Source organism: Anguilla anguilla, chromosome 14 (genome assembly GCF_013347855.1).
Source record: "Anguilla anguilla isolate fAngAng1 chromosome 14, fAngAng1.pri, whole genome shotgun sequence".
Taxonomy (NCBI): Eukaryota; Metazoa; Chordata; class Actinopteri; order Anguilliformes; family Anguillidae; genus Anguilla; species Anguilla anguilla.
Window position 1 is genome coordinate 418,650 of NC_049214.1, and position 104,428 is coordinate 523,077.

Genomic DNA, 104,428 nt, shown 5'->3' on the forward strand with positions numbered 1-104,428 from the left:
GTCCCACAGCGTGTCCCAAACGCTGATGCTGGCCGAGGAGGAGGAGAAGATTCCCGTCTTCATCTTCGATGAGGTGGAGTTCATGCACCGGCCGCTCCTGGATGTGCTCCACCACCTCTCCCGCCCGGGCCAATCCGCCGAGTTCCTCAACGCCATCTACGTGCTCATCGGGAACCTCGGCCACGAGGAGATCACCAAGTTCATCCTGCACAACTCCTCCAGCGAGGCCTCCATGGGCCAGGCCAGGCTGGGCCAGGACTTTAGGCCAGTGCTGCGAAGCGCCCTGGAGAAGCACCACCCCCTGTGGGGCGAGGCGGAGACTGAGCTGGTGCCCCTCGCCCTGCTGGAGAAGAGCCACGTCATGGACTGCTTCCTGGACGAAATGACGCGGGAGGGCTTCTACCCCGACCACGCCCACATCGAGCGCCTGGCGGCGGAGATCGCTTACCACTCTGTGGGGCAGAGGCAGTTTTCCCAGACAGGGTGCAAGCACGTGGTGGCCAAAGTCAACCTACTGTGAGACCTCTTAATGAAGGTGTGTGAAGAAGGCAAAGTGTGTGCGTATGCCTGTGCGTGTTTGTGCGTGTCTACAACACTATTACTGCACCACTAAACATTCCGGATAGGGATTACTCCACCACTAAATACTCCGGACAGGGATTACTGCCCCACTATCTACTCCACACAGGGATTACTCCACCGCTACCCACTCCGGACAGGGATTACTCAACCGCTACCCACTCCAGACAGGGATTACTGCCCCACTACCCACTCCACACAGGGATTACTGCCCCATTACCCACTCCACACAGGGATTACTCCACCGCTACCCACTCCAGACAGGGAAGTCACTAGATTCCCACTGGGCCACCTCAGAATGGGGGAGCTGTCATGGCAACCAGAGACAGGGTGACATAGGGGAGCCCTGTGCTTACAGGGGTCTCTAAATGTGCTGGGGGAGGGAGAACATGACAAGGCTTTTCATTTCCAGATCCATAAGAACAAAATTTTACTGCGCTATACAAGTGTATGAAACACAGCTGTAAAAACATCTGACCTACCTTCAGACTTTCTGAACCTAATACACACTGATGAATGTGTGATTGCATGAAGAATTACAGTATTACTGCTATTTGGTAAATGGTAAATGGACTGCATTTTATATAGCGCTTTTATCCAAAGCGCTTTACAATTGATGCCTCTCATTCACCCATTCACACACACACTCACACACCAGTGGTGAAAGGCTGCCATGAAAGGTACCAATCAGCTCGTTGGGAGCAATTAGGGGTTAGGTGTCTTGCTCAGGGACACTTGCGACATGCCCAGGGCAACCCTCCGACTGCCAGACAACCGCTCTTACCTCCTGAGCTATGTCCCCCCTATTTCCATAACAAAACAGTTACATAGTGTGCACTGGCTGCTGCCAGTGTTTGGACACGACCAGCTGTTGCCATGTGTCTGGGTGATTGACAGTTCTTGACTATTGCTGTATGCTCATGTGAAGGATTGATTTTCTGTTGCTATGGCTGATTGGAAGCTGTTGCTTTACGAGAAATGAGTGCCTGACAGCACTGTGTGTTGAGGAGATTTGCAGCCTGTTCTGAAAACTGTGTGCTTCCAAGAAAGGAAACAACAGGAGCCACATCTTCAAATCACCAGGACTTCAAGCTTTCAGAAAACCCAGTGTGGATAGCTTGTCTGACTTTGGCGTGATTGTGTAGTGATCACCGTAAACGGCATTCTCCTGTGAAACACACGGGCAACCTGCTGATCTTTTCACACCAGAGCCAGACAGGAGTCGGATCAGCCAGCAGGGGTCGCTGGTGAGTGACGAGACTTGGTCATCCTGGCCAAATTTATGTGTCAACTCGAGTGGCCAGCCGTAGTCAACACGAGTACGATCCAGATTCCATACTAGACTGTGGTTGCCTGACTACTGGAACAGTGCCTTTAAGATTGTCACTTTGGAGAGGGCGTATGAATGAAATTGATTAAACTTTGTGTTTCAAGATAATTGCAATTTTTTTGTCAACATTCGTTCTAGCTAATATGTTTTAAGTGATGCAGTATTAGCCATTAAATATCTGCAGTTTGTCAGTGGCATTATCACAGCAGAGCAGATAAATGGATTCATGCTGGCTGTGGCATTCACTGAGAGAGGAATGGTAACCGACGCTTGTAGTATCCGTATACACTGACCCCACAGGCTGACCCACACACTTTTAATGTGTATCCCTTCAGCCAGTGAAAAATGTGAGTTTACCACCTTTACAAATCTTTACTGTCGACAGTTAGGCAGTCTAAGTTCATTGCATCTGGCATTAGGACTTATGCGCAGCTACAACACAAAATGTTATTGCAACATTTTCACAATACTGTAATGTTAGAATTCTTATATTGAGATGTGCTTTAAATGTATATATGTAACTAGTTACAGGTTTTTTCCCAAACAGAGACTATTAATTATTTGTGAATTAAAGAATCCAGCAGCACAACTCTAGCCACAGATGGCAAAATATTTTGTTTGCTTCTAAACATTTAAACTTCCTGCATTCTTCCTTAATGACTTGTGTTCTTAATAGAAAAACAGCCTGAAATGGCGGCTGAATCAGAAGCTGCACCTGATTTAAAAAAGGCAGCGCCTGAACTGGATGAGCCCCCCGCACCTCATCCATAGGGGTTCTGTAATTTGTAAAAATAAATATATATGTATATAAGGTCATTCAAGGGGCATTGGTGGCTCAGTGGTAGAGCTCCCGCCTGCCACGCCGGCGGCCCGGGTTCGTATCCTGGCCAATGCCCCAAAACCCAGCCACTGGGGACGCGCAAGCCAGTGCATTCTCAGTGCCGGTCCCAAGCCCGGATAAATGGGAGGGAAGGAAGGCGTCAGGAAGGGCATCTGGCATAAAACATATGCCAAACCAAATATGAGGATCATTAATCTGATCCGCTGTGGCGACCCCTAATGGGAACAGCCGGAAGAAGAAGAACAAAAACAAGCAACAGCACTGTCAAAGCCTGCAGTCCTTGAACACAGGTGGCAGTTTTGCACCCGGAAGAATGTCTACTGAGGGAAAGAGTCAGACTTTTTAATGAAGTTCCTTCTTCCTCTTTTGTTTTTTTTGTGCCCTTGTCTAGAATCAGTCATGGGTGGAGAGAGGGTCAAAATGACTCTGCAGTTATTTTTCTCTTTTGTTGCACTATGGAGAAAAAGAAAATAAATCCAGTGAAAGGTGAGATTTGCATGCAGTGGGGATGAAGTTCATTCAGAACTGCGACTGAAACAACAGCGTACCGATGCCTTCCTTCTCAGGCGCAAGCCCATCCTTTGTGTCTGTGAAGCTGATGCAACAGACTGATGCAACTCTTCCTACACAAACCCGCAAGACCCGCCAGCCACCCACTAGCTGCCTGCTCGCAGTCTGCCAGCAGCACAGCTGTCTGAGGGGGGCCTGCTAATCCCCACTGTGCCGGCCAGCTCACACAGGGCAGTCCGGATGACACCAGCTGTTAAAGGATGCAAAACAGCTGGAGAATCTTCTGCCTCTGGTGAACTGCTGTAGTGCTGCTGTAGTTTTGCTGTAGGGCTGCTGTAGGGCTTGTAGTGCTGCTGTAGTTTTGCTGTAGTGCTGCTGTAGGGCTTGTAGTGCTGCTGTCGTGCTGTAGTTTTGCTGTAGGGCTGCTGTAGTGCTGCTGTAGGGCTGCTGTTGTTTTGCTGTAGGGCTGCAGTAGTGCTGTTGTAGGGCTTGTAGTGCTGCTGTAGTTTTGCTGTAGGACTAGTGTTGGCACTGTAGTACCGTGTTATAGTGCTGCCAGTCTGATATTTTCTTGCATGTTGGGTTGATTAGGGGCAATTTCCAAAACAGAAAAACTGAAAAACCTCCTTGCTGTTTCTTAATATTTATGCTCTGCTAGTCTGCGTCTTCCTCACTTTTGGGTGTGCGCCATTTTGGGTATATACAAAACGGAAAAACACAAAATTTCCCTTTTCGACCCAAAGTGTGACTAAACCCATTCAGCTGCAGCATTCATTAACCTCTAATTCATCATTTAGCACATGTGCAGTCTAACAGCGCTAACTCCAGATCAAAGGCTATATTAACAAATAACCTCTACAATTTAGCCATGTGATAGACAAGTTTAGCCAATGTCACTTAAAAAATGAAGATTACAATCAACCACGATGGTGCATGCCTAAAGACTTAAAGGGAGTGAAGAGTTAATTTTCTAAAGGCATTATAAACATGTTAAAGTGCTGTTTTATATGAAGTGAAATTTAATATGCCCCATATTTACCTTTTTTTATTTATTACTTATAAGCTTACCAGATATACATCCTGGAAAAACATTTTGAGTGAGAAGATGGAAGATCAGGTGGAAGGACTAATACTTGACTATGACCTTTATGGGAAACACCCCATTATTATAACCTGCAAACTGCAGGACGGACCTGTGGGACAGACGTGTGGGACTTTGCTGGACGCGCTTTTTCAGAGTGAGAAATGTCACACAGAGGCGTCAGTTCTTCCTCCCCACCAGAGGCAGCTCTCTCCTGAGTCTGCCCACCCCCACCCCCCCAGAGGCAGCTCTCTCCTGAGCCAAAACAACACCATGAGCTCACTTCCTCCCTCCACACAGCTGTCCGATTGTGAAATAAACATCCATTTAGGTCCTTCAGCCCTGGTCCTGGAGAGCTACAGGCTCTCTGCAGATTGTAATTTTAATCTTAAAATCAGCAAGTAATATAGACAGGTAAGATAGACAACAGCTTCAACTGATGAATTGGCGGCAGTGTAGCATTATGGGTAAAGAACTGGTCTTGTAACCTAAAGGTCACAGCTTCAGCTGGGTAGGACCCTGCCGTTGTACCCTTGAGCAAGGTGCTTAACCTGCATTGCTTCAGTATATATCTAGCTGTATGAATGGATGCAGTGTAAATGCTGTGTAAAAAGGTGCGTAAAGTCACTCTGGATTCTTAAGAGCGTCTGCTAAATGCCTGTAATGTAATGTAATGTGTATAAATTCAGTGCAAGTTTTTCCTGTAAATGTTGCCCAAATGGAATATTAAGTATGAAGACAATTGTATAAAATTAATTGAGTAATTTTATGATAATTTCATGTGTGTAATTTTACACATCAATCACAAAAGTTTGCCTTTTTCTAATGAAAAGATACTCAAATGTGAATTTTATAATATACTGTATGTGTACATTTATGCAAAAATCTGTAATAGATGTGAAGTTATTTTTAGTAATGAATCTTTGTATCCGTGTAAAATGGAGTACAGTAATGTTAAATGGAGTAAAATATGGAGTAAAATATTAATAAAACTGAAAATGCAGTCTCATAATGGAGGATTAGCATGCTACAGTATATTTCCTGTATAGGTTATGTACACAATGTATTTCTGTGTAAGAAGTACCCTCTGTGGTGAGAAAAAGAGACAATTATATTAGTGACTGTTTTTGCTAACTGCACTCAGAATAAAATAATCAAACCTTGTTGTATAAATATGCTCTAAAGATAAAATCTAAACCTGAAGAGGCGATGATATAAGGATAAGGTAAAATATGAACCTGAAGAAGGTTTGATTAATTTATTCTGAGTGTATGGTTTGGCAAAAGGACAAAAAGCATAACATAGTTGGCTCTTACTTTAAAAAATGTATTTCTTGTAACAACCCACACCTTTACAAAGAAACACATTGTGCAGGTGTTTGGGCTGGTGTTGATAATGAGCATTCCATCACTGCCAAGCCTAAAGGCTTCGCTCCACACAGCCAAATACAAGGACTGGTTGAAAGCAGCGAGCTACTGAGAGCCTTGCATTAGCTCCGCCCACTCACGGTCCATCACCACCTGCACACCTACCAAAACAAGCATCCTTCCCAGCATGCACAGCTGCCTATATCCAAACAAGCATCCATCCCAGCATGCACAGCTGCCTACATGCAAACAAGCATCCATCCAAGCATGCACAGCTGCCTATATGCAAACAAGCATCCATCCAAGCATGCATGCTCCCTTACCCCACGCTCCCTTACCCCACGGTCACTTACCCCACGCTCCATTACCCCACGGTCACTTACCCCACGCTCCCTTACCCCACGGTCCATTACCCCACGCTCCCTTACCTGCGGCAGGAACGCCAGCCTGCAGCAGATCATGCGTCAGGTTCCCCTGCCTAACACGCTGCGCATGCTGGTTTCCCTTCCAACCCCACATGCATCTCCTGAACTGAGCTGAGCGGCTTATAGCAAAAAGATGATTAAAGAGCCTAATAAATGTAATGTAATGAGCTGTTAATAGTTCTTAATTAGACGTTTTGATGTTTATTGAGCAATCATTTACTTGCTCAAGCTACATGCCAGAAATACATAGCTGTGCTTGTCATATAAACCATGTTCACATCCTTTAGACAGAGGTCAGAGGTCACAGTTTCTATTGACTGGTTCAATAGGGTTGAATTTGAGCTGTATAGGGTCCGAAATGCTGAAAGTGAGGACAACTGGTCACTGAAACTGAACTTTTTGTAGAGTTCGACAAAACAAGTGACAGCACATCAAATCTGCATCATGTTAAATTAAGGAAATAAATCATCCTGCTTCATGAAACAGGGCCCTGGTTAACAAAATCTTACAAGGGTCCTGAAAACATTGAGGTTAATGTACATTCAACCCTTTGTGTAAGATCATGATGTAAGATCACAAATATGTGATTAGAATGTTCTTGACATTCTGAACATTCTAATGCTGATGTAACAATCACCGCTGGTAACTGAAAGCAATGGCGTTCTAGAAGACTGTCTTAGAATTTTGAAAAACCTACTCTACAAAGTGTTAATGCAGAGAGAGAGTCAATTCTCTTTCCATTCAGTCAATTCAGGAAATTAACCAAAATTCAGTTCATTGACTGAAAAGTTCTCATAGAACAAATATGGGCAGTTTTTAATTCATTAGCTGAATTTCATGTTATTTCCTGAGTTGTCAGAAGAACAATGGAAGTGACCATAAACCTGATTAAATATCATTTCAGCACTAAAGTAATGAGACTCAGGTGATACACCTATGAACTGGGGCCCCTGAGGGACGGCAGTGTTAACGCCCTTCCTGGGGGAGTCTGACACACAGATCCCAAATCATTATCTACTGATTTATTTTCTGCACATTATGCCCTGTGGTAAACACTGTAATAGCACTGTGTCAGCAATAATAAGGTTGCGGGTTCAAGTCTGGCCAGGACACTGTGTATAGTGAATATGAATGAATACAGTTGGCGAGAATGTAGTATAATGGTTAGGGAACTGGGTTTGCAGCTGAGCGGCAACAGGTTTGGTTTCCGGGTGGGGCAGCAGCATGCCATTGTGCAGTTACATAGCTTGAATGGCTTCAGTAATTATATCTGGCTCTAAGAAGGCATTCTTGGTAAAAAGAGGCCGATGCATTCTGTGTAAGGCAGTGTGTCTGCCTCTGTGATTCCTGTTCAGGCTGCAGTGTTTTATTCTGTGTCTTTCCACGCTTTAACGCATCATTTAATTCACTGATTGACTGAAAATCCAGACATCTTGTTTCCAAGACTGAACTTGCCTGTCCTGTGTTTAGAAGACTGCACAGCCTGATTTCACACTGAAGCTCGTGCACCCGCCCTCGCCTCCCCCCCCCCAAAGCCCAACCACCCCTACCCCACCCTACCCTACACTCCCCCCCCCCCCAAAGCCTTCTCCTGCCAGTTCTTTTTTCTCTGAGTTTCTGCAGATGTGCCCCAAGCTTAATCCCCCCCCCCCCACCCCGAGATCCATATCAGCTGGCAGTAAAAACGTGAATCAGTGCACTGGAATGCAGGCTCTGGGAGTGGAGGCTATCATGGAAGACCTGGGCACGTATTCATCAGCATTTATACAGCATCACAGAGCAGAAGCACTGATCTAGGATCAGTGTGAACTGGGGGAAGCGTGATCCTACAACAGAGTTCCTGCTCTGAGATATGAACACAGGGTCTGATCTCAGATCAGCTTTACGTTCTTCCTCATACAGGATCAGGTGAACACAGGCCCTGGGGGGATTCCACGCACCACAGTTACTGAGTCACCTGGGTAACTGCATTGTTGACACAAACACGAATTTCTCTCAATGTTAAAAAAATGACATTTAAAAATTACAGTGCATTAGGCAGCAGCATATCTGACATCTCAGGAGTCATGTCAGGAGTAATGTTCAAATGTGACAGTGATATTGCACAGGTCTGACATTTGCATTGACCGGAAGTGGTACTGACCAGACAGCACTGAAATACTGAGGAGCAATGTGCTGCCAAAATGTTTGTCCTATTTCAATGAAATTTGAAAAGGGCTGAGCTAATCCCAAGTCATAAAACTGAATGTTTCAGAAATAAATTCGTTTTTTTTACATTGGGCATGGACTTCACTGACCTGCTCTCAGGTCACTTACCTGGCAGAGCTCACCTGGAACGCTTCCACAAGTTGGTCACTCAATCAGTGTGGAGGGAGGGCTCTCATCTGCACCAGCGTGCATGTGTCTCATATCTATCAGCCATTTTAAATGGACAGTATAAAGCCGCGTTTCCACCAAAATTACCCAGAACTTTTAGTCCCAGGAACTACTTTTCAAGGAACTAAAAGGTTCCTTCAGCCCATGGTTGTCTGCGTTTCCACCGCGGTCTAAAGTCCCTCGAAGATTAGGCAAATTAGCCCAATGACGTATGAAAAAGCGACGTTGTCGTCCGTCCATCTGTCCTATGATTTCTTCTGTAACCCCATACTACCACCGAAGTAGCCTACATTATTTTCTAATAACCGGGACATTTATTCCACTTATATACAACGGGCTACCAACAATGACTGTATATGGTTACTTTTGTATTTATTGATTTTTATCGATTTAATCACCTGGAATTGAAATATTCTTCTGCAGCCGTTTGGGCATATTTTACCGTTGTCAAGCAAAAATGTCATTGGTAGTTGAACTTGGACCGTTGTTATGCAACAAATAGTATATAACAGGCCAATAGTCAGATTGTAAAGGGACGATTACTAGAATTAACCTGTTATTTTACCCTGACAAAAAGTGCGGAAGGTGATTTCCAGTTTGCTTTTACTGTATCACCAATGTTAATTACGCAGAACTACCGCATACCTCACATAACTGTATCAAACGTTTTGAGTCAATTACAACGGGCTAACAAAGAAAATCCGGAAGAAAATATTCAGCAACCGAATTAATCCGTTTAAATGTTTTGGTAGCCTACGTAATATGCTGTCCCAGCACGAATACTTAGCATTTTATAAAACGAATACTAAAGCAGAAAAGAACAGAAGAGCACACGTTATAATTCCAAGACGTTGGCAGGCTATAACCAAAACTAGGCTACTGCGCCGCATAACATACAAGTTTGATTTGAAGTTATTATGAAAATAAATTGGTTTGCGGCTGCATATTTTCAAACATGGCGGTTGAAAATAAATACAAAAAAATGCTGCGAGTACTCGACCAATCAGAAATGTTCAGCGCTGCAAGCTCCACCCAAAAGGTTCCTGTACTTTCGGAAAGTACTACCCCCCGAGCAGGAACTTTTTGGGGGGTAAAATAAAGCCCCAGGAACTAAATTTAGACCCTAGTTCCTGCGGTGGAAACTAGGGAGTTCCTCAAAAGGTTCCTAGTTCCGGGGTAAAGTTCCTGCGGTGGAAACGCGGCTTAATATGGAGTTTGGTACCAGTAGTTTTTTTTCAAAAGAATCAAAGAGGATATCAATCTATTGCATTTCATTTTTTTCTGTGAACACATGTCTGAAATACATCTTCTATGCAGAGCAATATAAAAATGTGAACTGGTTGCCAAAAGCATGCTTGTTCAATTAATCATGACAATGCAGCCACGTGCGATAAGGACAGCCTTTGTGGTGTTAAATTCATTTAGGTTCCTCCATTTTCACACAATTTTCACTTCTCTATTCCACCCAAACTAGATGAGAATAAAATCAGGTATTTATAGACCTCTGGCTCTGAAAAAAAGACTAGAGTCATGTCTCAGACTGTGGAGTAATGTGTGCTGTTATCAGGGTGTGGTGCCAAAAGGCATCTCAGATGAGGAAGGAGGTGTGGGGGGGAGGCAGGAGGGGGGCTGAACTGACCCAGCTTCTGAACAGGCGTTCAGAATTTTGGTAAAGTGACTCAGACTGATTTTGTAAATTGGTGGTCAGAGATTCTATCGCCAGGCTGAAGTTCCTGTCTCTCTCTCAGAAGCACAGCGGCTGGTTTAGGGCTGAAGTTCCTGGCTCTCTCTCAGTAGCACAGCGGCTGGTTTAGGGCTGAAGTTCCTGGCTCTCTCTCAGTAGCACAGCGGCTGGTTTAGGGCTGAAGTTCCTGTCTCTCTTTGAGCAGCACAGTGGCTGGTTTAGGGCTGAAGTTCCTGTCTCTCTCTCTCAGTAGCACAGTGGCTGGTTTAGGGCTGAAGTTCCTGTCTCTCTCTCTCAGCAGCACAGCGGCTGGTTTAGGGCTGAAGTTCCTGTCTCTCTCTCTCAGCAGCACAGCGGCTGGTTTAGGGCTGAAGTTCCTGTCTCTCTCTCTCAGCAGCACAGCGGCTGGTTTAGGGCTGAAGTTCCTGTCTCTCTCTCAGTAGCACAGCGGCTGGTTTAGGGCTGAAGTTCCTGGCTCTCTCTCTGAGTAGCACAGCGGCTGGTTTAGGGCTGAAGTTCCTGGCTCTCTCTCTCAGCAGCACAGCGGCTGGTTTAGAGCTGAAGTTCCTGTTTCTTTCTGGGGCGACATAGCTCAGGAGGTAAGACCGATTGTCTGGCAGTCGGAGGGTTGCCGGTTCAAACCCCGCCCTGGGTGTGTCGAAGTGTCCTTGAGCAAGACACCTAACCCCTAACTGCTCTGGCGAATGAGAGGCATCAGTTGTAAAGCGCTTTGGATAAAGGCGCTATATAAATGCAGTCCATTTACCATTTACTCTCTCTCAGTAGCACAGCGGCTGGTTTAGAGCTGAAGCTCCTATCTCTCTCTCTCAGAAGCACAACGGCTACTTTACTGTATGATCTTGACATCTCAGGTTCAGCTGTCCAGTTCTCGTGTTTTGTGCATTACTTAGTGTTTCTATGCAATCTCATGCCCTCTGAGAACGACACTACAGCATTACCTTCTGTTATCTCTCCATTTTCCTAGTTAAATAGCAGCCTGTATTCAAGCAACATTTTTTTTTCTTAACTCTCACTAAACACAAGCATTGCTCTTTTTCTACACAATTTGGTGAGTTAATGTAAGCAATTACTGAACTCACCAATCTGTTTTTATGAGGACGAAAAAAAACATTTGTCCGCCAAATGTTGATGGAATGGCAGTCAGTGTCTCTCAGTCTCAGAGTCTTAAGGGCCACAACACTCAGAAGCAATCTGTGGGGCTCCTGATCAGCACTGTCACAGAAAACCTGTAATTCTCAGAAAAGGCTAAAATAATTTTTTTTCCATCGACCAACATATAATTTTGGAATTTAATCTCATAGCATTTAATCTATAAGATTAGATTCTGAACAGCCTCATTAGTTGTTGAGTTATGAAACAACGGGAGTGCATCAAGCTGGAGGACAATTTTCAGTGTATTTCAAAGCGACCACAAAGTGATTCCTGTGAAGCTTTGCTGCCACCTGTAGTAAACATTTAGTATTGCAACATAATAATGGAGTGTTTCTTGATAATAGGTGATAATTAAATTAAATGACATTTCTGGGCCCCGAGAGTGTGAACATAATCTCCGTTCTCTCTATCTCTCACTCTCAAAACTGGAATGTGCTCAATTTGAAAAAGACTTGGGAGTAATGGTTGATCAAAGCCTTTCAGGTTCTAGGCACTGTGCTGCAGCAGTAAAAAAAAAAAACACCCAACAGGATGCTGGGATACATAGCCAAAAGTATTGAGTATAAATCCAAGGAAGTTTTACTTATTTAAAAAAATACATTTGTTAGACCACACTTGAGCTATTGTGTGCAGTTCTGGGGACCATACTACAAGATATAGAGGCACTGGAAAAGGTTCTGGAAGAGCAACCAAATTAATTCCTGGTATGAAAGATAACTTTCTATGAGGAAAGACTTAAGATGCTTAATTTCTTCAAGCTTAGTAAAAGGAGATGAAAGGGTGATTTGACTGAAGCTTTTAAATTCATAAAGGGGATCAACAAAGTGAACTACAAGAGAGTCTTCAGGTTGAGTTATGTTAGTAGAATAAGGGGACATAAATGGAAATTAGCAAATGGTAAATTCCGTACAGATAATCAAAATAATTTTTTCACACGGAGGGTAGTGAATGTGTGGAATAGCCTGCCAGGTCAAATAGTAGAGTTAGAAACTCTGGGGATTTTCAAGACTAGGCTTGATACGGAGTTAGATACTATCTAGTCTGTAGGTAATCAGAGTACTAGCTACAGATTAGTCAAGAAAATGGTGAGCATTGTTGGTCTGAATGGCCTGGTCTCATTATTATGTTATGTTATGCTATGTTGTGCAGTGCTGTGTTGTGTTGTGTTGTGCTGTGATGTGCTGTGTTGTGTTAAGTCAGAGGAGGCCTCAGGCCATGGCTTGTGCATTTACACTGTGGTTGAACGTGACACTTCCCAGTTGTCTTTAGGCAACAACAAAAGAAATGTGCATAATTTTTTTATTATTCAGTCATTTCAATGTACTTTAAAACTTATTTTTCTAAGCCTAAATTTCCCACTATAAAAGTTCACCCGAACCGTCTGGGCGTGGGAATGAGAACTGTCAGTTAGCTATGATTGACAGACCGTGCCCCGTTACCATAGCTACCCCCATGATACGCGCTCTTTTTGAAAGACTTTTCACAAACTAGCTAGCTTAGTAGTATATCAAGTATCGATAGATAGCTAAGGTAAGGACGTTGACTTATATCCAATTATAATTTTTGCTATCTAGCTAGCCAAGTTAAGATAAAAGCACAACTATAACGTCCTCATAAAAGCAAACTACCTAGCTAGCTAACGTTAGCTAGCTAGCTAAATGAATATAACCAGAAATAATCTAATAGTCCTTAAAAGGCACTCTAATTTAAGTGAACCTAACGTTAGTCAAATATTTGCATTGTCTTGCCTGTAAGCCAGCGGCACAAACTATGGGTCTCGAGTTATCCATGGGTTTAAGGGGCGTGGAAAGGGGAGTGGTTACTGTGTTCGTGACGCACCAAGTTGACAACTTTCTCAACCGGTTGAAAATAGGACGATAAATTTAAAACGCATATTTCTCCAAAAATACAGAACGGACATATTTAATACTTTATTCATTGTGTTTCTTCAATGCCTCTTGTGCAAATAGCACATAAAACTGAGAAAGTGTGAAAATCACCATGGTACTCCTTTAACTACTGCATGCATAGCTTTTCAAAGAAACCCCTCAGATACACCAAACAGCGGAAGAATCTGAGTCGCGCAGGAACATGTGTAGTCTTACCCAGTGCCACTGGAATGAGATTTGTTTAACGTTATCTTGGTTAACAAATGTTATCTTGTTATCTGACTCCAAAATAATTTTCAAACAGTCCTCTGTGCTAAAAGTTATGCACAGAAGGAGACTGCTAGTGATCTGCCAGTAGTGTGGCTCTATACAGATCACTATCTATCTTGGTAGACTCCAAGTCATCAAATGAACACACAATCATAACAAAGCAGTGCATCAATGATCCTGCTTGCCCTATCTCTGTCAGCCTATCACACTGGCTTAACCTTTGTATCTGGCTGGGCGCTGACCCATGGGTATCAAGACCTTTAGTCAGCACCCCACCACCAAAGACACCATCTTGTTCCCCATGACACTGGCTTTCCACCAGTATAAAACATGATTAGACTTATGGAGAACCTAAGGCTTACATGATGCTGATTCAGTAGGCTTTTTTTTTTGCAACTGAGCACTGTCCCACCTGCAGACTCCATAAGGGTCACACATCTGAAAACTGCCCTACACCTTTAATACTAAAACCTGTGAGCTGATTCCCAGCAAAAATGTATCCATTCTACATGTTATTGCTGGAAAATGTGGTACCACAGATTACAACACTCGTGTTGAAACTTGCATTACGAATTCTCTCACTTAATATAATTTTTGTGCATTATTTTTTAACACAACTTTTAAAAACATTGCTTGTTTCAAGCTGATTAGGTAGATAGGGCTAAACCTTTCAGAGTTTAAACAATTTACCTGTGTGGTTGTTTACATGTAGACTGAGCTATAAACCAAGTTAACATATACACAATAAACACGCATTCAGTACAAGTGATCTCAAATAAGTGAGAAGTAAATACTCTGTGGAACCAAATAAGTTGATTCCTTTTATTTTATCATTTTAAAAACCTCTGTTATTTGTAGTGCAATGACAAATATACAAAGCAACAACATAGAATGAACTAGTGCAGAAAACTAATATCATGTAAGTTACACTTAAATATGTTCTATTCATTCATGTTAAATCGACGTCTAAAAGGGTTTGATGAAGTTTAAAATACACCACAAGTATCAGGTGAGGCAGACACGGGGCAGCCACACACTCACCGCCAGCCACTTACAAATGGGACCTCTCTCCTCAGACCCCTCTCATGCAGGTAGTATTATCGCCCCCCCCCCCCCCCCGCTTTTTAGTACTTTTATTATTTTCAGAAAACTATTTAACCAGTTATAGATATGCTAACCAGGTCGCAAATTACATCCAATAATCAAGTTAGCTAGCAACGTTCTCAAAAAAATAGCTCGTTAGCTCTGAGCTGCAAACCATTAATGGGTAAATCGGGTTCAATCGGAATTACAGATAACGTAATTTAGCGCGTGCGAATTGTTCTGATTGATAGCTGTTGTTCAGAAAGCTGGACAACAGCTTTATGAAAAAGGGAGTGACGTATTTCATTCGTCAGGATGGAGGTCATGCTCAACCCCCGGAATTGGTATGACATTATCTAATTTGGCTCACAGAACTTGGGGCCTCAGGAGGGAGGTCTGCAGTTGGACCCTTCTGGCCATAGACATGTATGTCTATGCTTCTCGCCACTTAAGGCAAATCCAGGCCAGGTCATCTATCTGCGCGTGGCCGCGATGCACTTACCCCGCGGCGGAACGATCGGCATTAATGATTAAACGAGCGCGGCGTCTCAGCGGAGTGCCCTGTAGCCAGCCGCGCAAGATAATGGCCACCCTGTTCAGCACAAGAGACTGTAAAAAATAGTTCAGCACGCACTCACAGTTTAGATCACGGGGTCTTTGAGCGAAGCCATGAGCCGTGCACGCGCGGAACCAGCTCCACGAGGCGCCTGCATGCAATCGCAACACGCTTACCCGCGAGGACGCAGGCAGCCTTGGCCGTCCCCATGGAAGGGTCCTGCACGTGCACGCAACACAGAGCTGCAGATTTGGCACGCAACCAGTATCTGTAAAAAGCACGCAATCAGCGCCTGGGCGCATTGTGAGCTTATGTGGCTGTTCAGCTGGAAAACGGCACGCGCTTTCTAAGTGCACGCTGGTTTGTCAAAACTTTACTATTTTTAACCTCTCACAATAGAGGTTATCACAGTGCTTGAAAGCCCTATTATCTATTTTAATGTATTCTTGAGTGCATCAGATATGTCCACAAAGCATTAATTTCAATTTATCTGACTGGAAATAATTGTTCTGCTGTATCACATGGACAGTTTTGGCTGCAGGCCTGTAACAAGCATAGGACATTAGTACATATGGTTTAACATGCTGGTTGTTTCTGTGGCACTACACAGGAAAATTATGTCTGTGTCGATAAGAATTTTAATTTGATTTATAAAGATTTTGCCATTTCCCAGTCTGCTTCAGCTCTGAATAGCCCAAAACTATTGCAGATTCCTTTGGCAGATGCCTGTAGGGTTTGTGTGTAAAACTTGAGCAGACTAGTTTCCTGTGCTAAAGAAACAAATTAATAGAATTTTCAATTTCAGCAGATAGTAGTCCTTAAATAGCCACCCAGAGGGGACATTTTTAAAACTGGTAAAAACAAAATCATAGGTCCAGTGTGGTTTATTAATGCATTTAGCTGAACATAAATTGGGAGGAAGAGAGGAGTCTTATGTTATTTCTTGCATTCGTAGTGTTACAGTTTTTACTTTGGACTTGTATTAACATGTCCCTTTAAGAATGGTACCTCTGTGAAAATGTCTACAGTTTTTTCCTGTTATTTGTAGCCATTGGGATGTCTAGCAGTAATGTACGCGCTGTGTTGCTGGTCCCTCTGGATTAGTCTGCTGGGAGTTTCCATTTAAACGGCAGCAGGTTTTTGCGCCAGCCCAGAGACTCTGGTCCCGCGTGTTTGTGACAGAGATTGAGAGAACATCTGTGGAGAGAACATCTGAGAACTTTAGCACCCAGGTGGTGAGATCTGGAGACTCTGACTTTACCGCATGGAAGCAGCACTCACTGCAGCAGCGGTAGGCCACCGAGGGCATGTGCCAGCTCAGACGCTGGTCCGTTTCCCAGAGAGAGGTTCCCACAAGGGTGCCACATTTCACACATTCTTCCTCACGCCGTTCAACCAAGTCCTTGTGTCTGCTCGTTTAAAATGGCGCTTCTACCGTAAACTCTGCCTTCACTGAGCCGATGTGATTGGTCAGAAGATTATTCCTAATTCTTTAAAAGTTGGCAGGTTAATTGTTCTAAACTGCACTTCATTAGCCAGGCTTATAAATGTGGTGTATAAGCTTTTACAGACTATTTGGACTTTATCCAGGCTCACATATCACTCTGGAATCCACGGTACTGTCTGCCAGAACTGATGTGCACACTCCACAGGAGAAGAGGGTGTCAGTTGGTTTCATGGTGTTATGGTTAAGCTCTCTGGACTTTTGTTGTCCATGTTGCAATCTTTGTGGTATGGGTCTTCCTCCATGAGTTTTGACTTCTATGGATAGCCATCTTCCATCTGTCCAATTCGAAGCTTGCAAGTTACCTGTTTTTGCTGGAGGGGACTGCATATCTGTCCTGTTCATTGACCGGTTATCTCCGTTGGTTGGCACGTGATGCTCTTAATACCAAGGTGATGGATGTGATTAAGGCCTATGCCCTTCTTTGTATAAGTTTCCTATGAGGTGTTTAGGAATGGTTATACAAAGCCTACATGCTACTCTGCAAGTGCTCCATCACTTAATAAATAAACCATCACGGTGTTATTGCTGGCATTAGGAACACAAAGGTTTTTAAAACAAACTTATTTTTTTTAAATACTGTTTTACACATTTTAGTGAAGGATTCTCACATTATTTTATTGTGATTGGAGTAGGATAACTTCAATGCCTGATGTTGAGACAGCTTGTTTGAGTTTTTTTACAGAATCATTTTCTGAAGATTGTAAAGCGACATGCCACACTAAGAGCATAGAAAGTTAAAGGTCGAGAAAACCCGTGGTTTACAGAAGGGTTTTCCAAACTCATTCATGAGAGGAACCAAGTTTGGGCCTCATGCAAGGAGATCTAACTCTCTCTGACCGAACCACATTGAGATATGTAAGACATAGATGTACATCTTTAACCAGAAAGGCAAAAATCAGAATATCCTTTTCTATTTTGGAAGGAAATTACATGCAAACTGCACTTTATGACCTACCTGCATGTATGGTCAATGACACAGACAGACAGGAGATGCTGTACTGTTTAATAAGCAGTCTCCAGTCTCCAGTTTCAAACAGAGTCGAATCAAATTCCGCCTGATGCAGGTAGAATTGAATACTTTGAGGAAAATGGACAGCTTTTTAGTTTTTCACCCTTCGCTGTTAGTAAGGTACATAAAGCTCTTTAAGATAAATCTTCAGGACCTGATCATTTAGATCCATATCTTCTATGGCATGCTGCTGATGTTATTGCTGAACCCATAATGCATCTTTTAATTGTACTCTAGAACACAATGTGTTTTATTTATCCAAAGCATTTGATACAGGTGATCAAAATGTTATGACACAACGTCTATTAATTATAGGTTTATCAGATCAACCTGTGAGATAGTTTATAAATGACCTCTCTGATATGACTCAGTACATTCAATTTGAAGGGAAGATCTCACATTTATGGCCCATCCCAAATGGTGTCCCCCAGGGCTCAGCCCTTGGCCCTCTTCTATTTACTATTTATATAAACAAAATGTATAGAATGCTTCATTTTTATGCAGGTAATACAGTTCTGCATTACTGTGTTCCTAACTTGACTGATGCTTTTGAAAGACTGCAGTCTGGGTTTAACATTGTACAGTCCATATTTCACTTACCCTGAATGCAGAAAAAACTAACTGATGGCATTCACAAAGTCCAGTAAATATACATCCTAACTCTCAATTGTAACAAAGCAAGAAAAATGTATAGATAAAATATCATGCTATAAATACTCTGGTCTTTTGAATGATGATTATTTTCAAATCTCACACTGATCTAGTGTGAGATTTCAGGCTGAACGGCCTTGTTCTCGTCATTATGTTATTTTGATGATCAGGATTAAAATATCATTAGCAAAGGTCCATAGAGTTTGGTAAAAAAAAAAAAAGGCCTTCAAATTCTTGCTTCAAATGCTCCTGTCTTTTGGAATGATCTCCAAAAAAAATTCAAATTACAGGAGCTCATTAAATTAAATTCATTTAAAGCTTGGAGCAAAGACATGGAATTCATGAGAATTTGGGACTGTAATTGTGGTTTTTAAGTTTTGTATGACTTTACCTGGATTCCTTTTCGATGTATGAATTTGAAAAAATGTGTATCGTTATTTCCATGTTTTATGTGCACCATTGTGTCACGGATATTTCAACTGCTTTCTTGGCGAAGTCTCTCTTGCTAGAGATTCTGAATCTCAGGAAACTGACCTGGTTAAAAATTTTAAAAGTACCCCTATTTACAAGTTTGCTACCGTTGCGAAATGATGGTCTAGGAGAACTGTTGCCTGTAGAATCAGTTGAACACTCAGGAAAATCATTAGGTTAGTTATGAATTCCTAGTTGTGGACCCAGATCATGTGGCAAGCAGCATTAATAATGTAAAATGGCGGTTAAATCTGAGTTCAGAGCAGCAGCCCGGCGTGTGCATTCCAGGAGCGTCCTGCAAGGCCAGTTTTGCGCTGCCTTCTCACCAGCAATTAAGGCCTTGAGAACAGGATGCCTGGATTTCGAGCCAATTTGTGACTAAAGAGCTGCTGCTAAAACACCCCAAAAACATGCCTGGATTCTGACATCAGTCCTATCTGTGCTTACCTGATCACAGGGAGAGGTCTGACTAAAGTGACACTGCCAGACAGGAATTGATCTTGCTGCCTTCCAAATTGTGACCATCCTACCATTTGAGTTCATTCTCCACTGAAAGTCTTCCGTCTTGCATTGCGGGAATCTTCATGCCTTTCTGTAGCTCCCCAGAAAAGAAAACCACCTTTCGAAATCTGCGGCACTTTTCCCGTTCACAGCAATCCGTAGGCTGCACAGAACCCAAGAACAGGACTGGCTGGTTCCACGGTGTAATGGCCAGCATCCTGGGCGTCTTTTCCAGTGATCCAAAATTAATTCTCAGTGGGACAGTACTCCTCTGCCTCTTTGATTTCATTGCATAACCATCTCTTTCTTCCAAGCGTAAGCTTGCAGAGTTGCCCTATTTTTCCTGGAGGAGACTGCTAGCCTGTCCTGCTCACTGGCTGGTTATCTCAGGGTAGTGTGTTGCTAATAAGCGCAAGGTTACAGGGCAGACTGCTGTACAGGCTAGAGCTGGTTCAGCTTGAGGTTCCCGTATCTGGTCAGCTAAAAGAACAAGGCCAACTTCTCACCATCATGGAATACATGGCAGGAATATACTGTGCTAGCAGGCCAAAGGGAGAAATCTGTGCCACATTACAGATATCTTGCTGTGAACACTTGCAGCGTCTGGACTCTGATGAGGTTTCCACACTCAAGTCTTCCTCAAAGTTACTTTCCTCAAGGTACTAATGCTCACGCTCCATGCAAGCTGCTTTCATAAAGACTGCGGTCACTCAAGGTTTGCTGCTTCTTCCAGTTGTCTGGTGTCAAACTGGACGGTCACAGTATCGGCTGGCATTCAGGGTGTTTTCGAACACCAGAGGTTCCCTCAGTTAATTGACTGGCTAAATAATCTGCACACATTGCCCTCAAGGCCTGCATTGGCAGCAAGAACCCAGACACTACAGCCCCCATAGAATTTAATTTAACCCGTCTTATTAACCTTGTTAGAGACACAACTCCCAAAGTAACCAAAAAATTAAGACAATCCCATCCTCTCTGTAAATACATTTAGGAATCCTAAAGTCCAGTCCTGCAGGGCTGTATCGTCTGCTGTTCCAACTTCCTATCTAGCAGAGGATAATTTATCCCTGGGAAACAGGTTGTGCAGATTCTTTAGCAAATCATTGACAAATTAAGCAATTAAGTGCAGGAACACATCAAAACCATCACACACAGAAGCCCAGGATTTCATTTTGAGATCCCTGGTTTGTTCAGTTGCAAATCTCAATCGCAAAAGACCAAAATGATACCAGTGGGATAGAACTCCTCTTTTTATTTAAGGGAATGGAGGAATCTTCTGAGTTTGAAAATACTGTGTATGCATAACAAATGTATTTTTCTCTCAACAATTCTGAAGCCACAATCACAATATTCAAGACATAGCTGAAAAGTTGAAATAGGGCGTCTTGCTTTTGATTTAATTTCAACTGCTGCTTCAACAAAATGTTCTGAAACCTCTCTACAAAAGAGGAAAGGGGTCATTATTCCTGGTCTTGGTTGTTTGGGGTAGGGTGCTGTACATTTTATTTGTTGTGGGCCAAAATATTTACATAAGTTAGAAATGAGAAAGAAGGTGAAAACCAACATATTAAATGGCCGTAGCTCTTAACATTTTTTTGGTAGACCAAATTTAGTTCATTTTAGTTCTGGAAATATAATTCCATTTGGTACCTGGACAATTGGACCACAATGCTCTTTGAATACAAGTGGCTTTATATGAGGAATATATTGCATGCAGTTCAGATATGTTTAAAGTGGGGCTCTTCAGTGTTGACAGAAAGGGTATTTAGGTTGCTCTGAACGGTCTTTGCTGACATCTATATTCAAACATCTCCCCTTAAGCATCCACTGAATACAGGTACACATTTTTAATAGACCTCAAGTTCACTCAAGACAGAAAAATATTGTTTCCTCAACCATTTTCTCAGAGTAAATGCTATGTAACATCAGTACTGCTAAATTCTATTGTGCAAAGGTTAAAATGGATACCACACAAAAAACAGTGCATTGTGGAAATGAAGGCAACCAAGACAGAAATGGGCAACAAACTACAAAAAAAAAAAAAAATCAAGACACAGCCGTTCATTGCTAAATTTGAAACGTCCTGCACAAAGCATGCCTGAAGGTACACCTGCACCTCAGACTGCCGTTACTCAGGGTTTTGGGATGTTGGCTCTTTAATGGCAGCCTGCAGGTCAATCCAGGTCCTCCCAGGCTCAATACCAAACAGTGCCTCTGAGATGCACCTTTCAGAGAAGAAGAGTTCTCTGCAGGAGGGAGCCCACAGATTTCTCAAGGAGAACTACAGCATCTTTATTCACAACGCTCTACTTTATTTGTACAGTCTATTCTCCAGAGATCTCAGAACTAACCGAGCACTCAATGAAAGCTTGGGTTTCCTGAAATGCGAGACGTCTCAGACTAGGGAAGAAAGGGAAATACTCACATTAAAGGCAAACGGACAACAGACTGCCTTTCAGCACGCAGACCAACGGACTACTGGCACATTACTAAAACTTTAGAAATCGCCCGTGCTATTCATGCTGAGCCCAGAGAAGTAAAACTGCTCCATCCTAGATTCCATGCACCAAAACAGGACAAGCTGAACTTTAAATTCTCCTCAAAATCAGTAAGCAGATATTCACCAATATTTAAACATGCTATACACCAGCAAAGGCCCAAACCAAACATGTGCTCCAGAGCCCCCCCCCCCCCCCCTCACCCCTTCTTCCAGGACATCATTACAGTTCAACTCGCAGACATCTTCACCTATAACTCATCACTTCCTATGTTTTCAAACTGCATCAAAGGACACGTATTTGAAGGTATATTATCATTTCTAAAAATATACTTTAAATGCAACATGAAATTAAACTGAAACGACACTTTTGCTTTGTATTCTTTTTTTTTTTAAAAACAGGAATTTTATGAGTGACAGGTTATATCGGCTGTGTAGAAAATCAACAAAAATAAATACAAGTAAGTTTTTACAGGACTGTTTCTACCATACAGGAACTACAGTGGAGAGCAGCACAGAACATACAGGTCCCTGCACCAGACTGTGGACGTGTGCTGAGTCAGTCTTATTACTGGTCAGTTGAACTGCAAGGCTTGCTGTGATGGAGAGCGTGCGCATGCTCTCTTCACCCAGACTTGAACAGGAGGATGGCCACCTGGCCCAGGTAGAAGTAGATGAAATGCTTGGTCTCGTGGGTCACGTAGCTGCCAAAATTTCTACCCACAATGCAGTGCCAGGTGGGATTGTACTTCTTGTCAAACTCCTGGCAAAACAAACACAGCAAAAAAAATGTGCTTTTAAAACATTTGGAAAATTTGATGAGTCACTGTGTAACTGACTGTGCTGAGAATTTATTATATTTATTTTTTGCTAAACTGGGCAGTCACATCAGTGGCCAGGCGTATGAAACGCAAGTGCAGGCTGCCAACAGCCTACCGCTTCAAACAGGTTTTCAGCTCCCAATTACACTAGAGAAACCCTGAGTAGAATTTAAGGCCTGAAGAGATCAAATACTATTAATAAGCCTTTTCTGTTCAGTTTATATTTTGAGCTTTTTTATCCTCAAAGCAGAAGCGTAATGTTAGTTCTCATATCACCCACTCTCGGAGGACTGGGGGCGAGTCATTCGAAGACCTTGTTGCTTATGTAACACCGCAATTTACATTTTCACCAATCGACTGTGTGCCACTCGGTGGGCTGCCAAACGAGTGCATTTCCTTACAGAACGGGCATGCTGCTCATACTTAGAGAGGACATACTCTGCATTCGAAGGAAATGTTACTTCCTCCTCATACATTTGGAGGAAAAAATGTGCACACCTTTATCGTGTTGTGCAACACCTTAAATGTAAGAAAATGCGTGCAGAGGGTTTTAAAATGAAACGGCAGCAGACTCTGCCCTTCTCCGCACATAAACAAAATCTCTCTCCTCGAGCCTTACAACACCACTCCGGCGAGTCCCGCGGTTTCACCCTGCGGTAGTGGCGTGTCTGCCTCTGAAATGCATCGCTCCGCTGGCTTCTCCACGCGCACGGTAGTCGGGGACTAACAGCACTGCGCCGTTTCGGCTCGTTCTGAGTCCGCTGGGCGGGGCTACCTTCTTGATGTACGCGGCGATGTCCTTCTCGATGTTGTACTTCTCCAGCGCCTGCGTGGCGCACTCCACCGCCTCCTGCTGCATGTCCTCCGACATGTCCGCGTTCTTGATGACTGCCTTCCTGTCCGACATGGTGCCCTGCAGGGGGAGGGCAGGGGTGTGAGGAGGGTAGCACGGGGAACAGCTGCACGGTTAGCCAACTCACAAGCGCAGTTACACCCAACCTACACATCACCACATGGCTCTTACAACCGCAGCTACACCACTACAGCCAACTCACAAGCACAGCTACACCACTACAGCCAACCGCAGCTACACCACTACAGCCAACAGCAGCTACACCACTACAGCCAACTCACAAGCACAGCTACACCTACAGCCAACAGCAGCTACACCACTACAGCCAAACTACATATGACCACAAGGCCCTTACACCGCAATTACACCTTTACAGCCAATCTACACTTCACCACAAGGCCCTTACAACTGCAACTACACCTTTACATCCAACCTACACTTCACCACAAGACCCTTACAACTGCAGCAACACTACAGCAATCTACATATCATCACTCTCCTTTCCAGAGAATCCATCATATATGCTTCTTAAGCTCAATGGTCTAGGAGGCACCTAGTAAAATGACTGATTTGAGCGAGTTGCAATGCCAGAATTTCTAACCAAAAAGGCATTTGAGCCAATGCTAGCTAATGCAATGCGTGTTAGCTAGAACTTATTCTATCAGGCGATAGCAAGAGCTTTGGGTTGTGTAAACCTGCAGAAAATGCACTTACGAAGTACAATTTAAGCATACTCTATTTATTTTTATTTTTTACGGTGTTATGGGGTATCCAATGTTAATTATCAATACAAATGTTTTCACTGCAAATAATATTTGGAACAAACATCTTTAGAACGCAACAAGGCTAAACCAACTTCCACCCTGCTAGTGAAATGCGGTCCATTTATTGCATAACCGCCACCACCTTTTTCAAGCAAAACCACCATGCCGATGTGGTTTCTATGGAAACGTTCACCTATCAAGCAATGCTTATTAATAAATTAGCTAGCAAACTATTCGTTAGCCAAAAACGCCCCCCACCCCCAATCAGAGCATCACGGTCAGAGGAAGGTTCGAGTGCAGCAACAAACCATCGAATTATACATTTTCTACCATTCTTAAGTACCTCAATACCAAACCAATATCCAAAACTAATGTTAAGATGTTGCAGAAACCATGTAACGTTAAGTGTTGGTAGCTCCAAACCGTAAAGATTTACAAAGTTTCATTCTACTCATTCTTTTCAGCCTAACTGGGTGGCTAGCCAGCCAAGACTATTTTCCTACAGTCGAAATGAATGAACGAATGAATGAACACACAAATCTGGCCCTCACATCTAGTGCCGTTTGGATTTTTCCTTCTTGCTAAACAAACTACACATTGATGCCTACCGTGTTTTTTTAGTGTTTGCTGGATGTCAAGTTTGATATTCCTACCAGGCCACGCCGATTTACTCGCTTGCAAGAGTCCAAATACTGTATTCACCCGGTGCGGCGATAATAGTTTACTTGCCGACTGATCCCACCCTTTCCGCCCCTAATTGGTTATGTGGAACACATGCGCTCATGCCATTGGCCGTTTTGTGCAACTCTCCAGGTTTTTACGCCTGCATTTTATTTCAGACCAGAATCCTTTGCGATTTAAAGACGCCAGTTTGTTTCCATGGCTACATTTTGCGTTGATTTACACACTTGACTACCAGAAAACGCAGCACTTGTACACATGTGGTGCGGATTATTAACATACATCATTAAAAATATCACTTAGCGTTATCCTGCATGCTTGTAAACATGACAGCAACCCTAAAAATTCAGATGCCCCAACACTAAGAAATTCTAGAATATTTTACAATGTGCCTGCCGTCATTGTAGCACTAAAATCTACACGGACGTCTTTCTGCATTTAAACAGTTTATGCACAGTACCCGGAACTGCTACCGACATAGTTTACGTTAACAATTACATTAAGCCAGATGATGCTTTACAGCCTTAACCGGATAACGTCGTTTGCTAGTACTATTCCAATCATTACATAACACCCGCCTCCTCTTCTTAGTTCAATTAGCTACCTCTACTACACCTATCTGGTTTCTACGGAAACGTCCACTCAACCATTGTAAATTGTGTTGGCTAGTGTAACGTAGTCTACCAAATGTTTTATCACCGAAGGGTGCTTCGCATGTCGACTATAGTTCCACTAGTCTAGCTAATTTGCCACAATCAATTCTCCTTAACATTAAATGTCCGTTTTAGCCATTGATTAGCTAACCAGGTGGCTAGGTAATTGGGTAGCTAGCTGTTATTTCAGGCACCGTTACAATTGTGAGATAGCTATCGACAGCTGTTTTAATGTTAGCTTTGTAGCAAATAATGTTGCTACTAGCTAGCCAACGTTACACTGGTCAAGTTAGCTAGCTAGACTAGTCAACTGTAACATTAGCGTTCGGCGTTTGCACATTCGAGTTCTAAGTTCTATCCTGTGCACAAACAGATAAGTTCATGCAAGTTTTCTCTTGTTGAACACATTGATAGAGGCATTCTCTTTCTGCGTGAAAGATACATGGTTATCGTTTGCTGCTCGTATCTTACCAGACTTGTGTAGTAACGTCGGTCAACTACTGTCAATATCAGCCGATCACGACTCGAGTATTCCCGCTGGTTCTATAGTGAGTTCAGGGCGGAGTTACCTCGAGCTATAACCCTTTTTTTTCTGTTCACTATTGGCTATTGGAAACATTCCCGATTGTGCCATTGGTTGCTTAAAGCAACTCTCCAGGTTTTTATTCGTGCGATTTATTTCAGACCACAATTCCTTGCGTCTCAAGACGCCACATTTGTTTCCATGGTGATATTATACATATATTTGGCCCCATCCCACAAAATATTTGATGTGCAATTACCTGAGCTGTTCTGTTTTAGGCATAGCAAGTAATTGAAAAACTATTCACAAGCTGGTAATTGCTGTAAAATATGGAATTTGCCAAGCAGGCAGAATTTGGGGTACACTGTGAAATTGTGAACAAAATATTAATCTCTACTTTGTTAAACTAGTTAAGGTTCTTCGAGCCATACACAATGCAAAACAATCATTTAGCTTGGCCAGTTCTGAACGATTTAATAGTCTAAATACTGCCAACCGTTCTTCCAGAAATAGCTCCTAATTCAAATGGAATAAAGTGTAGTGTTCCACGCAGGCACACTCACACACGCACACAAACACACACACACACACACACACAGGGCTTCAGTACATTTTCCATCCCCATTGATTATTTCTTGTTTTGCTATGTAGCAAACTTAAATTTAAATATATGCTGTTCTTCTCCTGTATAAGTAATTGTTGTAAGTATTCACCCCCCCCTTACCTGTACTATCAATTTTGGTCAAAGGGGTTTGGAATATATATATTAGGGCCAAAGTAGCTGGTGGTTCCTGTTGTAATCTACACCTCAAAATTACAAAAAAAAGTACTTTACTACAACCATGACACAAATTTGAATGTAGTTTGACTACCAGTAAACCGCCGCAAAATGCAATTAAACTACTACTTTAAATGGAGGCTAGTTAAACCACTATTCAACACTGAACCTAAATTTGGCTAGGTTTATTCCATTTTCTTGTGAGATCACACTAAATACATTGCCAGAACTACCTGTATTGAAGTCTTTGTTAAATTGTATGTTTGTGAGGTTTCATGCCTGAAACAGCAGGTTAGATCTAGCACACTGTATCCCATGTGACTCCCACAGTGGGATGACCTGAAAATTGATCTTCGCTGTTCATCTAACTTGCCAGAACTGGACAAAAGCTGGAAGCGGGCGAATGGGGAAAAATTCCAAAATCGAAATGAATGTGCAAAGGTCATCCAGACATACCTGAGAAGGCTGATAACCGCATAGTTTTGTCCATTAATCCATTATCTTAGCTGGAGCCTATCCCAGCATGCATTTGGCGAAAGGCTGGGATACACCCTGGACAGGTCCAATTCATAGCAGGGCACACACACTATTCACTCACACACTCATACCTATGGGCAATTTAGAGTCTCCAATTAGCCTAAGCTGTACATCTTTGGACTGTGGGAGGAAACGCACACGGACACGGGGAGAACATGCAGACAGAAAGGCCTCGGCTGGAATTCAAGCCCAGGGCCTTCTTGCTGTGAGGTAACAGAGATGCCACCCATGCAGTTTCGCTGGCTGATTAATTTGAGCTGAGGCGTGAGAACCTGTCTGTTTTTTGTTGATTTATTGATGATTCCTGGCAGCGATGTTTGTGACACCCTTTCTCTCTGCTCCAGCCCAGCATGCAGTGCTATAGCACGCCCAGACTCGCAAATAGAGGAAGAAGCAGGGGACATGCTTGAGTTTGCTTCACTTCCACAAAAATAACCACAAGTGAAATATTAGCCGTGTAGCAGAGACCAAAGAAGTGTTAAAAAAGCAGACTCTTGTCTAACTGCTTTTTCTATGACTGATGTAAACACATTCAGGGTGTTCCCAAGACTCTCATTGGACAGAATCACAGAGCGTTCATGGATAGAGCTGAGGTTCATAGGGGTGAGGCTTCCTGTCTGTGGTGACACTTAGTGCATAGTGGAGCTCCCAGGGTCAGCTTAATCAGTGAATGAATCAGTCAGATTGTATTTAGTAAAGTGAACTTCGCAATCTGCTGCCACAGAGCTTCACAGAAACTTAGGGATGAGTAAGAGAATAAAGAGTGATTTCTGCACACGCAACAGAAGCCGGTGAGGTCATGCCTGGAGCTCAGGAAAACTCCCAGAGATATAAGCTAAGGATCTGCATTTCCGCCTACTGAATTCCAAGCCTTAATGGCATGATGGTCCAATCTTTCAACACTCTCAGAGTTCAGCTCCTCTAAAAGTTCTCAAGTTCATGAACATGAATGCTGTACCGTCTAGCTGTGACTGGACAGCACTGACCTGAAACACACTACGGAGCCCGTAGATTTACTGGGATTCATTTTTGGGCTGGGGGCAAGGAGATGGTCCAGCGTTCCACGGCCACAACAGATACATCTTTAATCACCCAGCATTTCATTACTGACTGCTCAGTGGACAGGTTTTCATAGAGAGATCCAACACACTTGCACTAAACACAATGCATTTATTAAATAGGTTTACCACATCCATTCCCATGTTTAACGCTTAGAGGTACTTTAGACATGCTATCCCGAAGCACTACATTCATATTCTTATGGCTACACTGAAAGTTATGGCTCATTAATCCACCACATCCACTTAATGCAGGCTATCAATCTCAGCAGCTCATGAAATAAACTTACTGCATACAGTGCCATAAAAAAACATTCGCCCTTTCATGATTTCCTCTATTGTTGTATATTTATCAAACTCAATGTTTTCAGATCGTTAGACAAAATGTAATATTAGACAAAAGGAAACTGAGCAAACACAAAACATTTTAAAAATTATTATTTAATTTATTTAATGAAAAAAGTAATCACACACCCATATGAAAATTAATAATTGACTCAATCCCTTAGTTGCTCAATTAACCAAATTTAATTGATTAATTAAGATTTAGCTGATTGGACATACCTAGGCTTGATAGCAATCAGCCTTGTTGAATCTAAACCTCACTCATAGGGAACCTTACCATCAGAGTGAAGAAGTCACCACAAAGTTTCTAAATGCACCCTATGCCACGATCAAAGGAAATACCAGAAGGGATGAGAAAAAAAGTTGTTGAAATACATCAGCCTGGAAAGGGTTACAAAGGCATTTCTAAGGGGGTCATTCCTATGTTCTCAGGGTCCTATGTTCGCCAGATTTATATGGCACATAATGGGAACATGACAAAGGGTCCTATGTTCCCAGGGTCCTATGTTCCCCAGCTCTATATAGCACATAATGGGAACCTGAAAAATCCCCCCCAGCTCTGTATTCGCTTAATATGACATGGGCTATTGTGGGAACTCGTCAAAGGGGTTTTCTGTTCCCCAGCACTGCCGTATGGCTCTCAATATAATAGGCCTACACTTGAGGGAACTTATCAAATGGTTGGAGTCATGGTATCACCAAAGGTCATAGCTTAATACTTCCTTAAGTGAAAACTAGCCTAAAGTATACATGTTTTTGAATCCAACTCTCACACTTAACATCTGTCTTCTAACTGATATAAAAAACATGAATAGGGTAAAATCGGACTCCACCAAACCACAGTGAGAGCCATTATCTCTAAATGGAAAACACTTTGAACTGTGATGAATCTTCCCAGGAGTGGCTGCCCTACCAAAATTTCCCCAAGGGCACAGTGACAACATATCCAGGAAGTCACAAAAAATCCCCAAAAAACAACCAAAACTCTCCAGACCTTTCTAGCCTCAGCTAAGGTCAGTGTTCATGACTCCACAATAAGAAAGAGACTGGGCAAGAATGGGATTCATGCACAAATAGCAAGGAAGAAACCACTACTGACCAAAACAATGCTCGTTTCACAATCAAGAAGTGGGCAAATACGTTTTCACTGCACTGTAAAAGTCCAAATAGAACTGCAGGTGGTCGTTACAGTTAAGAAATAAATACACCTCTATGATTTAAAGCCCCAGTCCCCCCCCCCCCCCACACACACACACAAACACTTAAATTAAAAAGTTACAATGTAAAAAAGTTTAAACAGCATTTTTCACTCTTGTGTATTATCATGCACCCCATGTCCAAAGGGTCAAAAATGACCCACCCTCGCCAGACCCCTGTGATTAAGTCACTTCTCTAAATCAACATTTTTCACGCAGAAACAACCTGTCACTCATCAAGTCGGTAAATAACTGTTCTCCTACTTCACAGTCCTGAGAGTCTATATTTCTTTACACCACACCACTCGTTTGCACTACAAAACACAAATCATAATAAATATATTTTTTTCCTGTAACAGATGCTTAACTTTGATTATAATTTCTGGCTTCCTAAATGAAGGATTATAAAAGACTCATATGACAATCGCTGTACCCTGATGGTGTATGAATGCTATAAAAATACAAAAAAGGACCAATATTTACCTTTTTCTAATGGTAGGGTGGTAGGGTCACAGAAAAAGTAATCTAATTTCATGCTGAAAAAATTAAATTTTGGGGGTTTTCATTGCTGTTAAACTCAGGATAGGGCAACACAAGGGTTAAACTTGTACTTGTTGCACTTGTTGTACGTCGCTCTGGATAAGAGCATCTGCTAAATGCCTGTAATGTAATGTAAAGGTAATGTAATGTAATGTAATGTAAATGTAATGTATAGTAATGTAATGTAATGTAATGTAAATGTAATGTAATGTAAAGGTAATGTAATGTAATGTAATGTAAATGTAATGTAATGTAAAGGTAATGTAATGTAAATGTAAAGGTAATGTAATGTAAATGTAATGTATAGTAATGTAATGTAATGTAATGAAAATGTAATGTAATGTAATGTAATGTAATGTAAATGTAAAGGTAATGTAATGTAATGTAAATGTAATGTAAGGTAATGTAATGTAAATGTAATGTAATGTAATGTAAATGTTCTGACACAGAGAAAGCCTGTTAAGCCGCTTTTCCACCGCATGGTACCGGCTCGACTCGACTCGCTTTTGGTACCAGGCTCTTCGTTTTCCACTGCAGATAGTCCCCCCATCAATGCAGCTGATCGTCATTAGCGACGCCGCCTTTGGTATCGCCTCAGCTCGCTTGGAACCTCGAAGGAGGTGATACCAAAAAAGTACCAGGTACTATCCACAACTTTTGCCCGATGGAAAACCAAAAAAGTCGAGCAGAGTCGAGTCGAGTCGGCACCATGCGGTGGAAAGGCGGCTTTAGAGAAGGCGATTAGAGAAGCCCGGTGAGAGATCCTGAGTCTCCCTGAAGGCCGCTGCTCTCCCTCTCACTCGCTGCGCTCTTTGGGCTCCCTGTACTTCCACAGGATGTAGTCGAAGATGTCCTTCTCAGAGTCCACAGGCAAAGGCTCTCCCGCTATGCCTACAGGAAGAGACTGCGTGTTAATGGCAGTCACGCAGTCAGAAAAGGTGCTAATAAGGCGTGTAAAAGCTGGGATAAAAAGCAATAAAACTCCAAAAAACATTTAAAAAATACTGACAGTGATGCCAGTGCATCTGCAAATGAATCTGTGTGCATCATGTGTTCAGAAATGAACAGGTGTTTGCCATCCACACCACAGTGGCTGTCACATGTAGCTTTTCACACAACCTGAGCACATTAAGCCTACTTCTGTAAGGCTATCTCACACATGACAAAAACGTAATAAACGCTAAGACTCAGGGATCATGGGCTGTCAGTGAGGTCATCACGAGGTCAACCTTCCCATTGTTACAGAAATAATCATGACTCAGACAGGGCTGTCAGCAGATGGAAAAATGTTGATTCATTTTTCCCCGTTGATTCATTTTTCCCCGTTAGTTGAATCAGAATATTAGTGTGCATTTTAGTTATTTTAATCTTTCCATATCTTTAATTCAAGAAACAGCAGCACTGATTACGGATTCATCTATATTGTGTTGTTCAGAGCACACTTCAAAAGTTCTGCTAGCATCTTGCCAAGACATTTAACCCATTTCTAGACTTAATATGTTTTGCGTGGGATTAATTGATTTGTCATACTGGGGGTTTCATGGACACAGATTAAGTTTAGTCCTGGACTAAATGGAGTTTTGTATGGAGTCCAGGACTAGGCTTAATCTGTGTCTGTGAAACTGGCCCTGAATGAACCAAACACTAAGTGTTTACTACAAAAAGACACAATAGGAGCCTGCAGTCCACCAGGACGTGTTCGGCAGGCTGTACAGCAGAGTGTCTCTGGACTCAAACATGCTTCATTTCATCGGTCAGTAGAATGCTGCTGGTAGGAGAAGCCACCCTGGAGAATTCACATTTTCCACCCAGGTTTGGACAAAACCAATCCATATCCCATTTCTTGCGTTTGGGGCACAATTGTGACATGCGTTATGTGTTGGACTGGTCGTGGAATTATATACACGTCACACAGAAAGACAGCCATACACTGACGCATCAGAGCAGAAAGTAAAAATAACTCACCGGTGACCCCTAGTGGACGAATGGTGTACTCATTGAGAGTAAAGCCCTTCTCCAGAGCACGAGTCCTCATGTTCTTGTTGAAAATGTCGCTCCCAGTGAAGTAGAGCACACCACAGTAGTACTGATCCTTAGGAATCAACCTGAGAGAGAGGTAGAGAGAGGTAGAGGGGTAGAGAGAGAGACAGAGAGAGAGAGAGGTAGAGAGAGGTAGAGAGAGAGGTACAGAGATGTAGAGAGATAGAAAGAGAGGTAGAGAGAGTTTGAGATAGAGAGAGGTATAGCGAGGTACAGTAAACACATATAGAGAGAGGTATAGAGAGGTAGAGAGATAGAAAGAGAGGTAGAGATAGAGAGAGAGAGAGGTAGAGAGAGATAGAGAGATGTAGAGAGATAGAAAGAGAGGTAGAGAGAGGTAGAGATAGAGAGAGAGGTATAGAGAGGTACAGTAAACACGTATAGAGAGAGGTATAGAGAGGTAGAGAGATAGAAAGAGGTAGAGAGAGATAGAGAGAGAGAGAGAGATAGAGAAAGAGGTAGATAGAGGTAGGTAGAGAGGTAGAGATGTAGAGAGAGGTAAATGTGATGTTGTGAATGAGACAGAAGGAGTGGAGGAGGTGTGACGCACAGAAAACACAGAAGAAACTTTGACACTTCAAGACAGAAGAGATGCCAAATCAAGCCAGGCTCACCCTGTGAGTCTATTCCATGAGCATTTAGCAATCACTGCCCAAGACCATACAATGGAAATGATTTTCTTTTCTATTTTTGGCGTGATTGAGCATTAAGTGCTGATTGTAAGTCACTGACTGGCTAAAGATGGCACACGCCGGGTTTCAAAGGCTTAAACTGGCTGCTGATTGAAAGAAAACCACAGAAGCCTGCAGACACTGTGGCCCTCCAAGACTTGAGCTTCAGACCCTTACAGCCAATCAGAAGCATGGTACAGCCAATCAGAAGCATTGTACAGCCAATCAGAATCAATGCTGGTGTGACCAAAAAGACTTCAGAACACCCCTTGCTGCACGCTTTCCAAAACAGTCATGAAGCCTTTCCTGAACTCTATGGTGTCATGTAGCTGCTGGCCGAAGAACGCCGCGGTTCACCTGATGTCAATGCGCCGGTGAAGATAGTCCTCCTCTTCCGCTCCACGCGCCAGCTGACATACTCCCTGAAGAATGGAGGGAAGGAGGGATGGAGGGATGAAAGATGGAGGGGTGGTGGCACTCAGTTTATTTTTTGGTAGACATAATACAATCATACAAAATGGCTCAATTTATCCCCAGTGTCTGAGTGTATACTGAGCCACATGTGTTGAGTGACACATGTCCATCCCTGGGCAGCAACTCTACTTTCAGAAGGGCTCTCCTTCCCAAAAAGCATGTTTCAGATGCAGGACTCTGCAAGTAAAACACCCAGGCAACCATAACTTCCAAAGCACCATTTTTAAACCTTCCAAAAGCGGAGGGATCATTACAGTAAGATTACCTGAACCCTGATTAGGGTGAAGTTCCGCTCTAACGAGGCCTGAGCATAGCCCAAGCCTCACACAGGTACTACAGGCCACAGACACTCATTTCAGCCTCACCATGTACTTGCTGTCTCCTTTGGAGAGCGTGTCAATGATGAAGCCCACCGACTCCAGATGATCCACAACAGCATGCAGCAGCTTGGGCTAAGGCAAGGAAGACTGACACCGTTAAACCTGAAGGAATCACTGCATGCACACAGACACCATTAACCCACCTGAACGAATCACTGCATGCACACAGACACCATTAACCCACCTGAATGAATCACTGCATGCACACAGACACCATTAACCCACCTGAACGAATCACTGCATGCACACAAACACCATTAAACTGCCTGAACGAATCACTGCATGCACACAGACACCATTAACCCACCTGAACGAATCACTGCATGCACACAGACACCATTAAACTGCCTGAACGAATCACCGCATGCACACAGACACCATTAACCCACCTGAACGAATCACTGCATGCACACAGACACCATTAACCCTCCTGTTCTGTTCATTTTTTAGGTACAGCAAAAATGTTCCCGGGTCAATCCCCATACAGGGGGGGTTTGCAAATACATGAAATGAACCATTTTCATTTAAAATGTTGATTACACTAATTAAGGCCAGTAGAAGAAGTTTCATACTGAAAAAATAATTTTAAGTATTTTTCCTAGATTTTCAAACTTTAAAAAGGGTCAATTTGACCCGCAACATAACAGGAGGGTTAACCCACCTGAACGAATCACTGCATGCACACAGACACCATTAACCCACCTGAACGAATCACTGCATGCACACAGACACCATTAAACTGCCTGAACGAATCACTGCATGCACACAGACACCATTAAACTGCCTGAACAAATAACTCTTCTAAACCTCTTGCTACTCACCACACCTGTAATTCAGTTAGCACACTGAGCTACTCTCCACACCTGTAATTCAGTTAGCACACTGAGCTACTCTCCACACCTGTAATTCAGTTAGCACACTGAGCTACTCTCCACACCTGTAACTGTAATTCAGTTAGCACACTGAGCTACTCTCCACACCTGTAACTGTAATTCAGTTAGCACACTGAGCTACTCTCCACACCTGTAATTCAGTTAGCACACTGAGCTACTCTCCACACCTGTAACTGTAATTCAGTTAGCACACTGAGCTACTCTCCACACCTGTAACTGTAATTCAGTTAGCACACTGAGCTACTCTCCACACCTGTAACTGTAATTCAGTTAGCACACTGAGCTACTCCCCACAGCTCCAGCATCTTGCTTCTTACCTGCTTCTCAGACTGGGAGGTGTAGTCCGGATGTGTCAACAGGATGTCAATGTCACCACTGGACTGAGCTCCTGGAAGAGTGTACACACACACACACACACACACACACACACACACAAACGCTGGGGTCATTCAGCGTCTGTTCCAGAAGTTGGGTTGCTATGGCAGTGGCAGTTGTGTCTCACCTCTCCTGTAGCTTCCACAGATGGTGCCGATATACAGGGGGTCCACCACCTTCAGCTCTTTCAGAATCAGAGCCTGACCAGATAGGAAACGCAGCTGTGAGTCATGTGACACAGTACCCAAGCAACATGGCTGCTTCTGAGTGCAATATCAAACACGAGCACACAAACCATAGAATACCTCATGCAGTGAGCAAAATAGCAAAGGACAGTCTCTTTTTTCAGTAAAAATACAGCTCTAGTTTAAAATAGCTTGCAGCCGTTTCTGTGTATAGTATGCACAAAATGTACAAAATAATTTCCGTCATTTTTCAATAGAGTCAATTATTATAGATAAAGTACCTGCGTACTAATCCTTCCACAATCTGCTGAACATCATAATGAAATTAATGTGGTTTCATTAAAGACGCCTGGACTTCAACAAGCATGTAATTAGGTCTGAAAAGTTTTAATTCATTACTCCTCCAACATTCTGAAGCCTAGTTGTGTGCTTTTTTTAGCCAGTGGATTGTAAATAATAACAAGGCAGAACCAGAATAGCTGTTGATACAACACACCTCCATCGTTTCCATTTCAGATCGAGGAATTCTCTTCTCAAAATCCTCAAAGTACCTGCCGAAAATGGTGCGTCAATGAGAAACTGCAGCTACAGACATTAATGCACACGCATGCCAACATGCATGTGTACATGCGTGCAACCACACATGCATACATAAGTATACATGCATGCAACCCAAGACACAAATATATCTGCATAACGTTTTCACTCACATAGCAAGCAACCCCAGATTACGATCAATGCACCCTCACACACACATGATCTTAAGCAACGCATCCTCACATCTTAAGCAACACACACTCACATATGCACGTTCTTCAGCAACGCACCCGGGCATGCGCACACTCTTAAGCAACGCACCCGGGCATGTGCACACTCTTAAGCAACGCACCCTTAAATCAAATCATCGCTACGCTCTTACTTCAGTCCAATCTGTTGGTGATGATTAAGTTTATGCTGGATTTTCTTCAGATCTGAAAATGCATAAAAAAGAAAAAAAAATTAGTGCAAAAAGGTAGGAGAAAACCACTGTGTGAAAAAAACTTTTAAATTCTGCTAAATAAATAAAGTAACATTAAAAATTTCAGCTTTTTTCACTTTCAGTTTAAGACTGAATTCATTCATATACAACTGACCATAAAACACAAACTATAATCGAATTTTAGAGTGATTGGTATGTGTGAGTGTGTGTGTGTGTGTGTGTGTGTGTGTGCATGACACACGTTCGTCCCTCTGTCTTTGGGTGTGAGTGTTTGTGAGCAGGTGTGAGAGACAAATATTTCATACCATCCAGAGTCTTCACCCCATCTTCCACAAATTTACGAGCAGCTGCAGGGCTGCAGACAGACATGAGACAAAGATGGGACAGGTCTGAGACAGGTCTGAGACAGAGCTGAAATAGAGATGAGACAGAGATGAGACAGGTCTGAGACAGAGCTGAGAGAGAGCTGAGATAGGTCTGAGACAGAGATGAGACAGGTCTGCGACAAAGATGAGACAGAGCTGAGACAGAGATGAGACAGGTCTGAAACAGGTCTGCGACAAAGATGAGACAGAGCTGAGATAGGTCTGAGACAGAGCTGAGACAGAGCTGAGACAGGTCTGAGACAAAGATGAGACAGAGCTGAAACAGGTCTGAGACAGACCTGAGACAGGTCCGAGACAAAGATGAGACAGAGCTGAAACAGGTCTGAGACAGAGCTGAGATAGGTCTGAGACAGACCTGAGAGAGAGCTGAGATAGGTCTGAGACAGAGCTGAGACAGGTCCGAGACAAAGATGAGACAAATCTGAGACAGAGCTGGGACAGAGATGAGTTCTGAACAATGTCACATGAGCTGTGCTACCTGTACTACTCAGACAAAAACAGCCCACAGAGGGGCGTGACATACCCAATGCCTGTGACTCTGGTCAGAAAGTTGATCGAAGTGCTGGTGTCATCATTGCGAATCTGCATCACATTAAAAATGGCATAATAACACATTGGGAACTATGGCAGTATCACTGTAATCATACAGACAAGTGACATAAAAAAAACAAAAAGGCAAAAGCAACAGCCAGGTTAAAAGCAGACTCATATTGTTTCACATTACATTACATTTATTTATTTGGCAGACGCTTTTATCCAAAGCAATGTACAATAAATGCATACCGAAAGACAATGGAACAATTACAAAGCACAGGTCTAGTAATGCACAATCATGTAACAGTTATCCATAATGAGTTTTACCAAATGTTCTCCACAGACTATTGCTTTGGATCCATTAGAAATTGTTATTTGAAGAAATGTCATTAAAAATATCACATCTGAGTAAAAACACTCGGTAAAAAGAGAGAAAATAAAAAGTGAACATGTGGGGTTCTTGAGTGGATAAAGGCACCTGTCCCAGTTGTTCAAGCCTGGGCCCTGCATTAGCCAGGTATGACGGGGTTCCACAGGTATGATACAGGTGGGCCTGTCTGTCATGCCAGGGCATTTGCATTGAGGTACTTGGTTACTGCTGAACTAGATCCTCCCAACAAAATGCCTGGCACATACAGGACACCAGCTGTTGCCAGTGAAAACCCTGGCTGTCCTCTGATTGGTACAAGCTCTCCTCCAATTGGTACAAGCTCTCCTCTGATTGGTACGAGCTCTCCTCTGATTGGTACAAGCTCTCCTCTGATTGGTACAAGCTTTCTTGTGTAGAACCGTTTGGCCTGTGAGGTGTACCTGTCGCACTGGGTGAGGTGTGAAATGGCAGAAGGAGCTCGAGCTCCAGGGCCCTGTGGGAACAGGCTGGTAATATCACATAACTGGCAGCTCCAAATTGAGGGGGAAACATAACATGAGAAAAATAATTAACATTAGTCCAGGTGAACACTACGGATGGTGAATTTCCATCACAAACACCCGAGACTGTGTGCTGCACACCTGAGCCCTCTCCCCCCTTCTCTCTCCCCCTTTCTTTCCCTCTTTCACAGGCTGCTGCTCACCCTTTCCAGCTTCCGCAGTTTTCCAGTGGCGAGGAACTCATCAATCTTTTCTGCAATCTTCGCTCCAACCCCATCCTGTTCAGAGACAAAAATGAACACAGACAGGCTGAGACACAGGGTTGTCAGGCTGCCATTTTATATTCTAAATCTGACAATATTGCCTTTTTTTCCTCAACTGCTTTAGAATAGTAATATAAAATTTGGCTCTTTTGGCTGTTCGTGATTCAATGTACTGAAATAAATTTTTAATGAAACATTTCTTTGTTGTCTTTTTTGTTTGCACTTATATCATGAACGAAACACGAAAAATATTTTCATGAAAACATTTCTATTTAAAAAATGTTTTAAATTCTATTTTGCTTACGTTTATTGTGAGAGTTTTTGTGGTTTTATATTATCTTCGATTTGGATTATTTAAACAATACGCTAATACAACAGGCTGAAGCCCTAGTCCAAACACCGGTAATTGGCTTAAAGCTCTTCATAATAGTTTCTGGGATCAAAGAAAGAAAAGAAAAACGATTGCTGCACTACACAAAGCACGACCACCAGTCAATGTGTCAGTGGCAGGGCCTTCCCTGAGCTACAGTGCAGGGCTCGACTACACCGTGAATTCCAAATTTAGGGAAAAGAGTTATGAAAATGACCCCTTAAGCCAGTACCCAACAGCCTGGGCCGTATTCAGGAGAAACAGCACATTCACCAAACGTCACATTACATTTACATTAAGCATATGTTCTTATCCAGACAGACATACCGCAACAGGTCTGAAAAATCTGCCTGAAGAACGTCGCAGGTATGGCAAGGTATAGCGCTGTGCACACTATGACCATGTTAGCGCTGTGCACACTGTGACCATGTTAGCGCTGTGCACACTATGACCATGTTAGCACAGTGCACACTGTGACCATGTTAGCGCTGTGCCACAGCCGGCACACTGTGACCATGTTAGCACTGTGCTACAGCCGGCACACTGTGACCATGTTAGCGCTGTGCTACAGCCGGCACACTGTGACCATGTTAGCGCTGTGCACACTGTGACCATGTTAGCGCTGTGCACACTGTGACCATGTTAGCGCTGTGCTACAGCCGGCACACTGTGACCATGTTAGCGCTGTGCACACTGTGACCATGTTAGCGCTGTGCTACAGCCGGCACACTGTGACCATGTTAGCGCTGTGCTACAGCCGGCACACTGTGACCATGTTAGCGCTGTGCTACAGCCGGCACACTGTGACCATGTTAGCGCTGTGCCACAGCCGGCACACTGTGACCATGTTAGCACTGTGCTACAGCCGGCACACTGTGACCATGTTAGCGCTGTGCTACAGCTGGCACACTGTGACCATGTTAGCGCTGTGCTACAGCCGGCACACTGTGACCATGTTAGCGCTGTGCACACTATGACCATGTTAGCACAGTGCACACTGTGACCATGTTAGCGCTGTGCTACAGCCGGCACACTGTGACCATGTTAGCGCTGTGCTACAGCCGGCACACTGTGACCATGTTAGCGCTGTGCACACTATGACCATGTTAGCACAGTGCACACTGTGACCATGTTAGCGCTGTGCCACAGCCGGCACACTGTGACCATGTTAGCGCTGTGCTACAGCCGGCACACTGTGACCATGTTAGCGCTGTGCTACAGCCGGCACACTGTGACCATGTTAGCGCTGTGCTACAGCCGGTACACTGTGACCATGTTAGCGCTGTGCACACTATGACCATGTTAGCACAGTGCACACTGTGACCATGTTAGCCCTGTGCCACAGCCGGCACACTGTGATCATGTTAGCGCTGTGCTACAGCCGGCACACTGTGACCATGTTAGCGCTGTGCACACTGTGACCATGTTAGCACTGTGCACACTGTGACCATGTTAGCGCTGTGCTACAGCCGGCACACTGTGACCATGTTAGCGCTGTGCACACTGTGACCATGTTAGCACTGTGCACACTGTGACCATGTTAGCGCTGTGCTACAGCCGGCAAACTGTGACCATGTTAGCGCTGTGCTACAGCCGGCACACTGTGACCATGTTAGCGCTGTGCTACAGCCGGCACACTGTGACCATGTTAGCGCTGTGCACACTGTGACCATGTTAGCACTGTGCTACAGCTGGCACACTGTGATCATGTTAGCACTGTACTACAGCCGGCACACTGTGACCATGTTAGCGCTGTGCACACTGTGACCATGTTAGCGCTGTGCTACAGCCAGCACACTGTGACCATGTTAGCACTGTGCTACAGCCGGCACACTGTGACCATGTTAGCGCTGTGCTACAGCCGGCACACTGTGACCATGTTAGCGCTGTGCTACAGCCAGCACACTGTGACCATGTTAGCGCTGTGCTACAGCTGGCACACTGTGACCATGTTAGCGCTGTGCCACAGCCGGCACACTGTGACCATGTTAGCGCTGTGCTACAGCCGGCACACTGTGACCATGTTAGCGCTGTGCTACAGCTGGCACACTGTGACCATGTTAGCGCTGTGCACACTGTGACCATGTTAGCGCTGTGCACACTGTGACCATGTTAGCACTGTGCTACAGCCGGCACACTGTGACCATGTTAGCGCTGTGCTACAGCCAGCACACTGTGACCATGTTAGCGCTGTGCACACTGTGACCATGTTAGCACTGTGCTACAGCCGGCACACTGTGACCATGTTAGCGCTGTGCTACAGCTGGCACACTGTGACCATGTTAGCGCTGTGCACACTGTGACCATGTTAGCGCTGTGCTACAGCCGGCACACTGTGACCATGTTAGCGCTGTGCTACAGCCAGCACACTGTGACCATGTTAGCGCTGTGCTACAGCCAGCACACTGTGACCATGTTAGCGCTGTGCTACAGCTGGCACACTGTGACCATGTTAGCGCTGTGCACACTGTGACCATGTTAGCGCTGTGCTACAGCCGGCACACTGTGACCATGTTAGCGCTGTGCTACAGCCGGCACACTGTGATCATGTTAGCGCTGTGCTACAGCCGGCACACTGTGACCATGTTAGCGCTGTGCACACTGTGACCATGTTAGCGCTGAGCACACTGTGACCATGTTAGCGCTGTGCACACTATGACCATGTTAGCGCTGTGCTAGCTGATCTATGCTTACCTGGTTGAATGTTACTGATCGGGCAGAAAGACAGGATGTGGATTATAGATTTTATAGACTGTGCGTTTGTCCTTTGACTCTCTGGTCAGACATTCTTACCAGTTTCTTCGCCTCTGTGCCACTCTTGATCTTCTGTGGGTATTTGGCAATAACCGAGGCAGCTTTCCTATTTGACAACAGAGACGGAGCACACTCCAGTTTAGGCCAAATCTAACCAGACATTAGTACATCATATCTTTTCCTCTGAGATATATATATATGTATTATTCTATTTTGGGCAAATGCTGGCATTAGAAAGAAATATGATCACGTTCAGATACATTGATATGTATAAACTTACCTGTAAGCATTATACTTATGGATCGCCCTGTTCACATTCTTTTCAAAATTGGCCAGTTCTAGGAGGGACAGAAAAAGGGATAATACTTTAAACAACTCCAGCTGTTGAGTGAGGTGTGCTTTGTTAGAGTTGGAGTGAAAACCTACAGGATGGTAGATCTCCAGGATTAGGGTTGGGCAGCCCTGCAGTAATTTAATTGGTGGACTCACCAAAATTATGTTTCTATCAAACAAATTCTTTAAGAAATATGTTTACTTTTGTATAAAATATGACAATTACTCCATATAATATTCCATATAATTAATTTCCACGCTAATAAAGTCTGCTTGTGAAACACTGAAAATTTCATTGGAATTGTATCTATTTTATAGTTACAAATCAAAAGGGAATCCTTCAAGTTGATCAAATACAAATTCGGACATTAAGTAGAAGAGCTATTTTTCAAAAATGATTGTAACCAATTAATCTTAAAAGTGTAATTCAAAGAAGAGAAGTCCAAAAAGTTCTTTTAACAACCTTAACCCTTAGAAGAGAAGGTTTTTTGGAATACTTCTTAAATATTTATGTCAGTGTTCTAGAACTCCGTTTCTTTCAATTACCAGCAGTGATCATCGTTACATCATCATTAGAATGTTAAGTTAAGACATTCTAATCACAGATTTTTGACGTCTTGCAGGGTTAACATGTCTTGTCTGCACGAGTGACGCCACTCCTCTGTCAAGCAGAAAGCCCTTGCAGCCTTTTTCGTAGATATCCAATCAGGGACCGCATAGGGGGCTTTAATTGCCTACGCAACACATACGTAACGTGCCCTGAACAGCTGTCAACTGACAGTAACTACGAACCTTGTTGCCATATAGCACGCCGAAGAAAGCTTCGCTTATTGGCAAAAGTACAGCAAGTTCATAGATATACTAGTATTAACTAATGATATCGATGCATCGACCTAGTTACATTGCTTTAAATGTATCAAAGAAAACACCTTTACTAGTTAGCGACATTGACATGCAGTAGCTAGCTAGCTAGCTAACTGCATTCGTTACCGATCTGCTTAGCTGACCAGTCTAAAGTTAGGAATAGCTATGTTGGCGAGTAACATCATCAGTTCAGCGTCAGACTATCCACATAAGCTCTAACGTTAGCCTAAATTAAAGGCTGATGACTAATATAATTAGCCGCAGTGATCAAACTAGATATAGCTACTTTGCAAATCATGCAGCTAGCTAAATTAGCTAATGTCAGTATCCCATCACATACCTATAAGGAAATCCGTAATTCCCTCGTTCAAAGTTTCTTGAGGCGCTTTTCTTTTGCTCATTGCTGTTATATTTAGCGATTAGCAACCTACGTATTTATTACAGGTGGCCTTAGCTGAGCATACAGACTGGCTAGTGATATAAAGGACAGGCAATGAGAAACCAAATTATTTCTGACAGATCCTCGGATACCAGGGCAGAGCCACGTCACGTCTGGATGTCGCTGTTTGTCACGCGTTCTCTCGCGTTGACAGAAAGCAGACGGCTCGGGGCAAGACCTATTTTTTACAGTCTCTGGGCAAGACGTTTCTCAGTTCTGTCTACGTGAGACTGCAAAAATAGATATGACAAACCAGTACTATAACAGTTATTACTACTACTGCTGTTGTTTATAGGCTATTTTTTCGCAGCATTAACGTGGCCAGTCAAGATGACCATGACCTAAATATCACACAGGTTCTACACATGAAACTCAAGCCACTCCACATCAAATCAGTTTTTTCACACCTTTGAAATTTCAAAGCTCTCTATGATGCTCCGTCAGCCACCTAAAGTAATATGTCCTATCCTTGACCTGTAATAATAAGCGACATCTCCCACACCTTTTTTGCGTTGGTGAATATTTATCACACTCCAGAACTGCTGGAAATTAAGCTACATATTTCAGCACATTACAAACACCTTCTAAACCCACTTTTCTGCAAGTGAAAAACATACAATTGTGATTTCTGGATTATCCAGAGTAAAATTTAAAGTACAACATTAGCGTGTCAAGGCTGCGCTCCTGAGAATCAGTTGGTGTAAATGGTGTGAAATGATTGCCTTTAATGGATCTTGGAGATAAGCACACAGCTGGACCCACAAAACATCCATGTGTCTTGCCACTTCACTCCAGTATATGAGTCTACATTTTAGACTATTTATCCTAATATGGGCTATAAGCAAATGACCAGAAATGAGTCTCAACATAACATAACATAACACAACATACAGTAACACAAGTTCTATACTGAATATAAGCTAAAAAGTTGGATAAAAAAACTTGGATAAACATTCACAGTAATGAATGCTTTAAAGTATAATTACAGCTCAAAATAATGCAACATTGATTTTTCTTTCATGAAACATTTACAGGGGCATATATCTCAGGAATAGTTCTGATATACGAAGCGTTTTCATCGGTTTTATTTGACTCCTATAACACACAATGCAGTGCAATCTGATACTGATGAGGAGCATCAACCACGTCTAGCCTACAACAGTGTTATGTTTTTCAAAGGTGCTGCCGAGCTAAATTCTGAGCTATATTGTCTCTGCGTTTTCATTATAAAAGCGCCCATGCTGGACGTTTTTAGCTGTTCTTTTACAGATTGGAAAGATTAGTTTACAAACAGACATAAAACAGTAACATTGTTATCTTAGATGTTTCGGGCTTTCGTGACATTTAGGATGTGTAACAAATTTAAAGTCATTGATGAAATTGCATTCTTGTCAATATAACCATTTGGTTAATGTATATGATCGCCGTTACACGTCACGAATGGTATACTATAACCGCAATCCCACTCCCCGCCCGGAGACACCGCGCCTGCTCAGTCATTTTCCCCTCTCCGGTTTCTCCTTCACCGTGTCCTCCCCGCAAGTGTCGGCTTTTGCGCTGCCCGTAGTGAACCTCTTTTCCCGTCGCGATACAAGAAAGGTAAGAACTGGGGAACTTGTGGCAAGCACACAAATATCGCGCATATTTACAGTGAGATCAGGGCGCGGTACAGGCTTTGGCAATCACAATAGCCCACAGCTGAACATGCATTTCACTGCAACGCTTCCGAGCATCAAGTTTAACGGTGGTGCAGGCCTAGCGCGGCAGGTAGCATGCTAACTAATCGCACATCGTTGCAACATGGTGATGGGCTTGATCTATTTTCAGCTGAAAAGTGCTTAACTAACATACTCGAACAGTTTATTGCTAAAGTTAGCTGTGGCTGACATTGAAATCGCGCCTATAATTTCTGCTATACAGTTCCAGTTGCTAGTTCTCCTTGAAAGCTTGCTGTCGGTTAGCTAGGCTGTTGTCTGAAGTCAGGTATTAATGCATGCATTTAAAAAAAGTTATCATAGAAATATATACTTTTTTTACTCTGTTTACATCGATTAGCTGGCTACATTTCTAATTCTAGTTTACGTTGTGATCTTACACAACTAGTTGGCTATAAAGGATAATCAAACCACGACCGCAGCAAAAAGGGGGCGTAACGCAGAACCCATTCTCATTGTTCATGGACTAGCTTGTTAAATAAACTGGGCTAGCTTGGCTTAGCATGTGCATTCGTATCATTGAGAAAATATCCGTGACATTGGGTTAATATAGGCAGCTCCTTGATCAGAAGGAATATTCTCAATGCAAGAACGACAGATAACAATTTCGCTGTGGCAATCCGTGGGCCTTTAGTGCCATTAGTGTTTCATTTTTGATGGAGATATCTGTGCTCGTTTCAGAGGCCAGAACTCACTTTTTGTCTAGATGGCTGAAACCTAAACAGTAATCAACCTTCTTTAAAAAAGTGGTCATCGCGTCTATACAAAAAGATAGCAAAATATCATCCACGGTTATGTAAAGGTCGTAGATATTAAGCGCAGATGGCCATGTTTTCATGAAAATCGTTTGCTTGAATCACGCTCGTATGTTAAATATTCAGAACAGTAATGCGGTAATTGAATTACATTTACTGTATTAATAGAGCAAAATGGACTGTAACATTTAGGTATTAATTTAAGTGGATTTACCTGGTCATTTTTATGTAAGACATGAGTCACCTTGCTCTACTAGTTCAGAGTGCAGTCACTTGGCCTACTTCACAATGGAAGTAACTTTGAAATCTGCATAGTAGTGTCAGTAAACAGATGTTGACGTTTTAATTTCTGTGATAAAAAAATATTCTGCAGCAAACAATCAAGAAAAAAGGCAGTGTGCACTATAAATGCACTCTTTCAGTATGAAGTTATGATTGGCAATGCATGGAAATATAATGATTCTTAGCCTTAGACTCAGTTATTTGAATTTTAATAAGAACTGGGAAACCCTGGGGGGGGGGTGGGGGCTCCAGTGCTAAAACCTAATGATTAATACTTCACATAATTCTGATCAAAAACCTAACATTTCCTTTCTAATGGTCAAGTCTGCAGTTCTGTCAGAGTTTGCAGAGGTGGAAAAGTAGGGACCCTGTCTGCTTCTCCCGTTGTGTAATCGTGTGTGTGGATGACTCATCCTGTTGAGGCATTGTTCTCCTGAATGTTTGGGCCCCACGGTCTGCTATCACATCTGGGTCATGACTGTGCCAGCTACCTCTGGCTGCTCTGCTGGGGGGCAGGCAGTGGGGCCTAATGTTGCCCAGAGATGGGACAGATACAGTCAGCAGGATTAACTCGCTGACCGCTAGCACCCCCTGCTGGTCGACTGGGTGCCTGTGGCACTCCCGTTGGGATGCACATGAAGTGTCTTCCTCTGACTCATAGTGGTGTGAGTCTGACTTGTGTACTGTGGTATAATACCTCAGCTGTCATCAGAGACAGCACCAGCACGTGTGTGCGCGTGTCTGCGTGTACGTGTGTGCGTGCCTGTGTGCGCGTGTGCGTGCCTGTGTGCGCGTGTCTGTGTGTGCGTGCGCACGTGTATGTGTGCGTGTGTCTGTGTGTGTGCACGTGTGCATGTGTATGCGCGCGTGTGCGTGTCTGTGTGTCTCAATTGGATGGTGTTTCTCTCAAGGCCCACCAGCTTCAGTCTTTGCTGAAAACAGACACGTCAAAAATGATCAGTCTGCTTTCTGTCTGCAAGAATCTCTAAAAGATTGTGTGTGCATGTGTGTGTGTGTGTGTGTGTGCGCATGCGTGTGTGCATGTGTTTGTGTGGGTGTATGTGGGCATGTTTGTGTTTTTTGTGTGCGATAGTCATGCTTTTGTGGCATCTAGAACAGCTTTTTCCTCTTCTGTAGAACATGGATGAAAAAGTGGTAAATTTAGCCTGCACCAACAAGACGTCCCCTTCACTGGACTGTAGCCAATTAGATCAGTAGAATTTCAGAGACAGAGGTTTAAGGTTTAAGGCTTTCAGAGTTTCTGAGGTTTAAAATAAACAGCGGTCACATGGTCCGTTTTCCCAGAATGCTGAACTCTTGCCAGAATCCATTTCCCTGGTGTAGTATTATTTTCATTGTTTGCATTGTGGCTGTTGTGAGTACTGCCTGTATAATGGGGGTTTAAATCTCTGACCTCACAACCATTCAATTTGATTCCTGCATCATGAAATCTCTAATTTCACCATGATTTGATTCAATTAATTTCAATACAGAATTATTTAATACATTGACCAATTGTGTGATCAATGTGACCAATTTACTTAGTATTAGTGAAATATAGGCAATAAAAATGAACACACCAAGCTTTACGTTCTCAGCATATTTATTTTCGCCATATTTAAAGTGCCTCATTGAAATTGTTATTATAATCAGTTATAATCCGTTCTAGGCTTTCAAATGGATGCAGTTGACTCTCCACATTAAGATAAAAGCATCAGGATGCACTGCTGTGTATGGCGTCCTGTTCTTAGGCGCTAATAATAGCAGCACATCCCAGTGGCAGATGGAGGAAGGGTCTTCGCAGTGCTGAGCTCCAGGGCTCCAGCAGAGGCCCATCCCAGAAGCCTCTTCTCCCTGCGTGCTGTGAAGCTTAACGTGCCCGTGGCTCGAGCGCTCCAGCCATGCTTTCATTTACAAATCCCACCACTTGCATCGTGGAGTAACCTGCAGGCCATTTTAACTGCTGACATGGTGTGATTTTCATATTCTTAGCGACCAACAAATTTATGGAAGCGTTTTATAACATGTGACATTATGTGAAAATCATGCGAAGTTCATTGAATGTAATGTCGTAAAACATTGTTGTCGATGCTGTAGACCTGCCACTCACATGTGCGGTTGCTCTGGGAAACGAGATAGAGGTGCAAAGGATAGGGATGTTCCCCTGGGGGATTGTGGGTATAAAATTACACCAACCATCACCGTGGCAACATAATCGCTCCATCTTGATTGCATGTGTAATCCCTCTTAGATGGCTATAGTGTTTGTTTTATTTTCATTCTTTTTTTATTTTTGCTTATTATTGATACTACACTAACTTTCTGTAAATTCAGTGGACGTTTACAAATTCACTCTCCCTCAATCTCTCACTACCCCCAGTTTTGCTTCATAGTCACTACACTGATTGTTTTACCTTTTGAAGATACCCTTGCTGACTGGAAACTTAAGTACTACTGCATGTATGCAGTGTGCATAAAAAGATGGATGAGAGAAGAGCAAGAGAAAGATGGACAGAAAAGGAAAGAGAAGGACAGCAGGAAAGAGGGATGAGAGAAGAGCAAGAGAAGGGTGGACAGAAAGGGAAAGAGAAGGAGAGTAGGAAAGGGTATCGGAGCAGAAGCTTGCAGTCGGACAGGCCTAACGCTGGGGAGGAGTGTTGGGTGGACAGGCCTAACGCTGGGGAGGAGTGTTGGGTGGACAGGCCTAACGCTGGGGAGGAGTGTTGGGTGGACAGGCCTAACGCTGGGGAGGAGTGTTGGGTGGACAGGCCTAACGCTGGGGAGGAGTGTTGGGTGGACAGGCCTAACGCTGGGGAGGAGTGTTGGGTGGACAGGCCTAACGCTGGGGAGGAGTGTTGGGTGGACAGGCCTAACGCTGGGGAGGAGTGTTGGGTTGGACAGGCCTAACGCTGGGGAGGAGTGTTGGGTTGGACAGGCCTAACGCTGGGGAGGAGTGTTGGGTGCTGGTTCGGACAGGCCTAACGCTGGGGAGGAGTGTTGGGTTGGACAGGCCTAACGCTGGGGAGGAGTGTTGGGTGGACAGGCCTGTCAACTTTCACATAGAGACCAGAGTGGAGTTCTATTAATCAGGAAGCATGTTTGTAATGAGGAACAGAAGACAGTGATTAATAACCTATTATTCAATTAAGTCAAATTATAAGTGCAAAGGGTGTTGATTCTTATGGGGAAAAAGCCAGTGTGGGAGCAGGTTTTTGATTTAGCCTGGCATTAACACACTAAATGCTCACGCCAACACTGGTGCTTCTCAGATAAGGTTGGACATTACTGTGGTAATTGAATGATTAATCTAACTGAGATCATTAAGGTTGCTCAAAGTGGTTGCTTAACAAGTGGCTTCAGAAAGTCCAGTACTGCCCTCTTGGTGTCGGAGGATAGAACTACAGTCTGGAAAAACTATACGCATATGTTCATATGCATAGTAGCAGTGTATCCTGAAGTATTTGCCATGTAGAGATGAGGCAGTTTGATGAGAGCGGTCGAGTTGGTTAACCCTTTCTTTCCTGTTCTCCCCAGAAAGCATGGCTGTACCTCCAGCATACGCTGACCTTGGAAAATCATCCAAGGACATCTTCAGCAAGGGCTATGGTAAGTGACTGACACACGGAGCAGATTGGCCAGCCACACAGAAGGTCAGCTGTCGTAGCATTCAGTAATGTCAGCACAGACCGATGGACTAGTTTAAAGTCACCGCTGTTGGCAGCTTCAGAAACTGTGATCAGCTCATTGGAAAGGGCTGGGTTTGAAGAGCAAGGGTCCCTGTGTGGAACACACTGCTTCATGGTTTGCTAAATATTATTCTAAAAATTATACCAGATTAAATAAAAAAATAATAAACTGGCTTTTTAATTTATTAAACCAACGTGAGGCACTAGAACCAAGAACCAAACTAGCCAGTTAGATCTACAGTGACCTGAATGTTTGTTAATGTCCTAGATCACTGGAAGTAATGGAAATGGCTCTTTTGGCATTGAATGGAACCTGTTCTGGAAAAAGTCAAATGCAGCCTCCTCCTCTGTTAAACATCTTTTCCCATTCAGCAAACTATTCCCACAATCAGGAGTGGTCAAACAGGCACAGCATGGCTGTGACATCACAGACAAGAAGAAAACTAAGAGCAGCTCCACCAATCATGAGGCATGTAGGTGAAAACCAAGAGAACAGTGCCACCTACAGGATGTTAATGTGATGGTCATTAGTCAGTTGGTTTTTCCATTTAGGCATAAAAATCAAATTTTGGGTACGTGTGTTTTTCTGAAATGCCGCTTTTAAAGCCTTGAAGCACTTTGAGGACTGCTGGTTAAGGGTTCTGCACGTTCTCTGTCTCCCAGGGTTTGGGCTGGTGAAACTGGACCTGAAGACCAAGTCGCAGAGCGGAGTCGTGAGTTTTTCAGTCTTGTCTTCTGTCTCCCTGAGTCCACTCAGCCTGAGCCTGTCTCTGTGCCAAACCCGGCCAGTGCTTTCACAGCTGCTGAAACTCTGCGTGCTTATGGCCCCGTTAACTCCTCCCACTGACACGCCTCCTGACCCTGTTAACTCCTCCCACTGACACGCCTCCTGACCCTGTTAACTCCTCCCACTGACATGCCTCCTGACCCTGTTAACTCCTCCCACTGACATGCCTCCTGACCCCGTTAACTCCTCCCACTTAAATGCCTCCTGACCCCGTTAACTTCTCCCACTGACACGCCTCCTGACCCTGTTAACTCCTCCCACTGACATGCCTCCTGACCCCGTTAACTTCTCCCACTGACATGCCTCCTGACTCCGTTAACTCCTCCCACTGACATGCCTCCTGACCCTGTTAACTCCTCCCACTGACATGCCTCCTGACCCCATTAACTCCTCCTACTGGCATGCCTCCTGACCCCATTAACTCCTCCCACTGACATGCCTCCTGACCCTGTTAACTCCTCCCACTGACATGCCTCCTGACCCCATTAACTCCTCCTACTGGCATGCCTCTTGACTCCAAGCTTTACTTCCTCTCATCATGTGTCTGGGGTATCTGTCCCCGAACACTAACTCTCTGTTCCTTCTTTCTTCTGCTTCCTATATGGACTCCTGTGCCAGATGGTAAGAGTGTGTGTGTGTGTGTGTAATGTGTGAGTGAGAGTGCACACCTGTATCTCTGTGTGCATCTGTATGTGTGTGTGTATGTGAGTGCGTGCGCGTGTGTGTGTATGTGAGTGCGTGCGCATGTGTGTGTGTGTGTGTGTGTGTGTGTGTTATCCAGTTAGCCTCCCAGACTGAAGAGTTGCTGTCTGTCTCTCTCTCTCTCTCTCTCCCTTAGCCACTTTAGCCTCATGCCGCTGCTTGTGCGTAGAGCTCCAGTAATCTATGATATTAACTCCCCTTCCCTCTCTCACTCTCTCCTGCTCAATCTCTGAACCCCCCTGTTCTTCTGTCCCCCCCCCCCATGCTGCTATGCTCTTGATTAATCTCTCAGGAGTTCAGCACCTCTGGCTCCAGTAACACAGACACGGGCCGGGCCGCTGGTCACCTGGAGACCAAGTACAAGGTGCAGGACCTGGGCCTGAGCTTCAGCCAGAAATGGAACACGGACAACACCCTGGCAACGGAGGTCACGCTGGAGGACCAGGTGAGTGCCGCAGGGCGGGGGGGATGGGGGTGACGCATAACGCAGGAGACTGAAGGACAGTGGTTAGGATATTAGCTCTCAGCCACATTGAAGCAGATCTCAGTGCTATTAGCTAAGGTACCTGCCTGGGTGAATCAGTGAACTGTTTCCACCTGTGATACATCACAAAAAATGTGCGCGCCACTTGTCAAAACTTAAGCGGTGCTTTCTAGAGACAGTAATTATAGAATTATATTTTCTCAAATGACTGATGAACAAAATAATGTTTTAATTGGAGAAGGCTGTCAATGACATACTGAAAATCACAACCATTTGTTTCATTGTCCCGCATAGTATAATGTCTCCCAGGAAGCTGAGTCAGGACTGGGAGTGGAATGATGGGAAACTGCCAGTTATAGAAGGACGGTGTTATCTGTAATCCTCGAGGCGTTTGTCTCACACCATTCATAATGTCTGCTGAGTGTAAACTCTTCCTTTGCTTTCCCTGTAGCTGGCTCAGGGCTTGAAGCTGACCTTTGACACATCATTTGTCCCAAACACAGGGTAAGCTTTGTCATAACCTCATTACTATATCACCAGGTCTCATTCATCTCAATGCTTGTTTACTTGCGGTGATTATTATTTCCTGATGTGCTGCTTCTTTGAAGCTGTGTTTCGGGGTCATAGCCAGCTAACACATGCAACGTAGAAATTTTCCTGGAACGTTCTGGCACGCTGCATGGCGTACAGGCGACATTTGTACCGTTACCATGATGTTGCGATAGAACACGTGTGAGCATGCGATGGTGAATTTCAGAAGGGTGCAATCATCAAAGAAGACCGTTTCATCCTGCTGTAACCTGCTATAGCCCCCCTCGCTGTGACACTGCATCTCGTGGTCGCGTTGGGTTAAGAATTTCAGGTGACACATTTTAGAACGCGACGATGCGTGAAATGAACTTTGCGTAGCGCGAAGCGTCCGCATTAGCGTACTCTTGTAGGCTGTGTCTCAGGCCTTAGTCCCCCTGACCTCTGGCTGACCTTTGCAGTAAGAAGAGCGGGAAGCTGAAGACCAGCTACAAGCGGGACTACGTGAACCTGGGCTGCGATGTGGACTTCGACCTGGCGGGGCCCACGGTGCACGCCGCCACCGTGCTGGGGTACGAGGGCTGGCTGGCCGGGTACCAGATGGCCTTCGACACCGCCAAGTCCAAACTGGCGCAGAACAACTTCGCCCTGGGCTACAAGGCCGGGGACTTCCAGCTGCACACCAGCGTGTGAGTGCTGCTTCTCTCAATGCCAGGTTAACACGGCGATCGATAGCTGTTTCTAAACCACCAAACCCCTCAGGACCTGCCCTCTATAGTTCAGTGTGTAATCATTTGTGTATTATAGTATGCACAAATTCATAGTCACTTGCCAGCAATAAAGAACGAAATGTCTTTTTTTTTTTTTTTGCCAGAAAATGTGTGTGTGTCCAGTACAGTTGGGAGTAGAGTCAGCTATATTGAGCCTCTCATTCACTAATGAACATGAACGGGGTCATGAGGTCCATATTGCTTTGCACCATTGTGCTCAATCGTTAATAGCTGGGGAAAATGTTTCTCCCCCCATTCCACGATCCCAAGCACCCCCAGTAGCAGCTTCCCTGTGGGAAACACTGCAGTAGTATCCCATCATGCTGTGGGGTGTTGCTGGCTTGTTATTTCAGTGATCAGGCTTATTTGGCTAGAGCTTGTCGGGCTGCTTCAGGTCGGGCCTTAAAGATGTGGGGCTTGGTGGACTCGAGCCTTGTTTCTAGCCCGGCTCAGGGACGGCCATATTGAGCTGGCCCTCGCACTGCCTGCGTGGGCTTCGCACGCTGAGGTGCTGCCATTTCAGGATTGAGCTGGCCCTCGCGCTGCCTGCGTGGGCCTCGCACGCTGAGGTGCTGCCATTTCAGGATTGAGCTGGCCCTCGCACTGCCTGCGTGGGCTTCGCACGCTGAGGTGCTGCCATTTCAGGATTGAGCTGGCCCTCGTGCTGCCCGCCTGGGCTTCGCGCGCTGAGCTGCTGCCATTTCAGGATTGAGCTGGCCCTCGCGCTGCCCGCGGGGGCTTCGCACGCTGAGCTGCTGCCATTTCAGGAACGACGGCGCTGAGTTCGGAGGCTCCATCTACCAGAAGGTGAGCGAGCAGCTGGAGACGGCGGTGAGCCTGGCCTGGACCGCCGGCAGCAACAACACCCGCTTCGGCATCGCCGCCAAGTACCAGCTGGACAAGGACGCGTCTCTGTCTGTGAGTGACAGCACTGGCCCCGCCCTCATCATCACATCGTCATTCATTCCTTAAAAACATTGTTTATGACCAAACAGAAATGTTTTAGCGGTTGATTAATCCGTCACTAGATGTTTCAGATTTTGGAAGCCGCAGACAGGCCAGGGCTTCCATTGGTACGCTCGTCTGATGGTGTTCGGTTGTGTCCGCTTAAGAACAAACCGCCGAATCTTTGCGTGTCCTGTCGCCCTCTGCAGGCCAAAGTGAACAACGCCAGCCTGATCGGGATAGGATACACACAGAGCCTCCGGCCAGGTAAACGCCCCTACTCAGTACAGCACTGCATCATCAGGGACTGAACTGTGTTCAGAGAAACTATTTTTGAGTATCGCGGCTGTATTACCGTCATATCACAGTCACCAGGTCACCATTCAGGAGATCCAGCAAATCAGTCACAAGCCCTTCATTAGAATGTCACATTTAGTTAATGTTATAACCAGATATGTACTGTTGATGAGTGAAATGCTGTTTTTTCTCACTGTTTGGCAGGAGTGAAGGTGACCGTCTCCGCCCTGGTTGATGGGAAGAACGTCAGCGCTGGAGGCCACAAGGTTGGACTGGGCTTCGAGCTGGAGGCGTAGAGCTGGACAGGAGAACCCAACATGAGCAACAGTGTGAAACAAGTTCAGAACCTGTCCTAAGTCCAAAAAATTACCCCTGAACCCCCCCATGTCCCCCGGCCCACACACACACACACACACACTCATACACCGGTGTTCCAGCCTTAACTGTCAAAGCCTCCCCCCACCCCCACTCCCACCCCCCTTCCATGGCCTCTGCTGTAGCCTGGACCTTCTCACTGACTGACAACATTCTGCTCCCTTTGGGACAGGGTTTAAAAGTTTTAAAAATTCATCCAAACTCTAGGGGTATGTTTACAAAGCAGTCATCATTCATGAAGGGTAAAGGCACCTGTAATTGGTTAACCTGCGCAGAGGTAGCTGCAGTGGAAAGAGTTGTTTGTGTCTTCACAGAAACAGAGAGGGCTGTTGGCATGTTCAGTGTATCGCCCCTTTGTGAATGTACCCCTGTCTGTCCCTTTATAAACCACAAGGGGGTGCACTATTTTCAGTTATTCTATAATTATTTTAATCATAAGCTTATCCTGTGTATGAGAGAACACATATGACGTCCCAATTTTTTAATGTTGGTTGGTCATGTTTTGCACATCGTAATTCACTTTGATTTATTTATGTGTTGCCTGCTGTAACCTAATTAAATCCCATTGTGAGAAGGAGCTGAATATTTGTTTGAGGCAAACCATTTTAACAGTGTAAAAACATCTGACACGGAAAGAAGCTAGGAGTCATTTTAAAATGGAAACTAAACTTGAAATGAACCTGTCTGCCAATACCCTTTTGACTGAAGTGCCCCTGCATAAGGTATAGACACAACCATTCAGAGCCAAAATGGTGGCTGTTTCACAAAACTGCAGCTTTAGATGACTGTACTGCCTCACGGTTTCTGACTACTAATATTTTAGCCATTTTGTAAGGAGAGGAAGCAAAATGAGCTATATATATATATATATATATATGGGAAAAGTTTGGATGAAGAAACAAATACCTCTCTATCAGTAAAACCACCTTCACTGGATGAGGATACAAATGGCAACACAAACTGTGTAAAATAAACTTGTACAATACACTGTTACTGCCCTTCCAGAGTGGGTTGTGGCTTGTACTGGAGTACCATCTCCCTGCTGATAACACAACGCAAATCATTACCCCACTGCACTGGGAAATGGGCACTGGGAAATGGGCACACTGCAAATAGACCATGTATATACTATGTGGAATTTAGCACTTTTCTGGTTTTCTGTTTAATCTCATCTTCCTTTAGTAAACGGTCATTTTTTATGCTTTCTTTGCAGCATCTTGAACGTGTACACAGGTACAGAACTGTACCTTTCACCGCTAAGATGATCATTATATCTTGTCATTTTCAGTATGATTTTTGACATTTGGTAAGGTTGTGTGTTTAAGTGTAATACCTCTCTGTGTTTGTTTTTGTCTGACTCCAATTAACAAAAATTATAATAAAAACACTATCTTGATATGAAGTGTCATTATTGCTTATGTATGTTATGCGTTTCTCACAGGATAATATGTAGCCTATAAATATTTTATATTTTCAGAAGTCTGTTGCCTGTACAATGGCTAGCTAGTACAGGGGCATTCATGGGTTTGCGGTCGGAAGCAAGAATGTACAATTCAAAGAACTGCAGAGAAAGCTTGTGTGGCAAGGTACTTATGAAGAACTATAAGAACTGATAAAATTTATTCACTAAAATAGTTGCTTTTCATGTTATGCTTGTACCGTCACCTCCTCAGATCTGCACCAGCCACTACTGTAGCCGACCAATGTAGCTCCGTAATGTCAACTGTTACATACTGAACATACTGACAATGATCAACACAGTCAGAGAGGGAAGATCAACACTACTAAATATCACTAACTCAGACAGGGAAGATCAACACTGCTAAAGATCACTAACTCAGGAAGATCAACATTGCTAAAGATCACTAACTCAGGAAGATCAACATTGCTAAAGATCACTAACTCAGAGGTAGTGTGTCCCAACTCTGCTAAACATAACTAAGAGAGGGAGACACTAGTTTCATCAGAGGAATCTTCTCACGTACAACTCAGTCCTCCAATGAACTGATTGAATTCAGTTAGATTTGTAGCTTTTCACTGAGACACAGTAAAATAGGAAAACAGAAAACCCTCCAGCTGACTCTTCAGGAACAAAATCACAAGACAGCGGAATCTTCTGGAACAAGCAGCGTTCCATGTGACTGAGGAGCCAGTCGAGGGACAAGGAGGGAGACTTCTGCTGGAAAAAACTTAAATAATCTGACTATCTGAATTAAGACTCCTGACAAAATGCAGTCTCATAAATGTCAGATTTCTGAAACTGCTCATAAGGATTTCAGTATGTAGGGCAGTAGGCACACTCTTGTGCTGGAACAGGGCATTCTCAGAACTTTTTCCTTACATTTTATATTTCAGTGTAGTACTTTTACTCTGTCTGCATTATCAATACACAGGATAGGCTGTAACAATCCTTTGTGCCATGAATCAGGGTGAATGTAAGCCTCGTACATTACAAACCCAGCAGTGGTTATTGTAGAGAACATCAGTCAAATATCTACGGAACTATCGGACTACTCAGTGTTCACCTAAATAAATAATGCGAGTCATCATTTGACATGCGTGGTTACTGTTTGACGTTATCGTTGCCCGAACGATGTACCTTCAAGGACACAGTCTGCGAGGTCTTGTGATGGTCACAAAGGTGCTAATGTTTAGCATTCTGATCAGTTTGAGGCGAATACGTATACTGTCCTACAGCCAGCAGATAAAATGAATGAATGCACGAATTAATAAATAAACTAATTAGAGATAACCCATGATATTGAGCCAAATTTATTCCCGGGTAATTCATCCATACCCATCGAACAAATAGGCCCAGAGTAACAGACAGGACATTTTTCAATTCCTCTTTCGGTGGAAACCATGATAAAATCATACGCTTACATACACGATCAATTCAAATATTGGAATGTAGTGTAATAAAAGATAACGAATTGAGGTAGCCGCGCTTCCATTATTGCGGTCGGAGTTTGCATTTAAACTATTCTGCAGTAATATATAGCTTTATTCGTATGAAATAAAAAAAATCATAAATAACTGTCAAACTTTCGAATGTTAAACAGAATACGAAATAGGAGATAAATCGTTGTTTCGACCTGCTTTTGTGACGTCACAGAACAAAATTATTTACTGATATTTATAATCTGACCACAAATCCAATTTAACACGCATTTCAATTAACACATCACTCGTTCAATCGATAGCACCACTCTGTCCTTTAATCGTTTATTTGCACTGAAATCAACAATGCCCAAGTCGAAGAAATCATCAGGTAAAGCTGGCGAAGTCATATCTGCTTTGGGCTAATTTGAGGTCCTGACCTCGCCACTAAATTTGATAACGCCGGTCTTGTTATCTCGCCTAAATGCGGATAGTTGAAAAATCTTAGTATAAATGTTTGGATTCAGTTCTGCATGTAAATGTATATATATAATTTCCGGAAATTAGCCATTAAATACACAAAACTTACTGGCAAAAGTGAATGTACAGATTTAATGTACAGTTCCTAACTGCTGATTTCTGCGCAGACGCACGGAGCGTCGCTGAGCCGGAGATCCGGCAGACCTGCGGGGATAACCTGGGTTTCTCCGGCTCAAAGCGAAAACCCTACAGCCGCCGTTCTAAAGGTCAGGATGTCATACCGCAACTAACCACGAGGGGGAAACAAAGGCTACTAGACAGCCGTTTTTCAGCTATATAATATATAATGAGTGAGTGAGTGAGCAGGCGAGTGTGTGAGTGAGTGGGTGTATGACTGATTGAGTGAGCAAGTGAATGTGTGTGTGTGTGTGAGTAGTCACAAGCCAGGTCCATGGGATCCTTTGCATCTAAAAAATTCCTTTACGCTGTGTAAGACTGAACGGGACGTCCCGCCAGTGGTAGGCTTTGACTGCGTCCGTTTCCCTGCTTGCCCTCGCCAGACGCAAATAAGGCTGAGGGGACTGTTCCCGAGCTGTGCGCGAGCGGCGGGCAGAAGAGGCCCGGGGGAACTCCATCCTGTGGGGAGGAAGTGGTCACTAAGAAACAGTCAGAGGACAGGAGCCTTCAGACCCAGAGCCACAAGTCCTCCAGCTGCTCCAGCTCAAAGGCCACGCACACCAAGAGCAGCCGAAAAGGTAAAGGTTAGCGCTGCAGAGCTGAGTGGATCAGAAAGGTAAAGGTTAGCGCTGCAGCGCTGAGTGGATCAGAAAGGTAAAGGTTAGCGCTGCAGCGCTGAGTGGATCAGAAAGGTAAAGGTTAGCGCTGCAGCGCTGAGTGGATCAGAAAGGTAAAGGTTAGCGCTGCAGCGCTGACTGGATTTTTGAGTGGTATTTAAGTTACCGTTAGCTTTTGCAAAGGCTTGTGCTAAGTCTCAGGAGCCTAAACTTTGGACAGGCAGAACTAGAACTACGAATGGAGCAACAAACTGATGGCGGTGGTTTTAGAATGTTCATTATCACAGAGCCACTCCCCCCCCCCCCCCCCCACCCCACGTCACCACCACAGTGCAGTTAAGAATGAGCACATATGACTGTAGAAATATATATTTTTAAAACCTTTACACTGCAAAACTGAACGGGACGTAAGTGGCAGGCTCTCAGACATTCATTTCCTTGTTTGTCTTTGTCAGCCGCGGAGAAGAAGGCTGAGGGAGCTGTTCCTGAGCTGCGCTCGAGCGGCGGGCAGAAGAGGCCGACTCCATCCTGTGGGGAGGAAGTGGTCACTAAGAAACAGCCAGAGGACAGGAGCCTTCAGACCCAGAGCCACAAGTCCTCCAGCTGCTCCAGCTCAAAGGCCACGCACACCAAGAGCAGCCGAAAAGGTAAAGGTTCACGCTGCAGCGCTGAAACAGGGAATTGAACCTGCAACCTCCTGGTTAGGTTCTGCATGCACTGTACGACACTGCCCTCCTTGGCACTGTAGTATAATGGGTGGACTCGCTTGCCCTGTGTTTCAGCACGCGCTGAAAAATTCTACACCAAAGGAGAGCTGCTGGGGCGTGGGGGGTTCGGGTCCGTCTACGCCGGGACCCGCAAGTCGGACGGACTGCCGGTAAGACACCGCGCCGCGCCCTCCCTGCTCCTCCCTGCTCCCCTCTGCTCCTCCCTGATCAAAGCTGGAGGCGCCTGTAATTTTTGTTGCAGTTTTGGTAGTAGACCCCAACCTATTCTGAGGTCTGAAATATTATGGTCTGACAGACCTGTTATCAGCTCTTGCTTTTGATCTTTACTGTAACACTGCATTCTCCATTCTGCCCCCCCCCCCCCATATGTCCTCCCTTCCTCAGGTGGCCCTCAAATATGCAAAGAAACTGGAAGATGATGAAATACAGCTGGTAAGCACATCTTCCCTAGCTAATGGAGGCCCACGCTAGTCTCATGAGCCTGAACCCCAGATAGGGGAACTAGAACCGTCAACAACAGAGCTATGAACCAAAGGAGGTTGTTATTTGTTCAAAGAACCTCACCACCGCCCCATGACTCAGCTAACAAAGAGACCAAAACAGCTTCTTTGGACTTTGACCCCCCAAATCTGTGTAAAGGCTCGAGTGGGGCCACGTGTATAAAGAGCCAATCAAAACAACACAAATAAAAGAAATTGCCTAAATCCTATGGCATACCATCGGTAGGAACAAAACAGTACCCTTAGGAATCACTCTTAGAACCACTGCTGGACTTTCAATAAAACATGGTCAGCCAATCACATCAGGGAAAAAGGTAATGCAATTACCAGTAGATCATATTCAATTATAAATATATATTTTCTACCAGCTAAGCTAAAGCTAACCTGTCAGCATTCCACACAGGCAGCTATGATATGTGCTAAATGGACTGAGCTGCATGCCACAGTGGGAGGCTAGCTGCTTGTATATGTGCTAACTGGGCTGGGCTACATGCCACAGTGTGGGACTAGCTGCTTGTATATGTGCTAACTGGCCTGAGCTGCATGCCACAGTGGGAGGCTAGCTGCTTGTATATGTGCTAACTGGGCTGGGCTACATGCCACAGTGTGGGACTAGCTGCTTGTATATGGGCTAACTGGGCTGGGCTACATGCCACAGTGTGGGACTAGCTGCTTGTATATGGGCTAACTGGGCTGAGCTGTATGCCACAGTGTGAGGGCTAGTCGCTTGTATACGTGCTAACTGGGCTGGGCTGCATGCCAGTGTGGGGCTAGCCGTTTGTATACATGCTAACTGGGCTGAGCTGCAATTCCACAATGTGGGGCTAGCTGCTTGTATATGTGCTAGCTGGACTGCATGCCACAGTGTGAGGCTAGTCGCTTGTATACGTGCTGATTGGGCTGGGCTGCATGCCACAGTGTGAGGCTAGCCGCTAGCCATCCTGAGCCTGTCAGCTCTCAGCACACATACCGCCATCTTCCCTCGGCAGCCTGGACTGGACAGGCCTCTGCCCCGGGAGGTGGGGCTGCTGAAGACGGTGAACAGCCCCTCGCACCCCAACGTCCTGCGGCTGTATGACTGGTTCGACAGGCGGTCCTCCTATGTGATGGCGATGGAGCGCCCGGACCCGTGCCAGGACCTGGCGGAGTACTGCGAGCGGCAGGGCGGGGCCCTGGGCGAGGGCGAGGCTCGCCACATCACGCGGCAGCTGCTGGGGGCGCTGCAACACTGCCGCCAGCACGGGGTGGTGCACCGTGACGTCAAGCCGGAAAACATCCTGGTGCAAACGGACACGCGGCAGATCAAGCTCATCGACTTCGGCTGTGGAGACCCCCTGAAAGACACCCCCTACGCAGAGTTCTCAGGTCTGTGGGGGGGGGGGGGACTTTCTGCATCTCAGTAGTAGTTTTTGGAGTAAGCGTTGATACTATGATATATAGGGGAAAATAGGGTTAAATCTATGTGAAATGTAGCACACACATCAAATGATTCCCTGGATTCAATGGTGTTTCTTAGTGTGTGTGTGTGTGTGTGTGTGTGAACTATTCACATCCTGACAGGACTGAGTGTGTACTGTAGGTTCCATATTGTAGAGTGCCTGGTTTACTCACGTTTCTGTGTGTGTGTGTGTGTGTGCGTGTGCGTGTGTGCGTTGGTGTCTATCAGGGACCGAGAGCTACCAGCCGCCGGAGTGGTTTGAGAAGCAGGAGTTCCAGGCGGGTCCCGGGACGGTGTGGTCCGTGGGGGTGACCCTGTTTCAGATGCTGTGCGGTGCCCTTCCCTTCACCACCTTCAACAGCGGGGCGATGCAGCAGGTGTACTTCCCTGAGGGGCTGTCACCAGGTGAGCAGCCGACAGGAGAGGGAGGGACTGCCTTCCGACACTCCCCTTTGCCCCCACTGTCCAATCGCGTGCTCTGTGTGTCTCCCCAACAGGGCTCAGGGACTTCATTTCCTGTTGCTTGAGGCCCCGGGCGGAAGATCGGCCCACGCTGGGGCAGCTGCAGCTTCACCCCTGGCTCCACCAGTAGGGCACTGGGTCAGGAGTAGCGTGCCCCCCAGAATCTAGGCCGCTGGGTCAGCGTGAGCCTGGCCCCCCCGTGGTATGGTAAGTTGAAGGTTTGCTAGTGTTCTGATGTGGTAAACACTGGAAGCTGTCCCTTTAAGACAGTGTCCCAGTGTATGGATGGGAGGTAGGAATTCGGTCCACGGAGTCCACCATGGCAATAAGGGAGGAATGCTGGCCAGCTGGAGCGGAATCAAAGTGACTGCTATTCACCCAACATCAGCAGCCCCTCGAGTGCATTTAGCACCCAGACTGGAGAAAACCACTGTGACCACAGACCTGAGGTTGCTTCTATACCCAGCAATGGGGACCCTTCAATGCCCCTTGGGGATATAGTTTGAAAGCTTTGATGAATGCTTGTTGGAGAGCATTGTTCATGCTCAGGAGATCACCGCCAGTTCTACTTTGTTTAAGCAGTCTGTTTATAATTGTTTTTGTCTTTGCATGCAATGATTAGTTAGTAGTTGGGTAAGAATTAAAAAATGCCTTGTGGCATTGGCTAATAGATTAAATGCAGAACAATGTATTTTACGTCAAAATTACCACTCCTTGCTGGTTTGTTGTATAGTCGTTATTATTGGCAGTGCTATAGGTTATAGCTGGAACCTCTGCTTTTCCTCATTTGAAAATAAAGGATCATGACAGACACATTGGTAACAAACTATTTATATTTACAGGAATTTCCCATGGAGGGAGGTATTTGGTCTGCACCATGGCAACGAGGGAGGAATGCTGGCTAGCTGGAGCGGGACTAAGGCGACCGTTGTCCCTACAATGTCTCCAGCCCCTCGAGCACACGCAGTCTGGTCAAACAGCACCCAGACTGGAGAAAACCGCTGTGGTCACAGACCTCAGACTGCTTCTAAACCCAGCAAGACCCACAAGCAGGTAATACACTAATAAACTCAGAAATGTTGTACAAGTCAATATTACCAGTTATCATTGTACCTCGCTGGTTTGCTGTATAGTCATTATTACTGGCAGTGCTATAAGTTCTGGCGGGAACCTCTGCTTTTCCTCATTTGAAAGTAAAGGATCATGACATTGGTAACAAACTATTTATATTTACAGGAATCTCCCATGGAGGGAGTTATTTGGTCTGCACCATAGCAACGAGGGAGGAATGCTGGCTAGCTGGAGCGGGACTAAGGCGACCGTTGTCCCTACAATGTCTCCAGCCCCTCGAGCACACGCAGTCGGGTCAAACAGCACCCAGACTGGAGAAAACCACTGTGGTCACAGACCTCAGACTGCTTCTAAACCCAGCAAGACCCACGAGAAGGTAATACACTATTTAATAAAAATTGGGTCCTACAAATCCAGGGCATGACTAGGACACTTGCTCTTCCACCAACACTTCATATTTTTCTCTTCTAGAATCTACGAGTGGTGATCTGCCATCCTGGACCTGGTGTTGTTTTGCATTGTCTACTCATATACCACAGCAATGATGAAGCCATTATCACCTTTTACAATAAATCCTGTTTTACATGTAAAAATTGAACTTTTTGTGTGTGCTTCTGTTGCTTCATTCAAAGTCTGGTCCATTTAATAGGGTTGTAGATTGAATGACTCAAAGGTTTGAAAACTGATTTGAAAGCCTTCACTTGATCACGCTCAGGAGATCAGGTGAAGGAAGAACACTACTTCTGATTTTTCAATAATTGTAATTCGAATTATTGATATGACTGTTTCCATTAGTAATGGGCTAATTATTATAGAATTACACTAGCATAGTGCAGGACTGTGGAGCCACAGACAAGGCAAGAGGCTGCCATGGTGGGGAAAAATTATATTTATTTAACAACCAAGGACAGGCAGAGGTGAGGTGAGGGGTGGAAGCTGTGGAGGCTTCACTTTCTGTAAGGGGGAAAGAGTGCAGGAAGTAAGATTTCTGCTGCATGGAACAGCCGGATAGACTGAGGACCTCCAGGAGGCAGCCAGGTATCTGACTGAGGTTCAGCTGTCAGCCTGGCTGCCTGATTCAGTACTCTGCCTCCCTGGACCTCTCCAGGCTCAAGTGGGGTTAGGGGGTGCTTCCCTGGAGCTCTCCAGGCTCAAGTGGGGTTAGGGGGTGTTGCCATGTTCAGCCCCTGGACAGTGCACCACCAAAAAGGAGAGCGCTTGCAATGAGAGGAATCAGAGAGTTACCCAGGTATAGCTGTCCTTTTCCTGGACCATCCACTGCAGAGGGGAGTGCTCCATCAACTGGGTGAACCCCATTCCCAGCAGCTAGTCTGGAGGGAGCAGAGGGCCCACTCAATAGCTAGGGCCTCTCTCCACTGTGGCATACCATGACTCACTGGGGTGGAGTTTGCAGCTCAGGAAGATGGTTGGGGTGTTACACCAAACTGAACCCCCAGGCCAGACTCTGATGAGTCAGCATGCATGATGAAGTCACATTCGGTCCAGGGTCAGCTCATCAGCTCAAGGCATGGAGAAGGTGTCAAGCTCAGATGCTGCGTTCAGCCTGCTGAGGTCACTGCAGAAACTCAGGCGGCCCTTGGGCTTGGGGACCATAATGATGAGACCCGACCACAGGTTGCAGGCCTCCATAATAACTCCCAGGGTCAGCATCCTTTCCACCCCCTCCGTGAAGACCTTTTGCTCTGCCTCTGGTACCCAGTAGGACTGCACGTTCTCTAGCACGCTGCCAGGGGTCCTGCTGTGGTGTTCAATGACCGTGGTCTGGGGAGGTTTGATAAGACAAGACCTCCTGGCAGTGCAACACGAGCTCCTTGACCTGTTAGGCATAGCGAGGGCTCAGGTCTTTACCCAGGGACACCTGTTTGCGGTCAGGCTCTTTCGTTGGGGTGACGAACAGTGCAGCTGGAGAGGCCTCAGGGCCCTAAACCCATATTTTAAGGTTTATGTAGTTCACCTGCTGTGGTCTGCATCTTCCCAGGCTAGTCCCCCAGGTAGTTTATCTGACTGACCCTCTCCTGGATTGGGACAGGGTCCCTGCCAGGTAGTGGGCAGTAGGTACCAGTAGTAAAATTTGCATGAGATGCTTCATCCGCAACAGGCAACACAAGTCACATGTCAACGGAAGGATCATAATTATAACTGCAGAAGATACAGCTGAATTTCTGAAATATTTATAATATATTACTGTGCTAACAGATTAATCTTTTTCAGTTGTTAATGCTCAACACCAGTTATACTCCAATTTAGCCGCCAGTTCCCCATTATGATAGAGACATTAGTAAAAATTGGTTATATTTACAGATGATACAAAACTGTGGAATTAGGGAAAAGTTTGGAGTCTAGCATGTTAATCCAAGACTTAAACAGAATCCATATGTAACCCATAAGAAAGATTTTGCAGGAATTCATTTAACTAGCTAATTAAGTCGTTGAGATCCAAAACTGGAATTATAAACAGTTGCACTGGAATTGTGGGCATTGAATGGCTCCCAATCACCTAACTTAAACACCCTGACGACCACAACAGGTCCCTGTGTCTGCTGTGGACCCTGTGTCAACTGGATCCAAGTGCATGTTCCACCTGCGACATCATCTGCTACACTACATATTGTTGTCACTTAAAAAAAGTAAGCGTTGTCAATTTTTTTTCGTATAACGCCCAGCAGTTTAACTCAGTAGTTCAACACATCAGATAATTTATCCTAATGCCATGTTGTGACGAATATAGGCGTTGGAATAAATAACATTTTTACTTCGTCCAGAGACGTGAGTCTCTGGAAATAATTTCCACAGTTCCAGATTTCCATTCAAGCGACGACATACACTGTTGTAGCTATAAAAACCCGCTGAAAAGTAAACACGAAAAAATATTGTGAATCAATAATACTAATAATTCTTATTCTTATTATCATTTTCCCATAACAGAAACATGGTTTAATTTCATACCACCTTAAAACTGTCGTTGCTACGTGGAAGGAAAGGGCGGTACGTTGTGCTCTGAGGGGGGCGGACACTGACCGCCCAGCCGGATCTGTCTAAAACACCTACTTGTGTGAAAAGGCACCGCTGATTTCACAACATTAGCTGGCCAGTTAGCCAAGTTTGTTCCAGAGCTACCGCTGCAGCGTTAGCGGTTATGCGCCTTATAACTTATTGCACAGAATTAGCTAGCTAGCTAACCGGAAAGCCATTTGGAATAGAAAACAGAGACAAGTATAGTTTAGTATAGAAACCAGTTAGCTAGATATTCAATTTTGCAAATATGTCTGGAAGTCCAAAATTTGTAAGTCCCTTTCACAGACCCTACTGTATAGCAGCCGCTGCACCGGCAGGCAAAGCAAAGCTGACTCATCCTGGCAAAGCGATTTTAGCAGGTATGTTTTTCCCTTCTAGTTTTGCGACTGCACACATAGATACCCGTGTCACATTTACACAAGCCACATCCGCCTCAATTATGTCAGACCATTTCATTTGCTCGCTAATGTGCCTGTTATTGTAGGTTGTAATCATTCGTTGAATTGGGTGAGCAAAGCACACTATTTGTTGATGGAACCTACTGTTCTGTCAGCTGGCCATCCTACAGACTACAGCGACGAATTAATTTGTTGACTTCAGCAACTTCTTAACTTGTAAATTGCACACATCGCTAAACCGTATTGTTTCAACCACGGGTGTGTCAAACACACTAGATAACTACAAACGTATAAATCGCAGTACACAATATATAATGTGTACATACCTAGATTCTAAGACTGGAATGTACTAAAAGAACAAATAGTTTTCATTGCAGTTTAGTAGGCTATTGTATAATCGCGCGTTCCAACGTCAAGTTTGCAACCTTTAAAGGGTTTAAATGTGTCTACCGTACAGACTATAAGTTCATTCATAACTTGCAAATTGTTTTCCGATGGTCAGAATATTCTGAATGTCATTTGAATAAATTACACATCTGCCGTAAATATTCTAGGCGCCATCTCAAAACCTACTACCGGGTACAGGCAAGTATTGTGTGTGTTGGCATGTGGTGTTACTGGGTGCCTTCTTTATCTAACACCGTATTTCCTTAAAGCATACAGTATATGTGCTCCTTTCTTTTCATATGACCTGTGTTACCGCAACACCGCGCCTTAATCGGTCTTAACTGCATTCCAGTGCGTGTGGAAAGCTAAAGATATGGCGCATTGAATGAGTTGCCTACAGCAGGTTTTTTCCCTTTAGCCTAAGTTCGAATGGAGAATGCAGACCGCAGCATGTTGGTTTTAACGTGCGATAAGAACGGGTTTCAACAGTTTTAAAATTCAAACGCTGCATGCACTTCTAGGTCCTGAAAACTATTTTCCAACAGTTCGCAGACGTTGCTGTGCCTGTTCTGTTGTTGCAAATTAAGTGTGCAGTTTTGTTTGTGGAGTTTCAGTCATTACCTCACATGCAGGTAAAAAAGTATTTGGCTAATTCAGTATAGTGTCAAGCTATATTGCTGGGCCATTATACTGAATATTTAAACTTGAAAAGGTGCCATTTTAATGCTTGCATCAGCATGCAATTACACCATGGCATTTCATGTTTCTCACATTCATTCATAAATAAAATTGATAATGGTGAGTAATATGCACATAAAATTACAAAAAAAAAAAAAAATCTTTAACATATTTGTGGAGCTGCCACTTTTTGAAATGGTCATGACCTTGGTCTGTTACTTTGGGCCAGACTAGTCATAACTATGTTCCTGCACTACAATGAAGGTAGGCCTTTAGTAAGCCTTGGGTCAGAGTTGGAGGTAGGGCCTTGGGTTGTGTACGCGTGTGTATATGCCTGTGTGTGTGTGTTTTAACCTCAAGGTCAGTGTGATGTGGCACTTTGAACTTTGTGACTTTTAATCAGTGCTTGTTTTGTAATTGATCGCGGGCCCCTTCCTCTGCTCTAGAAAAAGTGTGTTGAAAATGGGTCCCCTGTGAGGTACATGAAGCTTGCAACTCGTACGTACATGGGCTGCTTCACTGATTGGGTCCTTTGGAGTGATGTCATCAATGTCATGTGACTGGGGGAAGGGCAAGTTGCCCCGGATCACATGCAGCCAGGGGAACGGGGTCATCAGGCTGGGCCTCTGTGGCAGGCCTGCTACTTCTCTCGGTTTCCATAGTTCTTACTAATCTGATGAGTCTGTCTACTCTACTTATGAATGAAAGTTGTCAGGGTGGGAATCATAGTCCACATTGATGTCATATTCGCGTTGTTGGTTGTTTGCATGTATGAATGCATACATGTATTGCATCTGAAGACGTGTAACTGCATTAACTGGCAATCATCTGAAGATTTTTTTGAGCTTCTGGATGAACTAGACCAGTGGCTCCCCACCTTGGTCCTGGTGGGGGCTGTGCAGGCTAGTGTTGCAGTCCCAGAACTTTTTTTATTAAGTTGTTAATTCTTCTTAATTAGGTGCTTCTCGTGTCTAGTGGGATTATTTACCCTCTTAAACCACATTATATCAGAAATAAGTAAGCATGCCATGTAGAATAAAAGTCCCATGTTCACGTGCTACTTATTGTGCTACATTGCCAACAATTACGGTGACTAAATTAACTAATCAATTTAAAGACCGATGTGAATCAGAAAGAGCAGTCCTGTCTGAGCATTAAATGGATTCCTTGTGTAAGTAGGACTGGTGGTTTGTGTGCCCTTTGAGTGGGTGATCTGGGCTAATTTGGGGAGGGGGGGGCTGATAATGACAGGGCGCTGCGTGATGACCCCCCTGCAGGGGATTGTGGGAAGGCGCTGTCATGGCCTGCCGATTGCGACACCCTCATGGCACACTGTGCTGGGACCGTTCTTACGTGCTGATGAACGACAGCGGTGAACCAGGAGACACAGAGTGCCCCTGGGGGGGGGGGGGGTGTGGACGGGGACAGTGTGTGCATACGTTGCCTATTTCAGCCAAACGTGTTCTGGCTCATGTTCTGTTTTTCTGTTGTTAAATGTGTGCATGATTTTTTTTTAACACAATGGCACTGCCGTTTTCTCCCAAATTAGTGTTTGTTCTGGCTCTCCATTTTTTAACACACACACACACACACACACACACACACACCATGTCAGTACCTGGCTGACCTCATCCCATCCTAGCCTCCCTAACCTTGTTCTGTCCAAACCTTGCTACCCTGCCTAATTGCCTAATCTTGTCTCGACCGAAACAGGTGTCATTTTCATAGTTAAAATAATGCAAACAGAGCAGAAACAGGGAGGCCAGGGACTGTGCCTCTGCTGGCCTGCTAACTGCCCGCTGTGAGCTCATGTAAATGATGCAGGAGCAGCGAACGGGTCTGAATACATGCAGTTATGCCGTCCCTGAGAGTGCGGGGGGGGGGGGGGACTGAGGACTGAGGAACATCAGCAGTCTGGATGTGTGCAGTCTGAGGGGTTGGGGGGGCTGGAGCCATTCATTAAAATGGCACATAAAACTGTCCATTTAAATCGGCTCTCCCTGTGCACCCCTCCCCTCCCTCCAAGGCCTTCCCAAGGCCCTCTTTTCCAGAAGTGGCCAGTTTTTACGTAGCCTCACCCCAGACTCCAGCGATTGGCAACATTTGGCGCACGCTTCTACATCACACCACCCGTTACTCTCAGTGGAGGTGGCGTCTGAGGAATGTTCCGGGCAAGACAAAGCCGACTTCTCCTCTTTGTGTGATCTGTCTGGGGCAGTGAGCTGTCATACAGCCATTTTGTTGCAGAGGCTGTTTTCTTGGTAGTTAAAGTGGACGAGATTGTGGAAGCTTGTGTACGTAAGGAAATGGTTGCAGAGCAGATTTCCTCCTAAGCTTTTGTCTTTCAGTTTGTCTTTCGTGTTGCAAGCTGTCCATAGAGAACACCACAGAGCCATTCAAATGAGAGCAGAAAGAGCACCAGAGAGCCAATGAAATGACAGCACAAAGAGCAGCGGACAGCCAGTCAAATAAACGCACAGAGTGCCTGAGAGCCAATCAAAGCAATAGGGTCATCTTGCGTGTGTAACGTTGGTGAAGGCTACTTTTAAACATATTTTAAAATCACATGAGAACTGCTGTGGGAAATCAGTACGTCAGCAGGCAGAGCCTTCGACGCCAGAGGATAAAATTATTTACTTATTTTAAAACATTTGTGAAGGCTTTCTTTGTACAAAAAAAAGAACATTCATCTGAATTTTATTTTTGATCATCATAATAATGTTTGAGTCTGAATGCTACCCCAGCTCTCAAAAAAAACAAAAAAAAAAAACATTGTTAGTACACAAGCACCTCTAAGTGGTGTCTAAGCATGTGGCAGATGTGTTTATGGGCCTGTCCCTGGAAGCAGTGCCAGTCATGCCCTGTACTGGAAGCAGTGCCAGTCATGCCCTGTGCTGGAAGCAGTGCCAGCCATGCCCTGTGCTGGAAGCAGTGCCAGTCATGCCCTGTGCTGGAAGCAGTGCCAGCCATGCCCTGTGCTGGAAGCAGTGCCAGTCATGCCCTGTGCTGGAAGCAGTGCCAGTCATGCCCTGTGCTGGAAGCAGTGCCAGCCATGCCCTGTGCTGGAAGCAGTGCCAGTCATGCCCTGTGCTGGAAGCAGTGCCAGTCATGCCCTGTGCTGGAAGCAGTGCCAGTCATGCCCTGTGCTGGGCACCTTGCTGCCGTCAGGCTTGGCCTTCTGTTCTGTGGCAAACGCGTCTCTGCTGTGATGCACTTTATGTGCAGTTTGAGAAGTCTGTCACTCTGTGTTTCTGTGCAATCTGTCACTCTCTGTTTCTGTGCAATCTGTCACTCTGTGTTTCTGTGCAGTCTGTCACTCTGTGTTTCTGTGCAGTCTGTCACTGTGTGTTTCTGTGCAGTCTGTCACTGTGTGTTTCTGTGCAGTCTGTCACTGTGTGCTGAGAAACATGCACATTGATGTAAGTAGTAATTGATTTGTTCTTTGCTTGGCTCCGCGGTGTTGAGATCTGTGCCGAGGTTTGGCAAGATTTGGCACTATTCCCATCACCGGATCTCATAAAAGCTGTACTCGCAGCGGATTGGTCTAGCCCAGGCGTGTCCAATCTTATCCAGGGCTGGCGTGGGTGCAGGTTTTACTTTTAGCCCAGCACTAAGACACCTGGTTCAACTAAATCACTGATCAGTCTCCAAACCTGCACCCACACCGGCCCTTTTTGGATAAGACTGGACACCCCTGGACTAGCCTCTGTGTAATGAAATGCAAAGTGTACTACAGTACAGCTGAACACAATACACTGCAGCACTGTACACTACACAACAACACAGTACACTGCTCTACAGTCTAATGTAACACACTACAATACTCTACACCACTACCAAACAATGTGCTACAATGAAAAAATCATGTTTTTACAATGAAAGAATTTTGTTCTGATGAATAGAGGCTGCTTTTTTAAAAGTGCTGGCCTCTGCTGAAGTTTGCTGCTGGTTGAGTGTTTCACATTATTATCCGGCTGAAGTGTAATTTGAGCCCGTAAGTCCAGAGGCTGCTGGGAGGTTCCAGAGGATCCGTCCCGCTGCTCGGGTGAAGAACGGAGGCGTGTGGCGTGTCTGGCGTGTGAGGTGTGAGGCGTGAGGCGTGTGAAGCATGTAGCGTGTGCGGCGTGTGCGGGGGTAAGGAGCACGCCTCCGTTCTTTATCCGAGCAGCACGCGTGGTCTCTGATTGGCTGCCAGGGAAACAGGCGCAGATTTCCATGGGGATTCCTGCTGTGATGACGGCGGTCACACTGACTAGACTGGGCGGGGGGGTGGGGCAGGGATGGGGGGATACAGTTGGTGCTTACACAGACGGGATTTAAACTGAAACCCCGGGGGAGGGAGGCCTAGCGATCTCCGACACACTGCAGACCAGCGCTCCACAGCGTCACGGCGATGGGTCACATGACTGTCTGAGCGCTGCAGTGACTCCGCCCGGTCCAGTTATAAACGGCTTAAAGCAGAGTCTGGCCACATCTCATCTCAGAACTGGCTGGCTGGATGTGTGCGCATTTAACAGAATGATGAGCGTTTCTACTGGGGCCTTGAACTACGTCCTGCAGAAAGCATCTGATTTAGATTTGAGGAAATGCATCAAAATGGCGCCCTTGGATGTATTACTGAAAATACTATGGGCACTGCAGTTAAAGTGAAGGAACTGCACAAGAAAAAGGTCTAGACTGTATGACACTGCTCTGCTCGCATTCGAGAAACTAATACAATCTTTTTTTTCGAAAAACGGTTTCTGTATTTCTGTGTTTTAAACTCTTGTGACTTTTAAAATGTGATTCTCACGTTTGAAGGATGAAGGAAACCCTTGTAGTGCTCTGTAACTGCAGGGCTGTATGAAGGCTGACTGATTTTAGTGCAGCGTGGTGTTCTCACAGTGCTAGCAGCCCCAGGGCTGATGGTGTGGTTTTGTTAGGCGTCCATTTTGTCTGTAAAACATGTCAAAGCTGTGTGCACCCGCCCACCACAGTGGCTCTGCTGAGCCATGACCTTTGACCTCCTGACACTGCCATGACCCCGCTTCATTTGACAATTCAGCAAGTTCCGTCAGCTCAGAAATATTTTGGTGGGTGGGTGGTATGTGACTGCAATGTCAATGTCCTGGTTTTTTTGCATGTTTGAATGTGCCTGAGGTTTGATGTGCTTGCCCAAAAGGTTTAGCATGTCTGTGTGGGGTGAAGTGCCTGCATGATTTCCAGCACGTTTTCTTTGTATGAATAAAAAGGAGCGGTGTTTAAATGCTGACCCATTACTCCTGCGCCACTTCAAAGAGCTGAGAGCAGCTTGTGTGAGCAGCCCGCTGCTCTCTGAACACAACAGTCCCCCAGCTGTAAGGGGCGTGTCTCCAGGAGGTGGTGTCACGCACAACCACCAGCAGCCAATCACAACCCTCCTCCCTGCCGGAGGCCATCGGCAGATGTGTCTAAAGGAGGAAACTGCTCATTCTTGCTGGAGTGTAGTCTGTCTGTGCAATGGTCTAACTGAGAAACTTTTCCCCACAGTCACTACAGCTTTATATATATTTTTTGGAATTTTGACTTGGTGTTCTAGAACTCCACTGCTTTCAGTCACCAGAAGTGATTGTTACATCAGCATTAGAATGTTCAGTTAATAACATTCTATTCATATACTTATGGTCTAAGACCTTAAAGGGTTAAAGCTTTCAGAACTGCCAACAGAGACCAGCATTGCAAGTGTAGGGTTCATACAAGTGTGTACATAGTGTACTGTTGTACAGTGAGCCCAAACGTTATTGTCACCCTCAATAAACATGAGGCTGTATAAAGTTACACAGGTAATGAGCCATGTTGTAGGCTCAAAAATGGGGCTGCCCTCTTCAGTTCAGACCACACTCAGCATCTGTGAGTGCTCAGATTAAAGAGCCCCCCCCCTCTGTTCTGCAGGTGGGATCGCGGGAGGCATCGAGATCTGCATCACCTTCCCCACGGAGTACGTGAAGACCCAGCTGCAGCTGGACGAGAGGGCCAACCCGCCACGCTACAGAGGCATCGGTGTGTGTGTCCGCCACGGCGCTTTCAGCCCTCCACAGCACAAATACACGCACGCACGCACGCACGCACGCACGCACGCACGCACGCACGCACGCACGCACGCACGCACGCACGCACGCACGCAGGTGTCCGGGGAAACCGTGTCCGGGGAAACGAAGCCTTGCACATGCACTTTGAAACATGGCCGTCTGCCAGTAAACATGTTTGTTTGCGTAAGAGTCGGCACCGTCAGTCCCGGCCAGGCCCTGGACTCCGGACGCTGGGTAATGTGCACTCCTCGCTCGCGCTCAGGGACGGAGCGTTCTCATGGTGAAATCCACCGCCGTTGCCAGGGGAGCGGTATCTGCTCGTTCTTGCGACCCGCGTGGCCCCTCCCACGCACACTCACAAGGCTTGCAGGGCCTTGATTGGCTAATTACAGCAGGACTATGATTGGCTAATTACAGCAGCACTATTACTGGCTAATTACAGGAGGAGTATGATTGGCTAATTACAGTGGCCCCGATTGGATAATTACAGCAGAACCCCCACAGGCCCTGATTGGCTAATTACGAGTTACGAAGCAGAAAGTGAGCACTGAACAGAAGTCACAGGCACAAAGGGGCAGGTCTCGGGGCTAACGCTAAAGAATGTCATGGTGTTTGATAGAAAGAAGGGTCATAATGCAAAACAGTCAAGAGGCCATATATAAGTGTGCTTTAACATGGACTGTATGTTCTGTAATAAGGTGCACTGTGCTCGAATAACACTGTGCTGTAATAATTAGGATAACGCTGTGCTGTAATAATACTGTGCTAATAACGCTGTGCTGTAGTCACGCTGTGCTGTAATAATACTGTGCCAATAATGCTGTGCTGTAGAAACACTGTGCTGTAGAAACACTGTGCTGTAGTAACACTGTGCTGTAATAACACTGTGCTATAATAACTGTGCTGTAATAACGCTCTTCTCCCTGCAGGGGACTGTGTGAAGCAGACTGTGCAGGGTCATGGTGTGGGTGGGCTGTACAGAGGCCTCAGCTCACTGCTCTATGGCTCCATTCCCAAAGCCGCTGTTCGGTGAGTACCCCCACCCCCCCCGTCCCGTCCCGTCCCGTCCTGTGACCCTGTCCGTGGCGCTAATGTCACCCTGTCCTGCACCGTTCGTCCTGGTGGCCGAGGCGAGTGATTTTTGGTGCACGTTGTGAAATGACTTAATGTCCTGTGCGGGTTTATTATTATTGAAAGCTGTGGATGTGCGCACGCTTTGTGCCTTTCCCCAGTCCTGTCAGCTCAGAGTCCAGAGGGAGTGATAACCTTCCCACGCTGCCCTGCTCTGCTCTGCGGCCTCAGGGTGGGGCATCCGTGTGCGACGCACGGACCGCGTTCACGTCCTACGTGTCATACACCAGGAGCAAATGTTAGCTATGCTGCTGGAGCGCTCTGGAACGAGGGCTGGAGGATCATACTCTCCCTCTCAGAGCAGCAGTTAAAAGCGCTTACAAACGGCCGGTGTTCTCCTCACGCGTTAATCACCAGGCTTCTCAGGGAAACCCTGTCATTTCAGCCTGTGCCTGAAGGCACACGGCCTGTCACAGCGTGTCAGGAGTCACAGGCAGAGAGGCTGCTAGGACTCCAGACACTTCCTGTTTTCTTCACACACTTCCTGTTGGTTGCGTGAGTAAATTCCTGCAGGACCCAATGTGTGAAGTCTGGGCTGAGCACACCTGCTCCCGGCTCACCTGATCCCAGCTCACCTGCTCTGCCAGTCCTGCCTTTTGGCTCTGAGGCAAACAGAACACAGAACATCCATCCTGCACTCAGCCACGCCCCTTAAAGGCTCAGCCACGCCCCTTAAAGGGACAGTTCCCCCAAAAATAAAATAAAGCTACATCTCCGCTTACCCACTGTGCTAACTATCCATCCAGATAGTTTTGCTGAGTTTCGTGTTTTATGGATATCTGCTGCAGCGCACCTCAGCGGTGCCAGTGTCTGTGTGGCTCTGTGTCTGTCTGCACAGTCTGAGTTTAAAGAGCCCGTCCAGTTTAACCAGACCAGGTCAAAACCTAGTATATGGCTGGACCTGACACACATGATCTGGCCGACCAATGGTGTAACTTCATAACTCACTCGGTCTCAGACATTCGCGTTTGTAGGGCTGGCCCTGCTGTTGCGGTCCAGCCAAAAAATAAAATAAAAACACATTGAAAACTCGTAGACTCATCTCATAATGCTGAACTTGGTTGATACAGACAGTTACGTGCCAGACACCCCTGTGAACCTGATTTTTAAAAATAGTAATGGTCAGGTATAATTTGGTGGAAGGTGGATGCAAATATTTATAAAGTGCCTGTATGAAAAGTGTCTTTATTTTGCCTTTACAACTTTATAGCAATTTGAAAGAGGAGCAAAGTACCTTTTCACGAGTGACCTATAAATATACTTAATCGCACCCTTGCTCTGTTAAAAATAAAAAATACAAAATACCATATAATCTGTAGTTCCTGACTGGACCTTGGGTGCAGTATGCCAGCCTGTGCAGTGCATTATGGGAGCTGTTGCCAGTTCCATACTGTATGCAGCAGGTCTGTAGAGGGGTCTGTACTAACCTTTGCCCGTTCTCCTGCAGGTTTGGCATGTTTGAGTTCCTTAGCAACAAGATGCGGGACGAGTCGGGGAAGCTGGACAGCACGCAAGGGCTGATCTGTGGGCTGGGGGCGGGCGTGGCCGAGGCTGTCCTGGTGGTCTGCCCCATGGAGACCGTGAAGGTGGGCGGGGCTGGGGGCGGGCGTGGCCGAGGCAGTGGTGGTGGTCTGTCCCGTGGAGACCGTGAAGGTGGGCGGGGCTGGGGGCGGGCGTGGCAGAGGCAGTGGTGGTAGTCTGTCCCGTGGAGACCGTGAAGGTGGGCGGGGCTGGGGGCGGGCGTGGCCGAGGCAGTGGTGGTGGTCTGTCCCGTGGAGACCGTGAAGGTGGGCGGGGCTGGGGGCGGGCGTGGCCGAGGCAGTGGTCTGTCCCGTGGAGACCGTGAAGGTAGGCGGGGCTGGGGGCGGGTGTGGCCGAGGCAGTGGTGGTGGTCTGTCCCGTGGAGACTGTGAAGGTTGGGTACTAAAAGCACAAAACAAAACCATAATAATAGTCTTTTTACTATACTTTAAATAGCACCTAAATGTATCTGTACCCTGCAGTTAAAATTGTGGATGCCACACAGAAGTGTAAAACTAGACTAAATATAACAAGGTAAACAACCCATATTAAATAATATGCTAATAGATATTTTGACTGTGTACATATGAAATGTGTGTGTGAACATATTGCTGTATTTTGTAACACTGTAATTAGTGAACCTGCTGTAATGCCAACCCTTCCTTCGCTGGATGGGCGTGCTCACATGGGCATAGCGAGGGCTTAATTAGAGCCTGTCACACTGAGCTCCAGCGAGGGCGCATACTAAAAATATGGAGCCGCCATGGCGTCTTCTGACCCCTCCTCCCTTCTATTTCCACCGCTTTGGAAAAAAAAGCAAAACACATGAAAGGGTTAGGCCCTGCCCACTGTTTTTTGGGAGATGTGTGTTCCATGTGTTAAATCTAAATCGTTCCTGAGTTTCTGGACGAGACCATAAGAAGGCGGTGAAACTGTCCAGTGACCGGTTTGCGTTTAGAGAGGCGGAGCCTTCTGTGCTCAGCACATGCTCTGTTTGGGTTTTAACTGCTGTTTATTTAAATGTGGAGAAAGCATGCCGGTTTGTCTGATCTGAAAAGATTCATAAGTAATACTGTGTGCATTCTCCATCTGCAGGTGAAGTTTATCCATGACCAGACCTCTGGGAACCCCAAGTACAGGGGCTTCTTCCACGGAGTGAGAGAGATCGTCAGAACCCAAGGTGAGGAGAGACCCTCTGCCCTCTGGTGGCCGTTGGCAGTAGTACATGTACACGGGAGGATGTGCCTCTCAGGTGTGCGGGAGGGAGGATTTGCCTCTCAGGTGTGCGGGAGGGGGGATGTGTGCGGGAGGGAGGGTGTGCGGATGTTGAACGGTGGCTGATTTCTCCCAGGCCTGCGGGGGACGTATCAGGGGCTGACAGCGACGGTGCTGAAGCAGGGCTCCAACCAGGCCATCCGCTTCTTCGTGATGACCTCACTCAGGAACTGGTACAAAGGTCTGTGCATTTATCTTGTAAAGCTACTACCTCTGTCCTTCATGCAAGAAAAGCACAAATAAAATGGCTGCTGTTGTTTTAAACTCCACCTCCAGGGGATAACCCGAACAAGGCCATTAACCCGCTGATAACAGGGCTGTTCGGTGCCATCGCTGGGGCTGCCAGCGTGTTCGGGAACACCCCCCTGGATGTGATTAAGACCCGGATGCAGGTATGACACCCCGGCCAAGGGAAAGCCAAACCTGAAGTGCAACTGGACAGCATGTTAAACTCAGAAATTCCACAGGTCGATATATCAGATAATGTGTTTGATTCCAAATTCCATTGCAGTGAAATCACATATTTTGAAACGCATGTTTTCATTACAGTTGATGAAGGTAGTAAATTTGCCTCGGGGTAATTTCCCTCAGTGTGGGGCACTTAAACTGCGTAATCTCAGCCAATAAGACATTATCCTGCTCTTACAACAGCTTAACAATAAAAAGCATAAGGCAATCAAAGCATGCATTTCCAAATGTATGTGCGCTTATGCTGTTCATATTAGATGAAGAAATGTGCTCTATTTTAATGTGTTTTTTCTTTTTTACACACTGTATTATAAATTAATAAATGGAGCTAAGTTCTAGCACAGTAGTACATGCATAGTCTTAATGAGAAAATAAAAAAATATGGGATAGACATGTATTCAATGAGTAGCCTATTCGATCATTCCATTACTCACACATCTAAAATGTGATGCGATTAATTTAGTAAGAGCAAAGGTTACATTACGGTTATATTTTTTCTAAAGGTTTAAGAATTTGCTGGCAAGTACTCTTCCCTGATAAACATTCTCACCTCTAGTTAAAGATCTGGTGTCTGATCCTGGGTCTGTCCTGTTCCCCCCTGCAGGGTCTGGAAGCTCACAAATACAAAAGCACCGTCGACTGCGCGGTAAAGATCATGAAGCACGAGGGACCAACTGCGTAAGTTACCGTGGAAACCCACACCTCCACTTTCCTCTTTCCCATAATAATAATGACTCATAACCATCTGTGCAGGGCTTCTCTTACATGGCCTGTAAGCACAAATACGACTCACACACCTGACTACTGAAACCTTGCTTTGCCCTTCCTCCAGTTCTCATTTTTTGGTGATGGGAGCTTCTTGTATCACCACTGGGAAAATACAACATAATTTGCCATCCTACCAGATGCACTGACTGACCTCTCCTCTGCTTCTCCTCTGCAGATTCTACAAGGGCACAGTGCCACGTTTGGGCCGGGTGTGCTTGGACGTCGCCATAGTGTTTATAATCTACGACGAGGTGGTGAAAGTTCTGAACAAGGTCTGGAAGACTGAGTGAGGAGGATGGCTACGTGATTGGCTAAGGCCAGAAAATGACCCTGTGACATCACTCTGGGAATTAAAGGGGTGGGGAAAAAATGTTTGCCAAAGTCACTGGTTTTGTATCCATTAACAGATATTAATGCTTTTTCTATGTGTTAATACGCCTTATTTTAAAATATGACATTTCTATGAATGTGAAATATAGGGGCTTATTTCAGCTGAAATGGACGTTCCGTTTTCCCTTTGCTGACCTCATAAGATGTAAGTAACTCAGTTCTGTAAATGGACTGTTAGTCCTTTTCACAGTCCAGACAGATATTTTGTGCAACTTGTCACCTGACAATAATACCAAAATGTCATGTGAAGTAGGTTTCCTTACTGCACAAAAAGCCCTACATCTATCAACAGTTTCTTCGTAAGCTTCAATTGTTTGCTTGCTACGAGAACACAAATGCCAAAAAAATCTTTTGAAAATTTATTTTTCTTAATTTTTTTTGTTGCTGCTGCTGTTTTGACTGCCCATGTGGATGCAAACATTTCCAGTTTTTTTCCCCCGAAAACAAATTTATTTACTTTTTGCAGTAACATTTTACTTTGCACTCTTTGGCTCCCTCCTACCTCAGTACTTCAGAACGCCTTAACACATTAAATACCCCAACACACTGCCCTTCACATGCCTTAACACACTGAATACCCCCAACACACTGCCCTTCAGAACGCCTTAACACATTAAACACCCCAACACACTGCCCTTCACACACCTTAACACACTGAATACCCCCAACACACTGCCCTTCAGAACGCCTTAACACATTAAATACCAAACACAATGCCCTTCAGAACGCCTTAACACATTAAATACCCCAACATAATGTCCTTCAGAACGCCTAACACATTACATACCCCAACACAATGTCCTTCAGAACGCCTAACACATTATATACCCCAACACAATGTCCTTCAGACCGCCTAACACATTATATACCCCAACACAATGTACCCCAACGTGCCGATTTAAGCAGCTCAGTTTATTTTGTTCCCCTCTTCCATTGTGAGCAGGTCAGTGCAGTTGTACTATAACTGCTGTAATGTTCAGCCATTTGATGTTGTGTTTATCATCCATTTAGCCAAATTTGTTTGACTAATATAATACATTCATATTTTAATCAACTTTTCAAAATGGTGTTTAATGTATTTACAGAAATGAATTCTATTGCTATTAAATAATTTGTTTTAGACACTACAGACCAGTGCAAATGCTTACTACAGTTTAGTGAAGATGTGAAAGATGCACCTCATAGTGGGCCTGGTCTGTGTTAGTAATCTGTTTTAACTACGAGCTTCTGTGCTCTGCAGTAACTCTACTCATTTTAATAACTGCCTTTGCCTTCAGTGCCTTCAGGTTGGATTCTGTGTGTTTTTATTATCTTGAAAGATGAAAATGATATTTGTAGGGACAAACGGAGGCCATGTCAGAATGTTGTCTTTGCTGGTTGCTGTGGATCTTACACAGGGCTCCTCCACCTGCCCGCTGTACCCTCAGCCTGCCCGCTGTACCCTCAGCCAGCCCGCTGTACCCTAAGCCTGCCAGCTGTACCCTCCGCCTGCCCGCTGTACCCTCAGCGTGCCCGCTGTACCCTCAGCGTGCCCGCTGTACCCTAAGCCTGCCCGCTGTACCCTCAGCCTCATGAGCAGCTCTATGACAGCATCTCAGTCCTGTTTGACCTGCTCATGAGCGGCTCTCCCTGTTGCTTTTATCCCTGGGACCTCCCCTGCCTAACATCCCTGCGCGACCTTCACGCGCAGACCTCCTGTCGGCCGGCCTGCTGTACTCTGCTCCTCACTGCCTGTACTGGGGCCGTGTCTCTGGGTCATAAGCTCTGCTCTGTAGATTACAGTATGTCCCAGTAGCAGCCTGTGAGCGCCAGTGAGCTGGGATTTAGGGAGCAGCGTCATGTGACACGAGCCATGCTTCAGCCATGGTTCAGATTCACACTAATGGAACACTGGTGATTTTTTTATAATGAAAAGTAATATGTATTTTCCTTCTCAGACAGTTTGGCAGGTTCAGATTTCACTAAAAGGAAAGCTGCCAGACTGGGACCATTCGTATAGTTTTGGCTGAACGCACACCTTCCCCTCTGCTTTAGATCTGCTATACTGTCACTGCACCCAACCGCTATTAAAGCTGGTCAGAGCCACACCTGTCTAATCTGCAAGTACACGACAAAACAAACTCACTCTTCGCTCTTGCTGAGAATTCCATTTTTTATTTTTTTTTATTTTTTATTTTTTTTAAACAGAATATTGTGAGACAGAACTGGAAAAAAATGTATGCTTCTCGTAATGTGTTCATATTTTTAAATGAAAACATTTCTATGACTGTGAAATACAGGGGCAGAAACAGCCAGTATGTCCAGTTTTGTAATGCTAAAACAAACTGGGTTTGTGAAGAAAAAGCACAACGCTTGCATTTACTTGCAGGTCGGAGTTGAGGACAGATACTGCCGTCATTCTGGCTTCTGACACCCCTGTGCATGCAGAGTGGTCTGGTTTCCAGGGCAGCCAGTGAGTGACCTGATTGGTTAAATTACGGCACTTATCATCACTTATGGCTCCGCCCTAGAACATTAGCATTAAGTGCATAATGTTGCAAATCGTTTGTGCAGTTAGGCATCCCTGTTGTGTGATACTTTAACATTAAAGATGGAAAAAACGCACACATGTACACCCCAACCTCGGTACCCTCTGCAACGGAATCGACATTTATATCCACGTACAACCTGAAGGCGAGTCTGTGAAAAACACCACTTTTACGTTGTATGAAGTAAAAAGGAGATGGCCTGATGTGCCTGTGTGTACGAATGATATGGGAGTGTGTGTGTGTGACTCTGCAGGTATCATCCTCAGGTGTGGTGCTGTGTCAAATGCAGTGTGCCTTAAGATCATGGTGAATGTCAAAAAGTAAAAAATTCTAACTTTGTTCTTAATCCAATAAATTAAGCTGAAACCCTGATGTAATAAATGCCTACTTCTTGTGAATGGAACATACATTTGTGACCTGTAAAGATGAAACACCACCACTAGGGGGAGACTTTGCATGAAACCCAGATTGTCCTAAAACAAGTGATGGGAGGTTTCGCGAACCCCATAATAGGCGGAGCTACAACAAGCTGTTAATCACTGACCTGTCAGATCAAATCTGAAGGCTTAGAACATAAGAGCAGTATAAAACCAGGCAGGGTGATAAGAGGCTGTTTTGTGGGCTGGCAGAAAAGGACCACATGCAGCTTGTCTAAGAAACGTACTCGCTCACTCTGTAGGCACCAGACAGGTGTACCTCAGACAGGTACAGAGATGCCCTTCTGCGCTCCACACAGCTGGTATTTGAGCCTGAACGAGTCTGCACATGCTCCCCTGACCTCTCTGACTGACAGGGTGTCGGCGCCCACAGACTGTCGCTCAGATCACAGGTCCAGCCCACAGTAACGTTCGGTCTTCACCACGTCTGCAGCCCTGTGCATCGCTGTTTCGAGGGGCAGGCTGTTCCCGTTTAACGAGCAGGTGTACCTAATAAAGCGGCCTACGAGCACACTCAATATTTCAAATTGAACAACAGCCGTGTCATTCTAGTACTTGCTACACGTGGTAAATATGTTCTTAACAATATTTTAAAATGGAACAAAGTCCTTATTACAAACATTAAATACCTGCCCAGGAAATGCACTTTGCCTGGTGCTTTAGTACCCTAATGGAACAGCGTTGCCCTAAGTTAACAAAATGTCCGGGGGGGGGTGAAAGTTAAATAAATTATCACTGATACATAATCAGAGGTCCCAAATAATCCAAGAAATAGGGCAGAATAATTTATTCAACGTAAAATCAAAATGCGTGCAGTAGAGGGTTATTAAAATGGTTTTTGTATTGCCAAATAATCCACAAAACAACGATAATCAATGTTTTAAATTTATTAGTATTACAATTGATAAAGGAAAATTGTCTATATCATTGGAAATGAAGGGTATCCAGGTGGGGTTGCATCCCAGAAGTTTTTGTTAAGAGCAGATGAGTCAGCTACACTTTCCCAGCATAAAAGGCCAGGTGATTACACACCCGGGTTCTTGGGTCTAAACTGGGTTCTTATGGTAGGGTGAAAGTAAAACCCTACAGACCCTGTGGGCCCCCAGGACCAGGATTGGGGACCCTGACCCTAGTGATGCTATTGGTGGGATTCTTGGCGTGATAATATTTCTACCCAAGTTAACTTCTAACTTCTACCTCTATGCTCCGTACCTTTAAAATATTGCTGTGATTTGCAAAAAATATTGCCTACAACTTGTAGGCAATAAAAACATTAATCTCGTTACCTAAGTCTACTTCAGCGTGCCAACAGCAGCAACTGCTGAGTCCGGGCGCTGGGAGACAGCAGTCGGACTCTAATGATTAATGCACAGCCGGCGAGCCGCCATCGGGCCGGGGGCGGTGCCAACGGTCGGCCCGGCAGCGCGCTGCAGATCAGCACTACCGCCAGCCTCATCCGCCAACTGCTTCGCTTTAACGGGTTCTACCTCAGCTGACCCGTCTGCGAGCGGGCCGCCGCGGTGCCGACCCGCCAAATCGGCGCAGAGACGGCCGTGCACACGGCAGGTTCCTGATGGGGTCTCTGTGGGGTCCTGGCGGGTTCCTGATGGGGTCTCTGTGGGGTCCCAGCGGGTTTCAGGCAGGTTCCCGGCGGGTTCCAGGCAGGGTCCCGGCGGGTTTCAGGCAGGGTCCTGGTGGGTTCTCGCGGGGTCTCTGTGGGGTCCCGGCGGGTTCTCGGAGGGCAGCTGGCTGCATATTTGCCGGTGTAGCGGTGCTGGCTATTTCCATGTGCTACGGCATCCACCCGTTCCCGCTCCAGGTGTCATTTCATGTACCGACTACCGGCCCCTTACTGGACACAACGCGGAGTATGTGACCCGTGTGCTTATTCATGTAGCACCTGCGCAAGACATTCTTACCCGTTATTAGCCTGCTGGCTAAACAAGTTATTACAGCACTGCAGGCTGAGTAGTTAGCTAAAGCTAGTTGAACCGGCTTTACCAGACACCCGAACCAAAAACAGATGGATCCAGCCAGAAATGAAGTAGCAGACAAATAGCCAAAAAAGGCATTAAAGCAGGAAGTGATTGATATTAAGGTCCCATTAGGATCATCAGGTCGGCTGTGTGGCAGAGTGGCAGGAGCAGGGGAGCCATGGCAAAGATGGCAGACGGCTGTACAAACTGCAGAACTCCATTAGGGCAAAGCAGGCTAGGGGGTAAACAGGAAAGAGGGGTACCTTAGGGCGGGGTAAGGCTGGGGCACACTGGGCTGAATTCTGGTTTGTGGCTGAAGGGGAGACACGTAGATGGGGTGTGTGAGATGTCTATGGTACCAGAGACGGTTCAGCATGTAATGTCACGTGGCACATTTGTCAATGAAAGAACGACATCATTTAACAGGACAGTGGAGGGCTGTGGTAGGGTAAGTGATATCAGAGACATTTTGGGTGAGGCGGAAGGTTCAAGTAGGAATTATACGGCCGTACTGCAACATCTATTAGAAATGGGTTTGGGCTATAGGATCTGCCTACTGGCCTAATCTGCTCCACACTCCAGCACTGTAGGTGGCGGTAATGCACCTTCCATGTATGTTACAAGCCGGCAATAAACACCATTGAAGAAGAAGATGACAGCTCCTGCCAGTGTCCTGGATTTAGCCAGTGCAGTCACGCCGGCTGGGTAGAATATGTGGGTGTGAGCACTTGACTGGAATAAAGCATAGTGCATTTATAAGTAAAATACAAATGCCTGATTTCAGAGGGGAATTTTCATTTTATGCTCATTCTATCATAACTGTCTTTGATTTCATGTTTAATGATATAATTCATATAAAAACTTGAAGCAGACTTTAACGACCATTAGGATAATGTCCATTAACATCAATGCTCCGCCACAGATGGAACAGCTGAATTAGTCTAAGGTCACAGTTGCGAAGACTCGTTTGCCACACACTTTAAAGGGTAACACAATGATGAACAGAATTAGCATAACCATCAAACAGGTTTGTATCAGACTCAAAAACACGGTGCTTGGAGTATTTCCGAAGGCAATTCCGTGTTTCAAAGCACCACTGGGAAATAGAATAATGTGTATCTACATCTTTTTCATAAGCACTCCACTGAATCAATACGGATACTGCACCAGTTGCTATTTAGGGAGGTCAAAGCACCGCGCACACGCCCCTGGGCTGCTGCAACGCAAAATGCAGCACGTCGCACTGCGCAGGTGCACGCCTACTTTCTGCGATTCTATTTATAGAAGCTGACGTCACCATGAAATATCTCTGACCACCCCCCCACCCCCCTCCCCCTGGCCAGAGTGGGGACCACGGAGCGCCGGCGCGACTGCGGCAAAGTGTGAGAGGCAAGAACAGCGCTAGCTTAGCACTGATCAAGGGGAAGCAAGTGGCGGAGAACTGGGGGTTAGCCCACTCAGGACGGTAGCTGCAGCTAGTCTCACTAGCTATTGAGAGGCAAGCGAAATCGAAAGTAATAGAAGTTACAGTAAGGGTCGTGAAATACAGAATATCATTGGAACTGACAGGCAATTATAACATAATTTTGCTAGATAGCTAGCGATAGTCACGATCGATCTGTGCTTCTGATCTGAAACGTTGCCTTGCATACTCCAGACATTTAACGTCTTTTTTGGGTGGAGTGTCGGTGTCAGCTCATTTAGAAGCTAACGTATTTGGCTGGCAAGCATTAAACGTTTGCGCTTCTGCGTTGGGTAGTTGGCTACACCTCGGTGTATGCGTGTTCAGCCGGTTCACAGTGTCCAGTGAGTCAGTCTATAGTCGCTAGTATGGTGGACAGGGAGCAGCTCGTGCAGAGAGCCCGTCTGGCGGAGCAGGCTGAACGATACGATGACATGGCCTCTGCGATGAAACTGGTGAGTGTACCATTATGTGACATATGCTAATGATCATTTCCGAACATGTGTGGGCAGCTAGCAAAACGATAACGTGGGTGAGTCCACACATCACTGCACTGTTCGAACTGACACTCTACACAGTAACGCTTACCAGTAGTATTAGGCTTCCAGCTGGTTAACTTGTATATCCAGTGAAATGCAACGTTGAAAAGACCGGTTGCCAGTTCTCTTGCCAGTTCGTTAAAAAGCCGTGTCATGCAAGTTCCGGCTAAGCTAGCTAACTGTATGCTCCATAGACAGATTGATACTGAGTCATTAGCTTGCTATCGCCATTGCCGATGTACCCTTCGCTCAATAAGCCGCGCTAGCTAGCAAGCGCATAGGCAACGGTCTTTGGGTTAAACTCCGGCACAAATTAGTAAACTAAGGTTTGCTGGGTAACGTTAGCTCACTACTAGCTACTGCAAATGCGAACAAAATCAGGTAATTACTAGACTAGCGTTGGGTACCTTACTATAGTCTATTAGGTTTCAAAATTTAGCCGGTATACTTATAGCCAGCTACTAATTAACTGCTCACAAATTTAACAGATTTTTAAAAACATCCTGGAAGCAAGAAAAAATCGTATAGTATAGCTCTCTAGCTTATCAATCTTTAACGATTTTGCGAGCAGACTGTTCAGTCATGTTTAACCATTTAGAATTATTTTCCCGATAAAAAAATATTGCTGTGTTGTCTCACTGAATGTCATATGGTTAGAGGGCAGTATTGCTTACGACCGATTGAAGCTGAACTAGCGTTATCTAGATAACTACGCCTATAACATACGTTAGCGCAGCTATTCGTTTAGGTAAATCAGTTGGCTAGCTCAGTAAATGACGAGCAGCACTGGTCTTACTAATGTTACCCCTTCTGTGCCCCTAAGCGATATTTTTGACCTCCCCCTCCCTCAGACAGGAGCCAGCCAATCCATGTGTTGGCAGGTTGGCCGGCCGATTTCAAGGTGTAACCTTACTTTGCTATCTAGTCATCTAGCTATTTTTTTGCCTTCAAGTAAAAACCATGACACAATTCGTAGTTTAAAATAGTTTGTTCACATAGGTATATATGCAGTATTCTGTTGCAGAAGCACCAATCATCACATCTGATGATGCTTTTACCTTGAGAATTTGATGAACCACGAACAAACATTTGAGCAGTTCCAAGTTCGCATAAATTTCTCATTTAGACTATATTTTAAATAAAAAAAAAAAATAAAAAAAACATGACCGTTCAACCGCGTGCACAGACTGACGTCGAATAACGTCACATCACTCTTAATGACATTTGGACCTGAGGTGTCCATTCAAGCTAACAGCTAACGGCTGTTAGCCACATTTAACCATCTACAAGCACTTAATATTCTGACGAAACACATTATATACATATTAAATGTACATTATCTGCATCTCGTACCTTCATCTGGGCCTCAAGCTTCATTTCGGAGTTTTTTTCCTTCCTTCTCTGTGCAGTCTCGGGGAAGGTGCACCAGCTGTGTAGATGGCCGTAGCTAACGAAAGCTAATTGGTAACACCACCTCTGCCTAACGTTTCCGTATAGTTGCTGACAGTAAAGCTAGCCTTTATTTCACGTACAAAAATTGCGAATGTAGCCTGTGTGTCAATACAATAGAAGACCGAAACGCGAATATGTACTTCAAATAGTTATTGCATAACTTGCTCCGTTGAATAAATAGACTAGCAAGCTCATTTGTAGCCAACGCTCGCGGTCACGTCGATCTCTCGCATTTTCCTTTCTGCGGGAATACCTTACACCAGTGGTGTCAAACTCGTGCCATGGAGGGCCGTGTGTATGCAGGTTTTCATTCCAGCCTCAGATCTTGATTATATAATTAGTTAAATTATTTGCTGAATTAGGGATGCAGGTTTGTGCACAATGGTGACCCGACGTCTATGGTGACCCGCATTGTCTAAATAAAAATGTTCTTATATTCTGTGCTTCAATGCAGTTAAACGCATATGGCTGAATGAGTAATTGGACTCAATTAAGGCAGCATTAATTGGTTGGAATGAAAACCTGCATACACACGGCCCTCCATGGCACGAGTTTGACACCACCGCCTTACACCAATCATATCGATTAATTGTAGGGAACCAATCATTTTCAATTCGTCTGTAAAAATAACCAATTAAAAACGTATCAGGAAGTTCTGTTCTTCGTTTGAAAGGTTGAACTGGTTGATTAATGAATTATATATATTCGGAAGCCCCCGAAACGATCAGAGGCCTTAATACGGCGCATGACGGACGTCGGAAGGAGCCGCCATTTGTTACTCTTGGCTATTAGTTGGAGGAACCTGTTCAGTGTGGACACAGTGGACAGTGAGAGGTCCTGCCTTTTCGTAGCTCAGAGAGCCAGGCTGCAGCTCTTGGGCTCACCCGTGGTTACTGCCTGGAAACGCCATGCCCCTCTCAGGTGTAGATAATTCTGTGGCAGAAGCCGATTTGATTCCTTCTTCCTGCACCTGTTTGTGTATTTCACATCTGGTGCCTCATCAGAAACGGATGACCAATAGCCTACCTTCAGAGATCATTTGATTAAGCATTCAAACGCCGGAAAGCATGTTATTACTTTTAAAAAGTATGTTATTGAGCATTTGAGTGTGAGTGCAGGAATGTATAAAAAACAGAAAAGGCTTGTTCACGCTGATCTGCTGTCATGGGAGAAAACACTGGTTCATATCTGTACGGGTGCACAGGAAATAATTATCCCTCCATTGCTGGTCTTCTGTCGATATCTAGGTGTGGCATGTTATGATGCAAAATGTCCACCCATGATTGGTGTATCGTACAGACCTAATTTTTGGCATGTGCAGAAAGTGCTTGTCCTGTACCAGGGTCTGCATGGACAGCAGGAAGTGTTAGCATATTATGCTAATGGCAGCGGTAGAGCGCTAGCATAGCATGCTAATGGCAGCGGTGGAGCTTTAGCATAGTGTGCTAATGGATGTGGTGGAGATTTAGCATAGCATGCTAATGGCAGCGGTGGAGCGTCAGCATAGCGTGCTAATGGCAGCAGTGGAGCATTAGCATAGTGTGCTAATGGCAGCGGCGGAGCATTAGCATAGCGTGCTAATGGCAGCAATGGAGCGTTAGCATAGTGTGCTAATATCAGCGATGACCAGGCACCTTTCTGCATGTGCGCTGGGCAGCCTGGGCGTGGTCAGCCCGGGGTATTCTGGATCAGCGTGTTGCACCAGTGACGCATACTGGGCTGCCCACAGCTCGTTTGGGAGAGTGGAACTTGAGTCCTCAGAGGCAAATCAGTGTCCTTGTGACCTCTGTGCCCACTTGGGTACAAGTATTGCTAAATATAGGCCCCCATTAAGGCCAAAGCCATCCAACGTAAAAGTCTATTAATATTCTGCTAAACGGAGAATCTCAAATACAATAATTATGATGATGACGATAAGAATGATAAGCAAATACTACTACTATTGCTGCTACTACTACTTCTAGTACCGATAATATTAATAATAATGATCAATTTCTATATTACTGAGAAAAGTAATTGCTGTAAATTCTGTTAAGTCTGTTATTCTGCCATCCCATATGACAGTCATAAAACAGGAAACTGGCAATAATTTAAAATGGTTCAAACCCTGGAATGCTTGATTTTGGAAAGGTCCTTGCCCTAAGCGCAGGCCGGTCCAGTCCTGGGCTGTGCCATGTGCCCGCTGTGCCTGAGTCACCCACGGGCGCGGGACACAGCTGGCCCTGTCCCGCCAGGCTGTCCCGCGGGGTCAGAATGGCTTTTTTCCAGTAGTTATATCAGTTGTGATTTGAATTATTTAAAAAAATAAAAGTACAGTATCTTAATCATTACAGTTCTTAACTCATTCTCATTCTGAGTTATTAGTATAAGTATTTCTCATGTAGTTGATACTGTTGATTTAAATTTCCTGTAAAGTACGGCCTTGGTGACACTATTGCCCATGTGTGGTCATGCCAGTAACGCATGTGTTAACTAGGAGGATTTCCTAGGCCTGGATAAGACAGATGAGGGAATGTGCGGAGATGACTTTTCCCAGAATTCTCTGAGATCTAGCCCCGCCCCATTTTCTGGAGCTGGCCATTACATAATGGGCCTTTAAGGAGGGCATCGTCACCCCTCTGATCCATTTCACGCTGTGAAGGCGACGTTTATAGAAAGTCCATTTTTAAACGGTGCCTTTCGGCATGCATCTGTTAGCGCTGTGAATGTGCTTTGGCTGAGTCACCAGCAGGGGAGGCACTTCAGATGAAAGTATTTAATGAGTACTTATTGCGTTAAAAGAGGGATGACACACTGTGTGGAGAGGAGTCATGTATTTATCAGGCAGTTCCCAACAGCATGTGTGACACACACAGGAAATAAATGTTCTCCCAGCCAATAGAAAACATTTCCAGAACGTCGGAGAAGGTTCTGGTTTTGTTTCCCATTCTGCTGTGAGACAGCGTTATGAATTAGGATGGGGTGGGTCCCAGAAAAATCTGTAGTTTTTCCAAACAAACTCTGTTACAATCGAACAAAAACATTCCAGACGTTGTGTACAAACTTGCTGGAATGGACGACGGAGAGGACATTTTCAGGATGTTACAAACTGAAGCTTTTATTTAGCAGGTCTGTTTCACGTTGCTAACATTCCTGGTAGTATACACTCCTGACCGTCCACTCTTCAAATCATTCTTTAACTTGAATAACGAAACGAAATAACACTCAGGGCCGTTCCTGTAATGGTCCTTGTGGCATTTAAGATACCGTTCCGGGGACTTCCAGGAAATGGATCGGATGTCAGTTTCCGAGGAGAACTTTCCTCAGGCTTCCGGGAATGTTCGCGCAACCGAACATTGTTAGCCGGGGAAATAATTAGCTTGGCTGCAAAGCCAGAGTACTTCAGGAACCTGATTTTGTTTTTGCTGTGGTCATTAACGTAAGCATTATGCAATACCTTGTCAATCAGGAAACACCTGAAAGGTCAAATCATTAGCCTGAAGTGAAAATATGGCTTTTTGTCACTCAGCTTTCTTAATTAAGAAGATTAATGCATTCTGAATGTGTAAAGCCATCAGTAATTAAGGATTAAGGATATAATTCCACACATTGTCTATGGACAATAGGTGACTGAGTTCTGATGTTGTCAGTAGGGCTTGTGGGGTCAGTAGTGAAGTTTTTCCTGTGTCTTTTTGTCATAAGTGCTACCCAGTTCAGATTAAAAACGGAATTTTCTGGAAAAAGTTTTAAAAATTAGAAGCTTACTGATTGAGGACTACACATTCAAAATTGACCACTAAATTAAATGAGTGTCTCACATGGTTCCGCGGACTTGTTTTTTAAACTCTGGAATCTGACAACGTTGAGTCTCGGACGCCACAGCCAGGAGGAGGCAATCTAAAACATGGCTGTTCGCATCGAACAAACATTCTGTCTGTAAACATCCAAACGCCGTCTTATCCCCTGACCCGACTTGCCTCCTCCGTGCCCCTGCAGGTGACGGAGCTGAACGAGCCGCTGTCCAACGAGGACCGCAACCTGCTGTCCGTGGCCTACAAGAACGTGGTGGGGGCGCGGCGCTCGTCCTGGCGGGTCATCTCCAGCATCGAGCAGAAGACCTCGGCCGACGGCAACGAGAAGAAGCTGGAGATGGTGCGGGCGTACCGCGAGAAGATCGAGAAGGAGCTGGAGTCGGTGTGCCGGGACGTCCTGTCGCTGCTCGACGGCTTCCTGGTGAAGAACTGTGGCGAGGCCCAGTTCGAGAGCAAGGTCTTCTACCTGAAGATGAAGGGCGACTACTACCGCTACCTGGCGGAGGTGGCGGCGGGCGAGAAGAGGGCCGCCGTGGTGGAGTCTTCGGAGGCCTCCTACAAGGAGGCGTTCGAGATCAGCAAGGAGCACATGCAGCCCACCCACCCCATCCGCCTGGGCCTGGCGCTCAACTTCTCCGTCTTCTACTACGAGATCCAGAACGCGCCCGAGCAGGCCTGCCACCTGGCCAAGCAGGCCTTCGACGACGCCATCGCCGAGCTGGACACCCTCAACGAGGACTCCTACAAGGACTCCACGCTCATCATGCAGCTGCTGCGGGACAACCTGACCCTGTGGACCAGCGACCAGCAGGACGACGAGGCTGGGGAGGCCAACAACTGAGCCCCTACAAACCCCCCCCCCCCAATCCTGCCACCTGGTACTAGCTACAATCCCCCCTGCCCCCCTGCCCCCAAATACCCTTTCACCCTCCCACCTTCCTCTGTATCCCATTCTCATTCTTTATCTTTCTCTGTTTCTCCCTCTCTCTGTCCTCTGTCTCTCTGTCTCCTTAGGAAAACAAACTCATATGTGCCTCCCCCTCCTTTCCCCCTCGTCCCACACCCCCCTACCCCCCCGCAACCCTTCATATTTATCCTTGCTCCCAGGATTCTTCCTCTCCATCTCCTCCTCCTCCTCCACCCCTGTGTGAATCATGGTTGTCGTGTGTCCTCCCACATGTCTTGAAAGGCACCAAACGTACCCCCCCCCCCACCTCCCCCCGCCTTTGCGTGCACACTCGCTAACCGCGTATTACGTGCGTCTCCTTGTCTGCCATCCCAGAGCTCGGTGTCTTTGTCGCAAGCAGTTTGTTCTGGAATTTTCCGTAGGCCAAAAGCCTTCTTCTGGCCCAGTAAAACTACAAATGTCCCACAGCACATTCAACCTTTACTGTGGGAAGTGCTTTATTTGGGGGTGGGGCATATTTCAAGTGCTTTGTAGAATATATAAATGTGTACGAAACAAAGAAACTGTGACAGACCATCTTTAGTGTGTCCTGTACAGGGGCTTCACATCCCTTCTGTGTTTAGATGGCAGGTGCCGTGTTCCTCTTCTGTGTGAGTGTGTGAGTGAGTGTGCGCATGTGCGTGTGTGTGTGCGTGTATGTGTGCGAGCGTGTGTGTGCATGCTTGCATTTATGTGCCTGTGTGCATGCGTGCATGCGTGTGTGTGCGTGCGTGTGTAAGCTTATGCATTTGTGTCCATTAGTACCCGTGCCAACTTTCCCAGCAGGCTGATGTTGGCGGTATTGTCGCTGGGCAGTACGAGGAACGCCAAAGGTGGCGGAGGGGGGACGGGGGGGGCGGGTGCGGCAAATAAACACTATGATGGTGGAGGCTTAGGGTGCGTTGCAGAGGTTGCATAGAGCTACAAACCACATAAAAACCATCAAGCAGCTGCCATTACATGTGAAATGCAAATATGCAGATACTGTATTAAAAACACGCGTGTTTGAAATTCCCTGCCCTGCCACCACCCCCGCCCCACCTCTGCCTCGCCCCCGCACCCCCCCACTTGCAAACGAGTCACGGCAGAAACAAAAGCATTATAGGGTGACCCCCCCCCCAATGCCCCACCCCAAGCGTTTCTCTGTTCCCTGTTGTTGTGTTTTAGTGCTGCAGAAATAAATTCTCTCCAAGCGTTCAGACCATCGCACAACCTTCCGCGTACAGCAGTGAATTTGGAGCTTGAACACGCTTTGCAAAGCATCAATGCAGACAAATCTGCTTTGTAGAACACACCCCTGACCCAGTACCCCCCCCCCCCCACACCCCCCCCCCCCCATTGCTGCACAGACAGGATTTGGGACGCTGAACCCATCTGAGCCGTTAGCGTGGCCGGTACTGCTGGTGTTGGGGTTTGATGGTGAAATCGCTGGTGGGTAATGGCTGTTTTAAGGCCCTGAATTAATGGAGGCCGTCCTCGCCTTGCTGTCAATCGAGCGGCTGCACCGCGCATGTTCCAAAGCCGCTACGCAGCCGTGAGTCCACCGCCCTGTCACCTGACCGCTCTGTCCGCCCTGTCACCTGACCGCTCTGTCCGCCCTGTCACCTGACCGCTCTGTCCGCCCTGTCACCTGACCGCTCTGTCCGCCCTGTCACCTGACTGACACTAACTCATCTGGCGTTGGGACTGTCATTGTGACCGCTTGAGTATTAAAGGGGAGTTCAGTCAGTCCTTAATGTGGAGGGTAGAATGTGCATGCAAAACAATGCAACAACAAAAAAAAAGCTGTTAAGAGCGTGTAAAAGAATTAAAGACGCATTTGTGTGTTATCAGACTGCTCACCTGCAGACTGCTCACCTGCAGACTGCTCACCTGCAGACTGCTCATCTGACCCCTAGACTTTCCAGATAGTCGGTTCATTTCTCCCACGAAACACTAAGTATATATAATATAATAAAATATAATATAAAATATAAATGTGAAGTCAGATTCATTTTGACTCGACTGTCCTAAAACATGTCAGCAACTACCAGTTTCTCAAAAATGAAACATTGTTAAATAAGATGAAAAACCTTCTCAGAGGCGTATGTATCTCTTTCATGATGTAACTCTATACAACTGTTGACCTTCAATGCATTTTCAAGGTCACATTATTGCTATGTGGTGCCTGGGGTTCTGTCTGATATATTACTGTATATCCCTAAGCATTTGATTGAGTTAATACAAAACGTGACTTCAAATACACACTCACACACAGACACTTTCACTCACATGCTCACACACAAACACACACACACACACACACAGACACTCTCCCTCACATGCTCACATACACTCAAACACACACACACACACACTTTCTCTCTCTCTCTCACTCACATGCGCGCACACACACACACACACACACACACACACACACTCTCTCACTCACATGCTCACACACTCAGACACTCTCCCTCACATGCTCACATACACTCAAACACACACACACACACTTTCTCTCTCTCTCACTCACATGCGCACACACACTCACAGAGTCTAAATAAGAAGGGATCTCAACCAGCTTTCAAGAAAATCTGTGGAGTTCATGTTCATTGATGTTTGAGTCACTGATTTCACAAAGAATTGCCCAAATTTGTTCTGTTTTGCCAAGTGTTTAGCTGATATTGAAGTATTGAGGTACACAAATAATAAATCAAAACATTTGACTGAAAATATTTTGATTTAGCTTTTAATAAAATATTTAATTGGTTATTATTTTCCTACGTTATTTATTTATTTTAATTTTTTAACCATTGGCTAACTGATTGGTTGCTTGCAGTGTTCCTCTTGGCCAGACTGTACTAGGCTTTGCTGTCATTGACAGAAGGGGTGCCCAGCTTATGGCAGAATGGAAATGTTCTGGATGAAACGTGCTGAAATAAAGGTTGCTGTATGGTCTACGGTTCTGACTGGATGTTTTCTGTTACTCGTCAGTTTGAAAGATCATTGTGCTTTAAGTCACTGCAACACGGTAGCAAAGCTTTAGAGAAAAGGGTGTTTTATCTTTCTTACACGTTACATACTCGAAGGAAAAACGTTGCCGTTTCTAAATTTCATAACTGAAAAATGTTCCTCTTTCCTTTTGCCGTTGGCAGACGGAACACAGCGAGCAGCAGGCGTACGTTCGCACATAAATGTGTTTTACTTCTACAGTATCAGTCACTGGTAAATCGGACAAAGATTATTTTGACTATGGTATTCTGAATGTGAAGCAGCTTTTTAAAATGTATCCCTTGTTTAGTTTTCCTTTACTCCTGCCCAAAAAGTCCCCCAAAAACTGCAGTGAAGGTCATGGTACAGAGATTTAGGTTCTTTGGGTGGTTAAGGCCTCAAATGTTGTAATAACAGAAATATACAGAAACCATATAGCCCACTATGGTAAAAATATTTGACTATTTTTGCACGTGTGTGGCATTTACTTAATTTATTCCTGAAATGTCCTGAAAATGTGAATTTAAGGGTCAGTGATTTCCTGAGTGTCAGCTGTAAATGGCGTGGAAGGGAAATGAATCTGAGAGGACAAGCCTGTTACTGCTACTCACAGTCTGCAGGCCTGGCGTGGGATCCACAGGATCTGAAACGAAGGAGAAAAAGAGTTAATATCACTGAGGACATGGAGGGCGTACACCTGCACTCGTGTGTCATGATCAAAGTGATGATGTCAGATGTCCATTCGGGGGTGTGACTGGCTTGGAAGCAGCAGGCTGTTGCAATGATCAATCCTCCTCCATCTTGGGACAGCAGTTAAATGTCCCATCTCCCTAGGTTACGATGGCCCTATTGCCCAATCCCCTGCTATCCTGCTCTCACTCTTTGGCACATTATTGGTCTGGAAATCGTTGCCATGGTGCCTAACTTTACCCCCGAGGGAGCTGTTACCTTGGCGATGGGGGATGATATCAAAGGAAACAGTTGCTATAGAGACATGTGTGAAGAAAAGCAAATGGAGAGTGTGAGTGCTGAGAGATGGGGAAGGGAGGAGGCTGCAGACTGAAAGAGAGAAGAGAAGACTGGCAGGAACAGTGGAGGAAGAAGAGAGAGGCAGAAGGAAGAAAGAGATGGAGGAAGGAGAGGTGACTCAGCAGAACGGACTGGACTCCTGGCCTAGGTGGACCAGCTGAATCTGAATTTTAAGGTGCAAACAGAAACCAGCCACGCCCTGAGGATCTCTGGGATCAGAAGTACTCGCAAAACAGTGGAGCTATTGACTCATATTGCAGTGTGTAATTACAGTGTGTCTGTGTCTGTGTGTATGTGTGTGTGTTTGCGTGCGTGTGTGTGTGCGCGTGTGTGTGTGTGCGTGTATGTGCACACATTCTCTCTTCAACAAGAAGAATAATAGTTGCAATACAGCTCAATATTAACTAAATAAATCAAACAAAATGAAAATGATGCTTTATTCTTGGGAACAGGCTGAACCGTTAAAAGCATACTGTGGGTTCTATACAAACTCTGTATATCCATTCTTTGTCATTGTTCTTTTAAACCACACTGAGTTCTCATCAGTTAGCTTTGTGTACTGCCGGCGTTCCATAACTCAACAGCTAATAAAGTTTGTTAAAAACCCCACATGACTAAAGCACAAGCTTTTTGTGTTTTGTGTTTGAGGAGATAAAAAGCGTTTGTGCAACACCGACAATATACAGCTTGTTTCAAAGCTGTACGGCAGGGTGGCCGATAAGGTTGGTGTGTCTGCAGGGTTCCCTTGTCACCAGTTACACTGGCCAAATTAGCTAATTAGCTGAATACTCTCATGATGTCTCACCTGTAGATTTCTGTTTCCAAATCAATCTCCCATTGTTTCCCATTCTTTGACTACCACCGAACAGAAAAACGTGTATAATCGTTTAATTAAGGATCCCTGAGTACATGTTTGCAGTAAGCTGGAATATGTACTCACAAAGTTTACAAATGCAGCACTTAAATCTGCTGGGGCAAGAACAGGAGATCTGACCATGAGAATACAAAGCCAATGACGAGGTGTACCACTCTGATCTTACCCTATTTTATTTTTAGTGTGTGTGTGTGAGTGTGAAGTGTGTGTGAGTGTATGTGAATGTGTGTGTGCGTGAGCGTGAGTGTGTATGTGTGTGTGTGTGAGCGTGTGTGTGTGTGAAGTGTGAGTGAGTGTATGTGAGTGAGTGTGAGTGTGAGCGTGTGTGTGTGTGAGTGAGTGTGTGAGTGTGAAGTGAGTGTGAGTGTGTGAGTGTGAGCGTGTGTGTGTGTGAAGTGTGTGTGAGTGTGAGTGAGTGTGAGTGTGAGCGTGAGTGTGTACGTGTGTCTGTGTGAGTGTGAGTGTGTGTGTGTGAAGTGTTCAGTGCCCCAGCTGTTGCAATATGACGCTGACTTCAACCCCCCCCCCCCCCCCCCCCCCCCACCATAATCACTGCAGAGTAACTCTGGAGCTGGGAAATTAATCTATTCTTAAGCCATGACCAAGCACTCCTTCACACGCTGTCCCTGTTCTCAGAAGAGCGATATGAGCCGCACATACCAAGGAAACCAGCGCAACATACGGGTGGTCCTACCATAGATATTACTGAGCAACTAGATTATGCGCTCCAAAATATCTTCAGTCCTACAGGAAGCTCTGGTTCCTAACGGAACCTTCTGAACATCTTTTAAAACATTACATTACATTGCATTACATTGCATTACCGTACTGCACTTAGTGAAGCCCCATAGTGAATATTTACAACACACGAAATTGGACTGTTTAAAAACCAATGGAAGACAAACAGAACTTTCAGTGTCAGGAATAAAGTGGTCCTGTGGTCATTCTAATCTGTAATTATATGCGCGATAAAATTTACAAACTTACAAGGAAAGGTGTTCCTCCGACTCCACTGAATGCCAGTTTCGCCTCAGTTTGCGGTGTCAAACTGGTGACGCCAAGTGTTCTTTTTTTTTTATTAGTTTTTTTTAGTGGAGAACAGCATCTACACTCTCCCGAATCGGCAGTGGGGTTCGCACGAGCACAGCCGCTGTTGGGCTTTTCAAAGGTTGGAACTCGACAAGCTCAGCCAACAAGCTGTGTGCAAAATTTAAATTAATTTATAAATAAATAAACGTACATATCATTCAAACTCTACAGCTCCTTTAAATTATATGCCTGATTGAACAAAACAAATCGTGATAATATGCTATATGCAGCGTCTCATCTCCTGTGTTCTTATTAGCGTTTAATTGGTCCTTAGAATTCTGTTCCTATTCTGTTCAATTACGGCCTCGTTTCCTTCTATTGCTGCGTCATCTATCGAGCTCATGAAGCTGCTGCTCTCTGCTGGCTGTAGGTGGTACTGCACCATTGTTACATGCACAGTTCCTCATTCGTTTTTACTGAACTTCCCGCTGGAACCTCAGCACGGTTGAGCCTGAGGCGCTGTAAGAAATGATAACGTATTATTCCATTCGTTAGACCACACAAATCTTTCACACGTGACTTCAATTAGTAATGTACAATGTACAAGATACACAACTAGATGTACAAACTGTATGTACAGATGGCAAGGCAGCTGTATGTTCCAACAAAATAAATAATTTTTCAAGCTAACAAGCTAATGATGGCCATTTTTATTACTTCGAGTCATTGGCTTGTTCTGTGCGTAAATCCTAATTCATTTGCCATGATTTGTGACTGACCAGGCACCATGTATGTACCTCAGGGAGTTCCATTTGATCACTGATCATTTACCAGCGCAGTGGAATTAGTGCTGCCAGGTAATTTTAAACTCAATTGAGTCTTATAATACATGTACACAATTGATCCTTGACAGCGTGTGTGTGTGTGCTCACATTTGCGTGCGTCCGTGTGTGCGTGTGTGTGCGTTCGTGTGAGTGCGTGTGTGTGCGTGCGTCCGTGTGTTTGAGTGTGTGTGTGTCCACGCGTGTGTGCGTGCGTGCGTGCGTGTGTGTGCGTGCATGCGTGTGCGTGTGTGTGCACGCGTGCTATTGCTGTCTCTGCAGGGTTTCTCTGTATTTCAGTGCTGGTTTAATTGGCTGTAATGTGCTAAAGAGTGCAGCAGCAGAAATGCACTGTGTTATTACTGCTGTAATTACAGGTTCTTGCGGGTTGTCTGCCTGCTTATGCAGAGAGGTGTGGGCTGTTTGCAGTGATACGGGTTTCTGAGGCAAGCTGAGAAGCAAACCATGCCTCCCATCATCATCATCATCATCATCATCATCATCATCACCATCATCATCATCATCACCATCTTCATCATCATCATCATCATCTACTTCATACATACTGTATCAGTATCATCAGTCTGGCACGGAAAAATTTGCGAAATAAATAAATGTCCCCAGGTGTGACAAACAGCCCCAGCTAAAGGCTCTAATGCCCCCAGGTGTGACAAACAGCCCCAGCTAAAGGCTCTAATGCCCCCAGGTGTGACAAACAGCCCCAGCTAAAGGCTCTAATGCCCCCAGGTGTGACAAACAGCCTCAGCTAAAGGCTCTAATGCACCAGGCGTAACAAACAGCCCCAGCTAAAGAACTACAGACAAGTGACTCACAAGACTGTTCAGCCAAATCATAAAGCATGGCCTCACGAAGCAATAAAGTTTAATATTCAGTACTGGCAGCTCTCAATTTAGCGATTAGTAATAAATTTCTTTATCTCAAGGACAATGGCCAGATAAACCCTAATTACGATAAAAACGTGCTGACAAGAAACTGCGATGGGATTTTTGTACTTTTTCCAGAATGCTGTCAGACTGTCAGACTCCCTCCAGTGACAGGAAGAATTCTGCTCTCGTGAGATTTTTCTCTAACTCTGCAGGCTTCTTGTGCAGACGTGCAGAATGGCAGTTGGCCCATAGGGGCGTCTGTTCAGTCTTTTCAGTACAAGCATCAAACATCATCTTTCATGCTGTGTGTTGGACAGTAGAAATATTTTTTCATGCAGAGATTCAGCTATTTTCTCTCCTCTGAGATATTTTTAAAATCCTGTGATGCCAACCTTGGCAGGTTCATTTGATCTCATATAAGGAACAGTGCCGTGAAAAAAATATTTGCCCCCTTCCTGATTTCCTCTATTATTGCATATTTGTCACACTGAATGTTTTCAGATCTTTAGACAAAGTGTACATAATATGAGACAAAGGGAACCCAAGTAAGCACAAAACATACTTTTAAAATGATTATTTCTATTATTTAATGAAACTTAAACTTAATAACTGGTTGCACCACCTTTAGCAACAATAACTGCAATCAAATTATTTCTATAATACAATATCAGTCTTTCACATCACTATGGATTCACCACTGTTCAATGTGTTCTCCACTTGTAGATAATGGCTCTCCCTGTGGTTTGGTGGAGTACCAGAGCCTTAGAAATTACATTGCAACTTTTTCCAGATTGATATATTTCAACAATTTTTTATTCTCACCTCTTCTGGAATTTCCTTTGATCGCAGCATAGTGTGCTTGTAGGAAAATTGTTGTGACTACTTCACTCTGACGGTTAGGTTCAATATGAGTGAGGTTTACATCTCCTACAGCACAGTGTCCCCATCACTGCACTGGGGCATTGGGGTTTATTTGACCAGAGGAAAGATTGCCCCCTGCTGGCCCTCCCACACCACTTACAGCTGCAACCTAGCTTTTCCTGGTGGTCTCCCATCCACACCCTAAGCAAGCCCACACTTGCTTAGCTTCAGCCATTTGGCAGGAGCAGGGTGCATGATGGGATGGCTACTTATTTACAGACCAAAATAACTGTGAGAACAATAATCCAGCTGATCTTAGATCAGACACAGCTGCAGTTGTAAGATATGGAAGCACCTCCTAGTCATTCAGGGTTGCCAAGAAGGGTAACATTCCACTTATTATACAATGTACAGCATAGATGTGGCTAATTGCTCTCTAATACTGTCTAGTTCCCTCTCCCATCTACGATACCATATAACTCTCCCAGGGAACATTTATGTGGTGAAAGTCAGTGAAACACTGTCTAGGTGTTTCAGATGAAAACTGGGTTACATTTGGTTGAAAAGTGAAAGCTATCTAGCCAGCTAGGACGGAGCCAAGCTATATCCAGGTAAAACCTGAGCTATAATGGGGTTATCTAAGTTTGTTTATGTCAGAACGTCTCTCATCCTAGATTTCCACCCCCCAGAGGTCTAGATTCTGGCTTTTGCTCACTGGGTTATGTTGTATGTATTGACCATCACTACAGGCACCAGCTTCCTTGCCTAAACCTGTTCGTGTCGTGTGCACTTGCATAATTCGCTCTAAATGAGAGCAAATTCATTCATCTGCTAAATTCATAAACGAGAAGGAACGGACAACACAAAAGATAAAGGACAAGAAAATCAGATAAAAAAATTCAAGCGAATTATATTATTTTGTAATCCAATCGATTAATCACAGCAGTACATCACCTTCCAAAGTCCATTTAATTTCTCTGTATGTATTAGAGCTGGAACAGCGTGGGAGTGGAGGAGAGTTAGAGTGAAAAAGAGAGAAGGGCTGAGGAGCTCTATCGCTCCAAATTATAAATGAAATTGCTTTATGGCTGTGAATAAACTTGATTGTTACACGGTGTGCTCTTGCGAATCAGTGCTCATGCACGTGTCTGCAAATGCGAATGGGTGTGTCTGTGCATGCGTGTGTGTGTGCACGTGCGTGCATGGGTGTGTGTGTGTACGTGCGTCTGTATGTGTGTGTGTGTGTTTCGTTGGAAGTCAGAAGTAAATTGAGTAAAACATAATTAATAAAAGTAAATCACCTTTGTTTCTAGCTTATTGGTGCTTTTGACTTTTGCCGGTCAACTCTAATTCAGATATATGACACTCTATTGAAAGGCAAAAAATGATATTGACACTAATTCTGGCTTAAAAAACACTGTTTCACAGCTGGATAGCAGTAAGTATGAAACCTGTTTGAAAAAATGACCCATTTTTTGGAAAGCCTGTCGATTATATGTTCCATACCGAGCTACTGCAAACATTGGCCATGCCAATAAATGTTTTATGGTTCTGTTCCTGTGTTTGAAGAGAATTGACTAAAAGCAGTGAAATGCCTCTCCCTGTCCTGCGAGGGGGTTTGGACTCTGAGATGTTATCCTCAGGAGACACAGTCAGGACTTCCTGTTTCCTTCTGTATGTTTCTGTTATTTTAAATTCTTCTCACTGTCAGCGGCCAGCTGACCTCACCGAATCCCACGTCTTCACTGCACGGCCTGCCGGGAAATCGCAGAATCCTGCGTCTTCACTGCACGGCCTGCTGGGAAATCACCGAATCCCACGTCTTCACTGCACGGCCTGCCGGGAAATCGCAGAATCCCGCGTCTTCACTGCACGGCCTGCTGGGAAATCGCAGAATCCCGCGTCTTCACTGCACGGCCTGCTGGGAAATCACCGAATCCTGCATCTTCACTGCACGGCCTGCTGGGAAATCACCGAATCCTGCATCTTCACTGCACGGCCTGCTGGGAAATCGCCGAATCCTGCGTCTTCACTGCATAGCATGCTGGGAAATAACAGAATCCTGCATCTTCACTGCACGGCATGCTGGGAAATCACAGAATTCTGCGTCTTCACTGCACTGCCTGCTGGGAAATCACAGAATCTCGAGTCTTCATTTGCACGGCCTGTTGGGAAATCACAGAATCCCTCATCTTTGCCGCATGCATGCTGGGAAATCACCACTGGGAGTAAAGGAGGTCTAATCCTGCCGTTTGGCTCAACACAAGGGTGACACTGAACTTTTTTATTCTTGTGTGGCTGAGTAAGAAGCAGCTGAAGGCAGCAGACTGATTCAGCTAGGGTCTGAGGAGCCTCAGTAGCCTTGCACACACCAATGGGAGCACAGACCCAGCCTGGACCTCGCCCTGAATAGAACCTCTGATTAATACCTCTCATGCTCTTAGAAGTAGACTTACATTTATGTGCTGATCTGAGGTCATGACATGACATAAATAGACATGAATTGCATTAGTTATACGCCACATATATTTATGACTTTCAGCAGTGGCATTTATACATATCCTGCCATGATATATACTTAAGATTTCATGCAAAAATGTTTGTCATTTGTCATAGCTAAGTGAGTGAGTAAACTGAGTTTTCCTGTTAAAAGTGGAACAGCTAGCCTTTGATACACACCAACATTTTGCCATATTGATAAGTGAAGAAAAAAAGGGATAAGGAAAGATCAAAACCTGTTTGTACCTTTCAAATCGAACAGCCAGTTTTACAGGTCAGACCTTGAAACAAATATATCATTTTAAACAAACACTAACATCACAAATAAAATGGGTCAGTGCGACTCATTTATCATTTAGGGCTTTTGTACCATGAGAAATGCCACTGACAAAACCACAACCCTTTACTGCAAATGTTATCTACTAACTAAACAGGATGAGAGCTTTGCGTTTAGTGTACATTTTTGATTGACCAATGCAGTTTGTACACTGAAGGCTATTTTAGGCATTTACAGAAGGTTCTATACCTGGTACCTGCCTGTGTGAAGCTGGTCACCCCCCATCTCATCACCCGCTCACCCCCCCATCTCATCACCCAGTCACTGAGAATGTTTTTTTTTTAATTTTTTTTTTTTACCCCAGATGGCAGATTGGTGCATTTGCACATAACGCTCAGAATATAAACTATAATATTGGTACAAATAAAATATATATAATAATATAATATAATGTAGACAATATGTCTTATGGCCTAAATAAAATAAGGAACTTCAATGTTTGATTAAAAATAAAAATTCAAATAAAAATAGCTCCTATTTGAAAATGTGCAAAACTGAACTGAAATTGAAAAGTTCTGACAATGCATGAGAAATAGATGCCTACCATTTCCCAGAATGCCTTGCCCCCTCACTGAGCACCACGTGTGCACTGTCAGCATTCCACATTTCATTCAAACTAAACTAAGAAACAGAAAAACATTCAGGTCCCATTGTCGTATTTCCCACTCGTCGTATGGAAACACAGCCTTTCTTTTCCTCTTCATTTCCAAAATGAAACGTGAAAAGTGTCGACACTTCTGCATTCTACCCGATACGAATACTGAGCATAACACTGTGTTGGTGACTCAGCTGTCAAAAATACAGATTTTCTGATAAAAATTTAATAAGTAATATATTATCACAAATTCTGT

At 45.0% G+C, this 104,428-nt stretch overlaps 7 protein-coding genes and 3 long non-coding RNA genes across 14 annotated transcripts in view; 5 read left to right on the top strand and 5 right to left on the bottom strand.

The window, feature by feature from the left end:
- tor4aa (torsin family 4, member Aa) overlaps positions 1-1,257 on the top strand; it is a 5,127-nt gene extending 3,870 nt beyond the window's left edge. For both annotated transcript variants that reach the window (XM_035391967.1, XM_035391968.1), the window contains one exon: positions 1-1,257. This exon is cut by the window's left edge and continues 719 nt beyond it. In XM_035391967.1, the coding sequence (XP_035247858.1) occupies positions 1-520 (520 nt within the window). In that variant the 3' untranslated portion in view covers positions 521-1,257.
- A 19,278-nt stretch (positions 1,258-20,535) lies between these two features.
- Positions 20,536-26,197, bottom strand: LOC118213120 (dynein light chain 2, cytoplasmic-like). 2 transcript variants are annotated; one of them, XM_035391824.1, is made up of 3 exons: positions 26,044-26,197; positions 23,397-23,534; positions 20,536-22,563 (listed from the first exon to the last, which is right to left on the bottom strand). In XM_035391824.1, the coding sequence occupies exons 2-3, from the start codon at positions 23,526-23,528 to the stop codon at positions 22,426-22,428; spliced, it is 270 nt and encodes an 89-aa protein (XP_035247715.1). In that variant the 5' UTR covers positions 23,529-23,534; positions 26,044-26,197; the 3' UTR covers positions 20,536-22,425. The 2 variants fall into 2 exon arrangements, with proteins under 2 accessions (XP_035247715.1, XP_035247716.1); XM_035391825.1 differs by lacking the exon at positions 26,044-26,197 and adding an exon at positions 24,847-25,002.
- Positions 26,198-30,921: 4,724 nt separating this feature from the next.
- Positions 30,922-43,481, bottom strand: LOC118212265 (DNA polymerase beta-like). The gene is made up of 14 exons (XM_035389983.1): positions 43,261-43,481; positions 42,004-42,061; positions 41,763-41,829; positions 38,540-38,614; positions 37,456-37,514; positions 36,852-36,901; positions 36,487-36,538; positions 36,064-36,118; positions 35,510-35,582; positions 35,325-35,395; positions 34,100-34,186; positions 33,618-33,682; positions 32,515-32,654; positions 30,922-31,440 (listed from the first exon to the last, which is right to left on the bottom strand). The coding sequence occupies exons 1-14, from the start codon at positions 43,319-43,321 to the stop codon at positions 31,346-31,348; spliced, it is 1,008 nt and encodes a 335-aa protein (XP_035245874.1). The 5' UTR covers positions 43,322-43,481; the 3' UTR covers positions 30,922-31,345.
- On the bottom strand, positions 34,193-35,318 carry LOC118212266. The gene is made up of 3 exons (XR_004762192.1): positions 34,978-35,318; positions 34,776-34,940; positions 34,193-34,544 (listed from the first exon to the last, which is right to left on the bottom strand). It is a non-coding gene; the product is annotated as an uncharacterized LOC118212266 (long non-coding RNA).
- A 1,321-nt stretch (positions 43,482-44,802) lies between the features above and the next one.
- LOC118213425 (voltage-dependent anion-selective channel protein 2-like) lies at positions 44,803-56,080 on the top strand. 2 transcript variants are annotated; one of them, XM_035392391.1, is made up of 10 exons: positions 44,803-44,958; positions 49,645-49,716; positions 50,460-50,509; positions 51,202-51,204; positions 51,578-51,730; positions 52,221-52,273; positions 52,759-52,986; positions 53,835-53,985; positions 54,222-54,279; positions 54,514-56,080. In XM_035392391.1, exons 2-10 carry the CDS (start codon positions 49,650-49,652, stop codon positions 54,603-54,605), a joined length of 855 nt encoding a protein of 284 aa, XP_035248282.1. In that variant the 5' UTR covers positions 44,803-44,958; positions 49,645-49,649; the 3' UTR covers positions 54,606-56,080. The 2 variants fall into 2 exon arrangements, with proteins under 2 accessions (XP_035248282.1, XP_035248283.1); XM_035392392.1 differs by lacking the exon at positions 51,202-51,204.
- Positions 56,081-57,930: 1,850 nt separating this feature from the next.
- Positions 57,931-63,635, top strand: LOC118212970 (serine/threonine-protein kinase pim-2-like). The gene is made up of 11 exons (XM_035391547.1): positions 57,931-57,955; positions 58,605-58,799; positions 59,294-59,485; positions 59,621-59,715; positions 59,951-59,998; positions 60,273-60,380; positions 61,056-61,431; positions 61,733-61,909; positions 62,002-63,019; positions 63,203-63,413; positions 63,509-63,635. Exons 1-9 carry the CDS (start codon positions 57,931-57,933, stop codon positions 62,094-62,096), a joined length of 1,311 nt encoding a protein of 436 aa, XP_035247438.1. The 3' UTR covers positions 62,097-63,019; positions 63,203-63,413; positions 63,509-63,635.
- A 2,463-nt stretch (positions 63,636-66,098) lies between these two features.
- LOC118212531 (tricarboxylate transport protein B, mitochondrial) lies at positions 66,099-82,036 on the top strand. Its single transcript, XM_035390481.1, has 9 exons — positions 66,099-66,432; positions 73,447-73,554; positions 74,513-74,612; positions 76,162-76,300; positions 77,331-77,415; positions 77,587-77,691; positions 77,787-77,902; positions 78,583-78,656; positions 78,922-82,036. The coding sequence occupies exons 1-9, from the start codon at positions 66,321-66,323 to the stop codon at positions 79,034-79,036; spliced, it is 954 nt and encodes a 317-aa protein (XP_035246372.1). The 5' UTR covers positions 66,099-66,320; the 3' UTR covers positions 79,037-82,036.
- Positions 82,037-83,729: 1,693 nt separating this feature from the next.
- LOC118212534 lies at positions 83,730-87,520 on the bottom strand. Its single transcript, XR_004762261.1, has 3 exons — positions 87,432-87,520; positions 84,683-84,809; positions 83,730-84,312 (listed from the first exon to the last, which is right to left on the bottom strand). It is a non-coding gene; the product is annotated as an uncharacterized LOC118212534 (long non-coding RNA).
- On the top strand, positions 85,399-94,123 carry LOC118212532 (14-3-3 protein gamma-1-like). The gene is made up of 2 exons (XM_035390482.1): positions 85,399-85,994; positions 91,506-94,123. Exons 1-2 carry the CDS (start codon positions 85,908-85,910, stop codon positions 92,160-92,162), a joined length of 744 nt encoding a protein of 247 aa, XP_035246373.1. The 5' UTR covers positions 85,399-85,907; the 3' UTR covers positions 92,163-94,123.
- On the bottom strand, positions 93,771-94,265 carry LOC118212533. Of its 2 annotated transcripts, none has more exons than XR_004762259.1 (3): positions 94,140-94,265; positions 93,873-94,109; positions 93,771-93,822 (listed from the first exon to the last, which is right to left on the bottom strand). It is a non-coding gene; the product is annotated as an uncharacterized LOC118212533 (long non-coding RNA). The 2 variants fall into 2 exon arrangements; XR_004762260.1 differs by having other exon boundaries at positions 93,787-93,872; positions 93,923-94,109.
- Between the last annotated feature and the right edge of the window lie 10,163 nt (positions 94,266-104,428).

Excerpts from the sequence above, each read along its gene's own strand:
- LOC118213120 (XM_035391824.1), bottom strand. The coding sequence starts at position 23,528 with ATGTCGGACAGGAAGGCAGTCATCAAGAACGCGGACATGTCGGAGGAC. Across the intron at positions 22,564-23,396 it reads TCGCCGCGTACATCAAGAAG|GAGTTTGACAAGAAGTACAA; the intron begins GTAGCCCCGCCC and ends TTGTTTTGCCAG.
- LOC118212970 (XM_035391547.1), top strand. The coding sequence starts at position 57,931 with ATGCCCAAGTCGAAGAAATCATCAG. Across the intron at positions 59,999-60,272 it reads AAGATGATGAAATACAGCTG|CTATGGCATACCATCGGTAG; the intron begins GTAAGCACATCT and ends ATTGCCTAAATC. Across the intron at positions 61,432-61,732 it reads CCCCTACGCAGAGTTCTCAG|GGACCGAGAGCTACCAGCCG; the intron begins GTCTGTGGGGGG and ends GGTGTCTATCAG.
- LOC118213425 (XM_035392391.1), top strand. The coding sequence starts at position 49,650 with ATGGCTGTACCTCCAGCATACGCTGACCTTGGAAAATCATCCAAGGAC. Across the intron at positions 49,717-50,459 it reads CATCTTCAGCAAGGGCTATG|GGTTTGGGCTGGTGAAACTG; the intron begins GTAAGTGACTGA and ends TCTGTCTCCCAG. Across the intron at positions 52,987-53,834 it reads TTCCAGCTGCACACCAGCGT|GAACGACGGCGCTGAGTTCG; the intron begins GTGAGTGCTGCT and ends CTGCCATTTCAG.
- LOC118212532 (XM_035390482.1), top strand. The coding sequence starts at position 85,908 with ATGGTGGACAGGGAGCAGCTCGTGCAGAGAGCCCGTCTGGCGGAGCAG. Across the intron at positions 85,995-91,505 it reads TGGCCTCTGCGATGAAACTG|GTGACGGAGCTGAACGAGCC; the intron begins GTGAGTGTACCA and ends GTGCCCCTGCAG.
- LOC118212531 (XM_035390481.1), top strand. The coding sequence starts at position 66,321 with ATGTCTGGAAGTCCAAAATTTGTAAGTCCCTTTCACAGACCCTACTGT. Across the intron at positions 74,613-76,161 it reads ATTCCCAAAGCCGCTGTTCG|GTTTGGCATGTTTGAGTTCC; the intron begins GTGAGTACCCCC and ends GTTCTCCTGCAG. Across the intron at positions 78,657-78,921 it reads AAGCACGAGGGACCAACTGC|ATTCTACAAGGGCACAGTGC; the intron begins GTAAGTTACCGT and ends TCTCCTCTGCAG.
- LOC118212265 (XM_035389983.1), bottom strand. The coding sequence starts at position 43,321 with ATGAGCAAAAGAAAAGCGCCTCAAGAAACTTTGAACGAGGGAATTACG. Across the intron at positions 41,830-42,003 it reads CATAAGTATAATGCTTACAG|GAAAGCTGCCTCGGTTATTG; the intron begins GTAAGTTTATAC and ends GTTGTCAAATAG. Across the intron at positions 35,583-36,063 it reads CTGAAATGGAAACGATGGAG|GCTCTGATTCTGAAAGAGCT; the intron begins GTGTGTTGTATC and ends CTATCTGGTCAG.